At 36.2% G+C, this 127,110-nt stretch overlaps 13 protein-coding genes, 2 long non-coding RNA genes and 1 other non-coding gene across 67 annotated transcripts; 7 read left to right on the forward strand and 9 right to left on the reverse strand.

Annotated features, from left to right (window-relative positions):
* The first annotated feature begins 8,531 nt into the window (after window positions 1-8,531).
* Window positions 8,532-9,718, forward strand: LOC117628449. The gene is made up of 2 exons (XR_004585953.1): window positions 8,532-8,883; window positions 9,515-9,718. It is a non-coding gene; the product is annotated as an uncharacterized LOC117628449 (long non-coding RNA).
* A 1,773-nt stretch (window positions 9,719-11,491) lies between these two features.
* LOC117628538 lies at window positions 11,492-18,723 on the reverse strand. Of its 15 annotated transcripts, XR_004585962.1 has the most exons (7): window positions 18,514-18,723; window positions 18,385-18,439; window positions 17,898-17,981; window positions 14,265-17,752; window positions 13,627-13,695; window positions 12,451-12,969; window positions 11,492-11,952 (listed from the first exon to the last, which is right to left on the reverse strand). XR_004585962.1 is itself a non-coding variant. In XM_034361015.1 (3 exons), exon 2 carries the CDS (start codon window positions 17,712-17,714, stop codon window positions 14,304-14,306), a length of 3,411 nt encoding a protein of 1,136 aa, XP_034216906.1. In that variant the 5' UTR covers window positions 17,715-17,752; window positions 17,898-18,362; the 3' UTR covers window positions 11,492-11,952; window positions 14,283-14,303. The 15 variants fall into 15 exon arrangements, 2 of the variants coding, with proteins under 2 accessions (XP_034216906.1, XP_034216904.1); XR_004585963.1 differs by lacking the exon at window positions 18,385-18,439; XR_004585966.1 differs by lacking the exon at window positions 17,898-17,981.
* Window positions 18,724-18,831: 108 nt separating this feature from the next.
* LOC117628540 (heptahelical transmembrane protein 4-like) lies at window positions 18,832-21,938 on the forward strand. 3 transcript variants are annotated; one of them, XM_034361016.1, is made up of 4 exons: window positions 18,832-19,114; window positions 19,663-19,900; window positions 20,122-20,443; window positions 20,722-21,938. In XM_034361016.1, exons 1-4 carry the CDS (start codon window positions 19,090-19,092, stop codon window positions 21,373-21,375), a joined length of 1,239 nt encoding a protein of 412 aa, XP_034216907.1. In that variant the 5' UTR covers window positions 18,832-19,089; the 3' UTR covers window positions 21,376-21,938. The 3 variants fall into 3 exon arrangements, with proteins under 3 accessions (XP_034216907.1, XP_034216908.1, XP_034216909.1); XM_034361017.1 differs by having other exon boundaries at window positions 19,711-19,900; XM_034361018.1 differs by lacking the exon at window positions 19,663-19,900.
* A 1,012-nt stretch (window positions 21,939-22,950) lies between these two features.
* Window positions 22,951-23,578, reverse strand: LOC117628747. Its single transcript, XR_004586009.1, has 2 exons — window positions 23,458-23,578; window positions 22,951-23,285 (listed from the first exon to the last, which is right to left on the reverse strand). It is a non-coding gene; the product is annotated as an uncharacterized LOC117628747 (long non-coding RNA).
* A 1,634-nt stretch (window positions 23,579-25,212) lies between these two features.
* On the reverse strand, window positions 25,213-28,919 carry LOC117628904 (ankyrin repeat-containing protein BDA1-like). The gene is made up of 4 exons (XM_034361449.1): window positions 28,238-28,919; window positions 27,798-27,982; window positions 27,018-27,501; window positions 25,213-25,956 (listed from the first exon to the last, which is right to left on the reverse strand). Exons 1-4 carry the CDS (start codon window positions 28,829-28,831, stop codon window positions 25,213-25,215), a joined length of 2,007 nt encoding a protein of 668 aa, XP_034217340.1. The 5' UTR covers window positions 28,832-28,919.
* A 943-nt stretch (window positions 28,920-29,862) lies between these two features.
* On the forward strand, window positions 29,863-52,717 carry LOC117627584. Of its 33 annotated transcripts, XR_004585789.1 has the most exons (12): window positions 29,863-30,118; window positions 30,350-31,239; window positions 31,354-31,438; window positions 31,592-31,671; window positions 32,238-32,353; window positions 32,452-32,515; window positions 32,626-32,674; window positions 32,790-32,838; window positions 33,466-33,525; window positions 33,686-33,851; window positions 51,217-51,328; window positions 51,411-52,717. XR_004585789.1 is itself a non-coding variant. In XM_034359736.1 (11 exons), the coding sequence occupies exons 6-11, from the start codon at window positions 32,307-32,309 to the stop codon at window positions 34,723-34,725; spliced, it is 450 nt and encodes a 149-aa protein (XP_034215627.1). In that variant the 5' UTR covers window positions 29,863-30,118; window positions 30,350-30,471; window positions 31,147-31,239; window positions 31,354-31,438; window positions 31,592-31,671; window positions 32,238-32,306; the 3' UTR covers window positions 34,726-34,891. The 33 variants fall into 33 exon arrangements, 8 of the variants coding, with proteins under 8 accessions (XP_034215627.1, XP_034215623.1, XP_034215629.1 ...); XR_004585794.1 differs by lacking the exon at window positions 33,686-33,851; XR_004585790.1 differs by lacking the exons at window positions 51,217-51,328; window positions 51,411-52,717 and adding an exon at window positions 34,565-34,891 and having other exon boundaries at window positions 32,617-32,674.
* A 529-nt stretch (window positions 52,718-53,246) lies between these two features.
* LOC117628771 (ATP-dependent Clp protease proteolytic subunit-related protein 4, chloroplastic) lies at window positions 53,247-58,413 on the forward strand. The gene is made up of 8 exons (XM_034361295.1): window positions 53,247-53,575; window positions 53,757-53,960; window positions 54,988-55,043; window positions 55,166-55,292; window positions 55,463-55,540; window positions 56,202-56,315; window positions 56,401-56,508; window positions 58,084-58,413. The coding sequence occupies exons 1-7, from the start codon at window positions 53,312-53,314 to the stop codon at window positions 56,473-56,475; spliced, it is 918 nt and encodes a 305-aa protein (XP_034217186.1). The 5' UTR covers window positions 53,247-53,311; the 3' UTR covers window positions 56,476-56,508; window positions 58,084-58,413.
* A 1,357-nt stretch (window positions 58,414-59,770) lies between these two features.
* LOC117628288 (expansin-like B1) lies at window positions 59,771-61,685 on the forward strand. The gene is made up of 4 exons (XM_034360705.1): window positions 59,771-59,992; window positions 60,412-60,518; window positions 60,673-60,990; window positions 61,231-61,685. Exons 1-4 carry the CDS (start codon window positions 59,857-59,859, stop codon window positions 61,426-61,428), a joined length of 759 nt encoding a protein of 252 aa, XP_034216596.1. The 5' UTR covers window positions 59,771-59,856; the 3' UTR covers window positions 61,429-61,685.
* Window positions 61,686-62,604: 919 nt separating this feature from the next.
* LOC117628264 (CCR4-NOT transcription complex subunit 11) lies at window positions 62,605-69,353 on the reverse strand. The gene is made up of 12 exons (XM_034360682.1): window positions 69,068-69,353; window positions 68,647-68,757; window positions 68,129-68,224; window positions 67,571-67,624; window positions 67,258-67,403; window positions 67,031-67,181; window positions 66,814-66,951; window positions 64,859-64,930; window positions 64,690-64,763; window positions 64,420-64,561; window positions 63,149-63,227; window positions 62,605-62,861 (listed from the first exon to the last, which is right to left on the reverse strand). The coding sequence occupies exons 1-12, from the start codon at window positions 69,227-69,229 to the stop codon at window positions 62,764-62,766; spliced, it is 1,323 nt and encodes a 440-aa protein (XP_034216573.1). The 5' UTR covers window positions 69,230-69,353; the 3' UTR covers window positions 62,605-62,763.
* Window positions 69,354-78,708: 9,355 nt separating this feature from the next.
* Window positions 78,709-85,318, forward strand: LOC117628310 (T-complex protein 1 subunit alpha). Its single transcript, XM_034360731.1, has 17 exons — window positions 78,709-79,043; window positions 79,139-79,203; window positions 79,697-79,786; window positions 79,898-79,984; window positions 80,093-80,152; window positions 80,309-80,359; window positions 80,704-80,799; window positions 81,051-81,116; window positions 81,252-81,469; window positions 81,866-81,962; window positions 82,569-82,655; window positions 82,909-83,043; window positions 83,231-83,335; window positions 84,021-84,149; window positions 84,231-84,358; window positions 84,684-84,774; window positions 84,877-85,318. The coding sequence occupies exons 1-17, from the start codon at window positions 78,971-78,973 to the stop codon at window positions 84,958-84,960; spliced, it is 1,662 nt and encodes a 553-aa protein (XP_034216622.1). The 5' UTR covers window positions 78,709-78,970; the 3' UTR covers window positions 84,961-85,318.
* Window positions 85,319-85,998: 680 nt separating this feature from the next.
* TRNAK-CUU lies at window positions 85,999-86,071 on the reverse strand. Its single transcript has one exon. It is a non-coding gene; the product is annotated as a tRNA-Lys (tRNA).
* A 242-nt stretch (window positions 86,072-86,313) lies between these two features.
* Window positions 86,314-87,551, forward strand: LOC117628242. Its single transcript, XM_034360646.1, has one exon. It carries the CDS (start codon window positions 86,350-86,352, stop codon window positions 87,280-87,282), a length of 933 nt encoding a protein of 310 aa, XP_034216537.1. The 5' UTR covers window positions 86,314-86,349; the 3' UTR covers window positions 87,283-87,551.
* Window positions 87,552-87,975: 424 nt separating this feature from the next.
* Window positions 87,976-94,533, reverse strand: LOC117627737 (GATA transcription factor 26). The gene is made up of 8 exons (XM_034359964.1): window positions 93,965-94,533; window positions 91,999-92,370; window positions 90,938-91,367; window positions 90,432-90,504; window positions 89,859-89,962; window positions 89,246-89,432; window positions 89,050-89,161; window positions 87,976-88,663 (listed from the first exon to the last, which is right to left on the reverse strand). Exons 1-8 carry the CDS (start codon window positions 94,002-94,004, stop codon window positions 88,353-88,355), a joined length of 1,629 nt encoding a protein of 542 aa, XP_034215855.1. The 5' UTR covers window positions 94,005-94,533; the 3' UTR covers window positions 87,976-88,352.
* Window positions 94,534-108,459: 13,926 nt separating this feature from the next.
* LOC117627214 lies at window positions 108,460-112,842 on the reverse strand. 4 transcript variants are annotated; one of them, XM_034359176.1, is made up of 5 exons: window positions 112,325-112,842; window positions 111,950-112,126; window positions 110,110-110,220; window positions 109,380-109,624; window positions 108,460-108,816 (listed from the first exon to the last, which is right to left on the reverse strand). In XM_034359176.1, the coding sequence occupies exons 2-4, from the start codon at window positions 112,064-112,066 to the stop codon at window positions 109,388-109,390; spliced, it is 465 nt and encodes a 154-aa protein (XP_034215067.1). In that variant the 5' UTR covers window positions 112,067-112,126; window positions 112,325-112,842; the 3' UTR covers window positions 108,460-108,816; window positions 109,380-109,387. The 4 variants fall into 4 exon arrangements, with proteins under 4 accessions (XP_034215067.1, XP_034215069.1, XP_034215066.1 ...); XM_034359178.1 differs by having other exon boundaries at window positions 108,460-108,897; XM_034359175.1 differs by lacking the exon at window positions 108,460-108,816 and having other exon boundaries at window positions 109,210-109,624.
* A 144-nt stretch (window positions 112,843-112,986) lies between these two features.
* Window positions 112,987-115,919, reverse strand: LOC117627213 (bax inhibitor 1). The gene is made up of 6 exons (XM_034359174.1): window positions 115,633-115,919; window positions 114,347-114,490; window positions 114,142-114,233; window positions 113,672-113,858; window positions 113,385-113,540; window positions 112,987-113,280 (listed from the first exon to the last, which is right to left on the reverse strand). Exons 1-6 carry the CDS (start codon window positions 115,747-115,749, stop codon window positions 113,230-113,232), a joined length of 747 nt encoding a protein of 248 aa, XP_034215065.1. The 5' UTR covers window positions 115,750-115,919; the 3' UTR covers window positions 112,987-113,229.
* A 1,997-nt stretch (window positions 115,920-117,916) lies between these two features.
* LOC117628190 (probable serine/threonine-protein kinase cdc7) lies at window positions 117,917-123,669 on the reverse strand. Its single transcript, XM_034360575.1, has 15 exons — window positions 123,209-123,669; window positions 123,061-123,110; window positions 121,899-122,660; window positions 121,728-121,794; window positions 121,575-121,637; window positions 121,174-121,237; window positions 120,990-121,083; window positions 120,825-120,908; window positions 120,651-120,740; window positions 120,476-120,503; window positions 119,603-120,127; window positions 119,430-119,491; window positions 118,911-119,020; window positions 118,729-118,816; window positions 117,917-118,242 (listed from the first exon to the last, which is right to left on the reverse strand). The coding sequence occupies exons 1-15, from the start codon at window positions 123,591-123,593 to the stop codon at window positions 118,006-118,008; spliced, it is 2,709 nt and encodes a 902-aa protein (XP_034216466.1). The 5' UTR covers window positions 123,594-123,669; the 3' UTR covers window positions 117,917-118,005.
* Window positions 123,670-127,110: the final 3,441 nt, after the last annotated feature.

A 127,110-nucleotide genomic window follows, 5' to 3' on the forward strand; every position in this document is an offset into this window, starting at 1 on the left:
TTTATTTTGAAGCTTCATTTTTTGGATTAATTTTAAATTTATTTTGAATATTTTTATATAACGACGACTGAAAAACCACGTCGGGGTTAAGAAATTAAGCACGTTGTAAATTATATAAAACGACGTATATATTAAAATGACGTCGTTTAAATCGGAAACCATGTCGTATATTTTACTGCACGACGTAAAATATGTATTCCACGACCCAACCACCGCCGTTAAAAATTAATACCCTAAATCCTTAAAACTAAATTATACATTTTAAAAAATTAAGTTTATAGAAGGGTTTATGGTTTTACAGCCTAATATATACCCTAGACTACCCCAAAATTATACTTTAAAAATAAACCCCAATAAATAAAAACCCTAATCTCTAACCCCTAGACTCTAAACCCTAAACCATAAAACTAGAAGTGATTTTATGACTCATCAAAAGAATTTTGTTTTGGAAGGACTTTTTTAAACTTTTGTTATTCAAAATGAATTTTTTCAAGGTTTAGGGCGAATAAAATATATCCATGATTTCATAGGAGTTGACTTTGCATTTTTCTGATTTATTTTAAATTTATTTGAATATTTTGATATAAAAATAATAAAATATACTTATCACAACAACAAACCACGTCGGGGTTAAGAAATTGAAGGCGTTGTAAATTATAATAGACGACTTACATATTAAAATGATGTCGTTTAAAGAAGAAACCATGTCGGATATTTTACTGCACGACGTAACATATTTATTCCACGACTCAACCACCGTCGTTAAAATTAATAACCTAAACCCTTAAAACAAAATTATATAATTTAAAATTTTAAGTTTATAAAAGGGTTTATGGTTTTACAGCCTAATATATACCCTATACTACCCAAAAATTATATTTTAAAAATAAACCCTAATAAATAACAACCCTAATCTCTAAACCCTAGACTCTAAACCCTAAACCATAAAACTAGAAGTGATTTTATGACTCATCAAAACAATTTTGTTTTGGATTGTCATTTTAAATTTTTTTTATTCAAAATGAATTTTTTTCAAGGTTTATGGGGAAGAAAATATATCAATGACTTCATAGGAGTTGACTTTTCATTTTTCTGATTTATTTTAAATTTATTTTGAATATTTTGATATAAAAATTATAAAATATTCTTATCACAACAACAAACCACGTCGGTGTTAATAAATTGTAGACGTTGTAAATTGTAATATACGACTAAGTTGTTAAAATGACGTCGTTTAAATGAGAAACCATGAAGGCTATTTAACTATCCGACGTAAAATATATATTCCACGACTTAATCGCTGTCGTTACAAATTACTACCCTGAACCCTTAAGAAATTGAAGATGTTGTAAACCATAAACGACTCAATTGTTCAAAGAACGTCGTCTAACTGTCCTTTTACGTCGGATTTGTTTAAAACGAAACAACAAAAAACGACGGTTTTTGACTTTATTAGGTCGTTGAAAAGTATTACACGTCGGTTACGCAATTTGTATGTTTGTTTTTTTTTTTAATTTAAGAAAACCTCAACGAATTTTTACATTATATATTATAGACAAAATTTGTACATTATACATAAATATCAAGTGTTCAATAATTCCCCTGTTTAATAATTTGGCAAACAAACTCTGCCCATTCATTCCGGACTTCATCAATAGCTTCTTGGGGGTATGAAGCTTCCTGGTTTCCCTTGGCATACTGCATAAACAATGACTATTAGGGTTTATAAATAAAAAGAAATTCAATCACAGACGACGATATTTTTCATAACCGACGTAGTATATCTATTCAACGACGGTAATTTTACATGACCGTCGTTGATAATACAAAAAACGACGTGAAATGTATGAAGGTAATTTCTTCTTACCTTATTCTCAAACCCCAAGGAAGGATCATTGATGATGTCCCTCATGAAGCGCATCACATAATACCCGCATTCGACACTGCTGGGTTGCTTTGGTGTGCCCGAGAGAGTTTTCCAAATTACAGCTTTACGTCCTGCTCGGCCTATATGGGAATTATATATTTTTATGGCACCGTTCACGATGTTTTTCGCCTCTTCATCGACCACACGATGACCTGGCAGAGGATCCAGAAAATAGACGGTTTCCCTCTTTGCCCTTACAATCAGCAAGACCCAATGACGGCTGCACAAAATTAATATAAAAACGACGGTTATTTACAAAACGACGTATTATAATATTTCACACGACGAAATAAAGTAGCAATCGACGACATTATATATTTATCACGACGATAAATAAATACCGACGTGGTTAGTAGTTTCAAACGACTCAATAAAATAAAACACCGACGTGGTTAGTTTATACGCTGTCATTTATTGAAAATCATAAAAACAAAATCCTGTTAAGGAGACTAACCCTGGATTGTAAGGCATCATGAAAATCTGTTCACCGTCTGTCTTCTGAAGTCGAGCTGCTACCAGTCGTGATCTGTCAGCTATTGTGCCAGAGTTGGCACTAACTGTAGCAGGGTCGATAAAGCCAACCATGCTGCACATATTTGCTTTTTTCAAAACATCATGTAAGTACCTAAATACATAAAATAATATAAACAAGTCAGCACAAAAAAACACACGACGGTTATGTATAACAAAACGACGTATTATAAAATTTCACACGACGTACTGAAATAGAAGAGGACGTTATAATATATTTATCACGACGGTACATACTAACGACGTGGTTAGTTAGTTAAGACGACGCAATATATAAACCAACGACGTATTATTTTAGAATTACAAACCTCATATATACAGCAACCACAGTAGCTCCAATTTCTTCCATGCCTGCAAATTGTGTAATATCTTCAGGCAGGAGGAAGGTATCGCGTTCACCACCAAACACCTCCTTATCCATTGTAAATTGCAGGGTCTTATCCTCAGGCAGGAGTGTCGTTTCCACATAACGACAAAGGGTTTTTAAAGAAGATGGCGCCTCCATATTTGAATAATCACCAACTTCAATAACCTGTTTAAAGAAATAAAAAAAATGACGTGGTAATTCAATAAAGACGACGGTTTAAGGAATAAAACGTCGTGGTGAATATTTTATTATGTCTTAAGAAAACGTCGTGGTTTAAGGAATAAAACGTCGTGGTGAATTTAAACGACGGTGAAACAACCGTCGTGGTGAATAATTTATTACGTCTTAAGAAAATTCCGCCGTCTAAGTTGTAAACAAACGACGGTTTAAAGAAAAATATCGACGTCTGAAATTTTGAAAAACAAATAAAAAAGGCAAAGTTATGTGAACATACCTTGTCGCCATGCTTTTCTTCATCTTCTTTCTCCTTTTCTTCTTGTTTTTCTTCTTCCTTCTCTTCATCTTTTTTTTCTTCTTCCTTCTCTTCATCTTCCTGATGTTTCCCCATTTTGGCAGTATCATCCTCAACATGTAGGGATCTCACATCACCTCCAGAGCAGCTAGCTTTGTCAGACATTGGATTTTTGGGGCTTTGGCTAATTCTTGTTTTAAGCATGGTTGGATCAAAATTGGGAATTAATTGGGAAAGCTGACTCAGGAAATGCTCCCTCTCAGCCTCTACCAATTGTTTTGTTCTAGCCTCCATCCTTAAGGTCTCTTCCCTTGCCTTAGCCTCCATCTTTTTAGTCTCTTCTTGAAGGAGAACTCTTAAACTCTCCTTCAAACGGTCGTCAAAGCTAACCCTCTGTGGTTTGGGTAAATTGAAATACTGCCTTGGGGAAATCCCAGCACCTACTCCTCTCAATCTGCCAGGATGCTCGGGGCCCAAAGCCATGGTCAGCACATCATTGCTGCCATGTACACTGACTTTGCCTTCCGAGACTTGTTTTTGCAATTCATCCTAAAACAAAGATATAGAAAAAAGTAAGAACAAAAAACACACGACGGTTATTTATATACAAACGACGTATTATATAATTTCACACGACGCAATAACATATACACCGACGTTATTATAACTTATCACGACGGTAGTTAAACCGACGTGGTTAGTTTTTTAAAACGACGAAATCAATAAACCACCGACGTCTTATGCTATAATTACAGAAAACAGGGTAGTGATTCCTAATTAGACCTTTAACGACGTTTTTTAAAAAGTTTCGACGTGGTAATATCATTCACACGACGCGAAATGAACCACCGACGTCTTATGCTATAATTAAAGAAAACAGAGTAGTTTTTCCTATTTAGACCTTTAACGACGTTTTTTAAAAAGTGTCGACGTGGTAATATAATTCACACGACGAAAAATATAACATAAGACGTAATAAGAATTTTTCACAATTTAATAAAAATTTAAAACAGAGTGAGTAGGCTTACAATTAATTTTGCTTTCTCTGCCACCTTTGGATCGGGGATGTTACCATGTTTGTCCTGTCTAGCTCTCTTCCATAAGGTAGATCGATCAATTTCTACCCCAGGCATGGTTTCCTCCAATTGATCCTCCAATCCAGAATATCCTTTTCGAGACAATCGATGATTGTACTCGAGTTTCTCCCTAATCTGTGCATGTTGAGAATGCACAGACTCAAAATCTTTGGAAAGCCTTGAAGCTACAAAGGCATCCCATTGTGCTTTCTCTATGAATTTATATGTTTCCGGGGGTTGGCTTAATTTCTCCTTGTCATTGGTGTATGGAAGGATATAATGCCTCGTTAGTGTAGACTTGAAATCCTTCCATTTCTTGGCAGCAGAAGCTAAAACAGAGGTCTTGCCCCCTTGACCTACGACAAAAGCCATGTCAACTGCTTCCCATATCTGCTCCTTTATATCCTTGGGGATTTGGGACCATTTCTTGTCCACAAGTGGAACTCTGGAGCGTGCCAAGACACCAATGTACGACTGCATTTCACTATGTGTTTGGCCAATACCTTTCCCCCTTTTATTGTACTCAACAATTGGCCTCAGTTTCTGAAGCTTTCTCTTCACAACACGAGGCATTGTGCTCATACCTCGACCAGTCTTTGAATCATCAGAGATTGTTGTCTGGCTGTTCTGTCTCAGCAGATGATGAAGCAAACTTCATCTTCTTCGAAGACTTCATCTCCTTCGAAGACTTGTCTTGAGGAGCTACCATTCCAAGCTCCTTACCTTCATTTTTCTTGGAGCCAGAATCCTTAGTTTGGTGTTGAGAAACCATTTTAACAGACAAAACTGCAAGTGAAAATATTTCAGAAAAAGATTAAGAACACAAACGACGGTTATTAATAAAATACGACGTATGATATGATTTTAAACGACGCAATGAAATAATCTCAGACGTAATAAATGTTTAAAACCATTATTTATATAACGTCGTGGTATTTATGTTCACACGACGTCAATAGTATTACACCGTCGTGGTATTAACATTCACACGACGTAAAACAATAGATATACCGTCGTCTATATTAGATACCAACCCTAATTTCTTTTTTTTTATATTTTATCAAATTAGGGAAAAACAAAAACCATTGTTCAGAGAAATCAAACCTGCAATTAAACAAGCAAATAAAAAAAAAAGACTATAATTTTAAAAACAACTTTGTCAATTTTCAGACGACGCTAGAACCACTGACGAACCGTCGTGGTATACATATTTAACCACGTAAATATGAAGCTGCCGTCGTCTTATTTAGTTGAGGTAGTTGTCTTCAAAGTTGAAAACTTTCCCTCTTTGTCTGTATATTTTATCAAACTTGGAAAGAAGTAAAATGATTTTGGCCAGAAAAAGGTAAAAAGATTTTTCAAACAAAAAACGTATGAGCATGCAAAACAGTAACCAAAATAGTGAAAATGAAAGCTTACCTATTGCGTGCAATGAAAGCAAGAGGAAGACGATCGATCTTTAAGTTCAGAGACGACGAAGAAGACGAGAGGAAGACGATGAAATACTCTGACAGTGCTCTGACAAGGAAAAAAGACGAAAAGTTTTCTCCGGGAGTTGAAATTTTTAATCGGGTTTGGAAACAGTGCATGTGTAAGTCAGGTAGACGAAAAGTTGCTTATATATAAAATCATTTCAAAAAAATAATACGGCGGTTACATATAACTACGACGTATAAATTCAATACTACGACGGTAAATTTAACTTCGAACGTGGTAAATAAATACGACAGTATTGTTGTAGGTACCGTCGTAGTAAACTCAAAAATTAAAGTACATAAGTAATAACTCGCGTCATGGTATATTATTTAACACGTCGTGTTTATTAATTTACCGACGTGGATTTCTGTACAATTTTTATTAATATACGTCGGTTTTACCGACGTTGATTGTACAATTTAAACGGCGGTTTTTTGTAAGGACCGCCGTTGGTTTTAAAAATTTATTCTATAAATTTGTCGCTTTCATTCATTTTGGGTTTACATTTAGGGTTCCAGGTTCTTACTCTCTCAGAGACACTGCCTCTCACATCTCAAAGACAATAATTTGGATGTCTTTCTCAAAGAGAAATTGAGCTTACTCGCATCAAATCTATGTCCACAAGAAGAAGCTTGCAACTAGCCTTCTCACTTCCTTAATCAAGCCTGATATAGGACACTTAGTGCTTCTGAATACTCCTTGCTTTCCATCAAAAGAGATGCAAGCCTGGACTCCACTCGCTGTCGAAGGAAAGTTAGCTTCTCAGGGAAATCTGAAGATCAGATGTGCTGGAATGAAGAAATCTGAAAATCAAAGAAATTTAAAATGAAGGAAATTAATGTTCTGGAATATGTAAATTTTCTTTTTTGGATGACAGATTTAAAAAAAATAAGAGTATAAAAACAACGACTGTTTTTGAATTACTGTTGACGTTTTTCGTCATCTTAAGTAAGACTAAGACGACGTAATATATTTGTTGAGCGACGTTGATTTGTTTTTTAAACGTCGTTAGGTATAATATAACTGTCGTTGAAAATTGTCTCTCTGATTGCAAATTTGAAACGACGTTAGGTATAATATTTGTAGATACACAAAAGCACACACATCATCAACTTCCAAAAAATTGTCTCTCTGATTGCAAATCTGTGTCATCTGTTAAGATTATGATGTGAAACAGAGTTCCATCTGGTAAGATTTCGTAACCCTTGGGATCTCAGGAAATTCTGGTTATGTCGGCGGTTTTCTATATAAACCGTCGTGGTTATTTCAATTTTTGTCATTAAGTAGATCTACCGACGTAGGATAAGAAAATCAAAGAAAAAAATTGTTAACAAAAATTCTTATTAAGACGACGGTTTAAATTAAATGTACGACGTATAAAACTAATAAATACGACGTTAAATTTTATTGTACGATTTAATGATAACGTCGTAGAACTATACGATAATGACGTCGATATATTTATATTCTCCGTCGTTGTAAATTAATTTAATACGGCAATATTTTTTATTTTAAAGCCGTGGATTTGTTTGTAATTATACGGCGTCTTATACGAAAACCTCGTCGTGTTATTTTATGAGTAAAAACGGCGGCTTTTATTGAAAACGTCGTCTTTACTTTCTACGTCGGTCGATTCATAAAATCTGCCGTTCTTTGTTGGCTTTGATTTTACACTGCGGAAATCTGTTTCAAATAGACGTCGAGACCCAAACAAAAGATATCCACAACAATTCGAAAAAGCATTCCTCACCAATCGCTTCAGTCCGCTTGCTTCCTTCTTCTGGAATGAAGCCTTCTGCCATCCATAGATGAATCAACTTCTGCTTCTTGAACTCATAATTTTTGGGAAATAATGAGAAGAATGCAAGGCATTGTCTAAGATGTGGTGGTAGACTCAACATCAGGCAGGGAAAACTTTATGTTGGCTTTCATCTAACTCTCAGAGTTCACAATCTCGCATAAATAACCACTATTTTTCTTCTCTTTTCAAGTGCGTTGAGCTTTCCAAACTTTTTGCAGCTAATGGCACTCCTCCAACTTTTTTGATAATCTCCTTTCCAAATACTTCTCTTCTTCTCCGCATCCAACTGCCCGGTGCTTGAACAAAGACCAACAATCATCAATGGAATTTTTTTATTGTGGGTGGTGACAATGATTTTGGGAAATGGTGAATTTGGTATGATGTTAAAATGGTGAATTTGGGAAGTCCATCATGAATGGAATTTTTTGACTGCAGGTGGTGACAATGATTTTGCATCCATCAAGACCCCCTCTAAACAAAGGTCTTAGTTTGTCCCAATCATCCTGGTCTTCCGTCCAAACATCATCTAACACAATCATGCATCTTTTCTACTGTAGCAATTTCGAAAGCCGAGACTGAAGTAGTTCAATCTCCGACAACTTGCATTCATCCTCTGTTGCACACTCAATGGCTGCCCTCGTAATCTTCTCTCTCTCTCTCTCTCTCTCTCTCTCTCTCTACAAATTCAAAAATTGAAAAAGGAAAATTCGAACACTTTGCATGAAAACCCTATATAACCCTATATATAGTCCAGGGACCCAATTGCAACTCGAGGTAAAATTCAGGGACCTCTATAATTAAAAACCCTATATATATAGTCCCCTTCAATTGAAGGATCCCTCAAATAGTGTTATTTGAGGGATGGGACGCTCAACCATTGGATCTGTTATAATGAGCTTGTGTGGCTAAGGTTGATTCAAACCTTTTAACCTGTTTCCTTTCTAATGACCTGCTAGAAACCCGCGTACGCTGGGAAACCAAAAGAAGCCCTACACAAGCACGCTTGGAGCAGAAACCAAGCTGAAGAGAAATCAAGAGACACGAAGCAAGAGAATCAAACATCCAAGTTGAAGAGGAAGATCCTCCTTCACGAGATTTTTGTGCAAAATAGGTATGGGTATTCCTAAGCGTGGTTGTTTCAAAATCTGAGCCATGTGTTATTGATTTGGGGGTTCTATGATAAGTTTTGAAGGAGATCCTCCATCGCAAGATTTATGTGCGAAATAGGTATGGGTAAGTCTTTGCTCCTAATTGATTTGAAAATAATAATAATAATAATAATTTGATTCGTCTATGCTTCTAAGAATTTTATCATTATAGGAATATTTCTTATGTTTTTATTGATTAAGAATTCTAGAAAAAATGTTGTTACAAACTTTGTGGAGATGTAGAAGTGTAGGAAGGTTGTGAAGTCAGCCGTTAGCCTTGTTGCTTCTAGTTTAATGATGTGGCTCTAATAATGTGTGATTAATAGTTTGTACCCTTTGCTGTGTATTTTTGCTTGGTCAGATTATTTGTTTCCATATTTTGTATACAACCGTGACTTCAATTGAAGTCTTGTGCTTAATTTAGTATGAAGTTTCATTGGAAGTATGAAGTCTTTTCTTGGACAGTATGAAGTTTTTTGGTTAGAAGAATTTTGTTAGGTTCAATAACTTGTTTCTTTTTCTTCAGTAAAGGTAAATATAATGGGGTGCTAGTTTCATTTCTTGTTAGAGCAAGGAAAAAAGTTCAGGGTTCATATTCACAACTTCTTGCTTGTAGAAGTATGAGGTTTGCTTCTACAAGTCTATGTTTTTTTCTTTCTTTAAATGTATCAGTTGCAGGCCTTGTGGTGTTGTTTAATTTCATGGTGTGAATGCAGGAAACCCGGACGACCAAGGACATGGCTAGCAAGGTGTCTACAACTGCAACAACACAAGATGTGTGTTCTTTTTTGGTCAAATTCGAATGTTGTTCCTTCCACTACAAGGAAGTGTTTAGGTTTTTCTTATCATGTACATGTAAAACGAAACTCAATTTTCAAGTGTCAATAAATTGTTCGTAATTATCTATTCAAATGTTTCTAGACTGCTGTGAAGAGGTCAAGTTTTTCCTATCATTGTCAATGGGTTACTTTCATGAGAACCCGAAGAAGAATATTAGACTTAGCACAAATTGGAAAAAAATAATAAATTGGAGGCATTACAGGTTGCTGCAACCTGCTCACTAAAATCGGAAGCAAGTTAAGTTTCACAATGTGTATATTATAAGATTGCTAACTTCCTTTCACGGCCACACCTCCTTCGTGCAGAAACAAGCAAAGCACAACGCCCAAAAGGAATATTCAATTCAAGAGAGAAAAAACATAAAGAACGAAAAGCAGTACCCATAACTTTTTATCAATGAGAAATTCTACAATGTGAATGGTATGATCATTTTGGAGAACATTAATGAAAAATAAAACTGAATGGTATAAACCGTCATATATCAAATGGAACAGGCTTTGAGATAAAGAGGTTAGCCTTGTATTCAAGTAGCCTTTTCACACAGAATTGCTTGAGAGCAGGTGGTCCTTAGGGGTCGTTTGGCACGGCGGACTATTATGGATTTAGGGCTCGTCAATAGGCCTGGGCCGGGTCCGATTTTTTTAGAAAATTCAAAGCCCAAGCCCGCTCCATGAGCCGGGCTTGAGAAAGCCCATTGGGCCGGGCTAAGCCCAACTGGCAGGGCCTAAACGGGCCCTACTTCATTAAAAAAAATCATAAACTTAATCATAAGGGCATTTTAGTCCAAATTTGAGATTAAACTCACTTAATTCCAATATTTTCACATCAAATTCATAAAACACCCAATAAAGTCACACAACTTATAAGATTTTCCACAAAAATAATAAAATCAAGTACTATTTTTGAGGTTATTACATAATTAGATCGTAATACATTTTAAGAAACAATTTTATCAAAAAAATATTTTTTTAAAGGATGAATAAATATGCAAATATTTGGTGATGTGTTCAAGAAAAAGCATGATTATATTTGGTAATATGATTATGCTTCGTGATATGATTATATTTGGTGATGTGATATGTTGTTCATCTTATTTATATATATATAATTGTTGAATTAATAATTGACACAAATTCATGTGCTAATCATCCAATTTTAAATTAGGAATGAGTAAAGAAAAGTAAATGAAATGAAACAAATTATATATGTGTTTAAGTGATATAATCATAAACCTAAACTCTTATTTATATATAATTATATATGTATGCGGACCTAACGGGCCGGGCCTATGGGCTGGGCCGGGCTTCAGACACCCAAGCCTAGCCCGGCCTGTCTGAAGCCTAGCCCGGCCCAAGACAGGCCGGGCCATCTCAAAGTCCATAACGGGTCGGGCCGGACTTTTTTTCGATGGGCCGGGCGAGCCCCCATTGGCCCATGAGCCCACGGGCCAAATGATGAGACCTACATGAACTGGACTAAATCCTGAGACTGTCTCGGATTAGCTCGAATTGGCCTAAACTAGATTAAGTACTGACCTATGTTTGGTGCTACGTCGGACTAAAAAATAATTATTTTAATATTTAAAATTAATAATTTTTAAATAATTAAATGTAAATTTTTTTTGTTATTATAATTACCAAATTGACATGTACATTTCTTTTTCTCCAAACCAAAGGCTTTTTATTTATTAAAAGTTATAAATTCCATTGAGTTTATGTATAATTGAGTCTTTATTTGTATGGAAACACAGAGAATTTGATTAATTGAGTTTTTACCAGGTGATATTATGTGATTATACCAAAATATGTTGACTAAGGATAAAATGGATAACCCAGGAAATTGTGACAAAAATATAGGCAAACATTCTTCATATCTTGCATTTAACCTGGTAAACTAGAATTAGGATTTAAATAAGAGTTGCATCCGAAACTCTATGATTAAGACATTTCTAAAAACTACACATTAGAGCAAAGCATTACCAAAACAATCCTCAGCTGAACTAGGTGATAAAAAACAAACAGGGACCTTCCCTTTCTCAGTAAAAGGGCAAAAGTTTCCACATTCTTCAAGAGATAAGTATAAAATGGGAAATCATGTCCCTCTGAACCTGGAAATGTAAAACTGAAAACACCAAATGAGCGTAGTAGAAAGATGACGCATCTTCCCCACTATCTCACTTCCTAACAGGGGTCTTGAGAACCTGCCTATTCCTCTTCTTGACACCAGACTTGGAGACCTTGAGAATCCTGTGACCAACACTCAACCTGGCAAGGGCTGCTTTCTTCAAATCGGGTTTATAGAAATTGTCCTTCACCTGGAACAATTTACAATTAAAAAACAATTTAGCTAGTGCTGATATGAAAATTGTAGGAAACTAAATGCAACTTTGTGCTTTACCATGAGAAAACAAGATGAATCACAAAAATCCATATGTTTGACACGAGCGGGCTTAAAAGAAACATACTATTCCAGATCATACAGAACAATTTCAAACCATTAATTCTGTTATGATCGCAAGATTTGTGAAGAGAGAGAGTTTATGTTAACAATAACCAGAGCTATACCCAGACTCTGACAATAACCAAAGCAAAACCACACAAACAGTTATACCCAAACTTTCACTACCTGGGTCAAGATTCGAACTTGACCAAAAGGGGAAGAAGGAAGAAGAGACTTTGACAATAACCAGAGCTTTGACCACACAAACGGCTATACCCAAACTTTCACTAACTGGGTCAAGATTCGAACTTGACCCAAAGGTCCCAACTTGACCCAAAGGGGAAGAAGGAATAAGAGAGACCAGAAAACTTACCTGGTCAAGATTCGAAGAAGCAGTCGCGAACGAGAGACAGAGAGCTGGAGTCGCAACAGAGAGAGAGCGGGAGTTGCCAACGAGAGAGAGAGAGAGCCGGACTCGCTGTTTCAATTTAGCGAATGGCTTATTTTGCGAAGGCAGTTTCAGCCTCTCTGTATAAGGAGAGCGAGTGAGGAGGTTTTTTTACTGTTGGACTCCACAATCCCTTTTAACTTAGTCCCCCATTTTACCAAACATGGGCTTCAAGGCTTATTTAGCATAGTTCATCCTAATGAAGCCTACCAAACATGCCCTAAATTGATTATTAACTTCAATAAATTGCACAAGTTGGCCCCACGAACTATCATCTAAACATAAAAGTTTATATCCAATCCAAAAAGTACTACAAACATGATCACTTGATTGAGAAGTTCCATGACAGCAAAACAAACACCATCAAAGATGTTAAATCCAAAGTACAGCATATGGTCCAACTTCAAGACTGACATAAACGAACAAGATTACTCCATTAAAAACCTGCAATGCGAGGAAAAAAAAAAAAAAACAGCAAAAATGAGACTACAATTCTAGTATGATTTCACCACAACCACAAGAACAATTGAGAAACCAAATGAATAGCTCATTAGCTGGATATTTCTTTTTCTACCAATAACAGCAATTGCTTTTCTTTTTTGTTGTTGACGTATGTGTTCAAAGTCTCTGCTCCTAATTGATTTCAAGGAAGAAAAAAAACCAGAATTTGATTCGTCGATGCTCCTAAGAACATTATAATTATAGGAATATTTCATCTGTTTCTATTGACTAAATGAGTGTATAGTATCTCTATATGTGCACAGCTTGTTAGAGAATTAGAATAAACAAACTCTGTGGAGTGCAGAAAAGTGTAGGATCAGATTTTGATCAAATCAAGAATTGCCCATTAGAACTTGTACCAAGAATTCATCATTAGAACCCAAATCACAAATTTACAACTAGAACACAAATTAAAAATTGCCCACTGGAACTTATATCAAGAATTCATCAATGGAACCCAAATCAAGAACTACCCATTATAACACAAATCAAGAATTTACCACTAGAACACAAAATAAAAATTGCTCACTCCTGTTTTTCAGGTCAAAATCTTTTAAAATGTAAATCTTGCTACCGATATGTGTCACCGTGTCGAGATACCTTGGGCCTTCAAAATTAGGTTATCAATATCCTCCTTTCAAGCAAACTATATTCCCACCAGAACTTTATCTACATATGGATCACAGAATGCTCTATTAGAATGCATTGTAACAACTAAAGCAATTAAAGAAATAATTATGCCCAGTGGGTTCTAGAAAATGTTCAGATACCATATCTCAACCATCTCTAACAATACAATAAAAGCTGCTTTATTATATAACAGATTTATAACTTTCACAATCAATCTATGTTTTGTTTCTTCACTGTCAGCTACAAATATTTCACCAAATTTCCTTGGTTTCTATCTATTCTATTTCTATTTATATTTTTCACTCAGATGATCAGAGATGATGATGAAAAAAAAATAATAATAGTAATCAGAAGAATTTTGAAAACCAAAGAACCAAAGGAATAATAAGAATAAATATATGATACAAATGACTCCATAGAAAATAAGAAAAAGAAAAACTAAACTATTACTCCAGTTGCATGTTCTGTTTGAAGGGCAGGACCCACATGCTTCACGAATGCGCACACACAAACACAGAATTACATTTGCATGCGTGTGTGAGTAGCTGCATACAAAATAGAAGGCAGAAATCTATCTAGAATCTAAAAACATGGGAGCAAGAAACCACCTCTTGTAAGTAACTCACAATTGTCCTCTTAAGTCTGACTCAATACAGCCTGCCGGTACACTCTGGAGAACCACAATAGCAACTCTTCTTCTTTATATTACCATCGGAATCACGAACCTGATCTATCATATAATTGTAATGATAAGTCAACTCTTGCAAGGGAGGAATGTTCTCGGCGGCAAAGAACATAATGTGAGGAATTCTAGTATCATCATGATCATAGAGGACATTTTGGGCATAGAGATTAGGGGAACAACTATGGTTGACAAATCTTCCCACATTGCCATATTGTGCTGCATCAATGGTAAATCCACCATCCCCCACAACTTCATAAGAATTTGACTGTGCATCGGGCATGAGGGTTGAAAGTCCATCCCAAAGAGAACTGTCATTGTAGTTATTCCCGATATCAAACAGATACTCATCATTACCAGTTCTTTCTTCAGCTTCCTTGTCTTCAAGGAGCTCTCCTATATACTCACATATAAAACTTCCTGAAGGAATGGAATTTAGGGATCTCACTCCCCAACCCCTTGATTCAGTTTTAAAGATTTCAAGTGGAAATTTGATACCACGCTGGCTAACTCTATTATAACAAGAAGGAGGACACTTACAAGAAGGACCACACTCATACACAAGTGGCTTTACTTCAACAATAGCGCCATTAAAGTTATATGGGATCTCACCTCCGTTGTTAACTGCACAAGAACATTTCTCAGAATCTGAGCATGCAACAGTACAGCTACAACCCTTGGGAGGGATTGGGCGGCACCAATCAGGATATATCATGTTGGTTATGTATACAAATGGTGGAGGTTTCTCATCATCTATGGTATTCACAGCACAAATAGGAATTGACTCTTTCCCCAGTGAAATATCATCACTGCAGCGACCTACCCGTACTCGAGATTTTTTGGACTTCTTGACTTCTTTCAAGGGAAGCTCTGGTTGATCTCGAATTCTGTCCAGTTGAAACTTGAAAACAAGCTTACCATGAGACCCCACATCCTGCCAACATTTAGCTACTAAATATAATCCATCATAGACGTATGTCTTACTTTTTCCATCAGAAGATTCAGAGCCACGGATCACTCTAACAGGATTATTTTCATGCAGACTGTTCTTCAAAGCAAGGTTTCCCCGTTCAAGCTTCTGATCTTCAGGTTCCTTATCAGTATTCATCACATTTCCTCCTTGGCCCGTATAAATCAAGGAATCTGAATTATCCAAATCATCAGCATAACCACCAGATGCAACTATACTAGTTGCAAGGACCTTGCCACCATGCTTCACATAGTCTATACCACCTTGACTCTGGCGATGAAGGCCAACTATAGTAAGTTCCACTCTGTAATGAAACTCATCACCAACTTCAACACCTGGGACAGGCCCCAAGATTTGTTTCCCTATATTTACATATTTTCCGTTATCCTTCAGAATCTTCGCCGCTGCATAATCAATCCTCCTGCGAGAACTTCCTCCTTCCTTTGACTTACCTTCTTCCTCCTGCAAGAACTTCCTACAAAGAGCTTGGAACAGACGCAATGTCTCCCTCACCTTGTTTCGGGTGACAGTTCGGTCCTTATCATGAACTTTGCTAGTTGAACTACTAAGACCAAAAGGAGGAAGGCATACATCAGAACAACATGATCTTGGAGTCTTAAGAAGGTCTTCCTTCTGGTGACTCTCAAGAGAATTCTCTGTATCCCATATAACAAGCTGATTTGAGCCTTGGTAAGCATTCTTTCGTGCTATAGGATGAACCGTCTTTTTAGACTTTCCTCCAATGTCCGAGTCAACTTTTTTCCTGGACGCGGTTTTAGATCTTTCTAGCTGACATTTAAAATCAGGTTTCTTTCGTTTGCTTCTACTCATACCACCTTCTGTTTTACGCTTGCAGACCTCTTTTCCCTTCCTCCACGGACAATTTGAGGCAGCCATCAAACCCATCACCATCACCCTATCCGATGTAAGTTCTGAACTTTCAAAATCTTCTTCATGCAATTGGTTATGAAAATTAGATATATCTAAACATTTTTCACTTGGACTTTCCTTCGCATGGTATACCACAATTTCCTTCCCCACTAGCTCCTCTGAACGTCCAACATCCCCCGGGCCTTGACATCCATTGTTTTCTTGAGAGGGTTCAATACACTCTTTTCTTGAATCTTTTGGAACCACCTTCATCTTAGAATTTACCTTACATTCATCTAAACATTTCTCACTTGGAATTTCCTTCTCATGGTATACTACCATCTCCTTCCCCACTTTCTCCTCCGAATATCCAACATCCCCCACGCCTTGACATCCATTGCTTTCTTGAGAAGGTTCAATGCACTTTTTCTTTGTATCTTTCGAAACCACATTCATCTTAGAATTTACCTTACATTCATCTTGTTTCTCCATTTCTTGAACAGCATTCCCCTTACAGTTGGGTTGAACCTCCCCAATTACTTTAGAAACATTCACTTCCAAATCGCTCTTGTGAAACTCGTCATCCTGAACATCCTCTCCTATTTGTTTCACACTAGTTTTTGGTGTGTTCGATGATGATGGTTTGTCACCTACAGCCGACCTCGCTTTACCAAAATTCCTTTCTTCCAGAGAAACATTTCTTCCACAGAGAAGAGGGAAGTCCCGAACAGCTGATACTCTTCTTCGAGGAGGATATTTTTTAACTGCAATCTTGTCCACACCATTGCCATTAGAAACAGGTGGTGAACAAACATTTATATCTGGTAGAACAGCAACCATATCTTCATTTGGACTAGCCACACCAAGCTGATTTGGGTTCTTCAACAAATCAGATACTTCATGCTGTAAGGCTGTTAAAGATTCAACTGTGTCCAGAGTACCAGCAGCCTTACCATTCATCAAGACAGTCTCATCCACTTGACCAGTAGAGACCATCAGCTTTTCAATCCCTTGTCCATCACCATTCTTACCCCTGCTAATCAAAGCCTCAGCAGTACCAACAGAAGCGGCCTCTTCAACAGATCTCAAATTGTTTAACTGATGTAGATTCTTCGGAGAATCAGATATTTCATGCTCTAAGGCTGTTACTGATTCAATTGTCTCCACAGTATCGATGTCCTTGCAATTCAAGTCAGTCTCATCTTCGTGACCATTTGAGAGCATCATCTTATCAACCCCATGTCCATGGCCATTTTTATCCCCACGAATCAAACTTTCTGTTGGTACACTCTCAACCACAGAAGTCGCCTCCTTATCAGGTCTCAAATTGTTTATCTGAGCAAATCGTCCACATCCCGGGGGGAAATCACGAACAGCAGAGATTATGCGCCTCTTTAACTTAGGTGACTGGGAATGGAAAGAGCACTCTCCATTTTCCGTGGGCAATCGTCCCAATCTTACATCAGAATGACTACCATTAAGTGAAGCAATTGTTCTCGACGACTCCAAATTTTGCAATGCCTCTACGACCCCCATTCCAACTCCGAAACCAATGTAGTGGAATGCTCAAAAACCTAAAACGATAGTAATCATTAGGAACACAGCTATCCTTAGTAAATAAAGAACCTTATTAATTTTTTGTGGGTATACTATGTTATTAAAACATTCTCCTAATATGCAAGGCTTAATGAGAATTTTAAAAACAAAAGCAGCACTGACTGTCTCCCCGGATGTACAGTTTATTTCAATCTCTTCATCATTAACTCCTACAACTTCTCCATCCATCCAAACTACCTCAGGATCCTCCACCCAAACAAGAGATCCAATCGCCAAATTAACATTAGCAAGCCAGATCTTTAATTTAAAATCATCATTGACAATGATTTGATACTCAACAGGCACATTAAGCTAGCATTAGACAGCAAGACTATGATGCAATTAGAAAACTGTACTGAAAATAAGAATCTACAACAGAACTGTGAGGTGTTCCTTATTCTGTAACTGTATATGGGTGATAATTTATTCATTCAACTATTCGTCAAGTTTTTGGAGTATAATATTCTCCTTACAAATAAAGTTGAATCATATAATTTATGCATTCAACTGTATATGAGTTGAATCACGCCCAGCACATTATTATGGAGAATAATATTCTCCTTATAAATAAAGCAGCAACCATAAACAACCAAAAAATACAGAAAATTACCAGAAAAGAAACACAACCAGCAAGCCAATCCTTTACTTAGCCTTCAAAATCAATTCTTTCAGAAAAACAAAAATCACAAGAGTCAGACAAAATCACAACAGACAGAAAATTAGGGTTCAGAGATAATACCTCAAAGAGAGAAAAATCGAGAGAGGGAGAGACTGAGAGAGAGCGGGAGTGACTGAGAGAGCGAGATCAAACGACTGAGGGAGAGCGGGAGACTGAGAGAGCGAGATCTCGCGAAGAACTTGGCTACAGATTTGGTTTGGGGAGAGGAGGTTGAGTTGAGAGCGAGAGAGTGGGTGGGTCTCGTCGGGAAGGGGAGGAGAGAGAAGGAGAGTTTTTTGCAAAAAATGTTATTTAATTATTATTTTACCTTATTTTTTAATTTTAAATATTTTAAAATCGGAGAGTTAACTATGTGATGTCGTTTCAACGCTCCCTGGTATTTAACGACAGCACCGAAAATTCATCCCACCGAGCGCTACTTGTCTTTCCCTTTCTCACCACACTGTTTTCTGCTGAATTTTCTACTTTTCTCGGGGAATTTTCTTTCCCTGGAAATTTTTTTTCCCAGGAAAGATTGTTTTTCCGAGGAAAAAAAAAAAAAAGTATCTAGAGCTTCCATTGTTTCTATCGACGCTTTTCTTTGGTAGTTTCAATAAAAGAAACCAAAATAATAAAAAACTCATCTGGGTTTTGATCATGGGCGGTGATTCTCCAATATCAGGTGGTTTTCTCATTTGTCTTCTAAATCTTATGTTTTATCGTCGAATTTTGTGTTATTTAATAATCTGTTTATCCTAATCATGGTATATGAAACATCGATCACATTGTGGCCTGGCTCAACTACTTTGCATATATTTTCTGTTTTGTTGAGAATTGTATGGAAAGCTCTCAATGTGTTGAGAATTGTTCTGTTTTGTTAATAAATTTGTGATGTCTTTGAAACCTTAGTCTGGATAATTTTGTGTAATATAAAAGGTATATGGGCAACATTTAATCATATGCCGATATTAGAGCGAATTCAAGCAAGACAAGAATACGGAATTATGTGCGTATCAGTAATGAAATGAACCCCTCTGGTATTTGCTCAGATTATGTGAATGTGATGCATGTTCCCTTGTATAACTCTGTTTCTCAAAGAAGCGTTTTTGTCCTTCAATGCCTATTGTATTAGCTTATGATGTCTTTCCTCAAATTTTCATGAGACATTAGTTTGTAGTCTTGTTTTTAGTATGAGGATGCTCCTCAATGCTTCTTGTTTCTGGGTTGTAGAGATGAGAGCATTAAATAATCAATTTGACTGTGAAAATGGAAACAAAGTGTCTTCAAAGGAAGGGAAGGGAACGAGGCTATGGAAGAAAGTGAAATATCAGCTTATTGAATACCATGCATTGCCTAGCTTTTTAAGGGACAACGAGTTCATTCTGGGTTATTACCGATCAGAATGGCCATTGAAGCAGGTGTTTCTAAGCATCTTCTCCATTCATAATGAGACTCTCAATGTGTGGACGTAAGTACTTTAGCTCAAAAACACATTACGTTTTTATAATCCAATGCTTATTATGTTTTTATTTTCTCTCGTTCTTATTTATTATACATCTATGCACGCGGTATTTATTATACATCTATGCACGCGGTCAATACTTGCGCTGTGATACATGATTGACATTATATTTGAAGCTGTGCCTCTCATAAAAATAACATTGATTGCTGAGAAATCCTTTTTTGTAGGCATTTGATCGGGTTCTTCCTTTTCCTTTTCCTAACCATATACACAGCAACAAAAGCTCCAGACATCATGGATCTTTCTTCCTTCCAACGTTTGCCTGACATGATTAGAAAAGCTGAGTTTTACAAAATTCATCCAGAACTGTTGAATTGCCTCCCTTCACTACCCAACCTGTCTGATATTTATAGATTAAAAGACGAATTGAAGCCATCTTTGCCCTCTATGGATTTCATCTCCTCAGTTTCAGGGAATATAAGGGAACTTCTCGCCAAATGCTTGCCCGAGCGGTTCTCACATGCCTATCAAACAGAGAATTCTGTTCTGGTATTGTCTTGCATCCTTGATAATGAAATGCAACTCTGCTTGTATGCTGTTATCTTGCAAAACTGTCATCCGGTGCTTTTCAAAATTCTTACATCACGTTTTATCTTCCTTTTATTCATGAATATTTTACCAATCTACCTTATACACGTTATTTTCTATTAAGTTTCTCAATAAAAGCCGTTCTATATACTTATGGGAACATACTATTTAATTTGAAGTCATCCTTTTATTTCCATGTTCACAGCCTGATTCCTTTGTTATTTGTTTCATAACTTCAGCATGGAGTTACAGATGATGTGATGAACATAGTGGCCCCCCTTATGTATCGACCTATTACAAGGTGGCCCTTCTTTGTCTTCCTAGGTGGAGCCATGTTCTGCTTGCTAGCCAGCAGCACATGCCACCTCCTTGCTTGCCATTCAGCGCGCCTTTCCTACATAGTGCTTAGATGTGACTATGCAGGCATCGCTGCACTCATCACAACCTCATTTTACCCTCCTGTTTACTACTCCTTCATGTGCAACCCTTTCTTTTGCAACCTCTACTTGGGCTTCATAACAATACTAGGTATCGCCACCATTGTTTTCTCCCTCCTCCCACTTTTTCAAGGACCCAAGTTCCGTAGTTTTCGTGCTTCTCTCTATTTTGGGATGGGCGTGTCTGGTGTCGTTCCTTTAGTTCATAAACTCATAGTGTTCAGGAATCAACCAGAAGCCCTTCAGACAACCGGCCTTGAAGTGTTAATGGGGGTTCTTTATGGACTGGGGGCTTTGATTTATGCTACAAGGATACCGGAGCGGTGGAGACCAGGGAAGTTTGATATTGCTGGCCAGAGTCACCAGCTTTTCCATATCTTGGTTGTGGCGGCAGCTTACACACACTATCGTGCTGGGCTGGTGTACCTAAGATGGAGGGGCTTAGAGGGTTGTTAACTTGTTGCTATTGAGACTTTGGGGCCAGAATTTGATCATAGTAAGTGGGTCTTTTCTAGCCCTTCTTCTGTATTGGGGTTGGGTTGGGTTCTTTTTGTGTTTGAAAACCTTTGACAATTTGAATCAAGGTGTGGCTTTACTTTTTCTTTTTGGCCATAATAAAGTTTGTAGGGTCTTTGGTCTGAAAGTTTGGACATTTTTCTTTTATTGATCAAAACCTTCCAGCTATGTAATTACAAGTGTACCTATACTGTATAGGCTCCACCTAGTTTAGCAGGTTGGACAAATCCCCTCAATTTGCATCCAAGGGGCTTGCGTGAACGGGCAGCCTTGAAGTAAATGGTTCAAGTTTCATTGGAGGTGACAGTTCTGTTGATCCTTTGGAATGAGTTGAAAGAGGGAAAGCAAGAACCCAATTGTGCTCCAAAAATTGAACAAAATAAAGGTGAAATTGGTGACTAGAAGTCATCAGTTTTGTACTTGTATTCACGAACTTCTTGTTCACCACTTTATGCAAAAAGCTTGTACTTTGTGTGTGTGCTTATATGTACGTACATTTCTAATGTCTTCTTGTTTTTATAAACCAAGTTTCTGAGATGAATATATGTTCACTTTAATGTTTACTCCTTTATCAAATCTTTGAGATATTTGAGGATATCTTGTTTTTATAAACCAAGTTTCTGAGATGAATATATGTTCACTTTAATGTTTACTCCTTTCCGATCAAATCTTTGAGATATTTGAGGAAATTAAAATATCCTGAAGACTATGGTCATTCCTACATTTTCTATTGGTGTGTCATCCAGTCGTGTTGGGTTAGTTGTGGCGGTTCCTTAATTCGATTTTTACTTAAATTGTATTCCAATCCGAATTAGCCTCACCGTCAATGAATTGTTAAGAATATGCAGTAATATGTTTTGGTTTGGTATCTAATGTACTTTAATCATCTTGTAACCGATGTAGCATAACTAGGACTCTTATATCCCTTCTTGCACGGCTGAAGATGCACCATCACTAAGACTCTTATGTCCGTTGTCTTATAAATATATGCAAGACGACCTCACAGAGATTGAGGAATTCACTCCAAATCAGAAATTGTTTGATCATTGAATTATATCACTGTGAAATGGCACACTTTTTTTCCGTCAAACAAGTGGCAGACCTTAGTTTCAATTTTATAGTTGTTGAAATCCCTTTGTACATTTCTACCGTATTTTGGCTGTTGGTGATAACTAATGTGTATCTCTCATTCAGATTATAGCTGTTGGTTTTGACATGTTAGTTACTTGCAAATTTTGGAGAAGTTATTGGGCTGTTAATCATCTACTGACTATACAAGTAGTCTGATGTACTCCTTTTGCAGAACAAACTATTTTTCTAACAGATGACGTAGAGGAAAGGACAATCAATGGGGTGTTAGCTGGACTGGCGCAGGCCTCTGTTATGCTCCCAAGTGTTATTGGGTTCAAGTCCCATGGTACCCTTGTGTGAGTTTCCCCGGACAATAAATTAGCCACAGGGTCAATACTGAAAATACAAGTTATAACCAATTACTATAGAATAGATTAACCCAAATTGCAGAGAATCCTAAAACCCCAAACACTTTAGCAATCTGGCCAAAATACAAATCACAGAACTGAAAAACTATTTGCTGATTTTTGCAGGGGTATAATTGGACAAATATTTAAAGGAGATGCCTACCTGTGTGTGTAAGATTAACTAAGGCTTAGTTTCCTTTAAAACATTGAAAGTAAGAAGGTGGTTGAGAAAAATGGATCAGACTGCAGGTCTTTAGATTAGAGGTGCACCCATTGGAGGAGGTGGTGGGCTTTGTTGCTTCCGAAAGTTTCCTGCTGGAGGAGGGGGTGGGCTTGGTCTGGTTTTCCGGCCAAATTTGCTCACCTTCAAATCTGTAGCCAAATATAAAACACATAACATAATGTATCCTTGATCAACAATTGCTAATAAAAGTACAAATTAAAGGAAATGAGAAAGAAAGAAAAAAAAAAAAACCAGGGTACAACTCAAATTCTCAAAAGGAATTCTAAATTTCGGAAACTGTTTCTGAATCTCGAACAGAACCTGCATGAATCTGAGATGGATGCATGAGCAAGATGGATGCAATGAACATAACCATAATGAGAAAGCGGACGAAGGAAGAGAGACCAGCCATTGATTACATAAAAATTAGCTCTTGTTTGGAACTTGGTTCTTACCCCTTGATCATAACTATGGCCCTTATGATAATTATATAGTGAGTGTGAGTGCCTGAGTTGAGTAACTTTGAACGATTTAATTAATTAATTAATTACAAAGCGTGTTGAATGGGGTTAAGTGGAATTAGGTCGAGATGCATATTTCAAAGGTTAGACAAATGATGTTACAAGTTGACTTTAATTTCTTTTAAAGGATGCCATTTAGGTATAAATATTCCTTGAAAGTCTGCAAACTTAATTAAACTAGTTTCATTAAGACCCTATATATTCCTTTAATTGTTTGTACGTACTATTATAGGAAAAAAAAAGTTCTCTAGCCAGACCAGGCATCAAAAGAAGATGCATTATATTTTTGGAAAATACTACGAGGTATTCCTACACTTGAAATGTAGGATTAATCTCCGCTCGAAGTTTGGCTTGCTCCTAGCCAAAAGTGCTTCCAACGGGGTTTCGAACCCTTGCTATTGAGGCACCATGTAGCTCGCCAGCTAGAGGTGGCAGTTTGCCAACTGCACCACACCTTGTGATTAGAAGATGCATTATATTGCCATACTATAAATCTGGACTGTTTATCATGTTGATCGTTTTGCGAATGCAGAGTCTAGATTCAAAGTTTGATAATATATATATATTGTTTGATAACATAAGTCTGGAATGTTACTAGGTACACGTGTTTCCACACTTAAGTTCCAATGACCTCTTAAGAAATACATATGACCCTCACAATCGCTTTCAAATGAGATAAAAATAATAAAATTAAGCAAGTAAAGTAAAATGGTGTCACGCTTGATACTGTTATTGTGAGACTTATGCTGTTTGTATAGGTTGGACCAAAAAAATATGTTGTTTGTATAGGAAAATACACTTTCACTTAGTCCCACATTGAAAGAGAGTTGTTTTCTTTGATGGTTTACAACTTCTCTGACATAAGGTTCTCTTGATACTATCCCTAATCAGATTTCTAACCTCACCAACTTAGAGAGATTTAGTCTCTCTCACAGTCTGGTCAAATCCCGGGTTGAATTTACATTTCCTCTCCTCTTTCTGTGTGGCATACAATGACCTTCAGGGCCCTGTACCATCTGGAGGCCAGTTTGATAATTTTACCATCGCCAGCTTTGAAGGGAATCCAAGATTATGTGGGCCTCCAATTATGCATCTCTCTTGCTCTCAGCCAGAATTAGCAGCTCCTAAAAAATCTTTCAGATACAGTTGTTTTAGAAATAAATAATTTAGTGAATTTGACCCCAATCCATGAACTCCAATTCATTTTGATGGAAGACCTATGTTTAAAACTCCATGAGCTCCAATTCATTTTGATAGAAGTTCTATGTTTAAAACTTTCACATACGATTCGCAAGGGACTTATAACTCAAACGATTTTAGGGTCTTAACCTCTGGCTATGGAGAAGCTTTTGGTATTGACTCCAAACTCTTGTATCTCTACTTGTACAAAGTCTTATAAACATATGCAATACAGCTTGAGGAATTCAACAGTATTTCTGCTTATTTCTACATGGCAGGATTTATGGTATTCCACTTCTCGAGTATATCCTTTTCGTGTACATCCACAAGTTCAATTATATGCGGCATTGCACTGAAATTCCCACATAAACAGAGGTCATGATTCCATTTCTCTATGTAAACTGGGACAATGTCTCAACAGGGAGAGCTTTAGTTCCAATGTCCTCTTAAAAAACATGACCCTAACTATTGCTTTCACTTGAGATAAAAATAACAAAACCAGGTAAAAAGGTGTCACATTTGGTACTGGTGCTGTGAGACTCAACGAAAGCATATAGCATAACAATAGAGGTAAACCCAGTTTTATCAAGAAATAAAGGCCTTGTGGGAGGTGAAACCATATCTCAGAAATAGATGTCAAAAAGGCCATGGTGTTAAAAGCCAAGAAAGAAACGCATGCTGCAGCGGAGTGAAATGCGAACTCTGATACTGCATTTTCTTCAGCGCTACTGTTCGTGGCTGCGGAGTTCCTTTTAAACTTATGAGGAGTTTGAGAGTAACCTTTCTCGATACCACCAGGGGGATTGAGCACAGCTTGGAATGTGGCCGTTGCAATCAGCACAGCTACCACTAGTAGAGCGTTGCGCTTTTCATTTGGCATGCAACATTTTGAGAGGTAACTTCGTAGAATCCATTTTTCGGTCAGTGACATCTCTTTCCTCAAAGAGTCCGCAAGAGAAGATACTCTATGAAGTGAGGAAGCTCCCAAAGCTCCATTTCGGCATAATAAATTTATCATCTCTGTATTGTTAACTGGTCCTTGCAATGAGATGTCCAGAGCTGTTAAACCCTCCAAATTCTTGGCATTTAGGTCAACCCTTTTTATTAACAACCTCACCACCTGCATAATATTAGCATGCAAAAATCTATAATTAACTTCTTGCAAAATAGTATTTGTTTTCAAAAATGAAAACATATTCTTCAGGAAAAGGGATATTCATTGAAATGTCACCTGAACTTATACCTTAGTTTCAATTTGTCACCTGAAAAAAAAAAAAAAAAAAATTTTAAGTGAAATGTCACTTGAATTTTTCAAAATCCATGATTTATCACCTGACTTTAACATCATCCAATTTTCCAACTATTTTCAAGGGTATTTTAGTCTTTTTATTTTCAAGAGTATTTTAAAAATGGAAAAATCATTATAAAAAAATTATGAAAAGACCCTTGAAAATTATAAAAATTATATATCTTTTCACATTTAACCCCCAGCCATTTTTGCATTTAAGCTTTATTTTTTTAATAATAATTTTTTCCATTTTTAAAATATCCTTGAAAATGAAAAGACTAAAATATCCTTGAAAATAAATGGAAAATTGGATGATGTTAAACTCAGGTGACAAATCATGAATTTTGAAAATTTTAGGTGACATTTCACTTAAATTTTTTTTTCATGTGACAAATTGAAATTAAGGTATAAGTTCAGGTGACATTTCAACAAATATCCCTCAGAAAAATCATACCGGAAAAGGTCAAAGATACCGGTTAGAATATCACTTAAATGTCTTCTGCAATTTGGTTCTTTCATCTATGTAGAAGAGCTAAATGCTTACTATTTTAAGTTTGTAATCAGCTCTACCATATTTTTGAAGCTTATTAGTAGAAACTAACTTCTAAGGCTACTGTCCTACTATCTTTGTGTTTTGTGTTGGTAATAAAAATATTAGAAGACAAGCAAAGAAATAAATGAAAGAGCAAAGGGAAAAAAATTGAAAAATCAATCACATATATGTTTGCTTACTGGTTGAGTAAATTTGGGACATCTACTAACCTGAAGCAAAATATTACTCTATCACAGTTAGGAAGTGGGGACGAAAGCTTGCCTGGAATTGATTTCTTGCTGTTGCAATGTGCAATACAGTGTTGCCTTCAACATCAGTCCACTGCAAGACCTCATCGAATCCATCCGAGCAAGACTTCGAGTGCTCCGGCCTTGTCATTCTTTGCAGCAATATGCAGTGCAGTTTCTTTCTGATTTGTCAGATCAATGATAGATTCTGGGCAAGCTGCTAGAAATTCAGCCAGAAGATCCAAGTTTCCGATTTCAGCTACACAGTGCAAGAGAGTCCTACCCTCCCTTCCTTTGACTCGGACAATGTCTCTATAGGCAGACAAGACAGAAAGCACTGTCTGTATTTTCCCATGTTTCAAAGCCAAGTGCAATGCAGAGAACCCTTCTTTGTTTTGCTTCCTTGCAAATTGTGGCTTTAATCTCATCATCTCCAGGGCAAATTGGGTATTCCCTGCAGATGCAGCTACGTGCAAAGGAGTATGAACAAATGGAACCTGATCGATGCGCTCTAAAATACACGAATCCTCCTGTATCAATGCATAGAGGCCATCAATATCTCCCTCTTGAGCAGCCTTCATCAGCCTCTGATCCTTTCTGAGAAGTGACAAAAGTAGGCAGCTGAGAGGGTCTTATACTGTTCTGAATTGAGAGCAACTATTTACCCAACAAAGAATGAAAATCTTGAAGTACGGTATGCCAAAGCTAGAAATTAGAAATCACCTAAAGTTACTCTCAGATTTTCAAAGTCCATACTGACTATTGAGGAAGTGATGCATGTTAATGAAGCTATGTATCTATGTTAGAAGTACTAAGAGCACCAATTTTTCATCAAATTGACTTCTTCAACTTTAAGTAGTGTGTGCTTAGATAAAAATATAAAAAATATAAACCTTAAGTAGTGTGTGAAGCCAACATTAGGAAGTGAAGCCCCTTCCTGAGCTCCAACACAATATAGCATAGTCCTTATTTTTATGTTATCCGACGAGCTTTGGTGCTGTATGATGTCCAGGGCCGTCAAACCAGCCGAATTCTTGGCGTTTACGTCTACCTTAGAGTTTAATAAAAGCTTTACTTCCTGCATAATGGAATGAACCAATTTATTAAAAAATCATTGAGTAAGCAGCAAGCTTCAACCAAACTAAAAATTCTGAAGATTTTATCAATTATGAACAAATTATTGCCATGGTTTGACAGAATGTATAGTTCCTGTAATTTTCACTCTATCAGTTCTGAAGCCCAAATTCAAACATGCGAAAGATATATCTGAAATTAACATCAACCATTGGCACATCACCTTATTTCAATGAAAAATAAAAACAAGAGAACTCACCTCAGGTTGATCTCTAATTGTTGCAATGTGCAGCAAAGTGTTGCCATCATCATCCTTCCAGTTCAATATCCTTTTCTCCAGTTGATGAACCCCTTCATAGCAAGCATGTGTTAGCCATCTCACCAGCAATTCAAATGCTTCAACCTTGCCGTTCTTCAATGCAATATGCAGAGCAGTCTCATTTCGAATTGTCACATCCTCAAAGGATTTGGGGCATGCGGATAGAAAAACAAGCAAGAGTTCAATATTTCCTTCTTTGGCTACGTAGTGCAATGGAGTCATACCCTCCCTCCCTGACACACGAACGAGCCCTGTATCAACGTCTAGGAGACGAAGCACCATCTGGGTGTTCCCATTTTGCAGAGCCAAGTGGATGGGGCTGAACCCATCTTGGTTTGACTTCCTAGCAAATGATGGCTTCAATCTCATTATCTCCATGGCAAACAATATATGCCCTTCAGATGCAGCTACATGTAGAGGAGTATCAACATATGACACCCCATTAAGGTCCAAAAGTTTAGCATCCTCCTTAATTAAAGTGTACATGAAGTCTATATCACCTGCTTGAGCAGCCTTCTTCAACCTCGGATCCATTCTAAAAGAATGATATTGTGACAGTCAAGCTGCTCAAGATATTGCTGTCTAATTTCTTATGCTGAAAGTAACCATATAGCATCTAAGATTCTAGAGGGTCGCGTAATTAGCCATACAACTGGACTAAGATATTACACAATAATTAACAAATATATTAACACCAGACAAAAAGAAAACAAAATTTTCAGGCAAAAGGGGGAGGGAGGGAGGGTGGCAGCAAAACACAAGTTCATGTAATACACAAAAGACAACTGACTCACATATTTGTGTAATTAAACACTGTATCTATATATTAGCTACCATGAAGCCAATCTGCTATGTGTAAACTCAGAAGCAACTTCATAGTATATTGCTGGGAAAGCAGGAAGAGTCATCAAGTCCATTGTCGTCAATTTAGAAGTCAACTGTAACTACAAGAACCACAAAACAAGAAACATAAGACAAAGATATTTGTTTAGTGGGATGGAAGAAAACAGGAAAGGAAAACTCCCTAGTTCTCTGTGGTCCACCCCATGATTGTGGGTCTTGCCGTTCCCCTTCCCCACGTCGATTTGAATTCTTAATTAAGTTTTTTTTTTTTCTCCCTTTCCCATTACCAAGTGCTTCAAGTCCCAATTATGTCAATATCTACAGCGACATGAGCTGCAGTTTCTTTCTCAGTTCTCAGATTTTCAAAGAACTTTCCAGGCAACCACGCGAAAATCACTAGCCAGTAAAGGCGGCCTATTAATTGGCAACCACCCATATTTATGTTCGTTTAGACGCACTGTTACTTGGAGTTGGAACTGAGAAGATGTTTGGTAATTTTCTTTGGAATGCTGAAGTAGGATCTGAATTATATAAAAAATATACTAAAACCCAATGCAACTAAACACTGTAGCTAAGCACAGTATAATGACGGAAATGCCCCTCATTTTACTGTTGTTTTCGTTTTGTTTTTTCTTCATAACAGTAAATTGACGAAACTGCCCTCGACTAAACAGCTTCTTCTGTTCCCCTTTTTGCCCCTTCTCCTTCGTTGAGAGGGTTTCGTCCGCTCAGAGAAGTCCCCATTTTCAGTCCGTTTCGAACCAGCTGGTTGGGGGGCAGCCATGGAAGATCTGCATTCATTGTTAGACATGCGTGGGGGGCCGTCGATTTTTGTTTGGGAGGTGCGCTGCAAATCCAGCCGCACTTTTAGTCTTCGTCTCACAGATTTGTGGTCGGGAGATTTCCCATCCTTTCTACAGCCTTCGACTCAGACTTCCATCTTTCTTGCTTGCGAATTTTTGCATCCTTTGTCTTCAGGTATGCATCCCGTCAACTTTTTAACAGATCTTTTGGTCTTCATTTCATGAATTTGATTGTTGGCTGGGAGATTTTTCGTCCTTTGTAGAGCGTGGGTGTGAGCCATGTTCTATCTTTAGGGTATTTTTTATTTATTTTTTACGAATTTGGGTTCATTTATTTGTTTATTTTGATTTCAGGTTCTTGGGTAATCCCTAATGCTTTATTTATTTATTTATTACGATCTACCAGTTTAACGGATTAATGATTTGCTGATGGGTTTCTGAGCATACTGTCGAATCCTTTGATTCCTTGACCAAATTGATTATGCTGCTGTGATGATCTGTTGTAGTCAATATTGTTGTTGTGGGAAAGTAAGCATGCCAATTTCAACAATTTGTAATGATCTTGCTGCTGTAATGGGTTGTTAATTTGTTGTTGGATTGATAGGATTAGATGATTACAATATCTGAGCATGTTGGTGATTACAATATCTTGGACATGGTTTTCTTTTGTTTGTTGTAAAATAAAACATAAGCAGAAAGCCATGTTCAACAAACATCAATTTTCTAGGGTTAGGGTTTTCGTTTCATTCTCAGATGATTTGATGGGCAACACGATTTGTTCAGGATGACTCTGCATATATATATTTGATTAATTGAGGGTCGAGATTATAAATGAGAACTCTCAGATGAGTTTTTGAAGTTCTCTGTTTTTTACTTTACAGGAAAAAATGGAAAATTGTTATTGATTATATTAGTATAATTTGTTTAGGCACCGTCTTTCTAGGATTTTATTGCTTGCATAGTTTATTTTCTATGCTTGGAATTACAATGAAAATTTCCTTTCGTTGTTTTTTGGTTGTTGAAGGGTTTGAGCCAGGAAAAAGGTGATTTTGCAACCTCACCAAAGCATTTCAGGTAAGAACCATACCCTTGAATTTTCCTTTTGGACCAAAATTAAGCATTTTGTTTTGTGGTTTATCATATGATTGGGTTCTATGTTTGAGCTTATGGATTGGTTCATGGTGGATTTGAATTGGCACGCAGAGTTGCTTGGGTGAAGCTGATGACTGTGTGCGTTGCAGGACTAAACAAAATGGTGCAACTACATCTATTCGTGGACTTTGAAATAGAAACAAAGTTTGCATCTTTTAATCGCCTCCACTGTATTTCAATTTCTTTCCCTTTTATTAATTTTGATTGTATTTCTCCCCTGTGGTGGGATTGATCATGCTTTTGAATTGGTAATGGCAGGGGACTGTTCGTGCGTGAATAAAGGCTTGCCATTGCCCTTGCTGATGTTGTGGGACAGAGCCAGTGTATGTGTACAGAAGTTACGGTATACAATGTTATCTCTCCCTCTCTTTAATTTCAGTTTTTTTTTTCTTTTAATAGAATTTCGTCAAATATTTTGGTTCTGGATTTTTTGTGTTGAAGAAATTTACAATAAAGGTTTTTGATGACGTTCTGTGTTTGTAAATATCTTTTGTAGAACAACACAGAATGTTGACTGACTTTGAAGGTGCTACAAGAAAAAATGAAGTAGGGTTCTGCATTTGGACTAGCAAAGAGGTTTGTCAATCCTTCTCTCATCCTCATTTTTTTTTTTTTTTTCAATAAGTCGATTACATCTCAGCCTTAAATTCACTGTTTATTATCTGTTTAATTTAATGAGACAATTTCTGTTATTGAATTCTAAATTATGCACTTTTTTTTCCATGTTAGGGTACTGGGATGCTAGGGGGTTCTTTTTATTCTCTTTTCCACTGCATATTATAACTTAGATGGGTATGCTTCAAGAAGGTTGGTTTTGTTCTTGAAGAATACCCATTTGGTTTTAGACATAGTTTATTTAGTTAAATATATGGCTACTGGTGAAGTGGATTAGTATGGCTACTGGTGAAGTGGATTAGCCAAACATTGCATATGTAATATGCATACAAATTCTTATTATTGTTGTAAAACAGTCAGTTTAAGTGGAAGATTGTTGTATGAAATTTGGTAAACAAATATCTAGAAATTATCTTCACAGTTTCTTAGGTTCCATTTAATTCGGTATTTGTTTTTGTGTGATATATTTCCCTTAGGGCGTGTCAAATGGTAAAGCTGCAATTAACAGTGTCTTTTTTGTGTTGCAGTTCCACCAGTACCAGGTTGTTGGGAGGAAGCTCCCTACAGCATCTGATGAGCACCCCGGAATTTTCTGAATGAAGCTCTGGGCCACCAATGAGGTTTGCGCCAGGTCCAAGTTCTGGTATAATGCTTAGCCTTAGCTTGGCTTTTGTGATCCCAAATGTTCATTGGTGAATTTTTGGTTAAACTTAATATTATTGATTGATTTGTTTGGATTAGGTATTTCCTGAGGAAGCTGAAGAAGGTCAAGAAGAGCAATGGCCAAGTGCTTGCCATTAATGAGGTTTGTTCTCTCTGCCGTTTATACTCTATTTTTTCTAATTAATAAATTTGTACCCATTTTGATTATTTGTCAGTGTCTAATGTATTCAATGTTGTTTTGAGGTGGGGAAGTGGTTCCTCCTCAACTCTCCTCCTGGCTTAATCCAATTTGTTGCCAAAGGTCTCCGCCTTTGACCCACTCTTTTATCACATTTATTTTGCTTTTTTCTAATTTTGTTTTGATCATTTGAATCGTATTTTGTATTTGATGTTTGGCTTTGGTGGCAAATGTGAAGGAGGCTGCGTCAGAGGCATCCCCTCGAAATGACCGGCTGATTTGGAGATGTGTGTTTTTTTTTCTTTCTTTCTGTTTTCTTTTTCTTCAAAATTGAAGCCTCCACTTTGCTGAATAAAGGCTTCTCTTGGCTTTAGTGTTTCATTAGATGAATTTTGGGCTCTCACATGTGTTTGCGAAATTGCAAACCTTTTTTTTTTGTAGAGATGTTCAAAGTTTGAACACTGCCTCCATTATCTGAATTCTAATTCCGAATTTTAATTCTTCTCTCTTTTTAAGAAGACTACCTCTATTATCTAGAAATTGATTAAGATTCTTTTTTGCGTCTGTATTTTGGCTAATTTTTTCTTTGGGAGTATTATGAAAACCTATCAGCATATCCACACCTTCTTCTACACCCTATTTCTCTGCACATTCCTCTCAAAAACTTAAATGCTTTATGCTCCACCTTAGCCTTTGGTAGTTTTCTCTGCTTTCACTTGGTTCCATTTTAAGTTTTAACTTTTTTTTTAAAATCTTTATTGTAAATTTGTTACTTTAAATCCTTAATTTTAGGATTATTTATGGTTTATTTTTATACCTTATAATGAATTGAGATGTGGACAGTGAATGTGTTTCTTCCTTCATAGTTGTGCTTAAAATGATATTTCTCTTGATATCTTTTCTTTGGTATATAGGTGACATGAAGCAGAAACAGTTAAGGAAATCTCATATGAAATGGGTATTTTATGTTGGAGGTTAGGTTTATTTTATGATTTTTTATGTTAGATTTCATATTGAATCAATTTGAAAGGTTCCCCCTGAAGACTCTGAATATCTTTTAAGTTTTTTATGGTTATAACACATCAAAATTTATTTTTTCTTATCAGTTCTTTCAACTTTATTTTGCTAATTCAGTGAGAGTAGTTGTCAAAGATGGCATCAAAGCTTAGCAAATCTATGCTTGATGGGGTTGAAATTACGATTTAATCAGTGATAGGACTTTTGGTTGAATCCCAAGCAGGGAATGCATTCTTTGCCATGGTTCCCAGACAGGTCCTCTTGGCTTCCCTTGATGCTATCAGTAAGTTGAATAGGGTTCTATAACCTTTAGGTGTTTATAGGTTATTTCTGCTTTTATAGCTTCTCCTTTAGATTAGCATAGCCTATAAATGACAATACATGTATCAGTTTTGACCATAGGTGTCTATAGATAATCTATTCTTTTGTACAACAAACTTGCACATGGGTTGATTCTGTTATGGGTATTTGGTTTGATTCTATTAAAGTCTGGTTCTTTTGGTTTCATTAGGTTATAGGTATTTAATAATTTGTGGCAATGACAGATTATACTTTTGTCCACCACGTTCGTAAAATGCTTGGCGTATTTAAATTGTGGTTTGTGCAATTGATTTCTTGGCCTTAATTCTGTAACAATAGCCACTGTCTTCACTAAATTTTCCCATTTGTCTCCACTAACACTTACCAGTTTCCAAATTTGTAGCAACACAATAAACACCCACTGATTTGATGCTATTAAATCTAGAGTGTTTTGGCTTAATTCTCTCATACCTATTTAATAAATTGTCACAATTGTTCTAAGTTTGTTATCAATTGATTAAATAGATTGGAGTTATACTTTTGCCCATCAGATTAATAGAATGGTTGATGTACCTAAACTGTTGTTTGTCCTGTTGGATTTTTTAACTTAATTTTGTGATGATAGTTGGTATTCGCTCACATTTATCCATTTATCTACACTAACACTTGCCATTTTTCAAATTTGTACCAACATAGTTAAAACCCTGCAAAGGACAAGAAAGAACAGAAGCCACCTCTATAGGAAAGGCATCAAGAGAAAGATCCCATTCCAACAGACATCAAGGCAGAAAATCCCCCTCCACCACCCAATAGCATATATATATATAAAGACCGGTCCAAACTCTTTTAAACAATGAACATTCTAAAACTGCTAATATTTTGATGCTATTTTGATGTTTTGATTGCTGCTTAGTTTATTAAAATATGATCAATATTTTAACATGACAAGTAGCATATAAAACATGTTATTAGTCTATTTTTAGTAATATAAACTTGCCAAATAAAGCATTATGCCACTATTAAGATCTCCATGTCTATATAAATGGTATCATCTTTCATATATTTTTTCACGATGTCATATTTTTATCACTAGTATTTTCTATGCTGCTACTACGCAATTACCTGGATTGCATTAAGACTTTAGCATGGTTGATAGCATGAGAAACACAAGCATGAAACAAATCAAGTTTGAAGACAGCCATATAAGTTGGAATTGAAATCATGCTGACGTGTCGCGTAGCATTGAGCTTATACTACTACTATACACTGCTAACAACTACTGTAGTAAATGAAATCAGGCTGATGGCTAATCCACCTAAAGTCATACTGCTTCAAAACTAACAAGAGTACTGAGAAATATATAATATATGTTGTAAAGTCAAGGATGGATCCCAAAATAATAGAGCCCACTACCTAATTGATTGAAGAATATCATGATGAAAGTACTGTGGGAAGGCATCATTACACATTCACAGGAAGCCAAGAAACTTTGCCTATAAGTGGACTTCCTCCCTTCATTGTAATTGACTGTGAACAAAAACATTCTATGAAGATATCAGTTTCTATACTTTCTCTATATCTCAATTCCCTCTCTACAATTTCCTCTAGATTTATAATACGTTATCAGCACGAATTTCGCCTTAACAATACCAGCTGAATTCTCTGATGAAATTCAGCCAAACAAAAACAAAGAAAAACATAAGCTCTGTTTCATTTTAGAAATCCCAGTTCACTGTGATCTCTCTCTCTCTCTATATTTCTTTGTTGTATTTCTGTCTCCCTTATTCAAGCACCAAACATGTCTGATTCTAATTCTACTGCTACTTCTTCTTCTGCTTCTCCTATATGGTTATATTCTTACATCAAGCTTCGGTTTTTCAATCGAATCCGACGCTTCCTGCACTCCAAAAACGCCCGCAAGTGACCCACGCCGTCTGATCACTTCGACACATCGTCATCAAGACTCGCCAAAGTTATAAGCAATAACAACGAAGCTTCACTTTGGAGTTTGTTGGGAAGAGAGAGTCAACAGAGATGGAGAAAACTGAGCACACAACGGTAAGCACAAATGGCATAAACATGCACCTAGCGTCAATCGGTACAGGCCTAGTTGTGCTCTTCCTCCATGGATTCCCGGAGCTCTGCAAGTCGTGACCGATAAGCAAATTGCGACCCCGACAACAGACGCCGCCGTCCTCCGCCTCTTCTTCCACGACTGTGTGCTAGAAGGCTGCGACGCCTCCCTCCTCATCGTCTCCAACTCCTTCAACAAAGCGAAGCGCGACCGTGACACCAACGTCAAACTCCCGGGCGACGGCTTCGACACCATTGCCCGCATCAAGACCTTCGACATCGGCCCATGCAGGTCACGAACCTTGCAGAGAGGGCTGGGCTTGTTGAGCACGGACCAGGCTCTGATGGCGGACGAGAGGACGAAGCCGCTTGTGGATCTCTACGCGTCGAACGAAAAAAAAAAAAAAAGTTTGTTGAGGATTTTGCTCAGTCTATGATCAAGGTTAGCCTTATATGGGATTGACTATGAAGGCCATGGAAAATCAACAGGCCTTGAAGGCTATGTCAAAAACTTTGATGATGTAGTGGATGACTGTGCCAACCACTTCACAAACATATGTGAAAGCAGAGAGAACAAAGAAAAAAAAAAGTATCTGTTGGGAGAGTCAATGGGAGGAGCCGTGGCTCTGTTGGTGCACAGGAAAAAGCCAATAATGGAGGTGGGCGGTGGAGCCAATGAGCTCAGTCAAGGCTACAGCAAAGGAGTTGGGTTGGGTGCTGAGATTATTGGGACCTTTGTGCTAGTTTACACTGTGTTCTCTGCTACTGACCCCAAGAGAAGTGCCAACGCCTGTTTTGAGAACAGCAAACCCACCGAAAGAAAGAAAAATCCAATAAGCCCTCTGCCCCTTATGCTTTCTATTACTTTATTATTTCTCTACAGTATTTAATAAGCCAATTGGTGCAGATACAGTGGAAGCAGTGGAAAAGGAGGGGCATGGATTCAAACCTGTACAAAACTACGTTGGAAAGCTACTTTGGTTTAATATATTATAATAATAAGAAAATAATTGGCTTGGGGATAGGATAAAGGCAATTGATTTGAAAGCCTGGAGCATGCGTGATATTCCACTAATTACTTTTCCTACTTTTCTTATTATATATTAATATAAGGACATATAGTATAATAATTTATATAATATTATGGATGGTTTCATCTCTTACATTTTTTAGTGGTGATTTTATTTCCACGTTTATTTTATTTAAATGTATGGAGTAGAATTAGTGCCCATACAGGCACGTTTACTATATCACAAATTTATTTTTACTTAAAGTATGATGTGGAATTAACCCTCATACTTTATGAAATTACTTTACTGTACATTATTTACTGTATGGTGTAGGTTTATTACCCATACAACAATATCTATTTAAAAGGGTGGTGCGGGTTTATCGTCCACGCCTTTACTTTTATTTAAATGTATGGAGCAGAATTAGTGCCCATACAAGCACATTTACTTTACCGCACATTTAATTTTATTTAAGGTATGGTGCGGGATTAACGTCCATACAGCAAGCAATTTAATTTATGAATTTACTTTACCGCACATTTAATTTTATTTAAAGTATGATGCGGGATTAACGTCCATACAGCAAGCAATTTAATTTATGAATTTATTTTACCGTACATTTACATTTATTTAAAGTATGGTGCGGGTTTATCGTCCATACCAGTAATTTATTTACCAGCAATTTATTTTATGGATTAATTGTGCTGTATGATGAGTTTTTACAATATGCAGATCAGGACCAGAAGTTCCTTGATCCTCATCATACAATTACATCAGGACTTGAAGATCCTTGATGATGATATTAAAATGAGAGCTGGCAGTCTCTGAGGTACTATATTTGTAAACATGTGATTGGACTTGAGGGTCCTTGATCCCTGACATGTAAATAAGGACCTGGGGTTCCTTAATCATGTAACAGTACCGTATTGGTTCATAGTGCCGTACACATGGATGATAACTGTACTGGCAGATGTACTGTACACATGAATAGATACGTATTCATGACTTGATGAATAGTACTATTCACATGAATAGTGACGTATGCATAAATATTAACCATTTTGGGAAAACCGTCACTATATACAAAATGGAACCTGCAGTTCCTTAAACTCATGGATGAGCAATTAAATGAGATGCCAGAAGTTCCTCAAAATATGGACAATTATGTAAGGGTTTGAAGTCCCGAAATATGTACATAAAATTGTAAGAATGTCCATACCATGAGAATATGTGATTTTGGCATGAAGTTCAAAATCTAACAGTGTTGAGAACCTAAAGTTCCAACAGTTAAATGGACAACCCTTGAGGTATTATTGCAAATTGTGGTACACCACATATTTCTTTGGCATAAGAGAATGATGAATTTAATAAAGTTCGATTTTGTTATAATCGACACCTCAAGGAAGAAATATATTTTGTGAATTCGGTTGTTAAGAATACACCGTGAAATGGATAATATCAGTATAAAAATCAAATGATGAATTGAGGCTCCCCACATATTTTGTTATATCTGGGCCGGAAGCCCATGGATCCAAATATATGAGAGATCCTAAAACTTGAAGCTGTGAGTACATAGTAGTTAATGCTCTCCACTACTATATTGAGATATTATCGTGGCTTTTACTCAATTCATATTTCATGTCCATTTGAAAAGGGCAAATAAATTCTGAGTTTGTGTTTAGCCCAGGCCAAAAGTTCTGGGCTACCATGCGTTGAAATATGAAATTTGGGAAAGTCGATGTGGTTATTTGAACCTATAAGGCACAAGGTTCCAAACCGTCATTTTGAAAAGACGTAAAAACCACAGGTGTAAGTTTAAGAATGTGCGCAATTATTATAACATGAAAGGAGCATATAACAGATAGATTTTTTCCACTTGCAATGAAGGTGCAGGCCCTGTAAAATCTATAAAATTACATTATGTTCTGGAAGCCTCTGAAGGAAGAGGACGACGCCTCTTAAGCTTAGCCATGAGCCTCTCGTGGTCTCCCAAAATTCTTTCATTGGAGACCTGCAGCATGTCTAGCCTTCTCAGTGTATCAACAGAGTATGAACTCACCAGTTTCAACAAGGAATTATTCTCTCCTTTAAGTTTCTCAACCTCCTGTTGAGACTCATGAAGCATTCTTTGAAGAGACGAATTTTCAGTTGTTAGCCTCTGAACCTCGTTTGCTCTAGCACGCAAACGATCAGCCATGTTAGAAGCAGAAGCAGCACTCTGAATGCTAAAAGCCATTGAGTCATCAATAGCCTCTTCCTCAGACCTCCCTGTCAACAACATTTCATCCATTGGAATAATGAAATTCCTAGCTACTATGACAGCAGTAGCATCATTCATCATCACAGAATCATTAACTGTGAGATGACGATTTTGGGATACAAAGGATGGGCGCCAAACTTTGGCGTCACTGGTTGTTGTGGGAGCATCATTTAAATTGAAATAATTTGGGCAGGAAGAAGAGGAAGCCATTTTAAGAAGGTTTTGAAGAAAGTCTTACAAAAACTAAAGTTTCAGAAAATGAAGGAAGTTGAGTTGAAACAAAGTTGAGTTGAAACGCAGTTGCTCAATCAAGTTTTGCAAAGGCAATATCTATAGACGAAAATGTGGCAACATTTCCAGGATCCCAATATCTTCTCGAATCCCCATATTATCTTTTTCTTTCCCAGAGTCCAAAACTTCACGTGGCCTCTGATAATGCCTGTCGGCACTTTCGGCGTTTTTCAAGTATTATTTTCAAAGCCGATCTTGCTTTACGGATTTCACGGAGCTACTTTTTCAAAAGTATCCCGAGAATCTCGCAATTTTCCTATGGTTAATTTGAAATTCACCGGTTCTACCTATTCATTGTATTTGTGTATAAATGTGTTACTAACGAAATTTTCTTTGCAGAAGACATCCAGTTTACTCCATACCTAGTGATGCGATATCTACTTGTTTTTCTTATTAGTAAGCACTCAATATGCCCGAGAAGCAAGACTATCTCTGATCATCCATTCAGGAAGCGAGACTATCCCTGATCGCGTTTCCGCTGCATTAGGGAACTGTGAAGGCGACCTTATGCTCTAATCTCCTGAGGTCCTTCTAGACTAGGAGAAATGAGAGCTTGTTGTCTGCTCCCACCAGCTTCCTTCCTTGATTGCTGAGCTGGTTGTCTGCTCCCACCAGCTTCCTTCCCTGATTGCTTACCTTATCTTGCAATCAATATCACAATTTTTTTGCATTTTTTCTCTTTTTGTAACTCTCTGTTCATAAGAGATTTTATTTCTTTAGAATGAACATCTGAAGAAAGAATCCATGAAGTGATCCTAACTCTGAGGGTTATTTGTTTTGACAGAGGCAAAAGAATTGTGATTTTTGCTCTTGCAGGATATAACTAGATCATCAAGCACTACATTATATTTGCTGGGCGGATACAAGTTTGAATGATACTTGAGAAAAGTTTCTCCCACCTAAGGATGTAAGCAATACTTGTGTTATTTTATGCTTATATACTTATTTGATATTTTATCTTGAAAGGTAACCAAATGGGGAGATAAGTCTGTTCCAAAAGAATGGCTTGTATGTATCCATGAATTATTAATGCAAATTTTACAAATTGCAAGTTGGATACATTGATAATACATTGCACAGATTAAAGTCCCATAAGAATAGAATATGGGTATAGCAGTGATCAATATGATGCACGTCTGTTGCGTAGCAAATGATATGGATTGAAGTCCCAAAAGGACAATCCTTTAACATGTCAATATTGATATTGTGCACGCCTAATGCGTAGCAAATTATATGGGTTAAAGTCCCATAATATGGGTTAAGGTCCCAGAAATTAATTGACATGTATGTATTAATCTGTGGCATGCCTGCAGCATGACAGATATATGGGTTCTAAATGTTCCAACTCCCTAAATGGAGATTATTCACGCCCTACTGTAAAATAACGCTCCATTGGAGGTTATAATCCACATTCTCACATCATAAAAGCCCCCTGAAGTGGCTTGGGTACCCAAAAAGCAAAGAAATGCTTATAATTGATGCATGCGCATGCACATGAGAATGGTGGGATCATGAATTGATGAATGACAAATTTTGATTTTGGAGTAGCTACTCAAATCATCAATGGGCTGTGTTGATTGGAACCACGTTCAATTATTAAATGTCGACAATATCATTGGCCAAAATGGAATGAGGTAATTCCATTATAGATAAGAATGAACGTGAAAGAACAAACCCACAATACGAACCCCAAAATTTGTTAATATTGAAAGTTATACTTGGGTGTTCGGAATAAAAGGGAATATACCTACTTTGTATGACACAATGTTTTCTGGCAGAAACAAGGAATGTTAGGTTTTCTCCATATTTACAAATTCAATTGTGCCCCCTTATTGCACATTTACGGAGACCAACATGTTATCTTTAAGGGTTATTAAATGCACAGAGCATATCACCTGAAGTGATTCCCTAAAGATGTATAAATAGTTGGGTTAAAGCTATATAATGTGTCATAAAGTTTAATCCCTTTAAACAAAATCCTTGAAAGGATTGAAATTGCATGAAGCAAGTCCCTGAATGACATGTGCCTGAAGCACAAAATCTGTACTCAATACTAATGTGCATAAATTGCCTCAGTGAGTACATTGATTATAATATGTTTGCAACACATTAAAGCTTCTGAAGAGTTTAAGAAATATTTGTCTCGACCTAACGATCGAGCGTTGTGCCAATGAGATTTTTTTTGCTTATACTAAGAAAGTATTGAAGCACGTTTTGAGGATTATCCGTTGGGCACTTAAATGTTTTTCCAGAAGTATACTGGACCAGATAGAGCTCAACTCCATCACCACCACTTTGGAATGATACTATGAAAATTTCTATGGTCGCTTACTGGAAAAAGCTAGTCATGAAGTTTTCAGGGGGAGATATTCATCAAGGGGAGCGTGATTTTAATAAAGACATTCATACACTGTACTCTTTTTCCTTCATCCAGGTTTTTATCCCACTGGGTTTTTCCTGGTAAAGTTTTAACGAGGCAGTGTCGCTCAAGATTGACTCACAGAAGCAATGTCAACTATGATATTAAGAAAGATGATCAACAGTATGGCTTAAAAGATATTTTGCCAAGCATCAGGGGGAGCGTGCTGTCAATAAAGACCTTCACACACTGTACTTTTTTTCCTTCGTTCAGGTTTTTATCCCACTGGGTTTTTCCTGGCAAGGTTTTAACGAGGCAGTGTCGCACGCGTGTTAATATTCATATAATTTTTATGTTACACATGGTTATGTACTCTTTTTCCCTTCGACCAGTTTTTGTCTCATTGGGTTTTTACTAGCAAGGTTTTTAACGAGACATATTCCATACTATTTGTGGTCTCCAAGGGGGAGTGTTGTAAAGTCAAGGATGGATCCCAAAATAATAGAGCTCACTACCTAATTGATTGAAGAATATCATGATGAAAGTACTATGGGAAGGCATCATTACACATTCACAGGAAGCCAAGAAACTTTGCCTATAAGTGGACTTCCTCCCTTCATTGTAATTGACTGTGAACAAAAACATTCTATGAAGAGATCAGTTTCTATACTTTCTCTATATCTCAATTCCCTCTCTACAATTTCCTCTAGATTTATAATAATATCATACTTCTTGGTTCTTTTTCTTTTATGCAAGCGATACTAGAGGAAGAGGAACTTGAACACAAAACCTCATAACTAAAGATTATATCAAAAGTAGAAGTGAAAATTTAATAAGCTTAATTTCAGTAAACGATATGTATTCAATCATCCACATATACACTAGTTTTCACTTTCAGAGCAGAGTAGAAACAGAGAATGTTACTAGCTACCTAGCTAAGACCTAGGAAACAATAAAATTAAGGGTATTAAAAAAAAATGATTATTTCAATATCAAATGCTGCTTAATTATGAGAGATAAAGCTCAGGAAAATATATATAAACTTGGTTACTTATTAATTAAAATTCTATCTGCAAACTATAATAAGCAAGAGATGATGGATGATCATATCGTGGGAGAGAGTGAGTCAGTTGACCACAGCAAGAGTTTGATACTCTTTGTCAGCTATGGCTGCTTCCATGAGATGGTGGTGCGGGCGAAAATTCCCCCCATTGTCCAAGAAGGACTTGACCAAATTGTTGGACCAGCCACGCAACAGAGTCAACCTTGGACAAGGCAAATCAATCGATGGCGAATTCCAGTTGGCAATATCCCAAAACAGAATATGTGGCACGACATCATCCTCATACCCTATGTCCTTAAACATTCTCTGTATGGCCTCATACTTAGTCTCCCAAGCGCAGCTATCATATAATCTTGAGGGTATGCAGTAGGTGAACACAAACAGCTTCTTGATCATCTGCTCTGGCTTCAAATCTTCCTTGAGAGCCACTTGGAGAATCAAATCAAATATCTTTTCCAAATCCATTACAATGCCGAAGTCGTTCTCTTCAAAAAGGACAAGTTGGACTTAAGATCATCGCCAAGTAAGAAATACAGGTGAGGAGTCTGAGGCAAAAGAAGCTGATGCTGCTGAGCTTGAGAACCATCAGGCGAAAGAGGAACTGAACTGACCACCTTTCCTCTCCATGCCGACTCTTTACTCAGTTGAGACACCAAAAGTCCCAAACTCACGGACTGTTCTCTGCTTCCTTTACCCATGATTCCATCAGCGAACTTACATATAGCCAAGCAGTTTTTGAACTTGCCTACCTCCTTGTGCTTGTTGGGATTTGGATTGTCAAGGGAGCTAGAGAGCAAAAGAGAGAGAGAGAGAGAGAGAGAGAGAGAGAGAGAGAGAGAGAGAGAGAGGCTGAGCAAGAAGGAATCAATATGGTTATGACCACTACTCCTCTGCTTGTTCGTTGCAGCAGAGCAGACTCCATTCATACTCAAAATGTGTTCTTACATTAACAAATACAATCTAACCGTTGTGAAGGATAAACCAATGTGAATATGACACATGGCATTACAAAGCTTTACAACCAGTGAATAAGAGAGACAATCCTAAGCCTTACACTTGGCATATGAGCTCAAGGTGCTCAGCTAATAGATGACTTAAATGGACTGAATATAAACTGACTAAGTACTTACTAACTAATCAGAAATTAGCTAGGCAGTTTACATTTTAACACTCATTTCTAAAGTGCTAGCTGATTTCACTCCAAGCATATTCCTCAAATAGCTGAACCTGTCTTTGGGAAGTGCCTTGGTGAAGATGTCAGCAATTTGCTCTTCTCCTTTGCAGTAGAGCAGTTCAATCACTCCTTGGATTGCTTCTCTAATAAAATGGAACTTCCTCGTAATGTGCTTGCTCCTTTAATGAAATACAGGATTTTTAGCCATTGCTATTGCTGAAGTGTTGTCACAGAACACAGTTGTTGCAGCAGTCTGTTCTTCCCTAAAGTCTTCAAGAACAAACCTGAGCCAAATGGCTTGTGATGTAGCTTCTGCTCCACTCACATACTCTACTTCTGCTGTTGAAAGGGCCACACTATGTTATTTGACTGATGCCTACGAAAATGCACCACTTCCAAATGAAAATGCATATCCGGAAGTGCTTTTCATATCTTCCTCTAATCCACTCCAGTCAGTATCACAATATCCTACTAGAAGTGCAGACTTTCCAGTCACATACTCAATTCCATAATCAATTGTGCCTTGTATGTACCTTAGAACTCTTTTGGCTGCCCCATAGTGCATCTTAGAAGGAGTGTGCATGAATCTTGCAAGCAGGCTAGCTGAAAACATGATATCAGGTCTGGTTGCAGTTAGATATAGCAAGCTTCCTACAATTTTTCTATACAAGCTTTCATCTGCTGCTTCACTTCCATCTTCTCTTTGCAATTTATTAGTGGCAACTAATGGAGTGCTCACTGATTTGCAATCTTTGAGTCCAAACTTATCTAGGAGAGTGAGTGCATACTTCTTTTGATGGATGAAAATTCTCCCTTCAGTTTGTGTTACTCCCATACCAAGAAAATGATGGAGTAAACCCAAGTCAGACATTTCATACTTGCACATCATCTCAGCCTTGAATTCTTTCACCATTTCATCATTGCTTCCAGTATATACTATGTCATCTACATAGATTGATATAATTAATGTCCCCACACCTTCCTTGGTTCTCACATAGAGAGTTGCTTCACTTGGACTTCTGTGAAAATCACACTTATATAAGTAAGTGTCGATTTCACTGTACCAGGCCCTTGGAGCCTGTTTTAGTCCATAGAGAGCTTTCCTTAGTCTGTACACCTTATCCTCAGCTCCTTTAATCACAAAGCCTTCAGGTTGATCCATATAGAGTTCCTCTTCAAGAACACCATTTAAGAAAGCTGATTTGACATCCAATTGCCATAATTTCCATCCTTTCTATGCAGCTTGTGCAATGAGAGTTCTAATAGTGTCTAACCTTGCTACTAGAGCAAAGGTTTCATTGAATCAATCCGTGGTTTTTGTGTGTAACCCTTGGCTACAAGTCTTGCCTTGTGTTTTTGACTGGAGCCATCAAGGTTTAGTTTAGTTTTATATATCCACTTCACTCCCACAATTGGTTTGCTGCCTGGTCTATCAACCAATTTCCAAGTGGAATTCTTCTCTATCATTGATATCCCTTCAGTCATAGCCTTGTTCCCAGCTTCATCTTTGGCTGCTTCATGGTAACTTTCTGGTTCAATAATGCTCAGCTTACATTGAGCATAGACCTCACTTAAGTTCTTCCATTTTTGTGGAGTATGATCAAAAGTTTTAGAGATTGAAACTGATGAATCATGTGTAACTGATTCCAGAGTGGTTTGCAGATCATTAGCCACTTGTGGTCTCTAAGGAGATTGACCAGACTGAAGTAATTCATTTGAATATGAATCAATTTCTGATATTCTTGAACTTTCTTCTTCATGCCATGGAATAGTCACTTGTACTTCTTCATTCAACTCCCAATTCCACATTGCTTTCTCATCAAAGATAATGCTCCTTGAGAGTTCAATCTTTTTAATTTCTAGATTAAAAACTCTATACCCTTTCTCACAAATCCCATATCCGAGAAATACTCCCTTCATTCCAGTTTCTTCTAGCTTGTGTCTTTTCTGAGAAGGAATATGGATATAGCACAGTGAACCAAATATTCTCAAGTGCTTGACACCTGGTTTTCTCCCACTGAACTTCTCGAATGGAGTTGTATTATCCAGAGCACTTGTTGGACTTCTATTTTGCAGGTATACAGCTGTATTGACAGCTTCTGCCCAAAATTTCAAAGGGATTTTCTTCTCATGCATCATTGTTCTTGCCATTTCCATCACAGTACGATTCTTTCTTTCTGCAACTCTGTTCTGTTGCGGAGAGTAGGCTATAGTTAGTTGCCTTTCTAATCCCATCTCTTCACAAAACTTTGAAAATTCCAAAGATGTATATTCTCCACCTCTATCACTTCTTAGCTTCTTAATTTGATAACCACTTTGCAGCTCAACCATGTTTTTGAACCTTTTGAATATGTTGAATGCTTGAGACTTATGCTGCAAGAAAAACACCCAACACATTCTAGTGTGATCATCAATGAAGGTGAGAAAGTATCTATTCCCTCCAAGAGTGATAGACTGCATTGGACCACAGGTATCTGAGTGAATCAGTTCTAGTGGTTGTGAGGCTCTCCAAGCTATTTCCTTATCAAATGAACTTCTGTGACTCTTGCCTATAGCACAACCCGAGCAAATCTTCTCAGATTCTTGTAGCTTAGATAGACCCTGAACCATGTCTTTCTCCTGTAAGAGCCTCAAACTAATGTAGTTTAGATGCCCAAATCTTCTGTGCCACAACCAAGATGGTTCTCCAAATGTTGCTCTATTTGCCATAGGAGGATTGACATATTTGAGATCTAAGGGAAAACATTTGTTCCCTTTCATTTGAACTCTTGCAATCAGCTCTTTCAACTGCTTATCTTCATAAATGTCAACCACATTATCACCAAACACCAACCAATGCCCATGTTCTATCATCTGTCCTACGCTCAACAGATTCTCATCCAAACCAAGTACAATCATGACTTCTCTAATGTATCTAGTAACACCTTGCACATCTATAGCCAAAGTACCTTTGCCTATTGATTGTACTAAATCACCAGTGCCCATCTTAACTTTACAGTTCACATTTCTATCTATATCAATAAGTAAGGACTCATGAGCAGTCATATGATTACTACAAGCACTGTCCACATACCAAACATTCATATTTCTTCCAATAGATAGCTGAATGACAAGCATAAAACATAGTAGCAGGTTCTGTTACCTTACTAGCCAAGTTTGCAAGTTTCTCAGTCTTATTTGATTGTTCACAGTCTTTAATGAGATGCCCAAAACGATTGCACCCATAGCACTTTGGCTTTCCTTTAAACCAGCATTCTCCATAGTGAAGCTTATCACAAGTGCTTGCATTTCCCTTTTGCTTGATCTGATTTTTCCCCTGGTTCATGCTTTCCTCCTTGGTTGCCACTATTTTGAGGTTTTGAATCCCATTTCTTACCCTTCGATTTCCAGCTCTTCTTTGATTTATTATTACCAAAACCAGAATTTGACTGAGATCCCTTTTATTTATGCTCATGCTGCTGAAAGCTTTCTCAGTGGTGCTCTCAGCATGTCTATCAAGGCGCTGAGCAAAACCCCTCAATGCAGCAATCACCTCTTGCACCTCAATCGTTTCAATATCCTTAGTTTGTTCAATTACATAACAGACAGGATCAAACTCCTTAGTCAGCTTATAAGTAGTTTTTGAACTAACCTTCCTTTGGATAGGTCTTCCCCATATCCCTTCATCTGATTCACAAGCTCAAGTAGGCGAGTGAGGTATCCAGACAAGGTCTCATCATCCCTCATCCTTGTGTACTCAAAATCACGACGCAAACCCTGCAATTTGATGGATCTGACCTGCTTATCACCATGAAATTCCTGATGTAAAATATCTCATGCACCCTTTGAGGTTTCTTCATTCGAAATCCTAGGGAAAATGTCTTCTGAGACAGCCCCTTGGATAATCCCAAGTGCCTTAGCATCCTTCATTAACAGAGCTTCCTTCTCAGAATCCGATGACCCAGCATCATCCACCTTCTTCCCCTTTGAATCTGGAATTTGAAGCTCCTTTTCAACTAAATCCCATATTCCATGAGATTTGAAAATCGTTCTCATTCGAATCTTCCAAAACTCATAGTTGTCCCCATTGAATATTGGAGCTCTGAGATCACTCCCACCTGACCCAGCCATCTGAGGTAGAATCAATGATCTGAGTCAGAAACTTCTCGTCAGATTTCCAAGCTCAACCCATACACAGCTTCAACGCCCACTATCCAGATCCCAACCTTCGCTGCTGATACCATGTTGAGATTTGGATTGTCAAGGGAGCTAGAGAGCAAAAGAGAGAGAGAGAGAGAGAGAGAGAGAGAGAGAGAGAGAGAGAGAGAGAGAGAGAGGGTTGAGCAAGAAGGAATCAATATGGTTATGACCACTACTCCTCTGCTTGTTCGTTGCAGCAGAGCAGACTCTATTCATACTCAAAATGTGTTCTTACATCAGCAAATACAATCTAACCGTTGTGAAGGATAAACCAATATGAATATGACACATGGCATTACAAACTTTACAACCGCTGAAATAAGATAGACAATCCTAAGCAGCACTTGGCATATGAGCTCAAGGTGCTCAGCTAACAGATGACTTAAATGGATTGAATATAAACTGACTAAGTACTTACTAACTAATCAGAAATTAGCTAGGCAGTTTACATTTTAACAGTGCTTTTGCACCTGGCCTTGAAACTCAGCCACTTCCCCGAGATCTCCATCTTCCACATAGTGTATGATCTGATGGGGAAGCAAAGCATCCGGCTTTATTATATTTATGTCTCCGCCATTTAAATTCTATGCAGCTACAGATGCAGCTGCTTTCACCTCCTCCAAATACCCCTTAACCGCACACTGCCTTCGTGCGTTAAACATGCCTTGATGATTGTAGTACTTTTTCAAGGGCGCCAAGTACTTTTTCAGCAGCAGCCTCCTCAGGAGGAAGAAGTAGAAGGCCGTACAGAATGTTGACAAGTAAATACAAGCTGCCAAAGGAGTGGGCAGTAGAGGCGGCGTCGCATGCATGCAAGAGTCTTGGGGTGGTTGTGGTGGAGCCAAGAGGCTGCAGTTTCGAAGGCTTCCAAATAGTACCGTTTTCCAGCATAGAGGTTGCAGATCATGAGCTTGAGGGTGGTTAGGGGATTGTGGGACCAGGACACCGGGAGCTGTTGCTTCAGGTAGTTAAGGGAACGGGAATTATTGAAAGCCCGCTTGGCGTCGTCCTCGTCCTCGTCCTCATCGACCATAGTATTTTCCAACTACTACATACCAATCATGTGAGATAAAATAGTATTATGTTATATCTTTTGGGTAATGATCCATCAACCTACTAGTTCCTTTTGTGAAGTCAGGTGCCTCTGATCCTTGAAGGTTCACTGGTCACCTACATAAATCTTCCCCTGCTTCAAAAATAACCTGAAAGATAGTAAGACTTCTTGTGTATGATGGGACCTAACCTTCTGAAAACATGCCTTGAATTTTTAACGGCGTAACAACCTCCAGGCAAGCTCAAACAGGAGAATTTATCTTGAAGGTGGAAGAATTACTAAAGTTGCCATGGATTTGTTGATCTTGTACTGACTATATATATAAACGATTTCACACAAATTCATCATTTGAGATACTAGATTTAATATTTTAAAGGGGAAAGGTATGATGATCGGAGCGAAAACAAAGAGTTTAAATTTTGGAAAATAGCTCAAAATACCACTCATTTTATAATTTTTTGTCAAAATACCACCCCTCCCCAAAAATTTTAAAACTACCACCTATAAATACATCTTTATTGTAAAATGATTGCACCCATATCACTTTTTCAGAAATTGGGTTATCTCTCAACTCTCTTGGCTCTGTCTCTCTCTTCAGCCCGTCTCTCTTTGTCTCTCAGCTCTCTTGCGCAGCTCTCTCTGTCGTGTAACTCTCTGTCTCTCTCCGACACAGTCATCTTCCACCCTCAACCATCGAAGCTTAACTCCACGGTTCACATCCACGAGGTATTGTTCATCTTCCTTTTCTTAGAAATTTGGGGTTTTTGTGAATTTGGTTTATGGTGTATGGATTGGTTTAGGGGTTTCTTCCAAATTGGTTTAGGGTTTTAGGGTTTAGAGGTTGCTCTGAAATTGGTTTATGGTTTATAGGTTTGTATGAAATTGGTTTAGAGGTTTCTCTAGAGTCTAGGGTTTGGAATTGATGAGAGACTTGATCTGGGCTTCAGATTATCATAATTTGTTTTTCTTTATTGTGATTGTGATTTTAGGTAAGGATTGGGTGATGGGTTTTTATTTTGGGTCATCTGATATGGTTTTGAGATTGGTTTCATATCTATGATTTTGGTTAGTGTTAAAGTAAATAAATGGGTATTTCATTCCTGCTAGCTAAGGATTGGGTGATGGGTTTTTGTTTTGGGTCATCTGATATGGTTTTGAGATTGGTTTCATATCTATGACTTTGGTTAGTGTTAAAGTAAATAAATGGGTATTTCAAATGGCATAAAAAAAACTTCAAATGCGGGCCATGGATGATGTTCAAGGGGTTCTTACTTCTTTGCATTTCCTTGCACAAAATCATGAATTGATGAAAAGGAGTACAGAGCAGATGGCACTATACAATTGGGCTGTGTGTGCACTGAGAGAATATGGCTAAAAGTTAAAATTGTGAACTTTTTACTATTTTCCAGAAAAGCTCCTAGTGAAGTGCATGACCTGTGCTGAAAAGTGGCATAAAAAACTTCAAGTGCAAAGCAATAGGCTCTTTAAATACACAACTTTGCAAAGCAAAATGTTCTTCAGATATAAAAAAAGCTCATTTGAATACAATAGTGGGATAATAGGCTCTTGATAAGTGCTGATCTGGTTTGGTGGATTTGATTTTGTTTGGTGGGTAATGCTTGATTTTTATCATCGTGATAATTGTGATGATGGGATGGATATGGAGCTTAATTTTGCTATTAGTTTGACCAATTTTGGATTTTGGTTTTTCTTACTTTAAAACAAAAATTGCTTCTTCACTAAGTATAGTTCAATCTGATAAAACTGACAATGCAAAATGTTTCACAAATGTTTAATTTCATAATGGGTAATTTCAAACTTTTGTGAATAGATCTGCATTGGAATTGTAATTAATCAAGCCTTGTGTTTGATGTACTCATTAGAGGTAGGAAGGCGAATTGAGTCAGTGGTAGTCCCACCGGAGCAGCTCAAGTCCTCTGATTTTACTGATCAACAAGAATATGATGCCTGCAAAATGAAATAAAGGAGTTTTTCTGGTAATGAACTTCACTTTTGGACATACACATGCACAATGAACTTCACTGTCTTTGATGGCATTTTGTGTTATTTGTTTGATAGGAAGGTGATGCTGTTGTTGCCATCGCTAAGAAGGTGAAGAACAACAACCATGTAGTAAGAAAGTTGGAGAAGCGTCAATAGATTTGTACCCTTGACCAACATATTGAATAGCAATTTGGTGGTGGTCGTCTATTGGCTTGTATCTCAATCCCGACCTAGACAGTGGCTGTGTTGATGGGTATGTGACTTTATTTGCCTATGTCTATTTCTAGTCAGCAGATTTGTCATAGGCATATTAATGTAGTTACCGAATTGCAAGGGCTAAAATTTGGATGATAACAGCTTCTTTTTATTGTTGTTTTAAAGTGAGGTATGTATGGGTCTTATGAAATTTTTACATAAATATATTGGAGGGCAAATAATTTTATTTTAGTTTTTTATTCCCAAATGATATCCAAAACATGTAAGCTTCACACTATGTTAATTTATGCAGGATGGGAAAACATTGGACAATGAGTTGGAGGTTGTTGAGGGAATGAAGCTAGACAGGGTCTACATATCCCCTTATTTCATCACCAACCAGAACAATCAAAAATGTGTAAGTTTTAGTTTGACTCAACGATAACTATGTCTTGAAACTGTTAGAGGGCTGCTTGTTAAAGTTAGCAGCACCTCAAATCGCTTTTTGCTTGATGCTGATTATCTTCAAATTTGTGTATGTGCTGATAAGAATTGGAAAATCCTCTAATCATAATCCATGAGAAGAAAATCTCAAGTATTAAATGATGTGGTTAAAGTATTGGAGTTGGTTTTGCAACTTAGCATTTCTCTGATTAGGTTCACTAGTTTCTTCTTTTTTACTATGAATTGGTTGACAAACTTTTGCTCCTTTTCAGAAGCAAAGGTCTTTGCATTTTGTTATATATTTCAGAACCAAAGTTATAAAAGAAAATGGTTTTCCTCTTTGTCAATTGAGAATCATTTGCAGTTATGATTTCGGATATGTAGATAACCTGTTGTTGCTAATATTGCTACACGGGAGGAGAATAGAACAACTTGGAAAATGTGCAAGAAGGGAGAGGTCAGGTACCTCTGATCCTTTTGTGAAGTCAGGTACCTCTGATCCTTGAAGGTTCACTAGTCACCTACGTAAATCTTCCCCTGCTTGAAAAATAACCTGAAAGATAGTAAGACTTCTTGTGTATGATGGGACCTAAGCTTCTGAAAACGTGCCTTGAATTCTTAACGGCGCAACAACCTCTAGGCCAGCACAAACGACAGAATTTATCTTGAAGGTGGAAGAATTACTAAAGTTGCCATGGATTTGTTGATCTTGTACTGACTATATATATAAACGATTTCACACAGATTCGTCATTTGAGATACTATATTTAATATTTTAAAGGGGAAAGGTATGATGATCGGAGCGAAAACAAAGAGCTTAAATTTTACAATTCTATTCCACGAATATGATAATGAAGTTGAGTGCAATTGTTGCAAGTTTGTGTTTAGGGCAATGTTATGCGTACATGCAATTTATGTATTGATTAAGAATGTGATAAATGAATGTTCAAATTAGGAAGCAATCCAATATTGAGCAAGTTGTTAAAGAAAATTTTCAAATCCAAAAGTGACAGAAAAAAATAATTCTATCGCTTTCACTTCAAAGGAAAGGAAGCAATGTAAAAGGAATCTCGAGCCTCTGTATTTAGAGATTGTAAGGAAATTCAAATCCACGATGTGCTGATTTCTTTTTTCAGTCCAAATGAATGCCCTTAATGAACATATATTGGGCTGGAGCCTCCCTCTTTTCTGGGCTCAAGATTGTTTTTGACCCGAATTAAAACCAAAAGCCCAATCTATTTTGTTTCAATATCTTCTTCCATTATTCTCTTTTCCAGTTTTCACATACTCACAGTTGGCCACAGCCTTCTCCAGTTAAAGAGCGCTCCAAACCATCAATGGACGTCGCCACCACGGCTTCAAGCTTCGCGCTTCACACGCGCATGTTAGCATCGCCAACCACTCGCCGAGGCCTAAGCTCTAGCCGCACCCAAACGACGTCGTCCCCTACCCTTCCCAGAGCTTCCCTCTCCACCAATTTCCTCTCTCCCTTCGCCGGCACCAGCATCTCCTCCGAATTTTCCGGCCACAAGCTCCGCCCCTCGAGCCTCAACCCAGCGTCGTTCCGTGGCTCCAAGCCCAAACGCGGTGTCGTCACCATGGTACTCCCCCAATTACCTTCCCACATTTAATTCTCAATTTTGCTTTTGTTTTTTCTTTTCATTTTAAATATAATAAATTTAGGCTCAATTTTAATTACCCTCCAATAAATTTGAGATTTTGGGTAATGGGTAGTGTTGTTATTGATTATTGTATAATGAAGTTTGAAATTTGTGTGTTTAGGTTATTCCGTTTCAAAGAGGAAGTGCATGGGAGCAACCGCCTCCAGACCTGGCATCATATCTGTACAAAAATCGAATTGTGTACTTGGGCATGTCACTTGTTCCTTCAGTGACGGAGTTGATACTGGCGGAGTTTCTCTACCTTCAGTATGAAGATGAAACGAAGCCCATTTACTTGTACGTAAATTCCACTGGAACAACCAAGGTTAACATTCAGGACCCTTCATTTATTTTTTGCTAGTTCTAGTGTTACTCTCTGCTTGTTTAACAGATTGGCATGATTGAAGGACGACCAAACTTAATAGTCAGCAGCCTTTTATTATTAAGTTATGATAGTACGATATAACTAGAATATGACGGGACCAATGTTTGGTCATAGATGAAAGGTCGATGCCGGGGAGGCAATAATGGGTTCGCCTTTGTTGTCAATTTTGTATGCGTATCTATGGTTTTACATTTTGATGGTATTGGTCAATTCATCACGTGGTAGTAGCTACGGAGTGCATGCTTATTTGCGTGATTGTGCATATATGGTGAGATATGAGAAAAGAAATTGTGTTTGGTAATTGTGCTGATAGCTCATTCCAGCAGTTGCTTCGATGTTGGTGTTAGAGCCAGAGGTAGTTATAGTAGTGCTAATGGCTTGGTTCCAATCTTTTAAAATAGCGGTTCTGATACAATCATAGGTGATTCCAACTTGTGGTGGTTGCAAAGAAGAAGGTTTGTGATTGATTCTCATGGTGGGATAGTGGTAGTTGTAAGGATTTCGTAGTAATATCTACATTTGTTGCAGCAGGATTATCATAAGGTAACCTTCTTTAGAAAGAACTTAGTTAAAGAATGTATGATTTGTAACTACACTTTTAGTTTTCTCTTGTGTGGTGGTTTTTGGGCTTCTTCCACAGTCGTAATTCAAATTCTTTTGCGACAAGTGTTACATTTTTAATCAATTTGCTGGCAGGTGTGTTAGGACTTGGGAGAAACAGAAATTCTTGTCTTCTTTAGCTGTTAGCCCTTTTTTCTGCGCATCCGTTTCACTTTGACCAACAAACAGTGTAGTTGCTTTATAACTATATAAGTAAAGTATAGTAATTCTCATATTACGTCCCTTCTGCATCTACTGTTAATAGAACAATGAAGATTGTTAAAAAATTGTGCCTTGTTTGTTTTTCTTCTTTTATTTCCATACAATAGTTGTTCATTTTATATGACTCTTCTCTTGTATTCTTCAGGGTGGTGAGAAGTTAGGTTACGAAACAGAGGCTTTTGCAATATATGATGTCATGAGGTCATCCATCTCTATTCTTCTGTTAGGTCATGCATTCATGTTGATCAATACTAGTTTCCATCACTTTAGAGATGATCTGAATTTTCCCCCGAAAGATTAAAACAAATTTCTAACCGCTGCAGGTATGTCAAACCACCTATATTTACTCTGTGTGTTGGTAACGCTTGGGGAGAAGCTGCCTTACTTTTGGCTGCTGGTTCGAAAGGAAACCGTTCTGCTTTACCCTCATCAACAATCATGATGAAGCAGGTTCTATATTTATCACAAATTTTTTTAGCTCTAAAATTCTGTACTATCTGGCATGTTTCTTACTTTTTATTGCAAGGCAGGAATTAGTACTTTTTATCTTGTTTAGTGGAACTTATACATGGTTTAAATTTTACATTAACCTTTTGTCTTCTTTCTTTATCTATATGTAGCCAATTGCAAGGTTTCAAGGTCAAGCAACAGATATTGAACTTGCAAGAAGGGAAGTGAGGAATGTTAAAGATGAGTTGGTAAGATTGACGGTCACCAGCATGTCTCCCTTTCTTCACTGTGTTCTCATTGACTGGTTTGAATGCTGGTTAGATTGCTTATAAGTTTTAAAAATTTTGAAGAATCGCAGACTTCTTTGTAACTTGAGCTCATTTCTGTTCTATTCTTCCATTTTTCTCTTTTCTGTAGCATGTTTATTAATTTTGCAGAATTTACTCTCTTGAATGTTTGTTGAGTTTGGGAGTATTTATATTTTACCATGAAACAATTTGCTCTCTGTATAAGATTACAGAATTTAGCTCAGGTGTAATAATTAATGGGAAAGTAAACGAAAAGAAGGAAAAAGGAAAGACTGGTTTCATTATTTCTTCAGCTTCTACTTCAGTCCTCATTGATGAATAGACAAATAGATGAAACAAATCCGTTGATTAAAACAAGCAATAACAAAAAGAATCTTCTTTACGGAGAGCATCCCCATCGTTCCTTTTCAAATAAATATATTATTAAATGTTCTTTGAACATACGGTGGTATGTTAAACATCTGTGTGTTGAGTCCATAAGTGAATAATTCTATGAAATTTTCATTTGAATGTGCATTTTGACATTCATGCAAACAATAAAATGCATTTAAACATGAGGTGACTTATCAACTCAATGTTTATTGTTTAATTTGTGTTCTAGGTTAAGCTCTTTTCAAAGCATCTTGGAAAGTCAACTGAGCAAATTGAAGCAGACATTAGACGTCCGAAATATTTTAGTCCTAGTGAAGCAGTTGAATATGGCATCATAGACAAGGTACTTCCAATAGAAAGAGTTATTACATTTTTAGTCTAATTCATACCAAACCAATATTTACCCATTTTCAATTGTTTTTTTCCAGGTACTGTACAATGAAAGGACTACCGAAGACAGAGGAGTTGTCTCAGACCTGAAAAAAGCACAACTTATTCCGTAGGAAGACTGAATGATCCTCAGAAGGAATATTCAGGTACAGGGAAATAATGAGTTATTGTCAGATTGTAAGTTAGTGATGTTCAATTTTTTTATTTTTTTTTTCATTACATGAAATTTATAATGGCTAATATTTGAGTATGAAAATCAAGTGGAATTTTGTCAGAAATTGTCCTAAACTTTCTGAACTTCTATGCAATGCATGTTTTCTGTTGTTCAATAATTTTGACGGCTTCAGGAGAGTCCAATTAGTTGGGTTGTCATTCAGAACTACTGGATTTGACTTTGTTGTGCGTTAAGTTCTGGTTATTTGAGAAAGGGTGTAAAGTTCTGGTTTCATAAAAAGTTCTGGTAGTTGAGAAAGAGTGGAAAGTCCCCTTCAGTCAGCCACACGAACCCCCTGATGAGGTTGGAAACCCATGTTCTTGGATAGTGTACCACAGCACATCATTCCACAACATTGACATTATAGTTCTTTTTAGCATATTTAGTGTAATGTTGGAACCGCCACATATGCTGTGCTATGATGGCCTTTATTAAACTCAACAGGCTAGTATGGAAGAGGAACTGGGTTGTGTGGATATGTACTTTCCGTTTACTGAGAAATTTGCTCTCTCTAGTGTCGTTTTGATGCTTTTCAAACATTTTAGTGCTCACAATCACTCCCAGTTTCAATTATTAACCATTACATTGCTTTAGTATGAGTATAGATTATTCTGGAATTGGGATGTAAATGTGTGTTCTTTTCGTGGCCATACCACCTTTACCACTATTTTTCCTTATGATTCTGAAAGCGACACCTGGAATAGGTGCTGTCTAAAGTTGTTGGGTTGGCCATATGGTTAGCTTGCTTTACAGCTTACATTTGCCTTTTATTTTTTGTTGATTGCCAAAATTGGGAGTGAAGATGACTAATGAGGCAATTTTGGTTGATGGTATGCTTCGTGGCTTGTAGTTTTGGTTTCATTAACCAAAAACATAACCTTTTGCACTTTTCCTGTCATCCCAAGTTACAAGTGTAAGAGAGGGATGTGTCAAAGTAGCACATCTGAAGATATGAACCTTACACATATTTCAGTGCACTCTCTACAGTTTCTCGTCCATTATTCGCTCTAAGTGGTTGTCCCATTTATGGATGTGATGTCATTTTTGAGCCCCATTTATTTTGAAAGTCACATTCCTGGAATTATGACAGTATGAATTAGTTATTATGATAGAAAGTCTTTGTCGTTTGTAGTTGATACAAATATGTTATTATGGCGTAGATGAATTTAATCTTGGTAATAGTTATGTAATTTTATTTTAAAATGTGGATCAAGAAGCTTAAGTTAGAAAAATATTTGTCTACGATTGCTAATTAAAAAAATGCTTTCGCTGAGGTCATAACAAAACAAATTGTGTCTATGCACCAAATGCTAATTACTTTTATTGAAGACTAGTGAACCTCAAAGTGCAATGTTGATATAAATATAAATAGGATTTCTACATGTTTGTAAATTGGTGCTTAAAGGATAATATTGTAGTTATGCTCCAAATTAGTGAGGTCTGTGATGTCTCATTTTTCATTGCCAGTTGTGCATTTTAACTTGTGATTTCAAACCAACTTTTTCAGATTGAAGTTTATGTGTCGATTAGCTTTCAAGAGTTCTGGAACAAGAGTTGCACTAATATTTCCAGTCAAGAGCTGCAGTTGGTAACACAAATTTTTCCAGTGCAGCAAAGGAATGCATAATCCATAGCCTAAATTTGTATCAAGTACAAGTAACTGTCATTGTATTCTTCTTTGGTCAAAGATACATCTAGTTCTAGCATGATTGAGTGTAAAACCAGTTGAAAAACCAAAAGTGACATGTTCTTTTCTTTTATTTTCTTTTAAGTTACACTTGTTAAAGGTGTTTGTTGATTTGTTATTAAATGAAAACCATATTTTCGACGGAGGACTTGCCCGTGGCTGTACAATTCTGGTATTTCTATTGTTTATGCCTATACAATCTTGAAGAAAATACTTGAAGGTAGAATGTTCGTGATAATGGTTAAGATAATGAAGGCAATAATCCCTAATTAAGCTCATATTCCTTGTGCCTGAATTGCTTGGAAGCAACCAAATGGAGGGCGGGGATCAAGATTCACCTACCCCAATATCAACCTCTTTGGCCAGGACACACAAAACGTGTGATTTAAACGTGACTTCACCTGTTTTAGACATGTCAAAGTCCACCCCATTACATTAACTTTTCCAAAAAAGGTTCTTTCTTTTGGTTGGTTACAAGTTTCTTTTGCTCTTCTTTTAATCTAAACTTTGACACGAAGAAGACCTATATGCTTTTAGTTTTATCTGAGAGTCTAATAGGCCTCCTCGGTGCGTTACAACCAAACCTGGTGATGGCTTTGGTGGGTTTCAATTACTCCAGTTGTTTATATCCCATAGCTCTTGGTATTTGACTTGAAAGCCCACCAGGATATATGTAATAGCGTTTTTTAGATAAACTAGAGAAGGCTAGTGACTTAGTGGATTGAAGTAGATCGGAGGAGCTAGTAGTTTCCAAATTGAAACCTGCCATTTGAGTCATTAAACGCCAAAAACATAATGGAAGTACGAATTTATACTTCGCTACAAGCCATTATACTTCCCTTCTTTGTTCGAAGTACGAATTTATAGTTTTTGTCAATCACAGTTTAATATGTGTGCAAAAAAATTTCTTTGTGTTTTGCACGGATGAAGAATATTTTCTTCCAAAGAAGACAAATGGTGTCCACCCACTATTGATTAATTTCATATCAGAAGAAAATGCAGAAATTACATTGATTATCAAAACAATCTCTTCTTTCTCTTGCTAAATGCGTCCACACGTGGTGTTGTAATTAAAGAGAGTTATTACTATCACCGGTTTCATACAATAATGTATCTATTTTTTTCGTCATGTTATTAGTTATGTAATGAGATAATGGTCCCGATTGTAATGATAACCTAAGAACACCGTAATTTAATCAAATTTGTAGATTCAAAGATGGAGAGTAAAAGTTGGACTACACTTCTTGTGAGTATGTATTCTATTCTCCCCAACCTCCATTAACAAAATATTTTTGTTTTATATAGTAAGGGCTCAATAAAGGGGTCCCACATAAATGTACACGTAATCAACCTAACCCTAGGCCTCCAGCTCCGATTTCTTTTGTACCCTGTAGTTCCAAAGTGGAAGAAGAAGAAAAGGTATTTACCACCTCAGCATGCACTAACCCCAGCCTCAACTATAAATATTGGACTCAGCTATCTTTGCTCTCACAACTCTCCTCCTAAACCCTTTGGCTTAATCTACTTGATCAGCTTCCTTTTTCTACAATTAACCTCCTCTCATTGCTTAGGAAACTTTGTCATCGCTGAGACATGGAATTTTCCCTTAAGCACAAAATTTGTTTTCTTTGTATCATGGTGCTCTTGCCTGCACTGTGTACCTCTCAAGACACATTTACAAGCTCTAGAGCAACCTATTATGGTAGCCCAGATTGCTATGGGACCCCAAGTATGTATAACCTTTCCTACTAATGTAAACATTCATTCATGTGTATGTCATGTTGCTAAACTGTTAATCATGAGCATTGTTAAGTAGAATATTGTTTGAGCACGTGATCTTGATTGATCCGACGTGGCAACTTGTCTTGCAGAAACAAATATTCTCTAGTCATACTTATGTTTCGAGTCAAATACTTTTGTTACTAGACTGTGGACTTGGCCACGTAGTCTGGATACAACTAACCTCATTAATGATTTAGATTCACAAATTGAATAGTATGAAAAGAAAACATTATCATGCATGCACGAAGACTACACATTAAGTTACCTATTTGGTAGCAAAATGATAGTAGCGACTAAAAGTTCCTAAATAGTATTTATCATCTTGAAAATGGGGTGATTACTAATTGCAATGGTATGCTCATGTAGCTGGAGCTTGTGGCTATGGAGAATATGGAAGGACAGTCAACGACGGCCAAGTGGCCGCAGTTGCTAGGCTGTATCGGAATGGAACTGGCTGTGGTGCATGTTACCAGGTACTCTTGAATCTACTCAATCATTTTTCAAAGTTGATGAACACTAATTATGTTGGTTAGCTCTAACAATATTAATCAATTAAACAAGTGGCTCCATTAATTTAATTGTAACCCTAATTAATTTGCTTAATCAAGTCTTTCGCTTGTGATTCAGGTTAGGTGCAGAGAACCTCAACATTGCAGTAGTGATGGGGTGAATGCGGTGGTGACAGATTATGGGGAAGGAGACAGAACAGACTTCATCTTCAGCCGAAGAGCCTATGCAAAGTTGGCAAGTAACCCAGCTGCAGCTGAAAGGCTATTTGCTTATGGTGTGGTTGAAATTGAATACAGAAGGATCCCCTGCCGGTTCTCTGGTCGTGCCAACCTTGCGTTCAAAGTCCATGAACAGAGCAAATATCCTGACTACTTGGCTATAGTGATTCAATATGTAGCTGGCCAAAACGACATCATATCTGTTGAGTTGTGGCAGGTAAACTATACTTCACTTGGAATGCTGCATCAATTTAAACTTAGAACCTCTTCTAATAAAGTGTAAGCTGGCATGGTGTTACTAGGCCAAAAGGTCATTGACAACCGAATATGCATCTCTAACATAGACGAGACTTAATATCTCTATACAGTGTGATTTATTAATACGATTTATAATGTGGTACGTAAATGTGATACACATAGCATCACTCGTCTAATATAATATATTTTTTTGGGGCAGGAGGATTGCAAACAATGGAGGGCCATGCGCAGAGCATATGGAGCAGTTTTTGACACTCCAAACCCACCTAGTGGCTCCCTTAACTTGAGGTTCCAAGTGAGTGGCAGTGCAGGGGTGAAATTCGTGCAGGCAAACCAAGCCATCCCTGGAGATTGGAAAGCTGGGGTTTCCTATGAGACAGACATTCAGCTCAATTAACTGCACATGTTTTGAGATCATCCCAAACTTTTATCCAAATATTAGGACAGAAATTTCATGTTGGTTAATATATTATAATTATTCCATGTAATGCTAGTTGCTTGCTTGTCATGTCTAGGAGATGTATTAACTATTGGTATTGTATGCTGGGTAGGAGCAAGTGCACTTGGCTTGCCCCCAGATTTAGTGGGATGGTGTACTTTCAATTTGTGAGGATATAATATGAATAAAGTTCCAACTTTTTGGATCCTTCCATATGTGCTTTCACAACACATACAGTCACGAACCTATATGATTATTAGCTAGTGGGATGGTGTACTTTCAATATGTGCTTTCACAACACACACAACTCTTTAGAAGCATACCACTAGGTCGGCAGAAGATCTCAATCAACTTCAGTAGCTAGTGCCACACCAGGGAGGGGACCAAGCAAGAATGCAACATCTCCACAGGCGTAGGAAGAGCATGGCTCTACCACTCAACCTCCCCCTCATTGCTTGGGATTTATTGTTGAACTCAGTAACTTAGCCCTAAATCCTAACTCTATGACAGCTGGGATTCTACCCGAAAAAATCCACCATAAGATTTTTCTTAAACCACCATTCAACTTTTATACTATAATGATACTTCACTTTCCAATGTTAAGTTCGAATTCCCTGATGTTTTTTTTTTTTTAAAGACCTTTCCTATTAAGAGAGGCAATAACATACTAAATTCATACACAATATACGGATATTAAGAATCGAATTCAGGACCTTACTTGAGGGAGGAATTACTCCTTTGTGATGCTTTTTTGTTTAAAGTAGCTTTACAGAATGCTAAATAAAACTTTTAAAACAAATTACAACCGGTTTTGCAATTTTTCCAGGGAGTGGAATGAATGACATGGAGAAAAACCTAAATCCTACAAGCGAATTGAGCTTCGACAATTTGACTTGGGTGTTTTGAATAGTTCCCGATTATCTTTCCTTCCTGTTCGGGGATAGCACATTCAATATTTCCATCTGTTCCGCCATAGCACATTCAATCTCCATGGCTGACAGATTTGAAGGGAACTTTAATATTTCCATCAGCAAGAGCTATAATTATTCTTCATCTGCATGGCCACGATTATAAATATAACAATTTTTTTTTTATTATGCACATGAGGGAGGGAAAATACCAACACTGCCAGCATGAAGAAAAGAATAATTCACTAAATGACCTCTAAATGAAGATACAATCTACAAGCAGAGAAAACAGTCGAAACAGAAAGAAAAATAATTGCTTAACCTAAAAGAGTAACATCTTGTAATATGGATTTAAAAAGAAATTGAAAAAAAATAGGAACATATTTCATTCCAATGACTTAAGGAGCCTAAAGAGTGCCGCTGCTTCCCTAATCCGTGAAAACTCTATGCAAAACGCTTGGACTTCGATGAAAAGATCCTTAACTGCAAAGACAACCATTGACCAAAAGTCAGCAACATAACGTTGAGATTAAAATTTGTTCAAATGGGAATTCAGGTGTTCATACAACAACAAAAAATCCTTTCAACTTCGAATCCCATCGACCATTTCAACATTTAACATGCAAAGCAAGTAGATAATCATGAATAACACACTTCAAGCACATATGCATATGCGGATGGACACGACTGCAGCCACTAACGTCCGCACGTTAAATCACAATCATATGGCCATGATAACAGAACACATTGCAATAAAGAGTGATGCTGACCATTGATAATGTTGTTTCGGATAAGGCTCTGCAGAAACACACAAACAAGCCTCACAAGTCTGTTCTGCATGTACTTGTCCTGGAAGGAAGAAATTTAAAATTTCAAGTCATTAGTAAATACTAAAAAGAGTTTGGTAATAAGAGCAAACAATAAAAAAACATTATCTTAATGGCTTCTACTTAAATATTTGGTATAATTGAACCCTGGCATGCAATATTTCACCATAGCTTCTTAAATGTTATGATAAATAAACACTATAGCTCCTATACACATGGCAACGGAAATTGCTGATGAGGAAGGAGCAACTATGAGTTCTTATGAGCTCACACATCACTGCACGTTCACAGCTTCCTATATTTTGGTTGAATCCAAAAGACAAGCAGAACATGTCTATCGCTTATTTGACAAGGAATCTCCAGATAACGCTACTTCAGATTTTAAATCGAAGACAACAACAAACAAAAGGAAAATGCCACAAAAATCTTAAGACCTACATTATATTCAGGAACTGAAATAGCATGAGTAGGGTACAAATCAGAATGCATTTGTGATTGCATGAATTCTTTAAAACTATTTAGTTAACTGAAAATTACAGAAGCTATATCATTTATGGTCATACTTTTATTTGGCATTCAAAGTATCGCAAGCACTCCGGTAAAATTAAAAAAACATATAGCTATTACAAGTAGGCAAAACGCAAATTGCATGAATTTCATCACTCAAAAAGTCTCTTTCTCATTTTCGTCCTTAAACTTCAGTATGCACCAATCGATCCTTAAGCATCCTTGTCATGTTCATACTTCAATCCTTTCCATTGACAGACCTTTAAAAAATTAGATGGACTTTGCTGGCACATCATATTTCGCATTGAAACAACAAGCCACATGATTTTCTTCCCAAACCCAAACCCACACCACTTCAACTTCACTCAGCAACCACCACCACCAAAGCCACTGCACTGACTAACCTACAAAAGCCAATCACCCAGAGTGGGGGAAAAATCCCCAGAACTTACCACCATGCTCATCCCTACTGAATCTAGCGAATCTACTAACTATTTCTTCTCCTAACAAGCTCCTCCCACTTTTATTCATCTTAGTCTTGCATGCACGGAACCACCAAAGGAGACATTAAAAACCCATTGTAATGTGACTGTTTATATATACATTTGAATTGTGCCTTTGCATCTCAGAACGTAGTCAGGAATACTAGTAACCACAGGCAATGTATTCAGAAATACTAATAACCGCCGGTAAGGTGAAGCAAGTACCTTGATATTCTCACACGATGATATACAATTTGTTATGTACATGTGTATGAACTCAGAAGGAAGTTCAACTGCTGTTGTAAGCCTGTTCACCACTTCCATAGAGTGTAGACTCATGTCCATATTGACAAGCACTGTAAAGTATCTGTGGCCAAAATAAAACGTCAATAAAGCATAAAAATCTATAATGAGGAAGCGAACAGGCTTAAAAAGTCATCTCTGATTCTCTGTAGATTAGACACAGAAAGTATATCATAGAAACCAAAGACATACTCTGCGATTTCAGGGGAATTTATCAACTTGGTGAGAACTTCAACTGCAATGAGGGGATTATTTTCCACCAATTCCTGAAAACAAGAATTGAGGAATTATAAATAATAAAAAAATTGGACAAAAAATTACTTGCATTGTTGACTAAGGCTTATATTACAATAACACATACCGGTAGCTTTCTTGGTGTCAACCCACAGTGATATACAAGTTTCGGGTCATTTGCCAACTCCAACAAGACTTGCTGGACAATGAAAGGGCAAGCATTGGGTCATCTCTGCCTTCAAAATGACTGATGTAACACGATATAAAATAAATAACATGAATTACTCAGTTTTTCTTTTGAAAGTAATGTAAAAATGAAGGCCTCAACAAACTCTAATTTTTATAAAATAATTTATTTTAACTATTACAATATTTCGTAGAGGAAAATTATAACTTAGGACCACCACTTAAGAGGACGTGTGAAATTACCAACTGGACTATACCTCAGCCACCTATTAATCGCTAGCAATCACTGAAGTTAAACATTACTAAATTCAAAGGTGCCTACACGGTGTCAGTTCTAATTGGACTCCAAAATTCCCTGGGCCTACCACTAGCTTCAGGTCTAGTAGATCCATACTTCATATGAACCTTGGGGTCAGAAAGGGATGGACCTCCTTTCAGTTTTATCTGTGTTTTGTTCAAGGCCCAACATCACTATGATTTTAAGCCTGGCCCAAATCATTTTACCCCTACCCACTAAATAGATTGGGGGCTCTGAGGCCCAATATCAATATCTACAGACTCTTCAACCTTCAAATGAAAGTACCAAAAATCTATACCACCACGATTATCAGAAAGCTTTGAAATTGCCCAAAATTTTCAAGTTAAAATCTCTTCCCCTTACAATTGATCTCCAACTCCCATTGGGTGAACCCATTTTCTATACTCCCATATTTAATTATTGCTTCAAACAGATTTGGCACAACCTCTATCTTATATGTACCTCCAAAGGCCTCCACATCGCTCAGAGATCTCTCAAGACAAAAGGATAAATGAACAAATCCTACAATCCCAATCAACCTCCCAAAGAAGGCAAATTATTACTAACTGAAATGTACCAAAGCTCTGATATCTGTAATGATACAGTAATCCGTCATAAAATAATAATAAAAAACCGGCCATAATCTTTGAAACCCCTCTGCCTCAAGTGGGTTTCTACACAAGAAAACAGCCTTGTCTGCATCCGGTGCGGTCCTAAATCGACTTTGAACTCTAACAACTTGGATAGGGCTGCTTGTGTTTATCTCCATACAAAGCTATTCTATCTATAACCACAGACAACGACACAAAAATAAGGAAATAGCCTAGAAGATGAATAACTTGCAACTACTGACCCACGAATAATGAGAATGGAATATCCCTGAACTCATTAAATCCACAATGAAGACAAAAAAGGTACTCTCTCCCACAATGAAACCACTTCCTTCTGCAACATTATGTTACTTTGTAACAACTACACACAAAAGAGCCAAAATATAACAATTTCACAAAGCATTTGCCCTTTTTCCCCCAAAAGTGTTTCTCAACAAAAAATGAAACACAAGAAGCCAGAGTGCCCAGTTCAGTCTTCCCTCAAAAAAGATTATTTCACAAAGAACTGACAATTGGGCAATGGAGGAAAAGATGATCAATATTCTCCACTCCTATTAAACACATAACACACCAAGAGAGAGATAAAATCACTGCGCCTTTTTGTTGAAACAATATCATAAGTATTATCTTCCTGTGAGCAATCATGCAAACCAAATATGAACCTTGCAATGTACCTCTCAGCCTTCCGAATCAAATAGAAAAGGTTGAAAATGGGTCAAGATAGTTCATCAATATTACCGCAGTCAGTCATAATATATTATACTATTTCATTCATGTATGTACCAGAATCATATAAAGACCAACCAGGCTGGTTCATGCACTAAATCTTAAGACCCGCACCAGCCAATTGCCTAGACACATGACATATGTCAACTTGATATGGAAAGAAAAAAAAAATCATTCAACATTTTGGACTGATAGATAAAAATACACATGCGTACGTATATTTAAACTGATTATAAAGCAATTAAATATATGTATCAGCACCTCTTGTTGTGCAGGTGCAAGTGGTCCCTTCAAAGCTTTTGCAATCAAGTCCCTGACAGCTGCCCCTCTGCTAGTATCAACACACATACCATCATCCCATAAAAGTTCATGATTGTCAACAGGGTTGAGCCACACTAGCTGAAACATGTTTTGCAAGAAAAATCGAGTAAACAAGTAAGCCCTACAAATTATCAATATATAAAACTTTAAGTCTTACTTCATCATCCTGTACTGGGAGCCTTGGTGGAATAGGCCTCTTCCAGTGAGGACCTAACCCTTCAAGCGCTAAATTGGACAGCAAACCAAGCACCGTCTCGTCTCTATCTCCAGAACTAAGCTTAGGATTTGCTCCTGGTTGTAGATCAAACCTAGAACATGATCCTCAATGTCATATAGAGAAGAAGAAGCAAATAAGAAAGAAATTGTCTATTGTCAAGGTCATACTCTGATGAGTTAACATCAAAACCGCGAGGAACATCAGGATCTGCGACCACATTTCTAACTGAACTATCCTTTAGTGGAGAATTATATCGTTCAGGATGGACTTTATCAGCATACTGCTGCTGCAACTGTTCATGTTGCGGGAAGGCCTGTCAAGACAATTGAAAAATATCTATCATGGGCACGGACTAAGAATTTTTCTCAATACATTGGTAAATAAAATCCCTGAATGAAGTGGGGATCCTTTGTAGGCTTGAACAAAATTACCAAATCATGAGCATATTTGATCTTAAAATACACATAGGGTATAACTTACATGCACTGAAGGGTCAAAACTTTTGATGTAATCTGCAGCAGACTGTTTAAGTAGCTGAAACAGAAGATTCTCCTTCAGATATTCATAATATTGAAGAGACGCATTCAAGATAAGATGATGAGGCAGTAACAAAATGAAGCAAAATAATTACAGCAGCTGGTTACAGTTCACACTGGTGTAGTAAATTGTTTCTCACAGAAAGGTTCCTTTTAATCTTCTTTTTTTTCTTATACTCTTATACCATGGGTATTCTTTTAGGCCTCCAAAGGGGATATTACATATAAAAGTACCAAATACTACAGGCTAATAAATACAAAAATCATAAGCCATAATTTGCTGCTAATTGCCCCCAAGAAGCGCACACACATCCAATAGGTTAGGTCCAATTAATTGAACTGATCTTAATCCACAAACATTCCTAGGGGAAAAGACCAAAATTACAAAATTGACGTTTGTTTGCAGTTGTATTCGCATCAAAAGGATAAGGAAATTTTGGTAAAACTAAATCAACAACATAAATCCACTTCACGGATCAAAAGGTTAATCAAGAATGAGAACCTCTTTGCCACCACTAGAGCCATCAGAGCCGAATAGCTGTAATAGCTGAAGAATAAGTGCCCTCTCATATTTTTCAGCTTCAACATCACATGCAAACTGTAACCCAAGAGTTAAAAGCACGCCTTAGCAAATACTGAAGTTCATTTTTATTTAAGAAAACAAATGATGAAGCTATTGTACTTTGAATAAAGAAAAAGAACCAGCATCATATCCATTGCAGAAATATGAAAACAAGTCTAGATGACCACAGAGTTTGGGAAAAAAGAGGATTTATCATATATTAGGCAAACAGAGTGCTCTAAAGATTGAGGAGGACGTTGATAACATGATAAATGATTCAAAAGAACTGTTTGGAAGATATTGATATTCCTTACAACTTTTCATATTGATTGTGACAAGCATAGTAACGAAATATCAAGAAGCCGATTTCAATCTGGTAGGGATCATCCTTTACGAACACTAAAGCAACCAAAAATAATGAACTACCAATGCTAGAATAACAATGGCGCAATGCTTACAGTTATTAGTAAACTAATGAACGGATTTGCAGAAGGTTTCTGGGAAGAATACGCCTGCTGAAGAATAGCGAACGCAATCAAACGTTGAGTGGAACTCAGCATCTTCTTATCCTGAGAAGCATAGCATTCAACTAGTTAGAATTGCCCGTCACAACACATATGTCAAAGAACCAATACTTTTAACACATTAGAATTATAAATACCAGAACAGTTAATACCCAATTGAAGTCTTCACTCAATTATATATGTTTATTATATAAATTTCATACCCAATTGCACATAAACCCTACCACAGGGGTGGTGATACGGGATCTAGGGTTTTCCTTCATTTTTGTAAAAAAAAATGAAAATGGGCAACTCTCAATGTTTGTTCTAAAGCAGGCACAAGGAAGAAGAGAGAGAGAGAGAGAGAGAGAGAGACCTGTAAAAGAATGGAGATAGAAAAGCAGGGAATGAATTGGCGGCCATGGGAGAAAAAGGAGTTGAAGTCTGAGACGATCTCTTCGAGTGGACGTTGCTCTGCTCTCAGCAGACCAAACACGGCCTTCGATTCTTCGAACCCCAGCGTCGCCCTCTTCTTCATCTTTGAGCTTTTACCAAACTCTTATCTCACACACACGTAGAAGAGACTCAGACACGAAAAGAAGAAGAAACAAAAATTTCTCTGTTCTTTTTGTTTTTTTATTTTATTTGTTATTTTATTTGTGTAGTTCAAATCAAAGGAAGAAAGAAGTCTTATTGCTTGTGCACTGTGTAACCTAGCAACTGGACTGGTTCACTTTTCAACGGGCTACCCATTTTCTATTTGGGTGAGGCTGTTTCGGTTCGGATCTCCAAAAAATAAAAAACCCAATGTACTCTACTCTTCAACTTTTGTTTGAAGAAAAAATTAAACAAAAAAAAAAGCACCTTAATCCAGTCCTTAACAATTTAACAAAAAAAATCCTCCTCTCCTGTAATTTAGACTATCTCTTGTACTTAAAAAAATAATTAATTATCGTCGATGGGGCCTAGCTTAGTGAAAAAGAGCCTTGACTTGTACAACAATGGTTTTAAATTCGAAATCCACGTTACCAGTATGTGTGAGAAAAACTCTCTCCCCTTCTTAACTATACCCAAAAAATAAACTATTAAATTAAATTTAGTTTTTTTTTTTTTCCAGGTGCAGCTGGGTTTTGGGGGGGGGGGGGGGGGGGGGGGGGGGTTTAAAATGTAAATCTTGCTGCCGATATGCGTCGCCATGTCGAGATACCTTGGGCCTTCAAAAAATGAAGCTGCCAAATCCTTCCAACTCGAAGTCCAACTTCCTGCTCTGCATTAAAATTAGGTTATCAATATCCTCCTTTCAAGCAAACTATATTCCCACCAGAACTTTGTCTACAGATTGATCACAGAATGACCTATTAGAATGCATTGTAACAACTAAAGTAATTAAAGAAATAATTACACAACTTTGTCTACAGATTGATCATATATTATAACTTTCACAATCAATCTATGTTTTGTTTCTTCACTGTTAGTAACAAATGTTGCATTGCCTCTACGACCCCCATCCCAACTCCAAAACCAATGTAGTGAAATGCTCAAAAACCTAAAACCATGGTAATCAGTAGGAACACAGCTATCGTCAGTGTGCTAAGAACAAAATGAATAAAGTAAAAGCTACAAATCTCATAATCCACAAGACTATAAGACAATGTTTAAACCGCCCAAGAATCCAAACCCTAATTAAATCCCAAAGTGCTAACAAAAGGATATAACAAAGGGGAGATTTAGAGAATCAGTGGTTGCCTTCTTCATCTTCTCTGTACATGAAGGGTTGGAGAATGGTCATATTTCTTCACCCATCTCGCCATATTGCCAAAATCACCCCCATCAACTACGTTAACTACGAAAACAACTCAATATTGATGCATAAGGTAATCTAGTTCATTTTCCCACTACTTTCTCAGTACCCAAACAGAAACCAAAATCCAAGGAACCCAATCTAATTTACATATTGAAATAATCAGATGAAAAAACAAAAAATACTTGATATCTTCTTCAAGTATGAATAGTTTCAAAGCATCCAGCTGAAATAGAAAACTCATATATCAACGAGATGACGATGAACACACATAATCGATGCGTCGATTCGTCTTCTGAGTGATGCATAGCTCCCGATGGTTGAAGATGATGGTACAGTTCATAAATTTATTGCAATCGGAGGTCAAAATGGAGATTTGGAACGTACACTGGTAAAAAAGTTAGGACAACAGTAAGGCAAAAGTATGGCGAATGGAAATGAAAGGCATGAACCGCATCAAAGTGGATTTTCAAGTAACGGTTAATGGGCAAACTTGGAAACTTGTAAACTGCGTTACACCAGAACAACGTCGTTAGAGCAACTCCACCCATTTGCCCTTAGCCATGGCAAGGGTGGAGCTAGGGCAACTACTATTCACGTGAATAGTAGTTGTCCTTGCAAATAGTAATTTGTGTTTCCACCCGTTGCCCTGGCTAAGGGCAATTACTATTCATTTTTTTATTTTTTCCTCCTATTTTTTAATGAAAATAATTAATTTTGGTAATATTTTCAGGTAAGATTTTCGGGTTCCTACGTGTCAAGACTATTCATAATCAGATAAAATTTTCGGATAAGATTTTTGGATTCAAATTTCGGATTAATTTAAAAGTTCAAATTTCAGATAAATTTTTGGGTTCAATTTTCAAATGAATTTCAAAATTCAAATTTCAGATAAATTTGGTTTCAAATTTCAGATAAATTTGGGTTCAAATTTCAGATAAATTTGGTTTCAAATTTCGGATGAATTTCAAAATTCAAATTTCAGATAAATTTTGGTTCAAATTTCAGATAAATTTGGGTTCAAATTTCGGATGAATTTCAAAATTCAAATTTCAGATAAATTTTGGTTCAAATTTCAGATAAATTTGGGTTCAAATTTCGGATGAATTTCAAAATTCAAATTTCGGATGAATTTCAAAATTCAAATTTCATACAAATTAGGGTTCAAATTTCGGATGAATTTCAAATTTCAGATAAGATTTTCATCCAATAAAATCAAGCCACGTGGCATGTCTATCTTGCTAAATTTTTCTATAAAACCAGAGTCTCAGCTCATACCTCTCACACCACATCTTTCTATATTTTCATTTCTCAGAGTTTAGAATTCATACTTCATTCATTCTAAATGGAAGAATTTAGGAGATGCTTGGAGAGGCAAGAGAGAGAAACAAGAGAGAGAAACCGTAGAGCAGATGAAGTCAATGAGTTGCAGAGACAAGTTGATGAGCAAGTTCTCATAGCAGTGGCTTTGCAAGAAGAAGAGAACCAAGGTCGCCGCCTTGGTTCACAAGTCGGCCGCCGCCGGAATGTGGAAAGACATAGGCATTCTCGGGGTAAGAATCTTTTGGAAGATTATTTTATCCCAACTTCTTTGTACTCTGATGTTGATTTTCGAAGGCGATTTAGAATGCAACCTCATTTGTTCAATAAAGTCATGCATGATATTTGCAATTATGATGCATACTTTGTTCAAAAGTGTAATGCTGCTGGGGTTTGGGGCTTCTTCCGGAGCAAAAGCTTACAGCTGTTATACTAATGTTGGCGTATGGAGCATCTGCTGATCAGGTGGATGAGATTGCCCGGATGGGGAAGTCCACTACGTTGGAGGCTTTGGTAAGATTTTGTCAAGCTGTTGAAACTCTGGACACTAGGGACTACCTGCGTAGACCTACTCCCAGGGACCTCCAACGGCTTCTACAAAAAGCCGAAGCTCGAGGGTTCCCTGGAATGATTGGTAGCATCGACTGCATGCATTGGCAATGGAAGAATTGCCCAACTGCCTGGCAAGGTGATTATGGCAACAGAAAAGGCCAAAAAAGTATCATCCTTGAAGCGGTTGCTGGGTTCGACACATGGGTTTGGCATGCCTTCTTCGGAGTTGCAGGATCACAAAATGACCTCAACGTGCTGGGTCAATCCCCCGTCTTCAACGATGTTTTGAGAGGCCAGGGCCCCAATGTCACCTATGAAGTCAACAATACAGTATACCAAACGGGATACTATCTAGCTGATGGCATCTACCCGAGGTGGACGACTTTTGTCAAATCCATTCCAAATTCCTGATCCCAGAAGCAAAAATTATTTGCTACATATCAAGAGGGATACAGGAAAGATGTCGAAAGGTGTTTTGGCATCCTTCAAGCTCGGTGGTTGATTATTCGAGGTGCGGCCCGTATGTTTGATGAGGAGATCCTCGGAAGCATTATGATGACTTGCATCATCCTCCATAATATGATTGTGGAGGATGAGTACGATTATGATGCTTTAGAGGTCTACTAACCGGATCCAATGAACACGGCTTTGACACGGATTTATGAAAGGCCTATGGGGCCAAATGGAGAACCGTTTGAGCCGGAACCGTTGGTGAGGGATGGTCATTTGATGACCCGAATGATAGATCGATATACGGAGATGCAATCTTCGTATATTCATGAAATGCGTCAAGTTCACTTGATGGAGCATCTATGGGCGGTGAAAGGCAATGAAGATTAATGATGGAGCATAGATGATTTGGTTATGTTTTATTTAGTTATGGTTAGGTTGTGTTGTATTTTTATTTATTATGGTTTGGTTGTGGTTGGTTATTATTATTGTGCCTTGTTTGTATTTTTATTTTTATTTGTATTATGTTTTGTTTGAAGTATGGAATATGTTGAATAAAAAGGTAATTTATTGAATGCTTTGTTTATTAAATAATGAAATGTAATACAAGTCATTACGAATTACTACTAAAATAAAATACATGAATTACAACAACTTTAATAGAAAACAACTAAAATACAAATACATAAAAGGTATGCTAACTAATTTAATGGTTTCCATCATTTAACCAATCCGTGTTGCTAGGCCCATCATCCCGAAAAAGTCTTCTTCTCATAACATCCCTTCGTTCTAGCTTCCAAAATTGTTTTGTTTCAGGGGACATATGACTTGTATCCATCGCCATGGTTTCCCGATCTGTCTTGTCCATTTCTTTTTTGCGCAAATACTCCCTTTCTCGTGCATACTCAGCTTGAAGGGCCAACTCGTGATCTTGGCGTTTTTGCTCCATTTCTATTCTTATGCCGTTTTGCCTTGCAATTTCCTCCAAAAATTGTGAATTTTGATTGCTTGAATTACCCGCTTTCTTTGCCTTTGCGGCCTTTCGACCAATGAGCCTCGGCTCCTTTTCGATGGGTGAGTCTTGACTCATAGGAGAATCGAGAGGTGAATCCGATGTCATTGAATCATGGAGTGGCGTCTCTTTAACACAACCTCCGGACCCGTCGGAATAATTACGAAGCGTTTGCAATATTTCACCACCTCCCAACATTCATGATGGGTGAAACTTTTTTTGCCACCCCCGGTTGCACCGAACCACATTTGTGCTTGAATCATCTATTGAACAAAAAAATGGAAATGCAATAAATATTTAAAATATATTGGATATGCAAGAAATATTAACAACATATTGAAAATGCAAGCAATATTAACAAAATATTGAAAATGCAAGAAATAATACAACATATTGAAAATGCAAGCAATATTAACAAAATATTGAAAATGCAAGCAATATTAACAAAATATATACAACATATTGAAAATGCAAGCAATATGAACAAAATATTGAAAATGCAAGCAATATTAACAAAATATATATATTAGGAGATTAAACTTAATAAAAAAAAATTATAAAATACTTACCTCGTTAGTACGATTTTGCCCACTTCTATAGTTGTCCATCGCTTTTGCTAGGGCATTTCTCCATTTTCCCAACTCTTTATTGAGAATTTTCCACCTACTGGATAATGCCATCTCCGTACGAGTAGACCCCGGAATTTTTTCACAAAATTCGGCATGAATTTTTTTCCACATATGAAAAAATTTCATTTCATTGCCGGACACGGGACAATGACAAATTTGGAGCCAAGCCTCACACAAGGAAACATCTTCCATTGTGCTCCAAGCCCCTCCGGTTTCGATAGAAGAAGCCATAAAAATATGAAATCAAAATGATAGATGAAAAAGAGGAAAATGTTGTGTAAAAAGAGTGAATAATAGTAGAAGTATAATGAAATGTAAGAGTATTGGTGTTGAAAGTGAAGGGTATTGATAGGTATTTATAGAAAAAAAAATATCAGATTTTTTTAGAATTTTTTAGAATTTTTTACGATTTTTTTTCATATTTTTTTCCCCCAAAAAAGCCTCAGCCGTTGGATTAATTTGGAGAAGCAGATCGGAAGGCTGGGGAGGCGACACGTGCACGCGCCAACGGTAAAAAAATTTGAAACGCGCTAGCTGACGTCAGCAAACGCGAGTTGGACCTGGGGCTGGTTTCGCCTTCGGGCTGGCCCGAGTTGGTGGGTCCCACACCACCCCCGGGCCTGGGCTGCACGCTGGAGCGACTTTTTTTTTTTTTCTGCCCTTACCTCGGGCTGGGCTCCTTCGCTAGAGCCGCTCTTAGGTGTGAGCAATGGAATTTATAAAGGACAAACTTGGCAAGGCCTGCTCGGTTATGTTGAATTTGGGTAAATTACTCAAATAGTCCTCAAACTTGTACGCGATTTATATTTTGGTCCCTAAATTAAATTATTAGTCCAAATGGTACATAAACTCTATTTTAATCGCTCATTTGATCCAACCGTTACATTTTCTGTTAAATGTAACCAAATTTTAGGGGTAAATACGACTTTTCATAATTAACAAATAAAATAGGGTTAAAATAAATACAAAATTAGAAAATAATTCAAGAAAAAGAGAGGAAAAAATCATGAGACCCAAACCCCCTCCCTTCGATTTCTTCTCCCCTATTCCAATTACTGAGTTTTTTTTTTTTTTTAATTTTAACGTACGAAATGACCAATTTGCCCTCATATTTAACAGCAATTTTGACAGAATGTAACGGTTGTATCAAATGGGCGATTAAAATAGAATTTATGTACCATTTGGACTAATAATTTAATTTAGGGACCAAAATGTAAATCGCGTACAAGTTTGAGGACCATTTGAGTAATTTACCCTGTTGAATTTTCATTTTTATGGGATTTCATGTAGGGACTTACAATTTCAAGTGCTAATTTAAAATGACTACAACTTTTAGGGTTTTATGTAATTAACCCAATAAAAATAGAGATAGTTAGTTATATCTTAGCACTAATAATATAGATAAACCCTACACCATCTAATTTTTATAAACAAACCCAAAAAAACACCAAAAAAAGGACAATTGACCTTATTGAATTTAATTTTGATTTTTAAATTACTTTGATGCCTTATTGAGTGGTTTAGGTTTTTTTTTATGAGGTTTTTGGGTTAGGCTTGTTTTAAAAAACTCATGACAGTTTTGTTATAGGAAGTTCGAAGCCTTTTTGTTATATTCGCATGGACTTTGACAATTTTGTCTATGATTTCAGTTTCGGTTAACTAGATTTGAAATTATTCATAGACAAAATTGAAATCATGATCAAACTAGGTAACCAAAACTGTCATTTCGCCATACAATTATCATTATCCTTGTGTTTTAAATAATAACGATATATTTGGTATTTCATGGATGTAGAAATTTTTAGATACCATATGTAACTTATTAACATGGCAGAAGGCTCATCCCATAATGTGGTTGTATGATCAGAAACTTTAGGCCTAATGACATCTTTAATTACTTAAAAGGATGATATTTAAGACTCAATAAAAGTGAGGAATAAGCCAACGGGGTCTAGTCTGGAAAAGGCCTTGACTTGTAAATCAGAAGTCTCACGTTTGAATCCCCGTTGTATCATAGTTTTGTGTGTGTGTATGAGAAATTCCACCCCCTCTAGTTTAGACTATCGCTTGTACTAAAAAAATTTCAAGAATAAGTATGGAATTAACTATCTATTCCCTCATAATCAATCTAATTCCTAGTTTTCCAATATTGGATTACAAATTTTAACGTGGAATTCACATACTCTTTTATTTTGTATGTGTTAGTAAATGCATGGGAAAGTTAAGAACGAGAATAATTCAAATACCAGTAACATGTAAGGGCTCATTTGATAGTGATTGGGGATAGACCAACAATAGCATATGCAATGGTTACGATCAATGCAATTTTATTGCATGAAATTGAACTAAAACAGTAAAATCTCACTTACAATGGTGTTGAACCCTCCATTGAATTGCAATAGGCTAATCATGGGACCCACATGCCAATAAACTGAAGCTATTGAACTGTACCATTGCAAGTAAAATTACAGTTCAATTCAATAGATGCCAAAATAGTTCAATAAATTGAATTGTTGAACAACCATTGCAAATTATCTAATGTAACACCTAAGGTTGGCGTGTTGAGTCACAGATCGGTAAACTACTAGATTGATTTGGCTTCATAGGCAATTGCATGGAGCCTCAATAGTGACTAGTCCTTTTGGGATATAGTGTCGAGGTGGCGTGCAACTAGGTCGTGACATATAGTATCAGAGCCAACCCAACTGGTTTTACTATGTGGGCTCAGGGGAGCACATGTGTGGATCTTGACAAAGATTGTCAAGCTGACTATGGGCCCTGACGAGGACGTCAGCTATTAAAGTGGGAGAGAATGTAACACCCCATGTTGGCGTGTGAGTCCCTTATCAGTAAACTACTGGGTCGATCTGAGCTTCATAAGCGATTACATGGAGCCTCACTAGTAACAAGTCCTTTAGGGGTACAGTGCTGAGGTGGCATGAGTAATTATATGAAGAAGCACATGGGAGGTGTTTCTTCTCATAATCACTTAAAATCACTTAAAGTGATTATATGGAGAAGTGATCATTGGCATATCCAGAATCACTCCCAAACGAGTCATTATATGTCATAATTATAACCAATCCCATCATTTTTCACCACCATCGCCTCGCTCTTCTCCCCACCAATATCGGATGTGGCTTGCATAGAGCCGGTCTCCCATGAGCGTAAGATCCTATCGTCCACACATACCTTTCTTTTTCTTTCTTCTTGTCTTATATAGTTATGTGTTTTCTCTCTATCTTTTTATTCCTCATGCGACCTCGAATTGTGTTAATCGCTAAGAGTCGGGTGAGAGTTTCCAACGACATAATGAGTGTGGCGAGAGGGAAAGAAAAAGAAAAATGATGAAGAAGGTGTAATTTGGAATATTATTTTTGGGGGGAAATGGGGGTGGGCATATAGAGCAATTGGTGGTAGTATCACTATAACATTCCTTATGTAATTTAGTCCTAGAAACAAGCAAACCACAAAAGGAACTAGACTTAGACTTGCAAACCAACTCAAATATGCATTTTTTTCACATTAGGGTTTCCAGTATGGTTCACTAATGTAATGCATAAACACATAATGAATATAAACACAAGAATCACAACTTATCTTAGGACATGTTGATTATCGCAATGGAGAATGTCAATAACAAATCTTGTGTTGATGCTGAAATTTGGACAAATACCTAAATACGAACTATAAGATCATATCATTATAGAGCACTGGAGCGTTCACTAAAGGTGTTTGGTGTTTTCACTTCTGAACAAAAGAGAATTATCACGAGATGTTACTTGATCAACAACTCAAAAACCAGAACTCAATTCCACTAAAGCGCTCAAAAGAGAAATGAATTGAATGAATTTTTCTGAACTTGAGGCCTTTATGTATGCAAGGTGGAGAGTTTTTGTCCTTGTAGGAATACTCTTTATTGTTAGAGTTGGAGTATAAGTTAAGTTTTAGAGTCCACTTGATCCTTAAGAAATCTATTGTGATAAAACTTCCCTTTTTTGCTGGGATTGGAATTTTTGTTTTTTTTTTTTTTTTTTTTTGGAAAGTTCAACATATTAAATAAAGTGAACTAAGAGAGTATCTTTTTATTTTTTTAATTAAAATATTAAAAAAATTATCGCTTGTATTAAAAAACTGGAAGGTTTTAGTAGTTACCTAGTTATGTTATTGTGTAGGGCACGTAACTCGCCTGTAATCCGGGCCTACGATGGAAGCCCATATAGAATGAAAATCGGGCATCGGGCTTCGTTTTCTTTAGCAAAATGGACCGTTTATGGGTTCGAGAGTTTTCGTTGAAAGGCGCCCAAAACGACGCCGTGGAGATGCGAAACCCTTTCATTTCGAGGTGGTGAGAATGCGAGAAGGGCTTTGTTGTACTAGAGAAATTCGAGACTCGCAGTTTGCAGTTTTACAGTAAACACCTTCTACTTCGTTCTCATTCCCTTCCTACTTGGTCCAAAGATCCGATCTAGGGTTTATCTAGGGTTTCTAATCTCTCTCTCAAGCCAAGCACAAATGACTATGTCCTCACAGACCCCCGATATCTTGGGCGACCGTCAGTACGGTCAGGACGTTCGCACCCAAAATGGTACTCTCTCTCTCTCTCTCTCTCTCAGAGTTTTCATTTTTAGGTCTTGTACTGAAATGGTGCTAATTTGTTTGGCTTCGTTTTGGCGAACACAGTGATGGCCTGTCAAGCTGTTGCAAACATTGTCAAATCCTCACTTGGCCCCGTTGGCCTCGACAAGGTATTCCATCCCCTTCTCTCTCTATAAAAACACACATACATACCAGAGATATTTGTATACACATGAGATGTTATGTGTTTATGAGGTTTCAGTTCAGCTACTACTATTCTATCTACTATGAAATGGTGGCACTTTACCTCTTTGCTCCCTTTCTCGTGGGTTTGTGTGTGCGAAATTATCTCTTTTTAAAAATAAAATAAAAAACTTTAAACTAAGTTGCTTGGTGTATTTCACTACTTAAAAGTTTCAACTTTGCAGTTTTTATATGAAGTTTGTCTTTGATAATTATGCCTTATAGTGGAATGGAATTCACTGTTTTTTGTTTTCTTAAATGAATTTTAAGATGGTGAATTAATATGCTTAACCTTACTTGTGGAGTTTACCTTTGTCTAATGTGGCACTGAATCTAATACCCCTTTAATTGTACACTGTTGTAGCTTATGTATGCTAGGGTTTCAGCTAATTTACTCTGTTTATTGATTGGTTATTTCAGATGCTTGTGGATGATATTGGTGATGTGACTATTACTAATGATGGAGCTACTATACTCAAGATGCTAGAAGTTGAGCACCCTGCTGCCAAGGTGGGTAAAATTTGGTTATTTCTTGCTAATATGATACTATAGATGCATTTATACGTGTCAGAATGCTTGTTCCTATCAAATATATCATATAGTTTCATTTAAGCTGTACAGGTGCTTGTGGAGCTGGCTGAGCTTCAAGATCGGGAAGTTGGAGATGGGACAACATCAGTGGTCATTGTAGCTGCAGAGTTGCTTAAGGTAATTTTGTTTGCTTGTTCTTCTCACTTCATATGTTTTTCGAGAAGCTATCTGATGTTCTAAAGCATGGTGACTTGGAAATCTAACTTTTTGACTCTAATTCTACAGAGAGCAAATGATCTAGTAAGGAACAAAATTCACCCAACATCCATAATCAGTGGTTACAGAGTGAGCGCTTTTTCTTTTTTTCTTTTTTCTCTTGTTTTAATATTTAGTAACCGCATCCACGTATGCTTATTGCAAAATGTTTTGTGGCTTATAACATGTTACTTTTTTGTTGTAAACAACCCCTTATGTTTGACCCTTTCTTTGCATTGTGTACAGCTTGCTATGAGGGAAGCTTGCAAGTATGTTGAGGAAAAATTAGCCGTGAAGGTGAGGCTCCTCAAGTGAATTATTCTTTTGAAATTTGTTGAAAAGTAGAAGGGTCCCTTGTTATGGGAATAAGTGTCCTTTTGGTTGTACAGACTGTAGTGCTTCTGTTACATCGTGTAATCTCTTAGAGGTTTTGAAGTATAGTAATGGTGTGGAAAGAAGTTGATAATTTTGGATGTTCAATTGGCTCATACCAAGAAGACTTACTGGTCATACACTCATAGTCATGATAGTCACCAGGCCTTATGCTTTGACATAGACAGAAATTTTATGGTAAAGTTGTAAAATGCTTGATATATAAAATGTTCCTGTTTGATTAATTGATATTTTCTTGATTTTCCTAGGTTGACAAGCTTGGAAAAGATTCTCTAGTAAATTGTGCAAAGACAAGCATGTCCTCAAAGTTGATAGGTGGTGACAGTGACTTCTTTGCGAATATGGTATGCTTATATGTTGGATATGCTGTTCGGAATTTGTATTTACTTAGGAATGAAATCTTATTTGTGAATCAAATATTTATTTTCTTAAGTGTCAATATTGCTGGATTTGTCATTTATAGAATTATTTTTCTCATATAAAATTTGTAGGTATGTCAGGTATTTATTTGTGATTTCTGGAGCAGTAGAAACCCTTAATTTTCTTTTTGTACTTGTATGTTTTGATGATATTAGTATATAATTGGTTTTTGAAGGTTGTAGATGCAGTACAAGCAGTAAAGATGACCAATGCTAGAGGGGAAGTCAAGTACCCAATCAAGGTCGGTACTTCGTAGTTATATATTCACATGTGATTCATGAAGGTTCCATCATGAGCCATTATCTTTCTTTTTATATCATTCTATCTGTTTCTTATTGCCAACATACTATATCTTAATTGCCCTTTTAATTTTCAGGGGATTAATATTTTGAAAGCTCATGGGAAAAGTGCTAGAGATAGCTATCTCTTGACTGGTTATGCGCTAAATACAGGCCGTGCTGCACAAGGAATGCCACTTAGAGTTGCCCCTGCGAGGATTGCCTGTCTTGACTTTAATCTTCAGAAGACAAAAATGCAAATGGGTGTCCAAGTTTTAGTTAGTGATCCCAGGGAGCTTGAAAAAATTCGCCAAAGGTGTGAAGATAATGGACCCTAATTTTCTTTTAACTTGTATATTATACCATGAACTATTTTGCAGACCCTATCTTTAGCATGCCAATGGACACATGCAATTAGTCTTATCTATTATATAAGGTTTTTACAGTGAGATATGTTGAGGGCATGAACACAGTTTAGCATACTGTGGTGATATTATGTAATCTGTTCTCCATGCTGCTAAAAAAAACTTGCTCAATTACACTTTCATCAGTGAAATTGATAGGCCAATATAGAATTATGGCACGTGCCTATGATTTCCATATTGCTATGATGCCTCAGACATAATGGTAACTGCCTCGAATGGATTGGTTTGGGAAATTAAGGATGTCACATATGTTTGGTAATGTACTAACAACACTCATGTCTCTACAGAGAAGCGGATATGACGAAAGAGCGTATTGAAAAACTCCTGAAAGCTGGAGCAAATGTTATTCTGACTACAAAAGGGATTGACGACATGGCACTCAAGGCAAGATTTTTAGTGATTTGTTTTATCAACTGCTTTAGCTAAGTCATGGCTGATATTCGATTTTGAAGTACCAGACTGGGTCAGAAAAACATTGTTATTGTAAATTATAGTTACTGTTAGCTTGTTCATACCTTTTGACGTGGCTGGAATTTGTATTCCTGAAGGCTCCTGGTTAAATGTTTTTCCAATTACCATTTGTAGGTTCTCTTATTGAAAATTCTGCAACACCTTCTTGAGGATATGTTACTTGTATCAACTTCAGCACCTCTTTGAGTTAATAAGATATGCTGTAGTTTAATACAAAAGCGTAAAAGTTTGAGGTTTCAACCTAATGATTTTAGGAAATGAACAAGTAGGTGTTCTCTCTTTATTTTAACTCCCTTATGGTTATTTCGCAATACAAAGGGAGATATACAATACAAATGTGTTTCCTTTTAAATATTGATGATGTGGGTATATGCTGAGTCGGTCTTGTGGGTTCACTGTTATTACAGTGATCTAAGACGTGCAATCTGTTTACAATGAGTTTGTGTATGAATGTTTATCCCATGCACTATAGTAAGTTTGTTGGTTATATAAATTTAATGTACGTGATTGTTATTTCAGTATTTTGTGGAGGCTGGTGCTATTGCTGTAAGACGTGTTCAGAAAGAAGATATGCGCCATGTTGCTAAAGCTACCGGTGCAACAATGGTAATTCCCTCTTATGCTTCTTTAATAACATAATTATCTCGCAGATTTATTTTCCTTTGGAAATTGACAACCAGATATTCAGATGACTAATGATGTTTCGATTTTAAAATAGTTAAAACTTATTTTCAATTTTGCATCTTTCTTCAATCAAGTAGATCCATATGTATGTTTCCAATGATAAACAAGTACAACCTGTATAAGCATGTCATCTTGTTTCTTATTTTATCCCCCTTATTTTCTTTTGGATCTGCAGGTTTCAACTTTTGCTGATATGGAAGGGGAGGAAACATTCGATTCTTCACTGCTCGGATCCGCTGATGAAGTTGTGGAGGAGCGCATTTCTGATGATGATGTAATTTTGATAAAAGGAACGAAAAATAATAGTGCGGTGAGTGATTTTAATACAATTTTCCTCCTTGACTTTGGGGTCTTCTGAAATTTATGCATTTATCTATATGACTTGGATAAGTGCATAACCCTGACCAACCTATGTTAAGAACTAATGAAGTTACACTAGTATTACAATTACTATATTCATATGGTATGGTCTGATTTTCTCAATATATTATTTTCAGGTTTCTTTGATCCTCAGAGGTGCAAATGATTATATGCTTGATGAGATGGAAAGAGCTCTTCATGATGCTTTGTCTATTGTCAAGAGAACCCTAGAGTCAAACTCGGTAAAATTTGGCACTTCCTGTTAATGTTCTGCATTGTTTGGCAATGGTTATAAATTAATGATATTTTTTTCCTTTAATTAGTATGGTTGCAGGGAAATTATGGCATATAGTGGCACTTTGATAAGTTATGTTCTGTTTTCTTCACTGTCATCATATCATTGCAGGAAACTTCTAAAAGTTATATTTGAGTTTTGTGTTGTTTTGCTTAAACATGGTGGTAATTCTTTATCAGCAAATGGAAACCAGAAGCCTTTGTCCCCTTTTACTTGGGCTTTTCCGTAAGAAAACACCTCACATTTCTTTCATATATTAGTGATAGGAAAAGGATCAGAACCATTTTAAATTTACTATCTTCTAAACTAAATCATCTTTGCCACTATTTGCTATTAATCAGGTCTTTTGTCATGCGAAACGGATTACTACTGCTGTTCACTTGATTTATATTAAATTAGAATCTTTTATCAATGTTTTTCCGTATATTATTCCAATCATGTGTATGGTGTGAGGATGTGCAATGCATTTTTCGATGGAAGGAAGAAGAACAAAATGGGAATGTTTCACTACCAAGTTTGGTGTTGTGGTTTGATTGTGAATTTTCGTGTTAACTTTTTTTTTTTTTTTTTTTTTTGGAATAGAAACATTGTGTTACTTATATACCTAACTCATTGATATATTGACCATGCAGGTGGTAGCAGGTGGAGGTGCAGTTGAGTCTGCGTTGTCTGTGTATTTGGAGTGTTTTGCTACAACTTTAGGATCGCGTGAGCAGTTGGCAATTGCCGAGTTTGCTGAATCTTTGTTAATTATACCGAAGGTTCTAGATTTCTGTTGTATTCCTGTTTTCTGCTATTGTTATCTGTTCATGGTGTTTATAGTCACTTTTTATCTGGTTTAGGTGCTGGCTGTCAATGCTGCCAAGGATTCTACAGACTTAGTTGCAAAACTACGGGCCAATCACCACATTGCACAAACCAAGGCACCAACCAGGGCACAAACCAAGGCTGATCAGAAGGATTATTCTAGGTATTTTGATTTCTGACATGGCAAATTCTGCCTGATTTTCATTTTTTATTTTGGGGAGCTCTTACATGAGTGAGAGTCTAAATTCAACATGTGGGTTTCCTTTTTCTTTTTTTTCTTTTTTTTTTTTTCCATCGTCCTCTTTGTTTGTGGTGTGTCTGTATATTGAATTTAGTGGCATTATGATTATACTTGCTCATATCCAATATGTGACAAAGAGATGCCAATATGATAATAATGCAACTGAAATTATTCTGTCTTGGATGCATAGAAATCCTTACAGATTATGTGACTGCTTACTTACGGTGATTGCTCTAAATTATTGCAGCATGGGTTTAGACCTTTTAAAGGGAGAAGTCCGCGACAACTTAAAAGCCGGAGTCATTGAGCCTGCAATGAGTAAAGTGAAGATAATTCAGGTACAAAATCCTAGATACAAATTCAGTAATAATTTATAAGATAAATCTTGTTTAATGACAGTCTTGTGACGTTTGTCAACATGAAACTTTTTTGTTTGGCAGTTTGCAACTGAAGCAGCTATTACAATTCTCCGAATTGATGACATGATCAGGCTAGTCAAAGATGAAAGTCAAAATGAGGATTAAGGTGCGCAGATAGCATTTGACATTGTCCTTTTCTTTTTGTACTCGAAGTAGAAGGAGCGGGAAGTGAATCCATGCCAAACACGACTTTAAGGTTTATATTCCTTCCCTGCACCAAAGAGGATTTGTTGATGTCGGTTGTTTGGGAATTTGTATCAAACTCTTGTTTTAGGTGAAATGGTTTTCTAAGGTTTGGGTGAGAGGTGGAGTTTATTAACCGATGGTGGTTTCCGGCTAGCACTCGAGCTGGAAATGTTTTGTATTGATTAGTAAGTAGATGTTTGTAATGGCCATTTTGGAAACATAAATGTGAAACCTTTTTTCGGCGGCGAAATGGCAATCTCCTTGTTAGCTTTTCCTACTTTTTCTTATTGAATGATTTGGGTCGACAAAATATGTAGTGGGGAATAAGATGAAAATATGGGCAAGTGAAATTGATTGAATTTAGCCCATGAAATTTTTTTGGAAATATGCAGTGCTAATACAGAAGCCGTACCCATAATAGAAAGAAAAAGTTACAGATCGATAGACTCTGGCAGCTGAAACTGAACTTGGATTTGGAGAGCTGGTACGTGGAAAAAGATGAAAAAAAATGGCCTGGAATTCGGTTTTCAAATTTCAAAGGCCAAGAGAGCATGCAGTTGAATCTGTAATTAATGGCAACCCAGTCAGCATCTTCTCCAACATTAAATCCTCCAACCCAGTCAACATCTTCTCCAACATTAAATCTTCCAACCCAGTCATCATCTTCTCACGTTGCACCATTCCAGTCGCCTTGATGATGAGCTTCTTTTCCCTCACTAATTGTGTGATGCATTGAGTTCAAATAAGAAAATACCCATTCCAGTCGCTTTGACTATGAGCTTCTTCTGTGATGCATTCTACTCCTGCAGAATTACAAGCCATGCAATGCATCAACATTCCACTCTTTTAATTTTTTTCAAAAATAAAAAGAGAAAAAGAAGCAGAGCTTTTGAAATTTGAGACAAATGCATCAGCAGCTTCTCTTGATTGCAAGAATTTAAAATAAAATAAAATTTTCGCCCACCGTGGGGCTCGAACCCACGACCACAAGGTTAAGAGCCTTGCGCTCTACCAACTGAGCTAGACGGGCTTGGTGCTGAAGTTGCTTTTAAATTCTATTTCAAGTAAAAGTAAAAAATTCAAACACCCGCTTTATCAAAATAACCAAAAGTGAATGCGCGCCTAAATCCAATTTCATCACTCATCCTCCACCGTTGATCAGAAAATGAGCGGGAATCTTCCAAATCAAACCCTTACACACAAAAAAATCATTGAAAAAATAATAAAAATATGCAAACCCTTTAAAAGGAGAAGACTGAAGGAAGAGCAAATGGACGAAGACGAAAACCCAAACAAACCCCATCTCATATGGACGACAGCTACGAGTACGAGTACGAGAACGACTCGTCGTCTGAGTCCAGCTCCGGCTCGGTGGCCTGCACCGGCATTATTATGGTCTCGCCACCGGAGAGCTCGGAGGACGACGAAGCTCACAACAACAGAGCCTCCCAAGACGTGTTCCAGACCCCACCCGAATACTCATACCCGCCAACCTCCGAAGGGAAAACTCCGTTGCTGGAAGTTAATACGAGCGACGACGATCCTCCGTACGAGGATGTTGGAGACGGGAGAGGCGTAATCGTGGCCTTCGGCGAAGGTACGGGTGCGGTGGATTTGGGAGGGGACACGGATCTAGGGTTTGCAGAGGCTGCAGCGGTGGAATGTAGGGTTTTGAGTAGGGAATTGTCCCCGGAAGGCGGTTTACTGGAACCCCCATTGAAGAAATTGAAGGATTCAGAGCACAATTTGGGAAAATTTGAGCCCTCCTGTAGTTCCACTGAAAGTCTCGAAATTGACGATTGCGATGAGAGTTCGGGTGAGGAAGGTTCGGAGGAAAGGAAGCTGAACTCTTCTGACAACGAGAGCGAGAGTGCTGTCGAAGAAACTCAATCGAACAGTGATGAAAAAGACAGCGTTGTGGAGATGGAGGATGGCGGCCAGGAATGCCTGGATGATGTGATGAGTACACCAAATGTGACTATTGAGGAATTGCGGCGAATAGACAGCCCGTGGCGAGGGCGGGCTCTGCCACGATCGATCGTGCAGCCCGGTTCTAGTGCTATGGATGGGGAGGATATGGTGCAGAATGAGGTTGCTATATTGGATGTGTTGAAACTTCTGAAAGACAAGTATGATGGTGATGGTGATGATGTGGTTGACAATGGTAGTTTTTGGGAGATAAGTAGGCGTCGAGGCATGACTTTTCCCCGGCCATCGTGGTGGCCAGAAGGCGGGTTCTGATTTGAAGAAGAGTCAAGTTTGACGAGCAGCAGCATTGAAACAGAGGTAGGACTTTTGGAATTTGTAAATGGGGGGTTTATTACTAAAGTCAGGATGAAACAGCTACTTTTAGTATAGAAAGTCTTGCTTGTGAATTGGGTTGCATCAATTTCTTGTATTACATTTATGTCTAACCTTCTTGGTCTTTTTGCGTTTATTTAAAAAGAACACATTGCTCAGGCTTTCTTCTTTTGAAGTTTCACAATTTGGAAAAATATATCTTTTGAAAGGAATTGGCCTATGGTTTGAATATGTATTATTTCTTTGTTATTGCTCTTTTATGTCAATAAATTATTATTTTGGTTTGATATATAAACCTCCCCCCATCTTTAGTTTCTCAGTTGATCACCTCTCCAAACAGAAAAATGCCAAAAAGAGAAGTGGTATTTGATGGTCCTAAAAAATTTAGAATATCTCATATTCTACCAATATCTTTAAAAGGGTGTGAGCTCAGTTGAAGACACGTTGAACCTTAACCCCACATGAAGGAAACCCATATCCTAATTCCTACATCTTAGACTTTTAAGAAAAGTAGCAAACCAACAAACCTTAGTATTCTTGAGTGGATAGTTGGATAAGAAAGACCTTATCGTTAAGATATTAGTCAACAATTTGAACAATTCTAGCATCCTAGAAAAAGGCATAAAGGAAGGCTAAATGTCCACTACCTTCACATGCATCACGCAAAGTTTCTCTCTCTTTAATAAGCAACAAACAAGCCACCAAACGAGTATCTGGCTTATTAAGAAAGACAGAAACTAAAATTCATACAAAATTATGGAACTTACCAGTTGTGCAATATAAGCTTATATTACAACCTGTTTGTCAACCTATACAAAAAGCCCCACCCAAATTTCATCCCTTAAGAGTTCCAGGTTCAAAGAGGTAAAGGGAAAAAAAGAGCAACCATCAAACCTCATTCACATGTCTTTACCATTCAAAATACATGAACCCTGTCATCGCTTTAGGCAGAAGGCGTGGTACCTATATAATTCTATTGATCAACATAGCGTTCGACATTTTCACGTTTGTCACGGATGGAGTACGTGTGGGTATATTGAGCTACTACTAGTGCTTGCCTGCTGGGCACCAAAACTCATGGCTGGGTGAAGAAGCTCTGCTTGTGCGAAAGATCCATTGGATGGCAAATGCAGTAGAAGATCCTGATCAGAACTTTCATCAACAAAATTCATAGATTCCATCAAGAAAGAGCTACCATCTGCAGGCAAAGCGAATAGGCTTCTTGGACTAAAGCAAGAACCATCATAGTCCATGAGATCCTTGTTTTCATTGCTACCCTTCACGATTATCCTTTTGGGGCTCTTCATCATCATCTTTACATCTGAAAGATGCAAGATAGTTAAGAACAGTTACAATGTACAATAAATTGAAGGGGGAATTGTGAAAAGATGATAAACTATTTCTCAAATGTTGTTCCATAGGTTTTGAAGTTTGAGTAAATATTAGCAGCTGAAAGTGAAAAGATTCATTTTAGCCTCCTAAATTGTGTTACTAACATTTCACTATCATGATGCAAAGAATTAATCTTATCTTTTGCAAATGCTCTTACCAATATTGCATGTTACACACGGGCGAAGAGAAGTAATGTTATGGTACTCAGATATGCACTCTCGTTTCATCTTTTGTGTAATGTTTCTATTTCGAAAAGACATATACTAGCAGAAACTTCACCATTCAACTAAATATAAGAGAGAACTTTCAGCTAACCTGGAAAACTTTGAGTCTCGCTGTCCCGCAGTCTCTTGACATGTCGAAAATTACTAGATGCCAGGGTGTTAGGCCCAGAAATAACAGACTTTCCAGGGCTAGTTTTACATTTCTGTAGCAAAAAATGGATAGCAACTATTATAAATTCACTTTGAAATTTTTTCTAATAATATTTAGATTTTCGAATAGCTCAAACCTTGAGAAGATGATAGCGTTCAACCCATTTAGATTTCGAAGAATTGGACAATACAAGCCTTTTCAAAGTCTTACAGTCTTCAGTTTTTGCCCCTAGAAAGGAGATATCAAAGACCCCTTCTGCTAGCAGTTGCTGAAAGGAAGTCAAATTCTCCCTGAATTGAGGACTATCGAACATGCTTTTGAGGCTGCACATACAAAACAAACAAACCACCATGAATGTCATATATAATGTCCAACTTCTTAAATTCTCTTATGTAAGGTAGACTTGATAGTTAATCTATCCTTCAAACACACCATACTGAAATTCCAAAAGAAATTGTATTCTATGTTTTCAAGCACACATGGTGATAATTTACCAACATGGCTCCATGTTCATTATGGGCCTCTGGGCAATTTCACTATGTGCAAAATAGGATGGTTCATTTCTGTAGGACTAGGTAACATATCTATCTTGCAACTGTGCACCCAGTGACATATTGCTTAAGTAATACAAAATAATAGCATGAAGAAGTACATGTTCACTGCCACAGTTGTAAACTTCTCTTGGAATTCAATATTCAGCGGTCAACGATAAAATATTCTATTAAAACATGAATGACAAGGCTTCTAACCTATAAGGAAATTTAACAACATCAACGGGAGGTAGATGTTTCAGTAATTGCTGTTGTTCCTCATTTGTCAACTGCCTCGTAAACTCTTCAAAATTTAAAATATCCTACACCAAACAAGAATTGTAACTATGTTAAGAGCTCAATATTGAAGGAACAACTTTCAAGCAGTGACCAATTATGACTGAATATACTTGAACTCCAGATCAGACTGTTGAAGTAGCATAGAATTAGGTAGAACTTAGAAGTAGCAGGAAATGACTAAGAAAAGAATAATAAACAAAAATTAAAGAAAATAATATCAGCTATTGAAAACCATATACTGTTGCCCGAAGGAAAAGTAGTTGTAAGTTTTACATCCTAAAATGTTTGGTAAATTTGGATATTGGGTTGAGTGGAAAATTGGGCATACATGGAACAATTCACATTCTGCAATAACTAAGCGTTCATTAACTTGTTGAAATTAGGGTCTATATAGATAACAGAGAATCTTATCAGAGGGAATTGCCTTCTTTAGTAACATAAAGCATGGAATTGAGGGAATTGCCTTCTTTTATAACATACAATTCAACTTACATTTAAATCTACATGACACAGTGGTGAATTATGGTTTCCCAAGATCTGGAAGTTGTCATACTGAGACTTATCCCTGCAAATACAAACAACACCAAATATTAGTTACAGCGAGAGAAATCGATTTTACTTCACCTTTCTCCAATAGTATCTTCTATTTTTAACCGCATGCAGATACTTCATTATAGCTTTGTATCACAGAAAAGGAAGTATTTCCATCCAACTACCAGCTACTTAAAAATGATCCATGACTCACATAAAGGTTGGATATTTTGTATTTCTAAGATATGTGCATAACAAAATGGTCCTAAATTTCTATCTGAGCCATGTTGGGCCCAGTACTCATTTTGAATACAAACAGTTATGTTATACAGCACATTAAATACTTTGTAGATCAATATGTGCATTGTACAAAGCATCCTAACTGAGCAGTAATACTCATGTTTGTCGTTTTAGCATATAATTGACGAGTGCATATCACCTTGTTACATAGTTCAGGAGAGTGTTACCTTTTCAGTGGCTCTTGTTGCATCCCTTGTCCTGCAAGGTTATTCATCTTTCCAGTTACAGTACTGGTCATAATGACACCCTTATTATTATGTACATGAAGGGTTGCAGGATGGGAATAAGCCTCATTTATGTGGCACTGTTTGTTATCAACTGAAAGGGAGCTAGCTTCAGATTCCTCTTCTCGTGTTATTGAGCTGGGATGCCTCATGAGAACACTTCCATGTCCTATTTCAACAGAAACCATTGGTGTTTCACATTCAAAAAGCAGATCCTCTTCAGAAGACCCGGAAAAGTAAGAAGACTGTTGCTCATGTAAAATAGTATATAGATCCTTTGTAAGCTTTTCAACAGGAGATGGCTTAGGACGACCGATACAGGTCCTTTTCCTAGAAGGAACCATTGAGTCCCATACCATTGACTGAGCAGGACCTGAAAAAATCAGTCAAAAGAGTGAGAACTGTAAGAATTATTTGGCTACTTTATGAGAAATAATTTCATGAAGATGGTCAAAATCAAATTATTTGGAAGGTATCAATCTTCATAAATATAAAATGATTAGCCTGATATATTATTGATCACTGCATTATATGAAAGACTAAGATGTGCACAAAAGGCTTTGAAGCGAACTGCTTGAATAAGAGATTCTGAAACACCAATGGAACCAAGGAAACCACTCGACTAGCCAAAAAAAAAAAAAATTTTGATCCAAAGGGCTAAGGCCTAAGGAAGGAAGATAAGAGTCGACCTCTGATAGTGGGTGTGGGAAAGAAGTGCTCTACCATTAAAAACTACTTTGGGCATAAGTTCCCTCCTTTTTTAACACATCGAACTAACAATCATTTCCTGGTCCACTCTTCTTCAACTGCAAATGCATCTCCAAATTTCAATCAAAATGAGCAATTTATAAAGGAATTTGCAGCTCTTTGTTTAGTTAATTTATCAACAATTTTGTCACCTTAAGTGTAACAACATAGAAGTAGACTCTCCTCTCATGGATCGAAAAAGCAGAGGAATATTTCAAACATCTATAATTGAATATTAATTGTCTTAAGTGTCCAACCTGTCAAATCACTTGCATCTGCACTACCAAATTGTGCACAGCTCTCAGAGTTAGACACAGCAGACCCAGAACTGGACCTATTACTTGTATCTTCATCAGTTACCCTTCGGAAGCCATGGGCATAATCAGCAGCAACCCCTCCAACCATCACACTGTCAGGATTCTGCTTTCTTTTAACCAGTTTTATTTCTTTGTTTTTGTTTATAGATATGCTCTTCACCCTGGAAACCCTATGATCTTCATAATCATCAGGTTCAGCTCGAGCATGTAGAGGTGTATAATTTGCAAGTGTTCCCTTAGTCCTCCATCGAGATCCACATGCATTGCAAAGTACTGGCTTGTCAGGTGGCCCGTTGCGCCAAAGGGGAGTGCCTGTTGCAATGCTTGGTTGTCAGCATTTAATATGCAGAAAATTACTTAAGCCAGAAGAAGATGTAAAGCAGATAAACATAATTGAACAAGCCTAATTGTTTCTATTAAAATGGAGAAACTAGTGGTTGTCACTTGCCACTACTCACAGCTTAACTAGGCCAAGGCTTAATTTCTGCACCTAAATAACTGTAATAAAGAAAAAAAAAATACACAGCAAACGCTACTTTAAATAATTTCGTAACAAAAGACAGATAAGGACTACTGATGAGTGATGACTATTCTACTTGTAGTATACTGGCTGAAATTCAACTCTTTGGCAGGAGTCTAAACCAAGGCACAACAACTGAGTAACAATCAACAATCAATAGGAGTTGGCATTGATCATGAGTTTCTAATCAACACCCTCATTCTGTGTTTGCAATGAGTAAAAGCCCCAACATTCACTTGGCTACCCGCAAAAAAGAAAAAGAAAAAGAAAAAAGAAGCTAAAGCTACTGTACTTCCCCACACTACTGATTATACATTATTAGAATAAACACAGACAGAAGACGCTTTACAAGTTAAACAATGATTTCAACCACAGAGAAAAGTTGGAATTTCAGAAACAAAATGGATGAGGATTGAATTTCACAAGGCTGAGGCGAGTTGTTAATTTCAAGGGATGAATATCTTGGAAGCCAACAAATGCACTACATACCGAGTTCTGAAACTGGAACTAGAGTGTCCGGGAATGACAAGGAACGGTGTCACTTCAACATTTAAATTTGGTACAAGTTTTCTATTACAATACAAATAACTTTAAGTATTCAATTTATCAGTTTCAAGGTTTAAGCTTCAGAACAAGTAGCATTCGATTAGATTGACTTCACATCAAGAGTGCATGGAAGAACATTTTAAAACAATACACAAGAAGAATGGGATAAAACTAGACCAGAGAATACGGAGCAAAAGCTAGAGAAACCGTCCAATTAACATAAGATGGCAATATGGTTCACAAAGAATGTGGGAAAGAAGACTGTCACTAACTTATGGAAGGGATGAAGGAACCGAAACACGGACATTATGAAAGGTAAATTTGTTGGTAACTGAATCATTTCCTCAGATTACAGACACAAATTATTGCTTCGACACGGTATTTTCAGGATGATAAAGACCTCAAGAGCAATGAGCAAGCATACAAAATCAAACATTACTCTAGGAGTTTTCCAGTACGCAACGGATACAAACTTAAATACGCATTCTGGGACATGTCAAACTTCGAGTGACAGTCAAACACCAATCAAGAGAAAGTAAAGGGTTGAAAAAATGTCATGAAACAAAATCAAACTCAAACCACTACAGAAATCAATAGAAAATAGGATGCTGCTAGTAGTGAATTCAGGCGAACTGAATAACACAAGGCCTCATACGTTTCAAATATTGTTTTTTACTTTTTCTCACTCTTGCTCTCTTCCATTTTGTGATTCAATTTTTTTATTTCTGTGCACATAAAACCCAGTTACAGAATATTTATTCCGAACAAAAATTGAAATGAGGACCCAATTTTTGAAGTACTCAAAATTATAAAAGAAAAAATGGAGAAACAAGAACTCACTTGTAACTCCACAGTGATAGCAAGGTCCTTGCTTGCCCATGTCTCTCTCTTTTCTTCAAGTGAAGAGAACTAAATTCAACGAAAATTTACAGAACCAAAAAAAGAGAGAAAATAATTTATTGGCTAAAAAGTGGGAAAAAAGAACGAAAATTTGTGCAAAATAAGTTTTTTCTCTTCAACTTTTTTATGGCATATACTAGCGAGTATACAAGGCTTTTCTGCAGCAAACCCAGAGCGAGAGTTTGCAGAAGAAAGCAAAAGCCAAAAGACCCAGAAGAGTTTTATGTCTTATAGTCCCAAAAATTCACAAAAAAACAGCCAAACATCACAGAGAAATTAAGGGATTGAGATGGGTTTTTAGCTGGGAATCTGTACAATCCAATGGAAGAGGAAAGACCATTAGAGGAATCTCATAAATGGGTGTGAAAAGGGAAGATGAAATGTGAGGGAGAGAGAGAGAGAGAGAGAGAGAGAGAGAGAGAGAGAGGGATGTTGTGTTTTGTGTCTGTGTTGTTGTATTGTATATGAAGTAAATGTTCAGCTTTCTCTGCTTTATTTTTGATGTCATTGAAAGATTTCTTCAACCCCTTTTTATTATTAATGTTAATGTAAAAGAATTTAATTAGTTTTTTAACCTGTTAATTTGTGAATGAGGTAAAGGAATATTATTGCATATATCCTGTTGACTACAGACTTTTCTGCTCTGTGCATCATAAATTTTCCAAACTCCATAAAAACGAAGCCATTAAAATCAAAGCACTGAACCTGAAATTTTGAGAAAAGAATTTGACTATAAATAAAACTAAGGCAAATGGAAAAGATTAGCCATAGCCAATAAGAACAAAATTTTGAAGACAGAAACAAAGAGGGTTAGTTTTCCTTTTTATTTTTCTTCTTATTCCTTTTCATCCCTTTTCTGTTTTTACATTATTTTTTTTCCTTTTCTTTTTGGGTATTATTCTATGTGTATGTGATGACATGATGTTGTTGATAATATTTGTTGGGTTTTTCAAAAAAAAAAAAAAAAAATCAGTAAATTCCAAAGTCACCTGTCACAGAACCATTGGTAATGACAACAGTAATCTCTACCTTAAATTTAGGGGAAAAAAATGTTAAGTGGGGCCCTTTCGGATGTTTGCCACGTGGCATAATCTATGATCCTGTGGTGATCAAGAGTCTAGAGAGAGGGATTGTCAGCTGTTTTACTGTATTGTGATGGTCACAAAATGCAATCTAGACAAGCAAAATGCAAAGCACTCCATGAAAGGGAAATTTCAATTTCTTTCTTCCTTCTCTCCAAATTTAATAATTTTTATTTTTATTTTTATTATTATTTTTTTTTTTATGAAAGAAAAATTTATATAGTTCCATGATGCATAGTGGGTATCTCATGAATTTGACTCATTTGGTGCCATGTGGCCTCTTTTATTTAATAATTATTTTTTTGTTTGCTCACCTAGGGCCCACCCAGACCCTATGAAATTTAGACCTTCATGGTCAGCCGCAGCATAACTGCATACTTTGGCCATCAAATTGCCTGGTCCTTTCTTCAAAAGATTTTGACCTGTAACCAACTAATACACAACTCACATCCTCTTCAAATCTTGTTCTAATCCGACGGCTAAGGATCATCCATCTTCTAGGCTGCTTATAAGAGAATGAGAAATTCAACTCTTGAAATCTTAATGATCAATTCTACATAAAGTTTTCTCTCAAATCAAAAACATCAACCATTCAATCAACCCCTTCATCTGTCTTAACCCCTCCGAAAAAAAATCACTTTCATAGACTATATAAGTATAAAGACGTAGAGAAAATGTTAACATGTCCTTTAAAAAAAAAAAAATCATAAGAGTTACTCACAATTAATAATGTGTAGCGTCAAAAATTAATGGTGTGTGGGCAAATGTGTTAGTCAATTTTTACATATTAAAACTTTCGTTTTTGTTGCCAACGTGGTCTAACTCAATGAAAAAGGATCTTGACTTGTATTGTTTGTGTGAGAAACTCTCCTCCACCTTATAGTTTAAACTATCGCTTATTTTTTTTTTTTTTAACTTACAATCATGTTAGCATACGTATGCTTTAGGTTTTATTTATTTTTCTCGTAATCAAATGTCTTTTTTTAGTCTAATACAAGAGGGATGGCGGTTTCTCACATACACATCATGGATGTTCGAACCTGAGACCAATAGTCATTTTCTACTAGGCTAGACCATGTTGGCTAACCATATGTCGTTTTAGTTTAGTATACACCATCAACTTTTTAATCAATTTACACTACCTCTTCATTTAGTGGTAGTTCTCTCCAAAGTTGGAACAAATTTCAAGTTCGAATCTCACCCGGTTAGTAAAAACAGAAAAAATGAAAGGAAAAAAAAAAAAAAAAACTTTGTAATCACTTTAACCCATCCATCAAGGCCGTTCATTTTATCAATAGTATTAAACTGTGCCCAATCAGAAAAGCCTTTCCAGCCAAGTCCACAATCCTCACCCTCTGATTCTCAAAGCTTCCCTCAACGCAGACATCTTACCTACTCCACGTTTTCACAAGTCCTCCCACAGTATAATTTATAAATAAATTTTTTTAAAAAAAATAAGTAAATGATAACATAAATAAATAGCAAGAATTGGCTAAGATAAATCTAAAAAATAATATATCTCACCATTGACGGTGGAGATTGATAGTTTATTCCACAAACGCCACATCAACGGCCAACGCACCGTTGATAAAATCTCCCATATGACATCATAAATAATATTTAAATATATACAATTATAGAATAATAATAATAAAAAAGGGGGAGAATATAGTAAATATAGTCCAAGTCATTGGTGGATCCCAAGTAGAACGCTGGAAGCCCTTCTTTCTTCATCGACCAATTCTCCTTCTTTTCCTTTCCTTTGTTTTCTACTTTCCTTTAAACGGGGCGTTGTAGGATGTGAGCACTCACACGCCTAGATAGACTTGCAAAAGGGCAGATGGCGGGGACCACAGAAGGATCCAATCTAGTAGATGTGGGCCCTCCAGCGTGACTTATTGTACATGCCAAGTGTAAAGATGAGAGGTAAGGTGCATGTTTGGACCCATGTGATGAGTCACAGGTAAGTCTTTATATGAATTAAAGAAAAACAAAAAAGCCGTCTTTATTAAAGAGTAACGCTACGGGTACCAACTTTTGGATACCAACACATGTGGCACATGACATGGCAACCTATGTCATCTGCCACCTCATTTATTTTAATTACATAATTTATTATATAAATAAAAGAATTTTTTTTTCTTTTTTCTTTTTTCGGTGTGAAATTGTTTTATTTATATAACAAATTATGTAATTAAAATAAATGAGGTGGCAGATGACATAGGTTGCCATGTCATGTGCCACATGTGTTGGTATTCAAAAGTTGGTAAACAAGTTGGTGCCCGTAGCGTTATTGCTTTAATAATAGGGGGAGCATCAAGGCCTACTCTGATGATCTCCGGTATTAACAATGAGCACTCTTTTTTTTTTCTTTTTTCTTTTTTTTTTGTTGAGATTTTTTGTAGTGGCTAAAACAAAAAAATATCCTCTCCTGAGGTTCTGTGTTAAAATTACATCTCTCTTAATATTGCTTATGTAAAAAATAAAAAAATCCGCTCAAGGTCGTGTTAAAATCACCTCTTTTCTAATATCGCTTATATTAAATATATAAAAATAAAATAAAAAATCTAAAAATTCACATTTTCAAATTATGCCGGAATTTTTATTATTCCCATAAATAATGCTCGTTTCATGCCCTTAACCAAACAACCCACGTTTAAATGTTCTGCATTGGTGTAAGTGCTGTCATTAAGGAGAGATTTTTGGATTAATTTTGTGCACATTTGTACATCAAAGTCCTTTTTTTTAAGAGTTAACCAGATTGCATTTCAGTGCCCAAATTCCTAATGGGGTTTCCCCACATGTTCTCTAATGGAACTTAATGAATGGCCAAAGTTGGGCTACATTAAAATATACAGAAGATAATAGCTTACAAGAGCAACTCCAAAACAATACAGAACACACACTTTTTTAACTTATCAAGAATAATTTGGCATGCTCAAGCACTTACACAAAACAGTTTTATCGGGTGCAACGACAAATGCTCTTAACTATTCGACTTATAAGCATATTATAATGTGAATTTTAAACCTTAGATAAAGGGTATAGCAAAATTTTGTTTCATTAAGTTTGGGCGAGAGTTGACAAAACTTGGATTATAACATCAAATCAGATGTACAAGAAGAGATCAGTTGGTGGGATCTCCTCAAATGTGGTGTTGTGAGCTAAATTATAGTGACAAAAGAAAGTCCATATATTATTAGCTGGTTAGATGTATCTTGTAGCCTTGTTTTTTGGCTTCATTGTAGTCATTTTTATTAATCTTGTGTCATTGTTTTATAATACCTACCTTTAATATCTTACAGTTATTTTCATTAGAAATATATATATATATATATTTTTTTTTAAATTAGCAATAATTATATTCAATAATTGGACACAAAGATCAAATATCCATAAAGGATTAATATAAAGATCGATGCACAGTAAGAGATTAATCCAGATATAGGAGGATGCACTGGCAACATCACACAGCTTGTAACTCCACTAATAGCCCTAAAAGACCAAATACATTTCAACGTAACAGTCACATTAGAAATATTTTTTGGTAATTAACTTACACTTCATTTTGGGGCATGTATATTGTCTTCAAAAGTTTAATTGTGCTATCCTTTATATATTGCATTTAAATAAGGATATAAGTTGAAGACTTAACTTATATCAATTATCACATAAGATATGAACGAATGAGATACATTATAAGTGAAGAGTTGATGATATATATACATGTGTGTGTGTGTGCGCATCTCAACAATTCATATACGATTTTATGGTTGATATACAAATTCTCAACCTAGACTCTATTATTCATTATCTTTGTAAATTATTAATCTACCCAAACAATATATTTTTTTTTTAATTAATCAAAAAAATATAGATAACTAGGAAGTTAAATAAATGTAAAGAACTCATATTTAAATGAGAAAGCGATAGTTATTTACACTGATATGTTTCTTACCCATGTGTGTGAGTTTTTTCCCTCCCCTTTTCTAGCTTTGGCAACAACAAAAAATGTTTTCACATAACCGCATTCATATTTATAAATAAATAAAGGAACATCATAATAGTTAAATACATAAATATTTGCTAAATGAAATAGGTAATATTTTTCTAAAGCATCACAGTTAATTAAATAAAAAATTTAGATAGTGATACTTTTCACAATTAAAAAAAAAAATCAAATATCTTAGTTTGAAGATATTGCTAAATCAAATTTTCATATCTAAAAATGTTGTTTGTGATTTAAAAGTGGGTTTTTTCAAATCCTTTATCACTTCTCTCACTTTCTCAACAACCAAACAATGACAACCTTCAACCACATTGTACTCCCCATGAAAACACTTATGGTGCATTTGGATGGGGAAATAAACTTGAGATTTGGACAAAAGTCAAATTTTCTAAATTGGCATACACCAACTCATGTTTCGATAAAAAGACATAGAAATTTTGACATTTCAAGTGAAGAAAAAAAAAAACATGAAATTTGGAGGTCATGAATCCCAACTTTAAATTATATCTAAATAGTTGTCATTTCTAAAATTTCAAGAGGGTAAAAGTTTAAAAATATTAAATTTCATGTTTAAATCCATTAGCCAAACTTGAAACTTTACAAATTTTCACTCATTTAAAGATATTACAGGTTTGATGGAAGTGGTTGGAGTTATTCAAGTTCATGATGTTTATCGTGAACACAAATATTATAGCTAATGAATTAGCATAGGGAGGGACATGATCATAGAAATCTTTGTATTTGGTCTTCTAATTTTGGAATACTAAGGGGATTCTCTCTTTATATATATATATACAGTCCTGATCTCTTGGACTCCTGTAGTCCAAGAGATTTATGGTCACTCACCGTTGGATGTAAATTCAACGGTTGACTTGAATCGGGTAATAATTATTTATGTCATATTGCATTTATATATATAATTTTGAACCATTGGATTAATATCCAACGGTGGGTGACCACAATCTCTTGGACTCCTGTGGTCCAAGAGATCGGGACTGTATATATATATATATATATATATATATATTTGTTGTCATTAAAAAAACTATATAAATTATGCTAAAAAAAGTTGGAATATTGATATATCAAACTACAAAAAGTGTTTTCATGCCTTAAATATAGAATTTATATATAGTAAAAAATTTAGCTTCCTGCTAGCTAGATAGTGGAAACAAAGCCTTTTGAGATAGATTTTCTTACCTCCAATTGTATTAAAAAGATGCACTATATAAAGGGTTGTTCGTCGAGGAAATGATAGTCGATATTCTTACCAAAAATAAATATATAGTAATATATTAAAGTACAAAAGTTGAATCCTTCTCTTCCGTGGGTATATGCCTACCCTTTTTTAAAACTTTATTTCAAATAAAGAAGTTCCATTTCATTTTTCTTTTCTAGTTTTGATTTTGTCGTTTATACTTTGGTCATTTTTTGAGTTATATTGGAGGAAAGAAACTCCACTGGATTCGATGTGCGTTTGTATCTTTTTATTTTCAGGGAATAATAATTTTTCTTTATTTATATAAAACCCATGTAACTATATCTCTATACCTATATAAAGTTCGTATAAAAAAACAATATAATAACATAAAGTTAATATTTAGAGTGTGTGACTTTTTTTTTGGGTCTAAGCATAGATTGGTTGGTTTGTGCAAAAGTAAAATAGGCTATGATTCAAAATGTAAGTTTCAAAATATACACATTGACATTATCTTAAGTTAATCCATCAATGTAAATGATTCATTAGTGTAGTGATTTGGAGCAATCCCTCAAAAAATGTCTTGGGTTCGAGTCCTAAGAGCATTTCTACCAATTTGTCATAGGAAAAAGCAAGGGAAGGCAATGACAGTTACTATTCACATGAATAGTGCATGCCCTAACAATTTTTTTGTTGGATTTCCACTCATTGCCATGTCAACCCAAGGGCAACCACTATTCATATGAGATATGAGAAGATGAATTTATATAGAGTTTTGGCGTGGGAAATGAAGAATATGGATGTATTTATAAATAAAAAAATTCTGTAAATTTTGTTTTTTTTTTTCCCTTCCCCCCTTTTTTTTCTTTTTAATTTTTTGTTATTTAAATTTGTTGTTGATGTCACAATGACTTCAGCATTAAGTCATCTCGCCCAAGCTGGTGGAGCCCAATGCTAGCAAGCCTTGGCTGCTGGAAACGGGATTGGGGGCCACTTGTCCGGACTAACCCCTTCCGCTGAAAATGCTCTAATATCCGTATAGTGTGTTTAAATTTAGTCTATGATACCTCTCAACAGGAAAGATCCTAAAAAAACAAGTTTAACCTATATGTTAGTGATTTGAACCTCTACATTTTTCCCCCAATACCAAAAGTTTCTGCATCCACCAGTGGTCCCAGGTAAATAAATAAATATCCGAAGTTTATATAATTCACTTTTGAATTTTGATTGAAATCTAATTTCCTCGTACATTTTGTGTTAAATGTGGGTATAAAACTATTAGGTAAAAGACCTGTGCGCACTAGAAGCCGACCTACTTTTTTTTTGTATCTTTTCCTTTTCCCAGAATTAAAACCAGTAAGGAAGTATCTTTTTACTGTTTCAATCAAGTGGGCTCGTGACAACTCTTGATAGCTTTAGGGTTCAAAGTCCACACACACACTGGTCGCTGGCTCACTCATGCATGAGTGCTTTTAAGCAACCCAGTACTAATCCGGAAAGATATGACACGTGGCAGGTGATAATTCGTTTAGGAGGACTAATTTTTTTGAGATATTGAGCCACTAGATGCCAATCCACCCCCTTAAGATGACTAAAAGGCCCCATTGATAGCGCTTGGTTGCATCATGGTTCATGCCAGTCCACACCTACCCATGAGCATGGGCAACTCCAAACTCCATAGTTTATTCAAAGTAATAATGTTTGTTTAAATTAATGCAACTATATAACAACAGGTGGTCAGGTATAGATAGATATAATTAATTAATAAGTTGCGTTTGGGTCCGTCACTAACTCTAGAATGATCGACTTCTAATCGTTGATGCATGTAAAGTTCTCATCACATCGCATCAATGACCAGAAGTCCTCTACGTGGTCATGAAAATTTGCTCTTAGCATTAACTACCCAAGCCTAGTGCATGTTTACTTATTAGAAATATGAGAAGTCATGAATCGGGAAACTTATAAAGAGGGGAATTTAAGGAATTGAAATCAAATCAACTACTCCCTTTAGTTAATACAATTCATGATTTTGAAGGTATTCAGTTACAAATTTTAACGTGGAACTCAAATAATTTTTTATTCATTATGTATTAGTAAACATGAGAAAACATGAATTTAACTAATTCAGATACTCATTTCTAGTAAATAAACATGAGTAGAAAATTATGGTTTTGTTTAGCTATGGACCGAACACTAGAAAGAGAAAGGTTTCAATGAAAATTTAAGCACTTAATGGAAAAGAAAAAGAGGTTATATTTGGTCAATATTGTTTGTATATATTGAAGGGTTAGGAAAAATTATACATCTAATAACTGTCAATAGCAAAATGTAAATTCAAAATGTGACATCTTTATCAATAGTGTAGAGAAGCCAAAAGTAAATTTATGTATGCCTTTGATGACTTCATCATCCATTCTTGAATTATTTTTTTTCCACATGGAGGGTCAAAGACTCAAAGTTAGTTTTTTTTAGTAACATCTCCAATCGATATGTCAAGTTGCCACATAGATATGAAATAACAAAAATTGAAGGTTCAAGTTGCTCCAACTGAGTTGTCAAATCATACATGAATTTGAAGGCTAGAAGATATATGTCAAAAATAACATATCAAAAAACTTGATGTCAAATATTATTTTAATATTTTTTTAGTCATAAATCCCATTATCTTTTACTCTCTTTAAAAACTTTATACGTTATATGGACCCCATTTGCTTATAAAAATATAATATTTGGCATTTTGGGTGTAGTTAATTTTTTCTTCAAAGTGTCAAATTGCCACATGAACCATCAAATTCAAATTTAACATTATATTTGACATCTCCTTTCAAGATGCTCTTAAATGCAAAATTTTGACATAAAATTTTATGAATTCTATCCGAATTTGAACCCACCCTTCCACCAAAAATATCAGGCCTAGGATTCTAGAATTTGCAAAATCACTGAAAACCTGGTTTGAATTATTACACTAGGGGTTAGATTTCCTTGATCAGCTCTTTGCCTTTTTCTATAGGTCTATTTGCATTTTCTTTCCCCCTCTCTACGTCTGGCCCTGGTTTCTGCAATTTTACTACTTTGAGCAAAATTAAATCAATCATTTATTATTTATACTTTGTATTTTATTATTATTTATTATTTCATACAAAGGACCTCACCAGTCATGAAAATCTAAAAATTGTACAAAATATAATTTATAACTCTATCATTGAATAGCATATGTGGGGTTGAGTTTCACTCGTCTTTGATGCTGTCTTTGTTGTCAAACTTAAGAAAAATTCCATGAAGAACAATCTTTGTTGGAAAATACTTCCCTCCTTACCGGGTAAGTAGAAACTCCTACATTCCTGTCAATAGCATTGTGACATGTGTGTAGAAGTTTTTCTTTTTGTATTTTTGATGAATTATTTTTGCATATGTGTCAAACTGTGATTCACAGGAAGGAGGAGTATCTCCTTTTCGTTAAGTAGTATCCATCTTTGTTGGCCTTTTATGCAATGTGATCTTTGTGTTAATTAAGAAAAATTCTTAAAGATTTGGTCTAGCTTTCTAAGGATTTTTTTTGTTCTTTTGAGGTAATGCGGGCAAAGTACTCTATGTTTTTTTTTGGGGTCCAAGTTGTTGCTTAAATATGAAATTAGTTTCGCCAATAGAGTATAGCTCAGTGAAAAAGAGTATTGACATATTAGTAGATTCGAAAAGGGATTAAACTTCTATTTTAGTTTATACTATGAAAAAAGTTTTGAATTCTTTTTTGAAAATTGTTGTGATTGTAGAAAGGTCAATATCAAAGAGATCCAATTCTTATTTTGTAAGAGCCCACTACTATGTTTTTTCATCTTTGATAAGGAACTACAATGTTGTAAAGAGGCCCAAATAATTTTTATTTTATTAAAAACCCATTAAAAGACATGCTTTATTGTATTGTACCCATCATTTTCACAAGTCAAAGTAAATTGAGTGTTTGTAGGTCATTCAACCCAACATTTCTCTTTTTTTACCTCAATATTTCTCTTATTGTTCCTTGGAAAATAAATTAAAGTGAAGTTTTAGTGGTGATGAGAGAGTGCGTGTTCCTTTAGAGATTATGAAAAAATTACATGATTTGATTGGCCATTCTTACCACGCATTATGGTGAGGTGGCAGGAGATCTCCATTTCGTGGGAATATGTATAAAATAGAACATTATTATATAGAGGCTTCCAAGAAGGATGTGCGTATTATAATTAAATTAAGGCTTAATTGTAGTAATGGTCCCTGAATTATACCGTAGTTACATTTTGAAACCTCAATTCTAAAAATAGTTGTAGAGATCCTCCAATTATATATCTTGTTGCATTATTGGTAATTCTATCAAACTTTGTTAATTTTTTTTTTTAATCAAAAATAAGTTCACATGAAAAATCATGAAGTGCTCTCTCTCTCTCTCTCTCTCTCTCTCGGATAGCAAGTTTGGTACAAGGGAGGAGGAGAAGCAATCAAGTTGTCTGTTTACCCATGGATTTAACGAAAAAATAGACAGACTTGACGAAAAAGACCAGTAGTATAAAACGATACATAATTGAGAGACCTTTGTAACTAACTTTGGAGTTGAGGGATGAAGGTGTAATTATGAGTATAGTTCAAGGACCGTTGCTACAATTAAGCCTTAAATTAATGATATTTTATTTATGGGATGTGATTTAATGATAATTTAGGTTATTTTTCAAATATTATTCATGCAAAAATCAGATAAATCATAATTGTTTTAGCCATTTATTGTTCACATTCTTTATTTCAAATTTTATCTAACAAATTGTGTTTTTTTTACTAACCTTACAACTTCTGTTTTTTCAGAAATAACCTTAAAGAATGACCTAAAATATAAATAGTTAAGATTGTTAAATATATTGAGGTAGCCAAGGAAGGATGTGTGCAATAAGAATATCCTTAACATAGAAAAACTACTTACATAAAACTACTCTATATATTTTTTTTTAAATGAAAAATATTTTGCTTTTTCTCTTAAACTTTGACCCTTATTTTCCTTTAGGCAATATTTAATTTTTGGTTCACATAATGTGGCTTATTTATCATTTTGGTCCCCGTCATTTTAATTTTGACAATTTCAATCCTATAGTTTAGTTTGGGTAGCAATCAAGTCCTACAAGTGTAAAATTGTACAGAAAACGAATGAAAAAATTACGTTTTGAGTTGATTGCAAATATTTTGGATAGACCAAAATGTCCTCACATGGTGTAGTAGCATATTGCCACATCAAATATCATCAAATAATTTGACGGCATTTAAGATTTGGAGTTGATGAAAATAATAAAGACCAAATTAAAATGGGTCAAACTACGATGACTAAAAATATAATTCAATTTCGACCAAGAAAATTTTAATTTAATTTTTCTCCTTTGCCAAATTTCTCCTAAAAGGTCCGTGCCTAAGCACAAAATTAAAGAAAGACCAATTTGGTACCCAAAAAAAACCTTTAGATAACAAAGTGAAACATTGACCGAAAGCATAATTTTTCACAAAGTATCAAAACCATTTTATCCTTTATGTTCATAGGAGGATTAATTATGCCATGCTAATCTTCCATTGAATTTATAATTCATATAAAAGAAGAATAAAAAGGGAAAAGATTTATGAAATAATATATTTACACTTTTCCAAGAGAATACATACATACAATACAGCAATTTATATAATAATTGATGAAAATCAAACAGTTTCTAAACGTGTCTAAACTATAAGAGGATGAGGGTTTTTCACACACACTCTATCACAGTACCATGAGAATTTGAACCTGTAATTATTAATCTGAAAATTAAGACTCTTTTTCATTGAATTAGACCCCATTTTCAACAGTTCCTAACCTTTTGAATAAGTTCAAACTGAATACATACAAGATTAAGCTAAACATCCATTAGCCCTAAATGCGTGGTGATTAAGTCAGATCACAATGGCCCTGCTTATTAAAAAAAAAATATAAGTATGATCACTAGAATAATAAAATAAAATAAAAAGTAAAAAGGATGGTGGGCTCTTATCAGGATTTGCAGATTGATGAGACACATGGGATATGGGGACAAAGCATATATTAGGATTGCAATCTTTCAGAAAGAAATGGATCTTCCTGGCTTTAGAATCAATGCACAAATCTGGTAATTAAGAAGCCCCTTGTTTTGGACAGTCCTAATTCGAATACATTTTGGGAAAGAAAGAAAAGCCAAGCCAACAATTTCACATTTTTTGCTACTTTTTGCACAATTTAGCTACTGCTAAAAAGCAGAAAAGTTACATGTATACAATTGAACATTGATAGTAGCATATATATATATATATATATATATATATATATATATTTTCCGGTTAGATATTTGTGCAAAGATCCCTAGTTATCGGTGAATATTTGAGTGTATGAACTTATCAAACCCTTGTTCAGATCGAAGCATCAAACGAAATATACACAAAACAAACTTATAGAGAAGTATAAGAAATTGTTTTTATCGAGTCATCAAACGAAGCATAATCTACAAAACAAACCTTTAGAAAAGTATAAGAACCTTTTTATACCGTAAAATCAAACCCTTGTAGGATTGCGGACCAAAACAATATTTACTTAAATGTTGTATGCATGTATGCAAAAATAGTTACCGGCCATATTTCAACAATCCCAACCTTTCAATGGTGATGAATACAAGGTATGAAAAGGATGAGTGGGATTGTTTTTGGAGTAAATACGATTTGGTATGACTTTAAACGAAAGTGACAACAAGAATGAAAGGGAGACATTGAAAAAAGTCTTGAGGACTATAGAATTCAAAAAACTAACTTATTAGATATACTACAGTGAAAATTGAGCAGTAATTTGGGGACTATTGCTACAATTTATTTTTGAATTCTTTTTCAAAATTTAAAACTCACAATTTCATGAAAAGAAAAACTTGAATGTCACGAATTCATACCCTCTCCTTCTCTAGCATGAGCTATTCTTTATTTTTGGTACTACGCAAAAATCTAAACAATTACGAATGGATATATTTGTTATTTTCTTAATCCGAAAAGAAATTGGTTGGTTGTTGTAGTTATGAAATAGTTATGCCCAAAACCCCAAAACTATATGGTATGTGTGGCACTAATCCCCAAGTCATTTTAGTTAAACCCAAATGTTATCAAAGTAAAAAAAAACTTCAAATTTTTATGAGGGACCCCATCTGCTTATTTGAAAGGCATTTGGGATGGATCCAATCCAACACCCAATAGGATAAAAATATGATGGTGATGTATCCCTTCACTTACATGTTAGACAAAGTCCAGTGAATAGACTCCATCAAATTCAATTGATAAGACTTCTCCTGCATACTNTAGTGCACGGGATGTAATTATTATTTTATCTTACTTTTGAAAGATGAAATACATATTGAATAATTTAATTGCTTCTGGAGTTGGCTTTTTGCGTTGAAGGTGGATAATCTTCACATTAATTGAATTGACTTTATCAATTATCATGATGGTGCACAGTAGCACCAAGGCCAACAATACCAAATAAAGTTTGGTAAATTAGCCTTCGTCTTCGTTCTTTGAAAGAGAGTATTTTGTAAATGGAAAAACGTCTTAACTCGTAAATTAGTGGTCTGAGTTTGAATTTTTATGAAATCTTTAGTGATAAGTAGGTGAGAAACCCCTCTCCCGCTTATAATTTTAGACTATCACTTGTATTCAAAAAAGAAATATATTACTTTGCCAGCAAGGGAAAAACAATAATTTTCGACATTATTAATTAGAGGTCTCTATTAACTGTGAGCTTAGGAGAAGGTGGTTGACAAAATATGTATAACAGAGCCTTGGGGCTTTCATAGTGGTGGACAAAATATGTTTACGAATAATTTTTGGTTTGTTAGGCCATCTCCTGCAATGGAAAGCTAAACATAGCCCACCCACAAAATATGACTCACTATTTATAATTTTTTAAGGAATAGTAATGGGCAATATTTTTATCGTCTCAGACATGTAGAGGGCTAAATCGTAGCTCTCAATATTTTATTAGTTTTAGTATATTCTTTAAATATATTGGTTAACTTAATTAACAACAATCGAAAAACAATAACTAAAACATTAATTTAAAAACAACAACAATACATTAATTAAAAACAACAAAGGATGAAAAGAATGTAGAAAATTAGATTAATTTTAGGATCTTTTGGGAAAAAAAAAAAAGAAATCGCTAGAGCTTGCTGGAGATAGCTTTTTTGAGTGTGAAATGGCTAAATTTGAGGATTTAGTCCACTGCTGGAGATGACCAATTTGATCCAACGGTTAAGAGATAAGACCTCATCTAAGCCATATAAGGCCCTCTCACTAGAGAATTCTTGTAGGTTTGGCGTGAGCATATGTGTAGTGGGTCTTGGAAGAAAACACCAAGGCTCTGTTTTGTCTATAAAGCTGTAAACTCCAGCAGAGCCCGTTTCCCTTTTGTTTCAACGCAGCTCACCAATCCCTGGCTTAGGTGACCTTTGTCCTTTCAAAATAAAGGTTGAGTAGAAAACAAGTGAGCCCAAAGAGAAAGAAGAAAATGGACAATGTACTGGAACCACAGCTCCTACAATTACATTCACCCAAATTAAGGCAAATTCCTTTCATTTTTTTGGACAGAATGATACTTCATTAAAAGACCCAAAGCTTAGGTCAAGCAGAAAATACAGAAGCAACAATAAACAGGAAGATTACAAAACACCAAACCAAAGCACAGCTTAATGGAATAAGAAGTAACTCTTCCAAACAAACAAATTACAAAACAGGCAAATTCCTTCATTCATTTATAGTTATGTCAACAATGCACTTCGTTAGGGCCAACACAAAGACAAGGCAAGGTAAGGTAAGATAAGCGCTCGTAAAATGTGGCGGGGCAACGTAAACAATCAAATACTTCATAGCCAAGTCAATGTAGTAGAACTTGTAGTACACTAAGCACTTCTTTTTATATTCATATCAAAGCATGGTTAATGAAACAGCCAAAACTGATAATGCTCTTACAGGAATAATCCTAAAGCTACATTATTACTTATTACAAAATCATCTCACCTAAGCTTTCATGGGGCCGGTGGCAGATGTTGGGTCTTGGGTCTCGAGTCTTGGTTCTTCTGGTTTGTTTCCAAATTTTGTGCTGCTGCTGTTGTTTTCTCCGCTTCAGCTTTCTCAAGCAAAGCCTGTTGATGCATGGCTTTCATCATCTCCTTCATTGTCCTCTCCTCTCCTTCAAGTTGCGTTTTCATTATCATCTCAGCCTCTTTGTCAATCGGCTTGAAGTACTCTTCAATAGCAGCTTCCTTCACGTAAAGAAACTTTGATACATTAGCAAATACAAAGACATAAAAATAAATTAAATTGACACAACACAACAATTCATATTGCAGCCATTAGTCTGATTAAACTAAACCGTAAGGGCAATATGGGGCACTTATATTTTTTTGGTACCGTGTGATATTTCTGTGAATATTCATTCATTTGTTTGACACTTATTATTCTTGGCGTTAGAAATTTTCAGCAGGTTTAATTCTTTCCTTTTAGAAAGGCGGTAAAAATGCCAGAGAGATGCAGTTAGGGTTGAGTAAACCTCAAATTTGAAAATGGGTATGTGTCGTTATCATGAGAGAGAGAGAGAGAGAGAGAGAGAGAGAGAGAGAGAGAGAGAGAGAGAGCATATATCCCAAAACTCTCACTTATGCTGATTTGAATCACAGGAAGTAAAATTTATGAAGTTCTACTTATTTAACCCTTTGTCAAATGGGCTGAGCACCACAATAAAACTCACCGTTTCTTCCATCTTCCTATTTAAAGTTTTCATCTCCTCAACCATACGACGAACCTCCGACAAAATTGTTTGCTCAGGGATCTTTCTTATGGCTAACTTCCGCTCATTTGCCTGGAGACACAGAGAGAGAGAGAGAGAGAGAGAGAGAGAGAGAGAGAGAGAGAGAGAGAGAGAGTCAATCACTTTTAATAAAAGAAATGGGAAAAAGAAACCAGTACTCAAAGTATTAAGGCAAGGAATACCACAGATCATGTGTAAATCCTGTTAACTATAGGTAGTGAATTGGTAAACCCGAATAAGATAAAAGCAACTTGCAAGAGAAATGAAGATACGAATCAAATTCAGTATACATTACCAGCTATTTCAAGCTTATCAATGTAAGACATCCAAATATAAGCTACTGCATGCTGCTTTTGCATCTATTGCATATATTTGAAAGCTCAAAAAAGAAAAAAAAAAAAAAATCATTCTGTTGCTGAAAGTAACCAAGTTGCCTTTGAATAATTGATGAGACAAACACTTTCTACAATTGCATTCCAACTTCCTCAGAATCAGTCAACATGAAAGAGTTGGATTTTCCTAGTTGGTGTACAAAATAGTGTTCCATTTGCTCCTCTATGATTAAAATCCCCCTCATTATGCTGTAACGTTTTCTTGTGCCAAGATGCAGACAGTAGAGAAGGCAACTAGAGAGTTAAAAAAAGGAAGCAGGATCAATGAGTCAAGGCAGCAGTTTATACAATTAAACAAATTCTTATAGAAACATTTTGGGGTAAATTTTCTTGTCTGTCACTCACCCCATTCTTCTGATGGCAACATTGAGGACATACAAGCCATTGGAGAAGTTCTCAGGGTTCGTGAAAGTACTTGAACAAGGCAAGCCTTTGATGCGATTCCCATATAAAAGAATGCCTATGCATTTTCACTTTCGTCATTAACCTCTACATTTAAGAGTTCTTTGACACTGCTAAGTTAGTCTATCTTATTAAACACTGTCCAGAATAAGAAGCCAAGAACACTCCCCGCCGCGCCAACCCCCTTAAAAGCACTAATAATAAAGTAATACAAAAAAATTGGTGGCACTATTTCAGAAAATAAAGAAGTTTAAATGAAGAAAACCACATCACGCATGAATTCCCATGATATAACAAGATAACAGCAGGTACATCAAAAATCCGGAATGTCACCATCTACACTTGTCCAACACAGTTTTGAACACGTATGAAATGCATCTGCAATAATTGTCTCAAGAAATTATCACTGTATTGGGTGCATCAAATATAGTACTGATCTAATAAGGACCTATGCTTAAGGCCTAAGGTAAGTACATGAATGTCAGCCATTTACAGACGGCTGAGATGCATGTACTTCAACAGAACCTAAGGTTGTTATTGGTTGCCAAAACTAATGTAAATGTTCGATTCATTAGAATGAACCTTAAGGAAACAAACCTAAGGCTCATTCCATTATCTGGTTGCCAAAAAAGAAAAATAAAAGATCAGGCAAATGCCCATTCTCCAAAATGATAAAACCAATTCCATTCCCTACCAACTTTCAACTCTTCCTGCTCTATCCTCTCACTCTCTCCACATCCCATTCTTATTTTAAGCGATCATCAGCAATACTAAAAACAGGAGCGAACAATACGAACTTTAACTAAAATTTGCATAAAGATTAACATCATCATTCATCTCAGGCTAACACTGTGTCCATCATTTCATGCCACTATTGAACAAAAAACTGCATTTCTCCAAAATCACCTAACTTTTGACTAACAAGAGCAACAAAATATTAAAACGATGAACTTTAAAAAGAGAAATAGGAAAAAGAAAAGGCTAACCTCTTTCAGACGCTTTTCAACCTCCAACCGAAACGATCGGATTCTCCGTTCTTCGTAGCCCGAAAGAACCCTCGCATAGAATAGAGCTTTCCTTCCAAATTCAATCAGCTTGTTCATTCTTTCTCACTTTCTCATCCACCTTGAAACGCTTCGATTTCAGCTAAAACGCTCCGTTTTCTACCAAATCAGATTAGAGTATTCTCAGCAGCTAAACGAGGATAAATTGAGAATTAGAAAAGAACTTTTCGAATCAGAGAAAACACAAAAACAGGCTTGGAAATTCAATTGGACAACTAGAACTTAAAACCCTGGAATTCCGATCCCTAAGAAGTAAGGAGTGTGTGCGAGAGTGAGTGTGGCGTGAAGTTTTCTTACCTCTACACGCGGGAACAATCAACAATGGCTTGCTTCGACGGAAATGTTGGCTGCTTGAGCCGGTTGGGGCTGGGATTGACAGTGAACCGAGTGGGGCTTTGTTTGGCCGTCTATGGAAAGATGTTCTGCTGTGGGTTACAAGAAGGTCTTAGCGTTATGCAGATCGGGGTGGGGTAGACTTTTATAACCAAACAATTCCTTTTTATTTTTGGGAGTTTTCAATTTAAGAAACTATATAGATTGGTCATAGTTTGAAGGCAAAACTTGTTCTTATTATAGTTTGTTTTTACCAAATTATTCATTAGTTTACCAATATATTAAACCCACTAGTATAATAATTTGGAGCAATTGCTCTCTTGATTAACGTTCTAGGTTCGAGTCTTAAAAATTTAGTACATTATCGCATTTCTAATATTTAATAATATTAAAAAACAAAAATTAATGGTAGCTTGTGAAATTTTGTAAGTTAACTAAACGTACATTCCCTCTATTTATATTGAAGATCATGTCACTGAGCTGTAACTTCTTTTTTTGGTCAGAATTTTATTGAGCTGTATATTATCATATCATTTGGTAAATACGCTCCTAATCCCGTTGCATGAATTCTTCTCCGGAAATGGGAGATTGCAAAAGTAAAAAATAGGAAAAGAAAGACATGAAAGTGGCATCCAAATTCCAAAACATGTTTTCAAAGTAACATATCAACAAGAACTAGACAACACTATCAGTCTACTACCACCTCCCACAAGAAGAGTTGGGGAATATATCTCAAAACAGTTTGTTTTAAAGGTCAGATATGGAAAACTCTATAGACAAAGTGATTTGATTTTTTTTGCATTGCATTCATTGCGTTGTTACTGGAGGAGAAGATGGATCAACCCTTTTCATCATTGGCCTGCAAATGCTCAATCCCTCCTCTTCTTCTTCTTCTCATTCTTCTCAATTGAGTTCTTCAACTGCATAAAACAAAGAAAATTTAGCATCTCAGAAGCAACAGTCTAGTCTAATATATGATTACGAACAAGAAGTCTAGTCTAATAAAGCACTTAGGAAAACTTACCATGATGATGAGTACGCGCACAAAAACAGCAATGAAGTCACTGAAAAGGGTCATGGCATGCTTCACATAGTCCAGGTCACCATTGTGTGCCTTCTCAATCATTTCTTGCGTGTCAACTACCATGTACCCCACGAAAATCAGAAGCCCGAAGTACAACTGCAATTCAATGAAACACAACAGCCTAAGTCAAAATGCAAATAGCTCCCCTCATTTCAGCTTTAAAGAACCAGAGTAAAAGATGACATTGCCAATTTGTTCCTATTACTAACTGATTAATAATTCCTCACCTCAAACTTATACATAGCTGCTGAACCCCCAAAGATAGAAGAAGCAAATTGCAACCAGAGTAGCATGGACAGTCCAGAAGAAACCAAGCCCCCCAGGTAAAGGTATTCTCTGCGCTTTGCCAACATGGCTGCTGCTGAGAAACAACCAAAGGCCAGAGCAGTTCCCCCAAATGCACTGATCAGGACACTGACCCAAAGAGAAAAAAAAAAAAAAAAAAAAAAGTCAGCATGCTGTTCAAGTCTAATTGGCCAAACAGAGAACACAACGCATTCCCTAGAGGGGAAAAGGAAGCAGTTATGAAACCCAAACATGTTATTGCAAATCACTTAAGGTATATAAGTACATACACTGCACATGACGGGAAAAGAAGGAACTGCTGCAGTTGAAAGAGACCTAAGTTCCATAATTTATCGTGCAGTCTCATGTTTACTGAACTTGAAAGCTAATACTTAATAACAGGAATATGTACCTTGGATTAATCTTAATGGCCAGATCAATCAAAGGACCAAGAGTAGCTCCCTCAAGGAGACCAGCAGCCATAAGTAGAGAAACCCTCTTTTTCTGCTCAACAAAAACACAACAATTCAATACAGGAAAATACATTACAACAGATGGGACAACACAACATACATATGGGTGCATAATCTAAAGAATGGTCTTTCAATAAACTCTACCTCTTCATAATGAGGGGTGGCGAGTACCCAGATCATACATCCTACGCAGCCAAGTAAAGTTACAATGCCTCCAATGTTCCATAGGATATGCAGGTAAGCTCCAGCAGCTGAAGCGATGAGAGTACAGCATAAGGTGAGGTAGACCTGCAAAATTAAGAAATTAAACAGTAAATCAATCGTCACAAAACCCTTAGTTTGAACCAGGAAATCACATGAGCCAACCCACGACTACATCAATCGAGGTTCAACTAAGATTAAGCAAAAACCTAACAAGAACAAACCATTCAACCAGAACATTCAGCAAAGAAAGTTAAATTAAGAAAAAAGATATAGAAATCCACACTTCTTACTCTGTTATCCGAGTAGCCAATGAAATCAAAAAAGCCAAAAAAGGAGAGACGGGAGATAGAAACAAGAAAGACGAGACAGAGGTGTTCTTTCTAATTTATCGTCCACCTCCTCCATCTCTTCTCCTTAAATTTTTTCAATTCCCCTCTTTCTTTAAATTAAAAAGGAAAAAATTACAAACAGACTATGACAACATTCACTAATTGCAACACCACCACAACAGCATATGAATCTATCCATTTCTCTTCCTTTCTTTTGATTTTCTTTTTTTTAAACATCAAAATTCTCGGTAACCAAACAAATGAAAATCCACTGAGAGTTTTAAGATACAGAGAATCGAACATAAACGAAGCCCTAAATATATAAACCAATACCTCCAGCACGATTTTTTTGGCAAAAAAAATTATCAGCAAGAAAAACGAAACGAAGGCAGACAAAAACCCGAGCAACTCTCACACCTTGCGAAATACGTTAATTACTCAGTCTAATACACAAAACGGGCAAGAAAATGATCAAAATGAACAAGATCATAAGCAAATTCTCTCTTCTTCCTAAATTTTCCCGGTAGCCAAACAAAGCCTAAAACGAGAGTACAATTCACTTCCGAGGAATAGTGTTCGCGAAATACGTAAATTGCCGAGTATAATACACAAAACAGACAAGAAAATGATCAAAATGAACAAAATCAGAATCAAATTCTCTCTTCTTCCTAAATTTTCCCGCTAACAAAACAAAGCCTAAAATGAGAGTAAAATTCACTTCCAAGAAATAATGTTCGCGAAATACGTAAATTGCCGAGTATAATACACAAAACAGACGAAGAAAATGATCAAAATGAACAAAATCTTAATAAAATTCTCTCTTCATCCTCAATTTTCCCGGTAACCAAACAAAGCCTAAAACGAGAGTGAAATTCACTTCCGAGAACGAGCGTTTACCAGCTTGAGATGATTCTGAACAACAGGAGAGATCTGACGGAAGTTCTTGAGAGACTCGAAGTTCCAGCGGTTTCTTGAAGACGTTTGGGAATCGAAGAACGATGTGAACGCGTCCATATTGCTTGGTTACAAGAAAAGGCAAGAGAATTTGCTGAGAAAGTAAAAACTGAAAAGGGTTTGCGAGGTGGGATCTGGAATTTATAGGGGCCGAAGGTCTTCGGTTTCGTGGAAACTTCCAGCTGTTTTATGAAATATTTTTTTTTTTGGGGTCAAGAAGCTGTTTTATGCTTTTATTACTGAAATGAGACTAATTAATAGAGAATGGACTCATTTACCTTTTTGCCCTTGTGGGATTGTGATGAGATCCAGAAACTTTTGCCTCGGAGTCGGATCCGAAAACTTGGCGACTCTTCGCAATGTAGTTTTTTTGCCTTAATTTTAATTTTAACTTTAAAATAAAGAATTAAAGAGATATTAATTTGTGTTTAATTTCTCAATCCATATAATACAATTTTTTTTATAAAGAAACCTCAGCGATATAAGAGAGAACTTTATTGATCAACAACTGACAAAACAAAAGGGGAAAAATACATTCTGTATAATGTCTGGTGGTTCCTCAAATCACTCTACTCTATACTTGATATAATTTATAATCATAGTTTATTTGTATTAGTGTTATGTGCAAAATTTAAGTTTTAAATGATGTAGCATGTGTACATCATGAATAGTTAATGAATTAATTTTTAGTTTGAATTATGATTTAATTAATTTATTTTAGGAGAAAAAATAAAATAAAAACTTTGCAGCTTTAGTTTCCATAAAATGAAAACCTCGCAACTAGCCCTAAACTATCAAACTTGTCGTCATCCAACCATATTTTTTTAAAAATAATATTATGTGTTTACGTTAATAATCATTACTATGCAGAGATCAAAATGTGTCATTAACACTTCATCCAAACACCATATAACAACTTTTTTCTTAAAAAAACATAAAATAATATCATCTTAACATCACCTTAATTTTGACATTTTCCTAACGTTTTCATTGCACATATCTTATTGATTACATTATATTATATAAAATTTGTGTTCTTGTATGACTTTGAGAAATGGAATAAAGTATATACTTTTTTTTATAAAAAAAAGTAATAAAGATGGGGAATTTTAAGAAGGCCAGTAAAATGTTGTATTTTAATATTTTCGAAAAGACCATTTAGGATGGTGACGACAAGAACCATGAGTTTGGGTTTTCGGGTCAGGCCAAAATCAAGATGAATGTCATCTTAGCAATTACATGCCTCATATAGGGGCATTTAGGGAAATAAGAACAGATGGTTCTGGAGGGTTCTCGTTTGGCGGTTGACTGATATTTTAATTGCTAATTGTTTTTTGCAACTTGAATTGAGATCGCTTTCTCACTAAGCAAAATTATCAAACAAACAACTGGAATTTTCTACAGTAATCCAAAAGCCTCCGTGAAAGGGCACACAAGCTGACACGTCCTCTCGCCAATTAAACCTTGCCACATCAGCAACTTGACATGGTTTGTTCCCATTTGTCCAAGTTCATGTTCAAATTTTTTTTTTTTCTTTACCAAAAAACAAATATGCTCTGACCCCAAATTCCCCTTATTTAAGAAAAAAAAAATTTCAACGTAAAATATTAATATTAAAACTTTAAAAAAAAGAAAAAAGAAATTTAATCATATATTCATTCTTAGCACTAATAACATAGATAAACCCTATACCATTTAATTTCTATAAATAAACCTAAAAAATGACAGCTTGCCCTATTAAATTTAATTTTAATTATTAAATTACTTTGATGCCCTATTGAGTGTTTTGAGATTTTTTTATGAGGTTTTAGGGTTGAGTTTGTTTCAAGAAATCAATGGCAATTTTGTAATTTAAAAAAAATTAAAAGTTTTTTTGTTATATTGTAAATAAGATTTATGTGTGTTTCTAAAGTCCATTTTATTTAGGTTTTTTTAATATATAATTTGAACTCCGATATTGGGTATAATAATGAATCTTCCAAAAAAAAAAAAAAAAAGGAAACAAGAGTGTATGTCCAACAATAATTTTCTATGAATACTAATAGAAGAAAAAAAGAAAAGAAAAGAAAAAAGACCTATTTCATGTACATAATTTTCTGATTTTTATATTATAGAATCCAAATGGGTATGTTTTAGAAGGTATACAAAGAATAAAGTAAAAGGGCACCAGACAACAAGGCTGCAACTATACAACATTTTTAATCAGTGCAAATAAACAAAGACAACTTTGTCTAAGAGGCTAAAACCCTAATGAGACTGATTAGCCCTAATGATGTGTTGTCCATGTGAAAGAGGAACCCTTTCTTGAGTTCCAAGTTATAACACCTGCCTCTGGAGCCTTTGCTTTCTCAGCACTTCATGGCATGGGGCAAAAAATTCATGTCTAAGGGCTTCCTCTGCACTTATCCTAACCCTAGGGTTCACTGTCAAGCATTTATCCACTAGATCGAAAAGGGGTCTAGGGATTTCCTTAAAGAAGTCTGGTCTCTTTGTGCTCCTTCTACACCAATCCTGTAGTTTAATAGATGGCAAAGACTCTGTACTATAGAGGTCCTGTGACAAAATAATACCTCACAATTCAATCTATGTGCATATTAAAATATCATGGCCAAATTGCACGAATCATCCGTGTGGTGTGGGTCATATGTCAATGTTATTCTTGTGGTGGAAATTTTTCAATAATATTCTTATGGTTGAGCCCGTTACCAGTCTCTATCCAATTCAAAATTTCCGTCCAATTGTGTGTATTTTATATGCCTCAAATGCTTGGGTAAAAAAGTCCTTTCAAGAAATGGACACCCATTTTTTTTTACCCTTAAGTCAAGCTTGAAACGACCTTTTTATCCTTACACGCGATAGGCACATAGGTAAAATTAGACGGATATTTCGATTTGGACCTTGGTAACAAGTTTAAGCACAAGGATATTATTCAAAGTTTTCTCATCACATGAGTAACATTGAAGTGGACCTACACAAGGATGATTCGTGCAATTTAGCCAAATATCATTTACTAGATCAAAGTTATGGAATGATCAATACCACTGGAAATGAAGATTCACGGTCGTGTAGCTTGGCAACTTCCCATAATTCTTCACTGCCCCTCAACTTTGCTATGTCCTTTATGTTCCTGATAATGACCATATGGTTTGCAAGACGAAATGTGAGAATAAAGAATCTGAAGAGTAAACATAAACCTTTTGGATCAAAGCAAGGATATTTACTGTTCAGGATCTCCAAAAAAGGGTGTTCTGCCAATTATTAAGTAGAGTAATGTGACTCCAGCAGACCAGATATCAACCTTGGGGCCTTGATGTGGGGATCTCAAGAGAACCTGCATAAACCACACATCCAAACAAGGGATCATGACCAAATATAAAAAAATATGAGTCAAGAAACGAAGAACATAATACATGCTATAATGTTAGTAGTGAACTTAAAAGACTATTTTCTGTGCTTGGCTGCAACAATCTTCAGAAAGTTTTAACTTTGAGTTACATGAATAATGATATTTTGCAAGCAACAGACTGCATCTCTCTTTAATCCTCAGATTCTCACCATTCATGGCTGTCACACTCACAAGTAATATGTTGGTTATTACTTGGCGAATCAGTATAACTCCGATCATACAGGAATTTGAAACAACTTTATGGAGTGTAAACCAGCATCAAATTGAGGATATAGGGATTAAAAGTAAGATAATTATATAAAACTAAAAGTTAACAATAGTTATGAATCCTCACCTCTGGAGCCCGGAAGCCTTTAGTTCCAGCACAAGGACCTTCTTTCTTCTGCTTTCCACCCCCTAAGATAAAAAATAAAAATAAATATAAAGAAAGAAAAAAAATCATGGCAAACACAAGTAAAGAAATTTGCTAGTCAAACCACATTGTCCAAATCACAAGAAGGAACAAACCTCTGTTTCTAATCAAGCCTGCACCACCTATACCATTGCCAGTTGAGTGCAGAGGCATAGGAGTGATATAGAAAAGCTTGCCATCCTCATTTCCAGGAGGGGCAGGAACCCTCTTTCTCATAGGAGCTGAAACACCTGATGCTTCATGATTTGGACTCTGCCTTGCTTCCTGTACTAGGCTGATGAGCTCTTTCCTTCCTTGGCATGGCAAAGGTTCCCTCAGCCTTTCTGCTGGAGGAGTCCTGGCACTTGTCACATCCTTTGCTGACGTTATGCCTGAGCCATCTGCACCTTGACTTTTCATAACACTCCAACTACCTGAATCATTATAGGCCTTCACTTGACTGAAAGCCTTCTTTTTCAAGTCCTTGGGATCAAAAGTGGGTTTGAGACCCTTTTTGGTCTCTCCATTGGCCTTTATTGAAGATTTAACAGTTGACATCCTAACCGTGGTTCGAGGAATAGATTTCGCATTGGTAAGTTTCTCATCAAGGCTGTTTATATCATATCCAACTTTTGATTTGCCTGTGAAATATTGGTTGTCATTTCCCAATCTTTTTATTTCATAATAGTAAGACCAAAAAATTCAGACAAAGCCATTTAGCATTTATAGGCAGAAACTTTTATTATTGTTGTTTAATTTTAATTTTTAATTTTTTAATTCTCGAAGTATATTTGGTCTGCAATGAGAGAGGGTTTGAACAAAGAAAGTGTACTGAAAAAAAAAAAAATTGTACCTAGGCGAGCAATAGATTGAACTAAAATATCATGCAATACTTATTAACACTAATCAGTATCACAACAAAACCGAGGTTCAATAACTAAAATCACGTCAACAGAAAATCTAGTGAGACAGAAGAGATGAAAACTTACCGCTTGTTCCATACTTCTGATGCAAATCCTGTCAAACATAGAAGAAGAAAAAAAAATAAAGAAAAAAAAATACCAGTCATGGACTAACAAATTGCAATATGTTTAAAAAAAAAGATAAATAAATGAGTGAAACAGTCTAAAAAGAAAATAAAAAACTGGGACAAGTATAACCAACCGTGGCAAGATTGAAATCAATGAGGTAACCCTTGCTGGCCTTACAAGAAAAAAGGAAGTTACCAGGTTTAACATCTCTATGCACTATGCCCTGTGAATGTTGAAACAAATATTTTAGAACCTTTTATGAAATGCTCTTGAATCCTAATATAATATACATAGCAACTAGGCCTACCTGTTTATGAAGGCTTGCCAGCGCTTTAAACAAGCAATAGCCATACCATTGGAGATGAAAAAGATCTATCTCTTTCTTTAAAACCTAAAGGTAAAATCAACATTAAATAAAAGGCTCAAAAGGAAGAGAAGAAAAAAGGAAGCTAGAGAAATGTCCAAAAATCACCTCAGGCCTATCATGCTCAACGTGCTGCAATACAAAGCAATTCGAATTTCCATTCGTGATACAGCCTTCATATTTTATCACGAAGTTTTTGCCCCTAAATTACAAAATTCACTGGGATGTAAAATTTCACCACTTCGTGTCTCTAAAGCACAAAATTTCTTCAAGTGAAACTTAAAACACTTACCCAAACCTTTCCAGCATCCTTAACTCATTGTTAACATGATGCTTATGAGCATTAGCATGGGGGCCTGCGGAGCCGTTAAAGCAATATGAGATCAGGAACTTCATTTTGGGTTCAACTCAAAGGGGTTTGAGTAACACAATTCATAATTTACAGAGTTGCATTCTACCTAAAAATATAAGGAAACTAGTCTACACATGTTTATATTGACAGGACAGTTTAAGCCCAATTGGTTCCCAACTTATGCCAATTAAAATATTAAGCAAAAAATTATCAATAATAAACCAAGACCTTAGGTACATGCTATCAATGACAACAAAGTTTTAGATTTTAGTTTTCGTTTATTAACTTTTTATAGGTAGAAGGTAGCACATATTTACATTGCACAGGTATGTGTTACTTACATTTAATAGCAACCTTTGTCCCGTCATTCTTGCTTTGTGCCCTGTAAACAGTGCCATAACCTCCTACCAGTTTGGGAAACAAACAAAATCCATAATGACAAACAGGTTGATGGGGATGTGAAAAATCCAATATATAATCAAAGCTTTACATACCTGAACCTTCTTCTTCATCTACAATGTAAGATTCAAAAATAGGAAGTTCTTTTTTCTCTGGTTGATCCTACAAAGCGTCACATGCTTAATAAATATAAGATTGTCAATTAAAGCATACTTGCACACATTGAAACTTAGAGTAGGCATTAATTATTCGTATGTGTAGCATACCTTAGGAGAAATAGAGTTATGGCGTCTCTTTCTTTCATTAATATGCTTGTCATCATAATACTGCTTTGATTTCTGTGCCATGCTGATTGGCTTTTGATCTATTTTCTGGTGCTGGTTCTCTTTCGGAGTGGCAACAGCCTGATCATGCTCTAAGTAGTGTGATTGCAGTCTCGGAGCCATCTTATCCTTGTGAATGGCGATTTTGGCAGAGGGTTTCAACAATTGCTTTCGAGCAACAGAGAATTCAGTAGCTGGACATATGGTAGAGCTCTCATGTCTTGTTGTTTGATTTTTATTCGAAGGCATTGTATCTTTACAATTTGCATTTTTCCGTCTGGAGTCACTTTCAGGCAGCATATCAGAAAGAGCAGTATATGGCTGAAATAAATTTCCTATTTCTCCATTAGGGCTGGAAGGACCTATTAACAACTGTTTGTCCTCACCTCTCACAATTCTTTCATCTTCAACAATTCTAAGATTTGTAACTTTACATCTGCCAATAATATTAACATCCACCTCTGCCGATATATTGCTTTGTTCGACTTTCTCTAGGAAATTTGTTCCCTTGCAGTCTAACTCATGTAAGTTAGCTCCTTTGTAAAGGACCAAAGCATCGGACATGCTGATGGGATTAGCTGGTTCTGCATCAGCTTGACATGCCATTATTGTTTTGTTAACATTCGTTTGCACAATTATATTGGGCCTCATTTCATCTAACATGTTTATGTTTCTGCTGATGTAGTCAGTCATGCGGCAATGTATCTGCAAAACTGATTTGATTTAAAAGCTGTCCAGAAAAGTGATTTGTTTGGTTGCACTTCACTTATACAACACAAAAATGCTTTTGAAATGAAATAGAGAAACCTCGAGGGGGTAGTATTCAAAGAAAAGGGAATATATGAAAAATGCCAAGTGTACATTTCTAAGTCTCAGAAAACAAATAGGTATCTTAGGATGTCAAATTCCATGATCAATTTATTTTACAAACTAAATAAATGAGATAAAGAGGACCCCCAAAATTAACAGAGATCAAATTAGCTTTAAAACCTAACATTAAGTCCAACATTTCTGGTTTGAACACTAAAATTGAAGAATAAAACATCAGAAAAAGCAACCAAATTTATAGAACTACAAACTCTATACAACTTTAATTCAATCATACCTTGGGAGCACTATATCCAACTGATTTCGGCGCTCCAATTTCTTCATTCACTGCAATTCATCACCACAATCACCAACCAAACAAATTAAATCCCCCAAATAAAAACAGAACCATAAAAAAAAAAATTTCTTTTTGAAGCAAACATTACCATTTCCAAAATCCACAATCAATCTCCGCTTGGCCAGAGGCCCGAATCCGCAATCCACAACGAACCGCTTTCGCTTCCCCAAGTAGCTTCTCAGTGCATCACCAGCACCGCCACACGAAACGGACTCGACGAAAGCTTCAAAGGAAGCCAGGGACGGCGTGACGCAGAGAGATTCCGATAAGGCGAGAGGCGAGCCGGGAACGGAGCAGAGGTATTGGACCAAGGGAGGCGACGCCGGGAACAGCGTGCATCGGGAGGCGAGCTCGGAGAGGTGAGTTGGGCGGCCTAGTGACAAGAGGAGGGCCAGGAGGTGCCAGGCCTTCTCTGAGTCGGAGATGGCTGTGGCAACGAGAGCTGAGTCGGTGGGGCGAGTCGCCATTTCCATGTCTGATGAGATTTGGATCGCAGAGAGAGAGATAGAAGAGAGGGAAAAGAGAAGCGCCAATTTCGCACGTGTAGGGTTTGAGATTCACCAGACGAGTTCCCGCCAAATGTTTCCCCTCTCTTTTTTTCTTAAAAAAGAATTTGAAAGCATAAAATATGTGGATGAGGTTTGGGCCTGTCAAGTTCGAATGAGTTCAGCGGCCCAGGGCCAGATTCAGATGGTGAGATCTAATATATGGCCTTTATGTAAGACCATATTTCTAAACTATTAGATCAAATTGGTTAATCATTGGATCAAATTGATTAGTATAATCCAACGATTAAGAGACTGGGTCTCACCAAGAACCAGCCCTCACTATAAAATTCTTGTTGCTTTGATTTGAGCCTTCAAAATGTACATACAGCGTGCTCGCCACTCCTGTACACATCATTGAACTCGGGCATAAAAAGATGAGCAACTGTTTCGGTCAATTGGCTTAACCCACATTTACTTATTTGGTATAACTTTGCAGTAGTTCATGTTGTTAATCACTATAATTATTCATCGGGTACAACGATTGTTTGAAATTTCAATCATATCTCGATATTTATGTTTTTGTCATTTACAGATATTAGATGCAATATTTTTCCAAAATTCTCATTTGGTACGTTGTACTTACATGTCGTTTATAAATTTTTTTGATGTTGATATTGTCATTAATATTTTTGTGATATTTTCTTGTAATACATTTTACATAAATCTATTGTCATTAATATTTTTCTAATATCTTCTTGCAGTATTGGAATTCGATATCAACATTTTGTTGATATTTTTGTATTTTCATACCGCAATATATTTCTTTAGAAAAATGCTAGTAAAATTAAATTTATAGACGAGACCAACTTGTATACGCCTCCAATCTAATAGCATTTACTCTTCCGTTTAATATTGATATTTAATTGCGAGAGAAGTTGGTGGAAAGCCATTTCCTTCCAAAAGTCTATGGTACTGAATTGACCTCTCTTGTAGAGGTATATAACAAAGCCCCATAGTGGTACATCAGTTGTACCGGTACAGCCACTCACATGGGGGTGTTTTTAAAACAAGGGAAAACAGTTGTGTTGGTTAACAAGTTAAAAGCAAGGGGAAAAATTGACGCGCCTCCTTCACGACACTCCTTCCCCTTCTTCTTCTTCCTAATACCTCACCTACCCTTCTCTCTAGTTCATTTTCTTTCTGTTTGGCTCAATTCTAACATAGTATCATGACTGATTTCTCTTATTCACATGCTTAAATCTTGAGAACCTCTTCTTAGAAATCCCAAATTTATTTGATTTCTTCTATTTCCCCAAATCTGATTCACCTTTGATTCATTAAACTTCAACTATTATTTATTATGGCTTGTACTAAATCTCTAGTTGCTGCCCTTCTACTAAATCCAAATGGAGCAGATGCACACAAAGTTGCAGTCATGAACTGATGAAAACTTCCTTCTCCTGCGAAATATGTGAAAAATGGAGAAGCTGGGATGGGTTTGATTGATTTTTGGGTTTAATTGATTTTTCATGTTTGGGTTTGATGGAGCTGTGTTTGATTCTTGATGTCTTGGTTTGATTGATTTTTGATGTTTGTGTTTCTTTTAGACGGGAAGAGAGAGAGAGAGAGAGAGAGAGAGAGAGAGAGAGAGAGAGAGAGAGAGAGCTGAGGGAATGGGGGAGGGGGAGAGGTGTCGGGAAGGGAAGGATGGGATGGGTTAGCTATTTTTGCGTTTTTGCGTCATGGTACGTGCAATTGCATGGTCTTTTTACAATTATCCAATTATTATGAGTAATTACATGTAAGTTCATAGTATGTCTTGAAATTTTATATGCAATTATTTACAATGGATGTGCAATTGCACAACAATTCTAAGACATGCATTAACAACTGAAACATCGACAAAGGCGTAGTCTCTTTGAAATTCCTTCCACTATTTGGAAATTGCATGGTTGTCAATACAAATGCTAACGACACAAATTACGTTCAATTACACATTACTCATATCGCAATTGAATTTGTAACTTACATCCTAAAGTCGAATAAGTATAAGAAATTGTTATTACACTTCATAACTGAGACCCTAAAGCCTAATAAGCATATAATTTAAATTAATTAAAAAAACCCCTTAAATATCAACATACCATCCATAAGTATCACTAATAATCTTATTGCTCAAAATAAGTGACCGATTAATTGGTTCTCCATTTTTCTTGGCAAAAAAAACTGGTTCTCTTTTTTAATTGTTACATATACTATATACTCATTAAAATATTATATTTGACTAAAATAAATTAAAATATTATACAATAATGTATAGATACCCATAGAAAAGAATAATTAGACTATCTATATTATATTTAGACCAAAAAAATAAAATGGATATAACTAATGTAGGGTTTAACATTGCAATTGAGAGCCATACTGTAAATCTAAGCTATTTACTCGAGACCTGAATCCAATTTCTTCACCTCACAGAGGTAAGGCCAAGGATTAAAATATCAGCCATGCAAATAATATTGGGCCTTCAATTTACGGATATTTTGGGGGATATATTGTTATCGTCTTAGGTATCGAAAAAAGAAGAAGACAGATATAGGCATTGAAACACATAATTTTGGTATAAAACTTTCATAAATGTTATGTACATTATCAATGAATGTATTGAACAAATAAAACTCAAAATTTACTAATAATAAGATATACATATGATGAAATATAAGTGTATGTAATGCGTGTTAATGAAAAGTTTGAAAATAAAATGTTGATTAGAATGAATAAACTATGCATAAATCCATAGTTTGTTTTAACATTGGATTACAATTTAGATAAGTGTCCATCTACATAAATGAAGAGCTCCAATGAGGTTCAAACAATGAGGAACAACCATCTAGATTCATACAATAGTCATACCAAGTCACGTAACCCAAGCAGTTTGTAAGCCATGTTAGAACATAGTGCACATAGGTCTCTCTTGAGCTCCCTACTATCTTCCCATATATGAGATAGTTAAGATTAACCCAACTAGTAAGAAAGGGCGGCCCTGAAATAGTGCAAGTGGCTGCCAATGCACAGGGCCCCTGATTTTTGAGGACCCCCTAAATTTTTTTATTTTACATAATTTATATTAATATTATAACAACTGTATATATACTCCAACGTGCAACAAATTGACACAAAAATTTATTTAGTGGAGTTGGTTTCTAGTGCATATCCCTTGGTACAAGGCTTACGTGAAAAATTTTAAGAACAAAATTTTAAATAGTTTTAAAAAAGAAGCACGTGAAAAATATAAGGGGAAAGATCCAATTAAATTAACAATAGTATATATCACACCCATACGCTTTTTCTTTAAAAAATAATAATAAATAATTTCTTCGACTCAAAACAAAACAAAACAACATAAAAAATAAAAAATCATGTCTTCTTCTTTCTCAAGAACTCTTATTTTTTCTTACCGAACATACCAACATTTAACTTTATCAAATGAACGCAACATACT

Source organism: Prunus dulcis, chromosome 5, assembly GCF_902201215.1.
Source record: "Prunus dulcis chromosome 5, ALMONDv2, whole genome shotgun sequence".
NCBI lineage: Eukaryota > Viridiplantae > Streptophyta > Magnoliopsida > Rosales > Rosaceae > Prunus > Prunus dulcis.

Excerpts from the sequence above, each read along its gene's own strand:
- LOC117628190 (XM_034360575.1), bottom strand. The coding sequence starts at position 123,593 with ATGGAAATGGCGACTCGCCCCACCGACTCAGCTCTCGTTGCCACAGCC. Across the intron at positions 121,084-121,173 it reads AGGATGCTGGAAAGGTTTGG|GGGCAAAAACTTCGTGATAA; the intron begins GTAAGTGTTTTA and ends TTTGTAATTTAG. Across the intron at positions 120,504-120,650 it reads TTGATTTCAATCTTGCCACG|GATTTGCATCAGAAGTATGG; the intron begins GTTGGTTATACT and ends TATGTTTGACAG.
- LOC117628904 (XM_034361449.1), bottom strand. The coding sequence starts at position 28,831 with ATGGATCCGAGGTTGAAGAAGGCTGCTCAAGCAGGTGATATAGACTTC. Across the intron at positions 27,502-27,797 it reads GGCTTCACACACTACTTAAG|AAAGGATCAGAGGCTGATGA; the intron begins GTTTATATTTTT and ends GTCACTTCTCAG. Across the intron at positions 25,957-27,017 it reads TCGAAGTCTTGCTCGGATGG|GTGGTGAGGTTGTTAATAAA; the intron begins ATTCGATGAGGT and ends AATATTATGCAG.
- LOC117628771 (XM_034361295.1), top strand. The coding sequence starts at position 53,312 with ATGGACGTCGCCACCACGGCTTCAAGCTTCGCGCTTCACACGCGCATG. Across the intron at positions 53,576-53,756 it reads AACGCGGTGTCGTCACCATG|GTTATTCCGTTTCAAAGAGG; the intron begins GTACTCCCCCAA and ends TTGTGTGTTTAG. Across the intron at positions 55,044-55,165 it reads GCAATATATGATGTCATGAG|GTATGTCAAACCACCTATAT; the intron begins GTCATCCATCTC and ends TAACCGCTGCAG.
- LOC117627737 (XM_034359964.1), bottom strand. The coding sequence starts at position 94,004 with ATGGGCAAGCAAGGACCTTGCTATCACTGTGGAGTTACAA. Across the intron at positions 91,368-91,998 it reads AGATGCAAGTGATTTGACAG|GTCCTGCTCAGTCAATGGTA; the intron begins GTTGGACACTTA and ends TGATTTTTTCAG. Across the intron at positions 90,505-90,937 it reads CAACAAGAGCCACTGAAAAG|GGATAAGTCTCAGTATGACA; the intron begins GTAACACTCTCC and ends TTGTATTTGCAG.
- LOC117628540 (XM_034361016.1), top strand. The coding sequence starts at position 19,090 with ATGGGCGGTGATTCTCCAATATCAG. Across the intron at positions 19,115-19,662 it reads CGGTGATTCTCCAATATCAG|AGATGAGAGCATTAAATAAT; the intron begins GTGGTTTTCTCA and ends TCTGGGTTGTAG. Across the intron at positions 20,444-20,721 it reads AAACAGAGAATTCTGTTCTG|CATGGAGTTACAGATGATGT; the intron begins GTATTGTCTTGC and ends TCATAACTTCAG.
- LOC117627584 (XM_034359732.1), top strand. The coding sequence starts at position 32,307 with ATGAAGCTCTGGGCCACCAATGAGGTTTGCGCCAGGTCCAAGTTCTG. Across the intron at positions 32,354-32,451 it reads TGCGCCAGGTCCAAGTTCTG|GTATTTCCTGAGGAAGCTGA; the intron begins GTATAATGCTTA and ends TGTTTGGATTAG. Across the intron at positions 33,526-33,791 it reads ATGGGTATTTTATGTTGGAG|GGAATGCATTCTTTGCCATG; the intron begins GTTAGGTTTATT and ends AATCCCAAGCAG.
- LOC117628242 (XM_034360646.1), top strand. The coding sequence starts at position 86,350 with ATGGACGACAGCTACGAGTACGAGTACGAGAACGACTCGTCGTCTGAG.
- LOC117628310 (XM_034360731.1), top strand. The coding sequence starts at position 78,971 with ATGACTATGTCCTCACAGACCCCCGATATCTTGGGCGACCGTCAGTAC. Across the intron at positions 79,044-79,138 it reads GGACGTTCGCACCCAAAATG|TGATGGCCTGTCAAGCTGTT; the intron begins GTACTCTCTCTC and ends TGGCGAACACAG. Across the intron at positions 80,153-80,308 it reads CCATAATCAGTGGTTACAGA|CTTGCTATGAGGGAAGCTTG; the intron begins GTGAGCGCTTTT and ends CATTGTGTACAG.
- LOC117628288 (XM_034360705.1), top strand. The coding sequence starts at position 59,857 with ATGGAATTTTCCCTTAAGCACAAAATTTGTTTTCTTTGTATCATGGTG. Across the intron at positions 59,993-60,411 it reads AGATTGCTATGGGACCCCAA|CTGGAGCTTGTGGCTATGGA; the intron begins GTATGTATAACC and ends ATGCTCATGTAG. Across the intron at positions 60,991-61,230 it reads TATCTGTTGAGTTGTGGCAG|GAGGATTGCAAACAATGGAG; the intron begins GTAAACTATACT and ends TTTTTGGGGCAG.
- LOC117627214 (XM_034359176.1), bottom strand. The coding sequence starts at position 112,066 with ATGAACAAGCTGATTGAATTTGGAAGGAAAGCTCTATTCTATGCGAGG. Across the intron at positions 110,221-111,949 it reads TTGAAAAGCGTCTGAAAGAG|GCAAATGAGCGGAAGTTAGC; the intron begins GTTAGCCTTTTC and ends CTGTGTCTCCAG. Across the intron at positions 109,625-110,109 it reads ATAGGAAGATGGAAGAAACG|GAAGCTGCTATTGAAGAGTA; the intron begins GTGAGTTTTATT and ends CTTTACGTGAAG.
- LOC117627213 (XM_034359174.1), bottom strand. The coding sequence starts at position 115,749 with ATGGACGCGTTCACATCGTTCTTCGATTCCCAAACGTCTTCAAGAAAC. Across the intron at positions 114,491-115,632 it reads TTCAGAATCATCTCAAGCTG|GTCTACCTCACCTTATGCTG; the intron begins GTAAACGCTCGT and ends TTAATTTTGCAG. Across the intron at positions 113,859-114,141 it reads GCCATTAAGATTAATCCAAG|TGTCCTGATCAGTGCATTTG; the intron begins GTACATATTCCT and ends TCTTTGGGTCAG.
- LOC117628264 (XM_034360682.1), bottom strand. The coding sequence starts at position 69,229 with ATGAAGAAGAGGGCGACGCTGGGGTTCGAAGAATCGAAGGCCGTGTTT. Across the intron at positions 64,562-64,689 it reads AATTCCCCTGAAATCGCAGA|ATACTTTACAGTGCTTGTCA; the intron begins GTATGTCTTTGG and ends TTTTGGCCACAG. Across the intron at positions 63,228-64,419 it reads CATCGTGTGAGAATATCAAG|GACAAGTACATGCAGAACAG; the intron begins GTACTTGCTTCA and ends TCTTCCTTCCAG.
- LOC117628538 (XM_034361015.1), bottom strand. The coding sequence starts at position 17,714 with ATGGGGGTCGTAGAGGCATTGCAAAATTTGGAGTCGTCGAGAACAATT.